General features: G+C 48.8%; 1 pseudogene; it reads right to left on the reverse strand.

The window, feature by feature from the left end:
• Positions 1-10781: 10781 nt before the first annotated feature.
• Positions 10782-107178, reverse strand: LOC147119080 (uncharacterized; annotated as a pseudogene).
• Positions 107179-144179: the final 37001 nt, after the last annotated feature.

The raw sequence follows: 144179 nt of genomic DNA on the forward strand, positions 1-144179 counted from the left end.
ACTTAACATCCAGGGATATACAATATTTAGGAAGGATCGGCAAAAAGGTAGGGGAGGTGGGGTAGCATTGCTGGTAAAGGAGGGGATTAATGCAATGGAAAGGAAGGATATTAACTCGGATGAAACGGAATCTGTATGGGTAGAAATGAGAAATAGCAAGGGGAGGAAAACGTTAGTGGGTGTGATATATAGGCCTCCAAATAGTAATATGGAGGTGAGGGAAGGCATAAAAAGGGAAATTAGAGAAGCGTGCGATAAGAGCACAGCTGTCATCATGGGTGACTTTAATTTACATATTGATTGGACTACCCAAATTAGTAAAAATTCTGAGGAGGAGGAATTCCTGGAATGTTTTCGGGACGGTTATCTGGACCAATATGTCGAGGAGCCGACTCGAGATCAGGCCATTTTAGACTGGGTATTGTGCAATGAGAAGGGACTTATCAGCAATCTTCTTGTACGAGGCCCCTTGGGTCAGAGCGATCATAATATGATCGAGCTCTCAGTCGAGATGGAGAGTGAGGAAATTGAATCAGAGACTAAGGTCCAGAACTTAAATAAAGGGAATTACGAGGGTATGAGACGGGAATTGGGTAAGATTGATTGGGTGGTGTTTCTGGGGGGATTGACAGTGGAGAGACAATGGCAAGCATTCAAAGATAGAATGGAAGAATTCCAGAACATGTTTATACCGGTTTGGCATAAAAATAAACCTAAAAAGGTGACTCAACCGTGGATAACGAGGGAAATTAGGGACAGCATAAAATCAAAAAAAAGGGCATATCAACTGGCAAAAAAAAGCACCAGACCGGAAGATTGGGGGCAGTACAGGATACAGCAAAAGAGGACAAAGGGATTAATCAGGAAGGGGAAAATAGAATACGAAAGTAAACTTGCAGCAAACATAAAGACAGACTGCAAAAGCTTTTATCGGTATATCAGGAGGAAAAGACTGGTAAAATCCCAAGTCGGTCCCTTGCAGTCCGATTCGGGAGAATATATAATGGAGAATAAGGAAATGGCAGACCAATTAAACTCATACTTTGGTTCTGTATTCACAAAGGAGGACACAAATAACCTCCCAGGAATATCGGCAAACATAGGGACTAATGAGAGGGAGGAGCTGACAGAAATTAGTATCTCTAGGGATATGGTGTTGGGTAAGTTGAGGGGACTGAAGGCCGACAAATCCCCGGGGCCTGATAAACTACATCCTAGGGTATTTAAGGAGGTGGCCCTGGAGATAGCAGATGCTCTAAGGATCATCTTCCGGAACTCCATTGACTCGGGAACAGTACCCGTGGATTGGAGGGTAGCTAATGTTACCCCAATATTTAAAAAGGGGGGTAGAGAGAAAGCAGGGAATTATAGACCAGTAAGCCTTACATCGGTTGTGGGCAAAATGCTAGAGTCCATTATTAAGGATAAAATAGCGGAGCACTTGACAAATGGGGAAAGGATCGGACAGAGTCAACATGGATTTACAAAGGGTAAATCGTGTTTGACTAATCTGCTGGAATTTTTTGAGGAAGTAACTGGTAAAATAGATGGGGGAGAGCCAGTGGATGTGGTGTACCTTGACTTCCAGAAAGCCTTCGATAAGGTTCCACACAAAAGATTATCATGCAAAATTAAGGCTCATGGAATTGGGGGCAAAGTATTAACGTGGATAGAGAACTGGCTGGCGGATAGAAAACAGAGAGTTGGAATAAACGGCTCGTTTTCGGAGTGGCAGGCAGTGACCAGCGGGGTGCCGCAAGGATCTGTCCTGGGACCCCAGCTGTTCACAATATATATAAATGATCTGGATCAGGGAATTGGATGCAATATTTCCAAATTCGCTGACGACACTAAACTAGGAGGAGGGGTGGGCTCTGATGAGGATGTCAGGAGGCTACAGTGCGATTTGGACAGGTTGGGGGAATGGGCGGATACGTGGCAGATGCACTATAATGTGGATAAATGCGAGGTTATCCACTTTGGGGGTAAAAACAGGAGGGTAGATTATTATCTAAATGGCAATAGATTGGGAGATGGGGAAGTGCAGAGGGACCTGGGTGTTCTTGTGCACCAGTCACTGAAGGAGAGCATGCAGGTGCAACAGGCGATTAAGAAGGCAAATGGTATGTTGGCCTTCATATCAAGGGGGTTCGAGTATAGGAATAGGGATACCTTACTACAGCTGTACAAGGTGCTGGTGAGACCGCATCTGGAGTATTGTGTACAGTTTTGGTCGCCCCATCTGCGGAAGGATGTTCTTGCCATGGAAAGAGTGCAACGGCGATTCACCAGGCTGATACCTGGAATGGCGGGAATGACCTACGAAGAGAGATTAAATAGTTTGGGCTTGTACTCACTGGAGTTTAGAAGATTGAGAGGGGATCTCATCGAAACATATAAAATTATGGCAGGCCTGGACAGGCTGAATTCAGAGAGAATGTTTCCAATGGCCGGGGAGCACAGAACCAGGGGCCACAGTCTAAAAATAGCGGGCAAATCATTTAAAACAGAGATGAGGAAGAATTTCTTCACTCAAAGAGTGGTGAGCCTGTGGAATTCCCTGCCACAGAGGGCTGTGAAGGCTAATTCAATAAATATTTTCAAGAGAGAATTGGATATATTTCTGAAGGCTAAGGGGATTAAGGGTTACGGAGAAAAGGCGGGGACGGGGTACTGAACTGGTAAGATCAGCTATGATCTCAGACGAAGATCAGCCATGATCTCATTGAATGGCGGAGCAGGCTCGAAGGGCCGAATGGCCTACTCCTGTTCCTATCTCTATGTTTCTATGTTTCTATGCCATCGTGACGCTCTCCAGATGGCACTGGAAGTCTAATCCTAGCAGTACGGGAGCGCAGAGCTGTGGCAGGACGAGGAATTTAAAATCTCTGTACTCCACGCCGTTCACTGTCAGAGTCGCTACACAGTAGCCGCCGCCGTCCGCCGTATGGGACTTTGAGGCCATAAAGACCTGGTGGCGTGTGGGCATAACCGATAGGGAGTAGCGTCGCACCGTGTCGGGGTGGATGAAGCTCTCCATGCTTCCACAGTCGAAAAGGCAATTTGTGGCATGGCCATTTACCTTTACGTTCATCATGGACCTGGCTAGTTGATGGGGCCTAGATTGGTCCAGGGTGATGGAGGCCATCGTCGAGGTCGGTGGGTCGCTGTAGTATTCGCCCGCGCCGGGGGCCCGGTCTCGAAATGGTGTCCAAGATGGCGGCTCCCCCGCGGCTGGTGGTGCCCAAAATGGCGGCCCGCACGGCTCACACGTGGTTGGTGGGGTCCAAAATGGCGGCCTGCACGGTTCACACGCGGCGCTGCTGGAATTGGGGGTCGATTTCGCCTTGCACACTCTCGCGTAGTGGCCTTTCTTGCCGCATTTGGAGCAGGTCGCGTCCTTTGCTGGGCATTGCTGTCTGGGGTGCTTGGCCTGGCCGCAGAAGTAGCATTTCTGGCCTCTGGTCATTGCAGCTGTAGTCGGGCTGCTGGCGGCTTGTGGCCTTACCGGGTCCCAAGATGGCTGCTCCCGTGACATCCACGTGGCCATCCGGTCAGGGGGGTAGGCGTCCATGTTCTGGAGGGCCACGTCTAACGAGTTAGCGAGTGCCACCGTCTTCTGCAGGTCGAGCCCCCTCTGTTCCAGCAGCCTCTGCCGAGTATAGTTGGACCTGATGCCGGCTACGTAGGCGTCTCGGATCAGGTCTTCCATGCATTCCTTGGCCGTCACCGCTTTGCAATTACAGGCCCGGCCGAGGACTCTCAGTGCCAGTAAATATTCGGCGCCCGATTCCCCGGGGCGCTGTTTTCGGGTAGCCAGGAGGTGTCTGGCGTAGACCTCGTTAACAGGCCTCACGTATTGTTCCTTTAGCGTCGCGATGGCGGCCGCGTAAGTTGTGGCGTCTCAGATGATCGAGTAGACTCGGTGGCTCACCCGTGAGTTCAAGAAAAGTCGTTTCGCGTCATCTGTAGTGACGGTAGTGCTGGAGGCCTCCAGGAAGGCTTCGAAACAGCTCAGCCAGTGTTCAAAGTTATTGGCTGCATCTGCTGCTTGAGGATCCAGGTCTAAATGTTCCGGCTTCAAGATTTGCTCCATGTCGAAAATTTAATCAATAAAATTGATGCACTGTCTAAATGTTCCGGCTTCAAGATTTGCTCCATGTCGAAAATTTAGTCAATAAAATTGATGCACTATCAACAACACCAAAGACTACAAGTTGAACTTATACGAAGTAGGCTTTTATTGACTAAGAACTGGAGCATGCCTCTGCTAGTGGATCCATCCTAAGAGCTCCCGGGGGAAGGGTGGTGAGTCACCTTTATACCCGGGCTTAGGGGTGGAGCCAGGGGGGGAGACATGCCCGGACCTGTACAGAGTTAACAGTGGTTTACCACACAGACATGTACAGAGTTAGCAGTGGTTTACCACACAGACCAGTCAGTCTAACATCAGTGGTGAGACAATAATCCGGGACAAAATTCATTCACATTTGGAAAAGGCTGGGTTAATAAATGAAAGTCAGCACAGATTTGTTAAAAGCAAATCATGTTTGACTAACGTGATCGAGTTTTTGATGAAGTAACGGAGAGGGCTGAGACTTATTAGTAAAATTAAAGCCCATGGGATTAAAGGGACAGTGTCGGCATGGCTCAGAGACGGAAAGCAGAGAGTAGTGTTGAACGGTTGTTTCTCCAACTGGAGGGACGTACACAGTGGTGTTCCCCAGGGGTCGGTATTGGATTAAAGGGACAGTGTCAGCATGGCTCAGAGACAGAAAGCAGAGAGTGGTGGTGAACGGTTGTTTCTCAGACTGGAGGGACGTACACAGTGGTGTTCCCCAGGGGTCGGTATTGGATTAAAGGGACAGTGACAGCGTGGCTCAGAGACAGAAAGCAGAGAGTGGTGGTGAACGGTTGTTTCTCCGACTGGAGGGACGTACACAGTGGTGTTCCCCAGGGGTCAGTATTGGATTAAAGGGACAGTGACAGCATGGCTCAGAGACAGAAAGCAGAGAGTGGTGGTGAACGGTTGTTTCTCAGGCTGGAGGGACGTACACAGTGGTGTTCCCCAGGGGGTCAGTATTGGATTAAAGGGACAGAGGCAGCATGGCTCAGAGACAGATAGCAGAGAGTGGTGGTGAACGGTTGTTTCTCAGACTGGAGGGACATACACAATGGTGTTCCCCAGGGGGTCAGTATTGGATTAAAGGGACAGTGACAGCATGGCTCAGAGACAGAAAGCAGAGAGTGGTGGTGAACGGTTGTTTCTCAGACTGGAGGGACGTACACAGTGGTGTTCCCCAGGGGGTCAGTATTGGATTAAAGGGACAGTGACAGCGTGGCTCAGAGACAGAAAGCAGAGTGTAGTGGCGAACGGTTGTTTCTCAGACTGGAGGGACGTACATGTAGTGTCCGTGTGTTGATAAAGACACTGAAGACAGGAGTTGGTTCATAGGTATTTACTAAGCAAAGTCTGGGGGGGGTTCTAACGGATATACACAATATACAGGCTTATATAGCCCGAGTGGCAATTACCGGCATTACAGAACACCTGGGGCTCTTAAAGGCACATACACTACAATTCCTCCCCTTTTAGCTAACCAGTACATCATATTTTAAGTAATTATTAATTACATGTTATAAGCAAAATAATATACATTGCTGTAGTTAATTAATTATAAGTCAGTCTCTCAGCAGGCTTCCTGACTCGGTCCGGATAACGCCTTGGGGGTGTAGTAGGTTCTTCTGGCAAGGCTGATTCGGCTTGAATGCCAGTGTCGGGTTCATCGGGTTCCAGTATCACCGGATCGGAGGTAGATATGGGTATCTCTACTTCATCGTTAGATGTATAGAGTTGTGGTGTAGGTTGTCCCTTTTCGGATGACTTTATGATTTGGTCAGCATGGCGCCTTATTATGCTTTCTCCGATGTCCACGGTATACACCAGTGGTCCTAGTCGTGTGCAGATAGTTCCAGGCTGCCATTTCTCGGTACGGTAGTCCCGGGCCAAAACTTGTTGACCTATCTGGAAGGTTCTAGTTGGCCTTTCATTCATGCCTTGAAACTGCCGGTTCTCCACGTCCCTTCTGATGTTGGGCTTGACCAAATCCAGCTGGCATCTTAGGTTTCTATTGAAGAACATCATGGCGGGAGTTTAGTTGGTAACCATATGTGTTGCATTCCTGTATGCGAATAAGAAGTTATCCACCTTGTGCTGAAGTTTTATGTCTTCAGTACCCATGGCCTTTATGGCCTTCTTGAAGGTCTGGACAAACCTTTCAGCCAATCCATTGGTGGCGGGATGGTATGGGGCGGACGTGTAGTGCTTAACCCCATTGTTTTTTAAGAACTTTCTGAATTCTTCGGACACAAATTGCGGTCCATTATCAGAACATATCTGTTCCGGCAGCCCATTCCTGGCAAATATGGTCCTTAATACTGTGATGGTTTTTTCCGTGGTGGTGGAGGACATCTTTATTACCTCCGGCCACTTGGAGTGTGCATCAACCGCGATTAAGAACATTGAGTCCATAAATGGACCAGCAAAGTCGATGTGCACCCTTTGCCAGGGAGATAAGGGCCACTCCCATGGATGTAGAGGGGCTTGTGGTGGAGCGTTTTGGACCTTCTGGCATCCTAGGCAGCTCTTGGTCATTTCTTCGATGTCTCCATCGATACCTGGCCACCATACAAACGCCCTAGCTAGGTTCTTCATTTTCACTCCACCCAGATGACCCTCGTGAAGCTCCTTTAGCACTTTATCCTGGAGTTTGGGTGGAATTACCACTCTGGATCCACACATCAAGGTTCCTCAGCACACTGACAGCTGTTCTCTTCTTTGCGAGAATGCTGGCAACAGTGGTTCGCCATGTGCTGGCCATCCCTTCACTGTTAAATCATAGACCCGTGAGAGAGTCGGGTCATTTCTCGTCTCCCTTTCAATGGCAGAATTTGTTACTGGTAGACATTCCACTATGGTAGAGTGGAACATCTCTACTGGGTCTACTGTAGGTGCCTCTTCTACCGTTGGCAATGGTAGGCGCGATAAACCGTCAGCATTCCCATGCTGTTTTGATCCTTTGTATTCTATGTTGTATTGGAGTGCCCCTAGAAAAAGGGACCACCTCTGTAGCCTTTGCGCTGTCATAATGGGAACACCCTTTTTAGGGTTGAATATGGAGATGAGGGGTTGATGGTCAGTCAACAAGGTAAATTTTTGTCCGTGTAGGTAATGGTTGAATTTCTTCACTCCCCATACCAGGCTGAGTGCTTCCCTGTCGATTTGGGCATAGTTACACTCAGCTGAGTTTAATGAGCATGACGCAAAAGCTATCGGCCGTTCTGAGCCATCAGGGAATTTATGGGATAATACTGCTCCTATGCCGTAAGGGGATGCATCGCACGCCAGTCTGATTGGCAGTGATGGGTTGTAATGAGCCAAAACTTCTTCGGATGTGATTAAGTCTTTGCAATTATGGAAGGCACGTTTACAGTCTTCGTTCCAATTCCAAATCACTCCTGTTTGTAGAAGTTCATTAAGAGGGTGTGGAAGAGTTGATAAGTTCGGTAAAAATTTATGATAGTAATTTATTAATCCCAGGAACGACCTTAATTGTGAAACATTTTCAGGTGCTGGGGCTTTTATGACCGCTTCAATTTTTTCAGGTGACTTATGCAACCCTTCATTATTAATTATGTGGCCACAATATGATATCTGATTTTGGAAAAATTCGCACTTGGGGCGATTCGCTCGTAGGCCCCATTCTTTCAGCCTAGTGAGCACCTGCTCCAAATTGGCAAGGTGCTCGTTGTCGTTTTCTCCTGTTACAAGGATGTCGTCTAGGTAGCATTGAGTCCCCAGAATCCCTTGCAGGACTTGCTCCATAGCTCTTTGCCAGATAGCTGGAGCTGATGCTACTCCAAAAACCAGTCGATTGTACTGGTACAGGCCTTTGTGTATGTTTATTGTGAGATACTTTTTAGAGGCCTCCTCAACTTCCATCTGTAGATATGCCTGTGCCAAGTCAATTTTGGTGAAACGTTTCCCTCCGGATAGTGAGGCGAAAATATCTTCTATCCTCGGAAGAGGATACTGTACTGTGTGAAGGACCGGGTTTACAATCATCTTGAAGTCTCCACAGATGCGAATTTTTCTCTGTTCTTCAGATTTATCTTTATTCAATGCTTTTTTCATGACTGGAACGAAGGGTGTTGCCCACTCGCTCCAATCTATTTTGGATAATACGCCTGCTTTTTCCAAATTCTCCAGCTCTGCCTCGACTGCTGGACGTATTGCGTATGGCACCGGTCTTGCCTTAAAAAATTTGGGAATTGCTGCATCTTCCACTTTTATTGAGGCGGTGATGCCTTTCAAGGTTCCTAGTTTCTCTTGAAACACTTCTTTGGCGTTGGCCAAGATGTCTTTTAATCGTTCAGGTATGATGTCATCATTGTTTTTTTTCTTACTGGTCACCGTCAGTGCCTGAATGGAGTGCCAGTCTAAACGTATCTTTCTGATCCATTCACGTCCCAACAACGGTGGACCACCATCTTGTAGAATGTATAAATACAACTTTTGTATTTCTTTGCCGTTGTATACAACAGGCACCCTTATTGTTCCTTTGGGGTATACTTTCTGCCCCGTATATGTTTTTAAGATAATGGATGTATCTTTTAGAGGTATATGCGAAAATAGCCTCTCGTAATCCCGTTGATTTATTACGGTTAGAGCTGAGCCTGTATCTAGCTCCATTTTAACTGGGGACCCTGCTATCATGAGGGTAACCCAAATGGTTTGGTAATCATCTTTGGCAAGTACATTATGTAATTTGAGACAGCTTAGTCTTTTGTTTTTGAAGTCGCTATCGCTCTTCTGGTCTTCGGAGCTACTGTCCGTCATCATTTGTACCTTCCTGTACTTTTCTTTATTGATTTTTTTTTTCTGTCTGTGGATTTACTTTGTCCAGATCGGCATACCCGTGCAATGTGTCCAATCTTTCCGCATTGCCTGCATGCTTTGTCCTTGAACCAGCAGTCCCTCTGGTTATGGGTGGATCTGCCGCAGCGATAACATCTTTCGAAACCCTGTGTCATTTCATGGGTGCCGAAAACCTGTGTCTTTTGTTGTATCTCTGCAGCTCCTCTTGCTGCTGCTTCGTATGATACAGCCATACTGAAAGCTTTGTCCAATGTTAAATCTTTTTCAGAAAGCAGCCTTTTTTGTGTTCCTTCACTTAAGAGACCGCAAACGAATTTGTCTCGAAGATAATCTGATAGTCCTGCCCCGAATTCGCAGTGCTTTGATAGCTTTCTTAATTCGGTTAGGTAATCAGCGTTACTTTCATTTTTGTGTTGATTTCTCTTGAAGAACTTGAATCGTTCCACTATCAGCAGCGGTATTGGGTTTAAGTGCTCCTGCAGGGTATCAACAATTTCTTTAAAATTCTTGTCCTTTGGTTTGGCTGGAGTGATTAAATTTCGTAACAGCCCGTATGCCTTTGCGCCCATTAAGTTCAGAAGTACTGAAGCTTTTTTTTCATCTTCTATTCCATTTGCAGTGCAATATACCTCTACTCTTTCCACGTATGTGGTCCAATCCTCTATTTCGATATCAAAAGCATCAATATTGCCAGACTTAGGCATTTCAGAAAAGATATGGCGCTTCCCGCACTTTTTTTTCTTTTCTGCAGCAAAGATATGGTGCTTCCCGCGCTTTCCCGCCGCTGCTGCCGATGACAACGCTGTTTACTGCGGTTTCTGTTTTTTTTTTCTTTTTTATTTACTGTTGGAGACTCGTTCCCGCCGGAGTTTCTCTCCAGGTCTGAATTCTGACCTGCTTGCCGCGCCGGCCGTCTCACGAGTGCTCCCTCCCAGTCCGTTATTGCTTGCCTCTGATTTCGCTGCCTGTCTCAGCTGTAGAACCAGTCACTGGAGCCCCAGCCTGACGCCCAGGAAGGATTAGCACAGTACCTGCCACCAGCTTGGCCAGCTGGTGAAACCACAGCTTCTCTCACTTCCTTGAGTCTTCTGGACGCCCGAGGAATCGATGTCCTTGAGGTGCTGCCGAATTGCAGGTAAGTCCGTTTCCACTTCGTCGCCACTGTAGTGTCCGTGTGTTGATGAAGACACTGAAGACAGGAGTTGGTTCATAGGTATTTACTAAGCAAAGTCTGGGGGGGGTTCTAACGGATATACACAATATACAGGCTTATATAGCCCGAGTGGCAATTACCGGCATTATAGCACACCTGGGGCTCTTAAAGGCACATACACTACAGTACACAGTGGTGTTCCCCAGGGGTCTGTACTGGGACCACTGCCCTTTTTGATATATATTAATGACCTGGGCTTGGGTAATTATATACTTGGGTATATAATTTCAATGTTTGCAGATGACACAAAACTTGGAAATGTCGTAAACAATGAGGAGGATAGTAGCAGACTTCAGGAGGACACAGACAGACTGGTAAAATGGGCAGACACATGGCAGATGAAATTTAATGCAGAGATGTGTGAAGTGATATATTATGGTGGGAAGAATGAGAGGCAATATATAATTATAAAATTCTAACAGGGCTAGACAGACTAGATGCAGGAAGGATTTTCCAGATGGTGGGGGAGTCCATTACCAGGGGTCACAGTCTAAGGATAAGGGGTAAGCCATTTAGGACAGAGATGAGGAGGAATTCCTTCACCCAGAGAGTGGTGAACCTGAGGAATTCTCTACCACAGAAGGCAGTTGTAAGATTCGAAATTTTCAGTAATTTAATCACGCAAGAAAACAGGGTTAATAAGACAGTTTTATTGACCAAAAGAAGCTTGTACAGAAAAACCTTTGATAAAAAGGGCATACAAAATGGCCGCCGGACCTCGTGATCAGTTTCTGGGACCATTTGATTTCTGTTACTGCAAGCCAGACAGGCTTGTGGATTGAGGACAGTAAGCCCGCGAAAGCCAGTATCGGGAAAACGAAACTCAGGGAACTGAGCATACATATTAATTGGATTCTAAGTACAGGACAGTTTCAGGTAACAGGATGGGGCCCATCAAGAAATGGGCGGACATTTGAATGAACACTTAAACCCATTTACTGTACAAAGGAAAACCGTTTAACAGCCGTCAAGGGCAATCTCCAGACCGATCAATATGCAAACCGAGTTACGGTGACAAAGTAAAAGACATTATCGGCCAGGAAGGCCAGTTAAGCTATCACCGGCTCCCGTTGTAAGGCAAAGCGCCCCTGCAGAGATTTCTGCCTGCCAAAAATATTACAAAGACAGGACTATGATTTGGCGGGAGATAAGACTGTCCCAAAAGGGTATAACTATGGATTTGAAAAGTCCATCAGGGAGTTGACGAACGGCGATTACGACTACGATTACGCTTCGCTTCACCTCGACCGCTACGATTCACAATTCATTTCTTCAGTACGATTCGTAACTTCGGTGCGGAACGGAAAACGACGGGAAGACGACGAGGGTGGCCCGGGTACTGTTGTCGGGAGATCATCGACGACCCAGGCCGAAGGAGAAGACACCCTCAGAAAAACCGACGAGTCAGGCCAGAGGGAGAAATAAAAGGACACTCCGGGCCTAGCACTCCCGTGCCTCAACATCCCATTCTCAGTTTTCCTTACTGGACTCTCCCATGTGCATCCAGTTATTCAACAGGTTTCAACTGATTTCAACCATGACGAGCGCTCATCAAGGCTGTATCTGCTGCTCCATCGCCTGAGAGAAAAGCAAACTGCGCCAGAAGTTTCCAAATCCACGTGACGACGGAAAGCTGTGCCAAAAGGCTGCGAACCCCCCTTTTTGCGAATCTGAAAGTGGTGAGCATGATCCCGAGTTCAAGTCGAAACTTAGTTTAGGTCTAGGGGAGGGGGTTAAGGGTAATCGTAATGTGTTTCCCCTTTTACGATGTGCCGTGTGTTCCCCATTTCCATAGAGTTGTTTATAGATATGTGCATGATTGTAGTTATTTTAATCTGTGCTTATGACATGTATTTTACAATGCTGCAAACTGTTTTCTAATAAAAGCCTCCATTTCGTGCTATTCAACCTGGTCTATTGAGTTTTTCTGCACTACAGTTCCCTGCACCTAAGTCCAAGGTCTAGAACCGTAGGGAAGAGTGGGTCGAACCACTCAAGGGTAATTATTGCACGAAGCCTGGTAGGAGACCAGAACGAGCAAGAGAAACCCCCTACACAGTTGAGGCCAATTCATTAAGTATATTCAAGAAGGAGTTAGATATATTTCTTAAGGTTAAAGGGATCAAGAGGTATGGGGAGAAAGCAGGGACAGGGTACTGAATTTGGATGATCAGCCATGATCTCATTAAATGGCGGAGCAGGCTCGAGGGGCCGAATGGCCTACTCCTGCTCCTATCTTCAATGTTTCTATGTTTCAATATAAACTAAAGGGTACAATTTTAACAGGAGTGCAGGAACAGAGAGACCTGGGGGTTTATGTACACAAATCTTTGAAGGTGGCAGGACAAGTTAAGAAGGCTCTTAAAGAACCAGACGGGATCCTTGACTTTATTAATAGAGGAATAGAGTGCAAAAGCAAGGAAGTTATGCTAAACCTTTATAAAATACTGGTTCGGCCTCAGCTGGAGTATTGTGTTCAATTCTGGGCACCGCACTTTAGGAAGGATGTCAAGGCCTTGGCGAGGAAGCAGAAAAGATTTACTAGACTGGTACCAGGGGGGAGGGTTTTCAGTTATGTGGAGAGACTGGAGAAGCTGGGATTGTTCTACTTAGAGCAGAGAAATTTAAGGGGAGATTTAATTCAGATGTTCAAAATTATGAGCAGTTTTGATGGAGTAAATTAGGAGAAACTGTTTCCACTGGCAGAAGGGTCGGTGACCAGAGGACACAGATTAAAAATAACTGGCAAAACAATCTGAGGGGAGATGAGGAGAATTTTTTACGCAGCGAGTTGTTGTGATCTGGAATGCACTGCCTGAAAGGGTGGTGGAAGCAGATTCAATAATAACAACTTATAAAAGGGAATACTTGAGAAGGAAACATTGCGGGGCGATGGGGAAAGTGCTGGGCTGTGGGAATAATTGGATAACTCTACCAAAGAGCCAGCACAGGCACAATGGAGCGAATGGCCTCCTTCTGTGCTGTAAGATTCTATGAAACTCCAGCCCAGTTATAGGGTTATTAACATCAGCAGAAACAAATCAACTGACAGAATGAACATGGTTCAGTCCTGGATGTGATTAACAGCAGCAACAACAGCAGAATCCAACCCCTGCCATCACTTGTGAACTCGCTGATGTCTCAGCAGGTGGGATGACCGAGTGAATCCCTTCCCGCACTCGGAGCAGGTGAACGGCCTCTCCCCAGTGTGAGTGCGCTTGTGTCTCAGCAGGTTAGGTGAGTGAGTGAATGTCTTCCCACACACGGAGCAGGTGAACGGCCTCTCCCCGGTGTGAACATGCTGGTGTTCAATGAAACGGGAAGAACTAATGAATCTCTTCCCACACACAGAGCAGATAAAAGGCCTCTCCCCAGTGTGAACTTGCTGATGAGTGACCAGGGTGGATGACTGAGTGAATCCCTTCCCACACATGGAGCAGATGAACGGTCTCTCCCCAGTGTGAGTGTGTTGGTGCCTCAGCAGATCCTTTGTTCTTTTAAAGCTCTTCTCACAGTCAGAACATTTAAAAGGTCTCTTATTGGTGTGAACAAGATGGTGTTCAGTGAGGTTGGACGATTGAGTGAATTCCTTCCCACACACGGAGCAGGTGAACGGCCTCTCCCCAGTGTGAACTCGCTGGTGTGTCTGGAGCTTCGATGACTGAGTGAATCCCTTCCCACACACGGAACAGGTGAATGGCCTCTCCCCAGTGTGACTGCGTCGATGAGTTTCCAGCTTCGACGGGGAACTGAATCCCTTCTCACAGTCCCTACATTTCCACGGTTTCTCCATGGTTCGGGTGTCCTTGTGTCTCTCCAGATTGGACGATCCGTTGAAGCCTCGTCCACACATAGAACATGTGTACAGTTTCTCCCCACTGTGAACGGTGCAATGTTTTTTCAGGCTGTGTAACTGGTTAAAGCTCTTTCCACAGTCAGTGCACTGGAACACTCTCACTCGGGTGTGTGTGTCTCGGTGCTTTTCCAGTCACACTGATGTTTGAAATCTTTTCCCACAGACAGAACAGACAATCATTTCTCCTTCCACATTCAGAGGCCGATGATATTCGTTCCTGATGAATGGAGTGACTCTGTCAGATCTTGATGTGATGTTTGGTTTGAGTTTGCGGTGTGTAAATGCTGCCCTTCTCACAGCCTGTAAAAGGAGGTTACAAAAGCCATCACTGAGTGTCCAGGGTAGAAATTGACAAGATTCTCTCCTCCTGGTTCCTGGCCAAGGGGGCCACGCATGCGCCCTGCTGCACCCTGAGCCTCTCAAGATGGCGGCCGTTGCCCTGGGCCTGTCACCGGGAGAAAGCCCCGCAGCTGCCGCCCCGCTGGGTGCAAACGCCTGGCCCGGAGGCTCTTGTTCGGGGCCTGAGGCCCACCGCGGGTGTTTATAAAGGCTCCCCGCCGGTTCTATTGCTCCCCTGCGCTCCGCCGCCTCCTCCCCGCTCTGGAATCTTCTCTCCGCCTTCCGCCGCCATCATCCGACTGGCGGCACTGCGCACGCGCGGGACCCACCCCACACCAAGCCCTCCCCGCGCCTGCGCACACCGGGCCCCTGCAGCATTGATAGGGCCTATTCTGGCGCGGAATGTTCTGGGTAATAACTGCAGCCATTTTGCTCAACAACAATGTGCAGAAGTGAGTGGAATAGCTGAAGACAGAGACACCTTTGGAGTAGGGAGTAGGAGGAGGATGAGCGGTGTGGCACAGAGCTGGAGAATCTACTTAATGGAGTGACTTGCTAAACAGAGTGATAAACGGACTTGCTAAATGGGCCGGGGTCAAGCAAGGCTGTTCTAGATCTTCCTGGCTGCAATGCTCCATCTCACCCTCAGTAAGCTCCCCGCTGGAGTGGAGCTAATCTACAGAACAAACGGGAAACTGTTCAACCTCCGTCGCCTCCAGTCCAGATCCAAGGTCGTCCCATCCTCTGTCATCAAATTACAGTATGCAGACGACGCTTGCGTTTGCGCACACTCTGAGGCCGAACTCTAAACCATCATCAACACCTTCACTGAAGCATACGAGAGCATGGGCCTTACACTAAATATCTGTAAGACAAAGGTCCTCTACCAACCTGACCCCGCCACACAGTAGTGCTCCCCGATTATCAAAATCCATGATGAGGCCTTGGACAACGTGGGCCACTTTCTATACCTTGGGAGCCTACTGTCAACAAAGGCACTGCCAGTGCATCCTTCAGTCGCCTGAGGAAGAGAGTATTTGAAGACCAGGACATCAAACCCAGCACTAAGCTCATGGTCGACAGAGCAGTAGTGATACCCGCCCTCCTGTATGCTTCAGAGACATGGACCATGTACAGCAGGCACCTCAAAGCACTGGAGAGGTACCACCAATGCGGCCTCCGCAAGATCTGCAACTCCATTGGCAGGATAGGCGCACCAACATCAATGTTCTCACTCAGACCAACATCCCCAGCATCGAAGCTTTGATCATGCTCGATCAGCTCCGATGGATGGGCGACATAATCCACATGCCAGAGACCAGGTAGGCCTCAGAGCGTCAGCGGCGGCGGCGGGAGGAATCTCGGCGGCGGCGGTGATATAAAAAGGCGCCAGAGACCAGGTAGGCCCCAGAGACCAGGTAGGCCCCAGAGACCAGGTAGGTTTACTAATCTATAATCTCAGAGAGGGAGAGAAGTAAAAAGTAATCGAACTGTGATGTCACCAGAAAGCAGGTAAGTGATTGGTTGGTGAGTATTTCTCTCTTTTTAAACTTTAACTCTGTGGTTTATACTTTCTAAAGTCTCTGTGGTGTAGCGGGGACTGTTGGTAAACCAGGGCCCTTAAATATACCATTTAACTGTAGTGTAATTGGTGGGATTGATTTGTTTTAATATAATTGCAATTAATTAAAGGGTGAGTCATGGCAGGAGAGCCCGGTGCTGTGGTATGTGTGCAGGAAGTGTGTCCAGCTGCAGCTACTGGCAGACCACATTGCGGTGCTAGAGCTGCGATTGGATACATACTGGACCATTCGCGAGGCTGAGGACGTCGTGCATATCACGTTTGATCAGTTGTTCACACCGCAGGCAAAGGTTGGACAGGCAGAAAGGGAATGGGTGACCAACAGACAGAGTACTAGGCACAGGCAGATAGTGCAAGGGTCCCCTGTGGACATCCCCCTCTCAAACAGATATACCGCTTTGAGTACTGTTGGGGGGGATGGCTTATCAGAGGAAGACAGCAGCAGCCAACTTCCTGGCACCAGGGGTGGCTCTGCTGCACAGGACGGGGGGAAAAAAGAGGGGTAGAGCTATAGTAATAGGGGATTCTATTGTAAGGGGAATAAATAAGCGTTGCTGTGGCCACAAACGAGACTCCAGGATGGTGTGTTGCCTCCCTGCTGCAAGGGTCCAGGATGTCTCAGAGCGGCTGCAGAACATCTTGGAAGGGGAGGGTGAACAGCCAGTTGTCGTGGTGCATATAGGTACCAACGATATAGGTAAAAAGCGGGATGAGGTCCTAAAAGCTGAATATAGGGAGTTAGGAGATAAATTAAAAAATAGGACCTCAAAGGTAGCAATCTGAGGATTGCTACCAGTGCCACGTGCTAGTCAGAGTAGAAATAGAAGGATATTTCAGCTGAATATGTGGCTAGAGGAATGGTGCAAGGGGGAGGGATTCAAATTCCTGGGACATTGGAACCGGTTCTGGGGGAGGTGGGACCAGTTCAAACCGGATGGTTTGCACCTGGGCAGGGCCGGGACCGATGTCCTAGGGGGAGTGTTTGCTAGTGCTCTGGGGGAGGGTTTAAACTAAAATGGCAGGGGTTTGGGAACCTGAGCAGGGGGACAGAGGAAAGGGAAGCAAGGATAAAAGCAAAAGATAGGAAGGAGAAAAACAAAAGTGGCAGTCAGAGAAATCAACGGTTTAAATCAAACATGGCCAAAGTAAATAATAATTCTAATAGGTCTAAGAGCGTTAAAATAGCAAGCCTGAAGGCTTTGTGTCTTAATGCGAGGAGCATTCGTAATAAAGTGGATGAATTAACTGCGCATAGAGGTAAATGAATATGATTTGATTGGGATTACGGAAACATGGCTCCAGGGTGGCCAAGGCTGGGAACTCAACATCCAGGGGTATTCAATATTCAGGAAAGATAGGCAAAAAGGAAAGGGAGGTGGGGTAGCATTGCTGGTTAAAGAAGGGATTAACACAATTGTAAGGAAGGATATTAGCTCTGATGATGTGGAATCTGTATGGGTAGAACTGAGAAATACCAAGGGGCAGAAAACGTTAGTGGGAGTGGTATATAGACCTCCAAACAGTAATGCGGAGGTTGGGGATGGCATTAAAAGGGAAATTAGAGAAGCGTGCAATAAGGGCACAGCAGTCATCATGGGTGACATTAATCTACATATAGATTGGGCTAACCAAATTAGCAACAATACTGTGGAGGAATTCCTGGAGTGTTTACGGGATGGTTTCCTGGACCAATATGTCGAGGAACCAACCAGAGATCAGGCCATCTTAGACTGGGTATTATGTAACAAGAAACGATTAATTAGCAATCTTGTTGTACGAGGCCCCTTGGGTCGGAGCGATCATAATATGATCGAATTCTTCATTAAGATGGAGAATGAAGTAGTCGACTCAGAGACTAGGGTCCTAAATTTAAATAAAGGAAACTATGATGGTCTGAGGCGCGAGTTGGGTAGGATTGATTGGGGAATGTCACTCAAAGGGTTGACGGTGGATAGGCAATGGCAAACATTCAAAGACCGCATGGATGAACTACAGAATTTGTTCATCCCAGTTTGGCATAAAAATAAAACAAAAAAGGTGACTCAACCGTGGCTAACAAAGGAATTTATGGATAGCATAAGATCCAAGGAGAGGACATATAGATTGGTCAGAAAAAGCAGTAAACCTGAGGATTGGGAGCAGTTTAGGATTCAACAAAGGAGGACAAAGGGATTAATTAAGAAAGGGAAAATAGAATATGAGAGTAAGCTTGCAGGGAACATAAAAACTGACTGTAAAAGCTGTTGTACATATTGTGAAGAGAAAAAGATTGGTGAAGTCAAGCATCGGTCCCTTGCAGTCAGAGTCAGGGGAATTTATAATGGGGAACAAAGAAATGGCAGACCAATTAAATACATATTTTGGTTCTGTCTTCACAGAGGAGGACACAAATAACCTCCCAGAGATGTCAGGGAACATAGGGTCTGATAATAGGGAGGAACTGAAAAAAATCAGTATTTGTAGGGAAATGGTGTTAGGGAAATTGATGGGATTGAAGGCCGATAAATCCCCAGGGCCTGATAATCTACATCCTAGGGTACTTAAGGAAGTGGCCAAGAAATAGTAGATGCATTGCTGATCATCTTCCAACATTCGATGGAATCTGGAACAGTACCCATGGATTGGAGGGTAGCTAATGTTACCCCACTATTCAAAAAAGGTGGTAGAGAGAAAGCGGGGAATTACAGACCGGTAAGCCTGACATCGGCAGTGGGGAAAATGCTAGAGTCCATTATAAAAGATGTAATAACAGAGCACTTGGAAAACAGTGACAGGATCGGACAAAATCAACATTGATTTACAAAAGGTAAATCGTGCTTGACTAATCTACTGGATTTTTTGAGGATGTAACTGGTAAAATAGATAAGGGAGAACCAGTGGATGTGGTGTATTTGGACTTTCAGAAGGCTTTCGATAAGGTCCCGCATAAGAGATTAGTGTGTAAAGTTAAGGCACATGGGATTGGGGGCAAGGTATTGACTTGGATAGAGAACTGGTTGGCAGACAGAAAGCAAAGAGTTGGAATAAACGGGTCTTTTTCCGAGTGGCAGGCAGTGACTAGTGGGGTACCGCAGGGATCGGTCCTTGGACCACAGCTATTCACAATATATATTAATGATCTGGACGAGGGAACTAGATGTAATATCTCCAAGTTTGCAGATGACACAAAGCTGGATGAGCGTGTGTGCTGTGAGGAGGATGCTGAGAAACTCCATGGATGATTTGGGCAGGTTGGGTGATTGGGCAAAAGCATGGCAGGTGCAATATAACGTGGATAAATGTGAGGTTATCCACTTTGGTGGCAAAAACAGGAAGGCAGATTATTATTTGAGTTGCAATAGATTGGGAGAAGGGGAAGTGCAACGAGACCTGGGTGTCGTTGTGCACCAGTCGCTGAAGGTAAGCATGCAGGTGCAGTAGGCGGTTAAGAAGGCAAATGGTATGCTGGCCTTCGTAGCGATAGGGTTTGAGTACAGGATCAAGGATGTCTTGCTGCAGTTATACAGGGCCTTGGTGAGACCACATCTTGAGTACTGTGTGCAGCTTTGGTTGCCTTGTCTGAGGAAGGATGTTCTTGCCATGGAAGGAGTTCAGCGAAGATTCACCAGGCTGATACCTGGGATGGCAGGAATGACATATGAGGAGAGATTGGGTCAATTGGGCTTGTACTCGCTGGAGTTTAGAAGAATGAGAGGGGATCTCATTGAAATTTATAAAATTCTGACAGGACTGGACAGAATAGATGCAGGAAGGATGTTCCCGATGGCCGGGGAGTCCAGAGCCAGGGGTCACAGTCTAAGGATAAGGGGTAGGCCATTTAGGACAGAAATGAGGAGGAATTTCTTCACCCAGAGAGTGGTGAACCTGTGGAATTCTCTACCACAGAAGGCAGTTGAGGCCAATTCATTAAATATATTCAAGAAGGCGTTGGATATATTTCTTAAGGCTAAAGTGATCAAGGGATATGGAGAGAAGGCAGGAACAGGGTACTGAATTTGGATGATCAGCCATGATCTCATTGAATGGCGGAGCAGGCTCGAGGGGCCGAATGGCCTACTCCTGCTCCTATCTTCTATGTTTCTATGACCTCATTACAGCCTTGGTCCAAACATGGACAAAGGAGCTGAATTCTAGCGGTGAGGTGAGAGTGACTGCCCATGACATCAAGGCAGCATTTGACCAAGTTTGGCATCAAGGAGCCCTAGTAAATGGGAATCAGGGGGAAAACACTCCACTGGCTGGAGTCATACCTAGCACAAAAGAAGATGGTTGTGGTGATTGAAGGTCAATCATCACAGCCCCAGGACATCACTACAGGGGTTCCTCAGGTCAGTGTCCTAGGCCCAACCATCTTCAGCTGCTTCATCAATGACCTTCCCTCCAACATAAGGTCAGAAATGGGGATATTCGCTGATGACTGCACAGTGTTCAGCGCCATTCACAACTCCTCAGATAATGAAGCAGTGCATGCCCGCATGCAACAAGATCTGGACGGGCTGATAAGTGGCAGGTAACATTTGCACCACAGAAGTGCCAGGCAATGACTATCTCCAACAAGCGAGAGTCTAACCACCTCCCCTTGACATTCAACAGCATTACCATCGCCAAATCCCCCACCATCAACATCCTGGGGGTCACCATTGACCAGAAACTTAACTGGACCAGCCACATACTGTTGCAACAAGAGCAGGTCAGAGGCTAGCTATTCTGCAGCGAGTGTCTCACCCGCTGACTCCCCATCTACAAGGCACAAGTAAGGAGTGTGATGAAATACTCTCCACTTGCCTGGATGAGTGCAGCTCCAGTAACACTCAAGAAGCTCAACACCGTCCAGGACAAAGCAGCCCATTTGATTGGCACCCCATCCACCACCTTAAACATTCACTCCCTCCACCACCGGCGTACCGTGGCTGCACTGTGTACCATCTATAAGATGCACTGCAGTAACTTGCCAAGGCTTCTTCGGCAGCACCTCCCAAACCCGCAACCTCTTCCACCTAGAAGGACAAGGGCAGCAGGCGCATGGGAACACCACCACCTCCAAGTTTCCCTCCAAGTCACACACCATCCTGACTTAGAAGTATATCGCCGATCCTTCATCGTCATTAGGTCAAAATCGTGGAACTCCCTACCTAACAGCACTGTGGGAATACCTTCACCACACGGATTGCAGCGGTTCAAGGCGGCTCACCACCACCTTCTCAAGGACAACTAGGGATGGGCAATAAATGCTGGCCTTGCCAGCGACGCCCAGGTCCCATAAGCGAATAAAAAGTGTGGAGCCTCCTGAGAGTCCGGCCCCTTTGCGGAGAGATTGAGTAGACTAGGCCTATATTTTCTAGAGTTTAGAAGAATGAGAGGTTATTTCATTGAAATATACAAAATTCTTACAGGGTTTGAAAGGGTAGATGCAGGGAGGATAGAAACATAGAAGATAGGAGCAGGAGTAGGCCATTCGGCCCTTCGAGCCTGCTCCGCCATTCAACGAGGTCATGGCTGATCATCCAAACCCTAGCACCCGGTCCCTACACCGACAGCCATCCCACCCAAGCCCTATCCCCGTAACCCCACGTATTTAATCCCCCCTAACACTAAGGGCCAATTTTTTTATCATGGCCAATCAACCTAACCCGCGCATCTTTGTTTCCTCTGGCTGGGGAGTCTAGAACCAGGGGTCACAGTCTCAGAATAAGGGGTCAGCCATTTAGGACTGAGATGAGGAGAAACTCAAAGGATGGTGAATCTTTGGAATTCTCTAACCCAGAGCTCTGTGGAGGCTCAGTCGTTGAGTCTATTCAGGACAGGGATCGATAGATTTTTGACTATTAAGGGAATCAAGGGATATGGGGATAGTGGAGATGAGGTAGAAGATCAGCCATGATTTTATTGAATGGTGGAGCAGGCCCACTCCTCCTATTTCTTATCTTCTTATGTTACAGCCAGTATTTACAGGAGCTGAGACGCAGAAAAGAGTCTCATTAAAATCACTGATATATTTGTTCATACAAACCAACCCCCAAAATCCTGACTCATTTCTCCTTCGTGACCAGTCTCCATTTCTCCTCCATTTACAGATGCTCCCTAACTAGTCACCATTTCTCCTTCATTTACAGACACTCCCTGACATGTCACCATTTCTCCTCCATTTACAGACGCTCCCTGACCTGTCACCATTTCTCCTCCATTTACGGACGCTCCCTGACCAGTCTCCATTTCTCCTCCATTTACAGATGTTCCCTGACCAGTCACCATTTCTCCTCCATTTACAGATGCTCCCTGACCAGTCACCATTTCTCCTTCATTTACAGACACTCCCTGACGTGTCACCATTTCTCCTCCATTTACAGATGCTCCCTGACCAATCACCATTTCTCCTCCATTTACAGACGCTCCCTGACCAGTCTCCATTTCTCCTCCATTTACAGACGCTCCCTGACCAGTCTCCATTTCTCCTCCATTTACAGACGCTCCCTGACCAGTCTCCATTTCTCCTCCATTTACAGACAGTTCCTGACCAGTCCCCATTTCGCCTCCATTTACAGACGCTCTCTGACCAGTCACCATTTCTCCTCCCTTTACAAACACTCCCTGACCAGTCTCCATTTCTCCTCCATTTCCAGACTCTCCCTGACCAGTCACCATTTCTCCTCCATTTACAGACGCTCCCTGACCAGTCTCCATTTCTCCTCCATTTACAGACACTCCCTGACCAGTCCCCATTTCTCCTCCATTTACAGACGCTCCCTGACCAGTCACCACTTCTCCTCCATTTACAGACGCTCCCTGACTCGCTGGGGATTTCCCAGCACTTCCTGGTTGTCCCGGAGTTTGTGTCTTAAACTGGCGGGTAGTTGTGGGGAGGCGGATAATGTTGAGCGTTTTAATAATCGGGCCTAGGGCCGCACTCGGGGTGTGAGCAGCCCGCGTCCCCCCGGGGTTCATGAACCCGCTCCCTGAGCTCGGGGTGTGAGCGGCCCGCGTCCCCCCGGGGTTCACGAACCCGCTCCCTGAGCTCAGGGTGTGAGCAGCCCGCGTCCCCCCGGGGTTCATGAACCCGCTCCCTGAGCTCGGGGTGTGAGCGGCCCGCGTCCCCCCGGGGTTCATGAACCCGCTCCCTGAGCTCGGGGTGTGAGCGGCCCGCGGCCCGCGTCCCCCCGGGGTTCCTGAGCCCGCTCCCTGAGCTTGGGGTGTGAGCGGCCCGCGTCCCCCCGGGGTTCATGAACCCGCTCCCTGAGCTTGGGGTGTGAGCGGCCCGCGCCCCCCGGGGTTCATGAACCCGCTCCCTGAGCTCGGGGTGTGAGCAGCCCGCATCCCCTCGGGGTTCCTGAGCCCGCTCCCTGAGCTTGGGGTGTGAGCATCCCGCGTCCCCCCGGGGTTCCTGAGCCCGCTCCCTGAGCTTGGGGTGTGAGCGGCCCGCGTCCCCCTGGGGTTCATGAACCCGCTCCCTGAGCTCGGGGTGTGAGCATCCCGCGTCCCCTCGGTGTTCATGAACCCGCTCCCTGAGCTCGGGGTGTGAGCGGCCCGCGTCCCCCCGGGGTTCCTGAGCCCGCTCCCTGAGCTTGGGGTGTGAGCATCCCGCGTCCCCCTGGGGTTCATGAACCCGCTCCCTGAGCTCGGGTGTGAGCGGCCCGCGTCCCCCCGGGGTTCCTGAGCCCGCTCCCTGAGCTTGGGGTGTGAGCGGCCCGCGTCCCCCCGGGGTTCATGAACCCGCTCCCTGAGCTTGGGGTGTGAGCGGCCCGCGTCCCCCCGGGGTTCATGAACCCGCTCCCTGAGCTCTCTCACCTGATGTGTCAACGACTGCTGCTAAGGTCCGCGCATGCTCAGCTCACACTGCCCCGGTGATTGACGGGAGCTCCGGACCAATAGGAAGAGCAGGGCGGGTCTGGAGGACCGAGCGGGCGGCGGGTCCTCCAACCAATCGGAGTGAGTGAGGGGCGTGGCCTGCCCCCCCCAGTGGGCGGGGCTTAGTCTGCAGCTCCCTCATTGGCTGAAACTCGCAGTGGGATTTGAATCCACAACCTTCAGAGTCAGAGGTGAGGTTGCTGCCAAGTGATATCTGCTTCTGTTTCCGCCTTAACTTCCTGTTCCCTCTGGTTTTCAAGAGAATGTGCTTTCTGTGGTCAGAATTCAGTTAATCAGTGTCGAGCTCCATGTATTCTCTCAGACTAACTTGGTTGTGCCCCTGGTTCCTGTGTCAGCCATTCAGTCACTGTTTAATGCTCAACCTATGAAGAAGTGCTTTTATTTTCCAGCAGGTGCTGTGCTCAGTTTTACACAACTCGCCTCAGGAAAGATATAAATAATACAATAGCAAAATACTGCCTCTGCTGGAAATCTGAAATAACAGCAGAAAATGCTGGAAACACTCAGCAGGTCAGGCGTAAGAACATGAGAAAAAGGAGCAGGAGTGGCCATTCGGCCCTTCGAGCCTGCTCCACCATTCAATGAGATCATGGCTGATCTTCTGCCTCAACTCCATTCACCGGCCCTATCGCCATATCCCTTGATGCCCTTACTAGTCAGAAATCTATCGAATTCGGTTTTGAATACACCCAATAACTGAGCCTCCACAGCCCTCTGGGGTAGAGAATGCCAAAGATTCACCACCCTCTGTGTGAAGAAATTTCCTCTCATCTCAGTCCTGAATGGCCGACCCTTTATCCTGAGGCTGTGGCTCCTGGTTCTAGACTCCCCAGCTAAGGGAAACCTTCTCCCAGCTCAGTGAGTGGGCAAAACATGGCAGATGTAATATAATGTGGAGAAATGCCTATCAAGCACTGTAATAATTTTGTATGCTTCAATGAGATCCCCTCTCATTCATCTGAATTCAAGAGAATACAGGCCTATTTACTCAATCTCTTCTCATACGATAGTCCCACCATCCCAGGAATCAATCTCGTGAACCATCGTTGCATTCCCTCTATGGCAAGTACATCCTTCCTTAGGTAAGGAGACCAAAATTGTACACAGTACTCCAGGTGTGGTCTTACCAAGGCCCAAATCCAAATACACCACATCTACCAGTTCCCCTTTGTCTACTCCACTAGTTACATCCTCAAAGAACTCCAATAGGTTTGTCAAACAGGACTTCCCTTTCATAAATCCATGTTGACTCTGCCCAATCTTACTATTAGTAATCCGTGGAGAAAGAAACAGTTAACGTTTCAGGTCTGTGACCCTTCATCAGAACTGGAAAAAGTTGGAGATGTAACAGAATTTAAGCAAGTACAGAGACAGGGAAAGGGGACGGGGGGGGGGGATAGAGAAAGAACAAAAGGGAAAGTCTGATGGGGCGGAAGGCAGTAGTTGCTGCCTGACCTGCTGAATATTTCCAGCATTTTCTGTTTTGATTTCAAATTTCCAGCATCGGCAGTATGTTGCTTTTGTTTTAAATGTTCTTGTTAAGTCTGTGTGTTATATTGCGAATTACTACACAGACCACAAGAGTAAACTTTCACAGGTCTTTACTAGTTGAAGGTCAGGGCGGAACTGCCCAATAAATCATTACACAGCACTTATATACCGGTGTGGTCACCGCCAGTACCACAGTACACAGCAGCCAAGATAAAGTAGTGCAACTCTTAAAATAGTTCTCTTAAAGGTGGAACGGTTACTAAAATAGTTCTCTTAAAGGTGGAACGGTTACATACACTACAATCCTCCCTTTTTAGCTTAACAGTATATATATTCTCCATTAAACTTAACATCATAACATATATACACAACTTCATGCAAAAACAGTTCACAGATTCAGTCTCTGCGGCGGCGCCTCCTGCGCCTCCTGACTCGGTCCGGATAACGCCTCGGTGGTGTAGTAGTTTTCGGTGGTGTAGTAGGTTCTTGTTGCTGGGGTGACTCATCTAATAGTCCTTCACTGGACTTAACAGCTTGAACTTTCGTAACTGCAGAACCAGCATTGCTGACTTCTAAAGGCTCGAGTACCTTGGGCAGGTTTTCTACTTCCAGACTGATTTGGCTCAGTTTGGAGGGACCACGTGCGTGACCTGGTAAGGGTAATAATGGTTCAGATGAGTCATCATCTTCATCCTCATGGGACAACTCACATGAATATACTAGATTGCTGTCCTCCTCAGTGTCTACGTCCTCCAAATGTTTTATTATTTCTATTTTTGGAGCTTCAACTGTGAGTGTGGCTGTGGTCTGTGCATTACTTGATTTGCAGCTATATTCACCAGAGTCTTTGGGTGTGAGATTTGTAATGGTAAGTTCTATCACATTCTTATTTTGTTTAAATTTGTATCGGTCAGAAGATTCGATCAAGCTCTGGTCTTTGTACCATCTGACCATCTTGGAAGTAGGTGTAAACTCACAGCTCAAAGTAGCAGAATGCTTCTCTTCCACTGTAATGTTCTGTAGTTTTTTGACTACCTTTGACGGAGGCTTCACGTCAGCAACTGAAAGCTCACACTCAAGAATGGCGTCACTTGGCTCTCTGTCACTTCCACATCACATATGGGTTTAATGATGGCAATTGATTGCTCTTCTACATATAACTTTGCTGTGCTTTGGTCATCTATGGCATTGCACATGTAGTTGCCTTCATCTTCGAAAGCGACATTATTAATAACGAGCTTCCTGTACACATCTTCGCTCACAATCTCATATTTATTACTGGAATGAATCTCTTTGTCTTTGTAATACCACTTGACAGCAGCATTTGGCCTGGAAACCTTGCATTCGAAAATGACACGATGTTTCTCCATGCCAATCTTCCCTCTAAAGGGTTTCACAAATGTAACTGGCAATTCTTTAATTCGAAGCAAAGCTCTGGAAGTAGCGCTTTCAGCAACAAACTTGATCTCTGCAGCATCTTCAGTTTTTGCCTCTGCCACCAATTCCCTGAGTGGCTTATTACTGCTGACACTGCTCACAAAAGGGTGCTCTTTCTTCTTAGCTTTCAGCTGAACGATGAATTTGACATATTCCCTTTCTTGTTCAGCTTTGATTCGTTTGGCCTCATCGCGCAGACGGTTTGTGTGTTCCTGTTCCATTTTCTCAATCAGCTGCTTCTGCTGTCTTTCCAGATTCTCCCACTCTGTGTCAAAGAACTTTTTCTTTGCATTCATCTCTTGCTCAAAACGGCGAATCATTTGTTCTAATTGTTGTTGTAGTTTGAAATGGAGTTGAGTTCGAGCCCGGTGTTCCTCAGAAATGTGCATGTCTGTAGACTGGACAGACTCAGAATTCTCTGTCAAACTATGTTGTTGTTGTTCAGTGGAATTCTGTTCTGATACTTTGTTCTCTTCTGAAGCATTTATGCACTCCTTCGTTTTTCCATCATTAGTCTGCAAGTCCATTTTAGACTTGTCTTTTGCACATGGGCTGGTCTTACCATCATCAGTTCCAGAGTCTGAGCTGATCCTGGGTAGGCGGCAATCTTCCTCGCCGTCAAAGAAACTGCACGGCTCGAGTCTTCCCTCGCGATCAGACGTGATGACAGTTCTGGTGAAGTTGTAGTAGTATTCCATATCCTCGTCAGAAGACGTGCTTGGATCATCGGCTCCATCTACCTGCCCTTGAGTTGACTGCTCTCCTCTTTTCTTCCCCGAAGGATCTCGGTAGAATGGAAAATCCTCTTCACCATATGACTTGCCACCATAACAGGGAGTCAACTCGAAAAATGTAGTTGAGAGGGCCCGGGTACTGCGTCGGGGGTACCTCCTTTTGTTTGAATCATTATCCTGGGCTTTGTTCCTGTCACCATCCTCCTGTGAAGTCTGGTTTCTGCACTGCAGGACGTGCTTCTGAAACAGGTTTTTCACCCTTTGTTTGTAGATTTTGTTGCACGTTGGACACCTCAGGACTTCCCGCTCATTTTCTGGACTTTCCGTCATTGCTTTTAGGGGGCACCAGTCCATATTTATTTTCCTGATCCACTCCCGTCCCAGGAGTGGTGGACCTCCCTCAGGTAGTACATATAAGTCCATTCCTTGGTGTTCTTTGCCCTTGTGTCTCACCTTGACTTTTATCTTTCCGATGGGATATACTCTTTGCCCCGTGTATGTCTTTAATACTATCTCCGTATCCCATAGGGGAATATGTGTGAATAACTTTTTGTAATCTTGCTTATTCATGACCGTCAATGCCGATCCGGTGTCCAATTCCATCTTCACTTGGACTCCTGCTATCTGCAGGGTGACCCAGATAGTTTGTCGGTCAGCTTCCTTACTCACATTGTGAATTCTCAGACTACCCAGTTCCTTGCTGTTGGAGTCTGAATCCGAATTCTGTTCATCCGAACTCTTCTCAGCCACCTTGTGTACCTTGCTGCACTTTTCCTGCGGTGACTTTTTGTTGCTGGTCTTCTTTCCTGACCGGCATACTTTAGCTATGTGACCAAGCTTGCCACATTTTCTACATTCCTGGTTTTTAAACCAGCATTGGTTCTGATCGTGTGTTGTCTTCCCACAACGATAACATTTCGTTGTACCCAAAGCCATTTGATCTACACTGAGTACCGCTGCCTTCAGCTGCATTTCCGCAGTGCCTCTCGCTGCGGCTTCGTGCGATGCTGCAATAGAGACAGCCTTATCAAGTGTAAGATCATTCTCTTCAAGTAGCCGCTTTTGTGTTCCTTCTTTCGACAATCCGCACACGAATTTGTCTCTCAGTGCCTCTGTCAGTCCTTCCCCAAACTGACAGTATTTCGCTAGCTTACGCAGTTCAATTAAGTACTTCGTGTTGCTTTCCTCTTTCAGTTGCGTTCTCGCATAAAATTTAAATCGTTCCGCTAACATCAGCGGTGTGGGGTTCAAATGATCCTTCAGGACAGCAACAATATTAGCGAAAGTCTGATCCGCCGGTTTAGCTGGAGATAGAAGATGCTTCAATAGCCCGTATGTCTTCGCACCCATTGAGTTTAGTAAGGTTAATGCTTTATCTTCATTTGATATTTTATTTGCCTTACAATATATCTCTATGCGTTCTACATACGTGGCCCAATCTTCAACATCGGGATCGAAATCGTTGATGTTACCACGCTTAGGCATCTTCGCAACCTTCTTAAGAGACAAAAAGAAATTTTTATTTTATTTTATTTATTTATTTATTTTTTTCAAAATGGCGGTTTCCCGCGCTCGTCTTCTTCCCCCGCCTACGAAAATGGCGGCTTCCCGCATTTTGCCTTCTTCCCCCCCGCTGGCTGTAATGGCGATTGCCGATTTGCTGTGTTCGCCCTCCCCCAGCGGTTTTCAAATCGTGCCTCCCAGCCCCTCTTGCAGTCCGGTCCTTTCCCCCCGGCTGCGGCTGAGTTCTCCGTGGTTTTTATATTTTCTCCCGCGCCTTACGCTGACCCGGTCGCTGCGCCTCGCGGCCTCGGTAGCTGCCCGGCCTTTTTCACCGGTCGCGGTCGAGCTCTCTCTCGACGCTGTTGCGTCTCCCAGCCCACTTGCAGCCCGGTCTCTCACACCGGCTGCGTTTGCCCGCTTGTAGCCCGGTCTCTCACACTGGCTGCGTTTGCATTCACCGCGGCTTCTGTGCCTTACGCTGCCCCAGTCTCAGCGCCTCTGGCCCCGACTTCTGTCCGGCTCTTTTCCCCCGGCCGTGGTCGAGTTCTCCGCCCTTATATTCTCCGTTTTTTTTTTTTCTCCCCTACTCACAGTCAACGTGGCCGACTTGCTGCTCGTCGCTGATCGGCTTACCCACCACCATGATAGAAGGGATGATCACTGCCTGTTGCTGATGGAAGGCTTCGTGTCAGAATTCTTCCTTCTTCCTTTGCTCTGCAGACCCGAGTCTTCTCTCAGCAGAATGATGAGGGCGGATGCCTCTTCTTGACGCCCGTTAGACTGCCTTGGATGTATCTCTGCCGCAGGGTAAGATCGTACTCGTCGCCACTGTTAAGTCTGTGTGTTATATTGCGAATTACTACACAGACCACAAGAGTAAACTTTAACAGGTCTTTACTAGTTGAAGGTCAGGGCGGAACTGCCCAATAAATCATTACACAGCACTTATATACCGGTGTGGTCACCGCCGGTATTACAGTATACAGCAGCCAAGATAAAGTAGTGCAACTCTTAAAATAGTTCTCTTAAAGGTGGAACGGTTACTAAAATAGTTCTCTTAAAGGTGGAACGGTTACATACACTACAGTTCTGACTGTGAGAAGAGCTTTAAAGCACAAGATATCTGCTGAATCAGCAATGTACTCACACAGGGGAGAGACCGTTCACCTGCTTCGTGTGTGGGAAGAGATTTAATCAGGAATCCAACTCGTTGACTTACCAGTGAATTCACAACTGACAGCAGGGGTTGGATTCTGCTGTTAATAACATCCAACATTTATATAGCACCTTTAACATATTAAAAAGTCCTAAGACATATCACAGGAGTATTAGTAAACAAAGTTTGACACTGAACCAAATTTTAGGATGGGTAAATAAATCCAGGGACCATGTACACTGAGACACCAAATCCAGGGACCACTTACACAGACACACGAAATCCAGGGACCACTTACACTGAGACACCAAATCCAGGGACTCTTATGTTCATTAATAACTAGACATTCTTATTATGAACACAGCTAGCTTTTGCTAGTTACTTTATTGAGCACATGTGGACTAGGTACAGTATCTGTAGAGGCTTCCATCTTGACTGCTGCCTTGTGGGTAGCCTAGTGCCTCACGGGTAATGTAGTCTTAACATACATACAGCTGGGTAGTGTAGTCTTATACATACAGCTCTACACAGCTCTACGGCTCCACCTAGTGTCCACTATAGAATGACATGTTATTGATCATTACATCCCCCTTTCTTTGAGGTTTAACAAAATCAATATCAATCAACTTTCAAGAAAACAATAAAGATAATATCAGTAACACTTTTGTTAGTGCTCTATAAACATAAACATTTTCAAAACAGTCAACACATTTTCAAAGCTTTACATTGTACTCAAAGATTAAGTCTATCAGGCTCTTTAACTTCACGTGTGGATCTTCTCAACACGGGTAAGTCTGATGTGTCTTCATGAGATTGTTCTGGCGGTGAATGACAAGATGCAGTTGCGGCATTGTCATCAATCTGCTCTTGTATAGATCGAGGTCTCCTTGCGATCTTTGCTTGGAGAGGGTTTCAGTGTTTCCTTCACTCTTCATGCCATAACTCTCAATGTAGTCAATGCACTCTCGAAAAACTGCTGGCAGCTGGATCCCATCGTACAGCATAGTCCTCTCAGCAGCCTCGGCTAATGGAACACCAAAGATTGGCCTGAGGGAAGAGGGAGTATCCACCGGAACTGCTTCCTGCTCTGGTGCAGGCTTCTTCTTTTTCTTTTTCTCTTTCCACTGCTTAACAACATCTGCAGCGGTTATATCTTTGGACTTTTTCTCCTTGTGTTTTTCCTCTTTGTGCTTTTCTTCCTTTGGCTTCTCTTTGACCTTAAAGTCTTTTTCTTTCTTCTTGGAGAAACTAGGCTTTTTGAAGACATGGATACCCTTTGGCCTTTTCATCCTTGATGGGCTCTCTGCTTCATCACCTGAGTCATCTGGTCTGCTTATGGCACAGTTTATATGGTAGACTCTCTTGACCAGTTTTAAGTCTTCACAAGCTTTGTCACCTAGTATCGAATCATGTCTTTCAGCCACAACAGAAAACATGAGATGATGCACTTTGTCTTTGACTGTCACTTTAAGTCTGCATACACCTAAGCTATCTATTTTCTGTCCATTATAGCTCTTCAGTAGTACTGACTTTTTCTGTATTTTGGGCTTTTCTTTCATATTTTTTATGTCACTCATACTGATTAATTTTGCTTTTGCCCCAGTGTCCAGTTTCAATGTAACTAATGCTCCATTTATCTGCAGTGGGATCATCCATTTGTCCACTTTTACTGCATTGACTTTATGTTCAGCATTGTCCATTTCTGAGGGCTGCACATTTTCTGTATTTTTTTTGATATCGTCACATGACACCATTCCTACAAAAAATGTCTCACTTAAATCAGTGTCCTCAATCACATTAACTTGTTGCCCTTTCGTTGTTTTTACTTTTGAAAAGCATTGTTTGGCAAAGTGATTCTTTCCATTACACTTTGTGCACATTTTTCCAAACGCTGGGCATTGTCTTAACTGGCGTTTGTAACCACAGCGTTTACAATTTAAAATTTCATCCTCCGATTGCCTTTCATTTCTGTTCTGCCCACGTTTCTTCCCCTTGTAGGACACAGCACCGACAGCAGCATTATCACTCATTACAATCGCATCATTATTGATTTCACTGAAAGTCTTCGCGTGCTTTCGAGCTAGCTCGCTGGCTTGGCATATTTTCACCGCAGTTTCCAAATTTAGTTCGGTTTCTCTCAACAGACGTTCCCTGACTTTTTTATCATGAATACCAAACACAATCTGGTCACGAATCATGGATGCTTTGAGCTCAGAGAAATTACATGTCTGTGCTTTCAGTTTCAGATCAGTTATAAAGCTATCAAAAGACTCATTTTGCTGCTGTGTCCGAGAACAGAAGATGTATCTTTTATAGGTCTCATTCTTTTTGGGAGAGCAATGTGCATCAAATTTCTGTAGCACATTGTCTAATTTTCCTCTGTTCTCCTCTGGATTAAATACAAATGTATTAAATACCTCTATCACCTGTGGGCCTGCAACCGTAAGCAGCAATGCTATCTTCCTTGCATCTGGCTTCGTACCGAATCCGATGGCTGCAATGAAGAGTTCGAATTGTTGTTTAAAAGTCTGCCAATTGTAGTCGATTTTTCCTGTGAGTTTCAAACGCTCTGGTGGCTTCAAATTCTCCATGTCGCTTTTCACAATTTTCAGCAGATCTTCACCATCCTGGTACCATCTTATGTTCATTAATAAATAGACATTCTTATTATGAACACAGCGAGCTTTTGCTAGTTACTTTATTGAGCACATGTGGACTAGGTACAGTATCTGTAGAGGCTTCCATCTTGACTGCTGCCTTGTGGGTAGCCTAGTGCCTCATGGGTAATGTAGTCTTAATATACATACAGCTGGGTAGTGTAGTCTTATACATACAGCTCTACACAGCTCTACGGCTCCACCTAGTGTCCACTATAGAATGACATGTTATTGATCATTACAGGGACCACTTGCACAGAGACACAAATCCAGGGACACTTGCACTGAGACACCAAATCCAGGGACCACTTACACTGAGACACCAAATCCAGGGACCACTTACACTGAGACACCAAATCCAGGGACCACTTACACTGAGACACCAAATCCAGGGACCACTTACACTGAGACACCAAATCCAGGGACCACTTACACTGAGACACCAAATCCAGGGACCACTTACACTGAGACACCAAATCCAGGGACCACTTACACTGAGACACCAAATCCAGGGACCACTTACACTGAGACACCAAATCCAGGGACCACTTACACTGAGACACCAAATCCAGGGACCACTTACACTGAGACACCAAATCCAGGGACCACTTACACTGAGACACCAAATCCAGGGACCACTTACACTGAGACACCAAATCCAGGGACCACTTACACTGAGACACCAAATCCAAGGACCACTTACACTGAGACACCAAATCCAGGGACCACTTACACTGAGACACCAAATCCAGGGACCACTTACACTGAGACACCAAATCCAGGGACCACTTACACTGAGACACCAAATCCAGGGACCACTTACACTGAGACACCAAATCCAGGGACCACTTACACTGAGACACCAAATCCAGGGACCACTTACACTGAGACACCAAATCCAGGGACCACTTACACTGAGACTGCAAATGGGAATCAGGGAGCCTCAGTGTGGAGAATGGTCATGGTGGTGAAACCAGTTGTAGTGAGGCTGAAAGGCGGGTAATGGATGAAGATATGATGGAATCAGATGGTGACTGGTGGGGCCTGGTGACAGGGTATTGTCAGAAGCCATTTTCTGTCAGGTCGACGATTGGATGTAACCAGAGAATCACCTGGATCCGTCGGTTCTTGTCTCCATATCCCAAAGTCTAATGTCCCGGATGTCTGTTTCTGTGAGAAATGTAGAGATGTGAAAGAAGGGAGGAAATCAGGCTCGGGCCAGAAAGAAGGTTCCCTGAATGAACAATTCATGAGGCTGTTTTGTGTCTTGTCTGCATGAGGTTAAAAACATGAATGAGAAAAGACGTGTCCAGTGACACTTCCGTTGTCAATAGTGGTTTCTAGAGTTTAGAAGAATGAGAGGTGATTTCATTGAAACATACAAAATTCTTACAGGGCTTGACAGGGCAGATGCAGGGAGGATGTTTCCCCTGGCTGGGGAGTCTAGAACCAGGGGTCACAGTCTCAGAATAAGGGGTCGGCCATTTAGGACTGAGATGAGGAGACATTTTTTCACTCAGAGGGTGGTGAATCTTTGGGATTCTCTACCCCAGAGGCTGTGGAGGACACCATACATCAAGATTCACGGATTTAACAGGGTTAGTCAATAGGATATTAGGCTTAGGAGACAGTGATTAAGGTTAGAACATAAGAAATAGGAGCAGGAGTTGAGTATATTCAAGACAGAGATCGCTAGATTTTTGAATATTAAGGGAATGAAGGGATATGGGGATAGTGCAGGAAAGTGGAGATGAGTGAGAAGATCAGCCATGATCTTATTGAATGGCGGAGCAGGCTCAAAGAGCCAAGTGGCCGACTCCTGCTTCTGTTTCTTATGTTCTAACCTTAATCACTGTTTCCTAAGCCTAATATCCTATTGACTGACCCTATTAAATCTGTGAATTTTGATGTATGGTGTCCTTCAATAAATCAACAGAAACTGCAGAGGAACAATCAACAGGTGTTTACTGGATGAGGGTTACTCTAAAAACTAACAGTACAGATCCCTACTCAGGGTTTATATACAGGTGTGGTCACTGCCGGTACTACAGTATACAGGAGCTGTAAAAAGTAGTTCTCCCCTTAAAGGTACATACACAACAATTCCTCCCCTTTTAGATTAACAGTACCATAACATTGATTTAACAGTTAACACTTTTAACATGCAACATTAACTGAAAATAGTCCATTTATAAATTCAGTCTATGGGGCGGCTTCCTGATCCTTTCTGGATAGCGCCTTTCCTGAGTGTCTTGCTCTTGGTGCGGAGGTGATTCTGGCCCCCTGTCGTCGATTGGTTCATCAGCTTCCGATGCTACTGTTTCTGGGGTAGATGCTACCTGTATGTTGGGTTCATCACCAGGTACGCGAGACATGGGGTTGACTCGTTTCTGTGTCTCTAGGATATGGTCAACATGGCATTTCATCATGTTCTCCCCAACATCCACTGTGTGCATTAGTGGCCCCTGCCGTGTGCATATCGTTCCTGGTTGCCATTTCTCTGTTCGGTAGTCGCGGGCCAACACTGGTTGCCCTACATTGAAGCTCCTTGTTGGCTTCTCATTGATGTGCTGGAATTGCTTATTCTCAACATCTCTTCGTACATTTGGTCTGAGCAAATCCATACGAGATCTCAACCTTCGGTTAAAGAACATCATGGCCGGGGTCTGGTTGGTGACTGCATGTGTCGCATTTCTGTAGGCTAACAGGAAATTGTCCACCTTGTGCTGCAGTGGAATGTCGTCATCGCACATGGCCCTTACTGCTTTCTTAAAGGTTTGTACGAACCTCTCAGCCAATCCATTTGTGGCTGGATGATACGGGGCAGATGTATAATGCTTTACCCCATTCCTCTTCATAAATCTTCGAAACTCCTCAGACACCAACTGTGGTCCGTTATCAGAGCAAATCTGCTCTGGCAAGCCGTTCCTGGCAAATATGGTCTGTAGGACTGCAATAGTTTTCTCCGTGGTGGTGGAGGACATTTTTATCACCTCAGGCCATTTCGAGTGTGCATCCATGGCTATTAAAAACACTGAGTCCATGAATGGACCAGCAAAATCAATATGCACCCGTTGCCATGGAGATGAGGGCCACTCCCATGGGTGTAGAGGGGCATGTGGTGGTGCATTTTGGACCTTCTGGCATCCTGAGCAGCTCTTTGTCAGGTCCTCGATTTGCTGATCGATCCCCGGCCACCACACATAAGCCCTAGCAAGGCTTTTCATTTTCACCCCTCCCAGATGGCCTTCGTGAAGCTCATTGAGCACTCTCTCCCTTAACTTGGGTGGAATTACCACTCGGGATCCACACATCAAGGTCCCTGGCATACTGACAGCTGTTCTCTTCTGGATGAGAATGCTGGCAACAGTGAGTCGCCATGCGTTGGCCATCCCTTCACCGTCAAGTCATATACCCGAGACAGTGTCGGGTCATTTCGGGTCTCCTTCTCTATATCAGCGTTAGTTACAGGCAAGCGTTCAATTATAATCGAATGAAATATTTCGACAGGGTCCACTGCTGGTGCTTCCTCCACAGTAGGCAGTGGCAGGCATGATAGCCCATCAGCGTTTCCATGCTGTTTCGTGCCCTTATACTCGATTTCATATTGGTTCGCCCCTAGAAACAGGGACCATCTTTGTAGCCGTTGCGCAGTCATCACCGGAATGCCCTTCTTTGGATTAAAGATGGAGACAAGTGGTTGGTGGTCAATCAGCAAGGTGAACTTCTGCCCGTGCAGAGAGTGGTTGAACTTTTTCACTCCCCACACTAGGCTGAGGGCCTCCCTGTCAATCTGGGCGTAGTTATGCTCGGCTGAGGTTAGTGATCGTGACGTAAAGGCTATTGGCCTCTCTGAGCCGTCCGAGAATTTGTGCGACAGCACCGCTCCAATGCCATAGGGTGATGCATCACACGCCAACCGAATTGGTAGTGCTGGGTTGAAATGAGACAACACCTCTTTTGATGTGATCAATTCTTTGCTCTTCTGGAAAGCTCATTTACATTCGTCATTCCACTTCCATGGTACCCTCGTTTGCAGTAGGGTGTTCAGTGGGTGTAGTACGGTAGACAAATTTGGCAAGAACTTATGGTAGTAGTTCACCAGCGCAAGGAACGACCTCAGTTATGACACATTTTCCGGTGCTGGAGCCTTGACTACTGCCTCAATCTTTTCAGGGGACTTATATAACCCCTCTTCATCAATAACGTGGCCACAATACGAGATCTGCTTCTGGAAAAACTCGCATTTGTGGCGATTAGCTCAGAGCCCATATTCCTTCAATCTAGTGAGCACCTGCTCCAGGTTGGCAAGGTGATCACTGTCATTTTTGCCCATGACCAGGATGTCATCCAAATAACACTGGGTCCCTGGAATCCCTTGCAGGACTTGATCCATTGCCCTTTGCCAAATAGCCGGAGCTGATGCTACCCCGAACACCAGCTGGTTTTATTGGTAGAGACCTTTATGAGTGTTGATCGTGAGGTACTGTTTCGAGGCTTCTTCTACCTCCATTTGCAGGTACGCCTGGGCCAGATCAATCTTAGTGAAGCGTTTCCCCCCAGATAGCGAGGCAAAAATATCTTCAATCCGCGGAAGCGGATATTGTACCGTGTGAAGGATTGGGTTCACTGTCACCTTAAAGTCCCCACAGATGCAAACCTTCTTTGGTTCCCCAGGCGTATTACTCAATGACCTCTTCATTACAGGAATGATGGGTGTAGCCCACTCACTCCAGTCCACTTTGGACAGTACTCCTGAACGTTCCAAACCTTCCAGCTCTGCTTCGACGGCTGGGCGGATCGCATAAGGCACCGGTCTGGCCTTAAAAAACTTTGGGCTTGCATTTTCCTCTATTTTGATCGTTGCTGTTATGCCTTTTAGTGTTCCGAGTTCCTCCTGGAACACTTCTTGTGCATCAGTTAGCATTTTTGACAGTCGTCCAGGTGTGACGTCGTCATCCTTTTTGGCATCTACAGTCAGTGCTTGTATGGAATGCCAATCTAGCTGTATCTTCCGGATCCATTCACGTCCTAGTAGTGGTGGTCCTCCCTCTGGCAATACATATAGGTCCATTTTTGGTGTTTCCTTGCCGTTATATATAACGTTCACCCTTATTTTTCCTTTGGGGTAGACTTTTTGCCCCGTGTACGTCTTCAAGACAATCTCTGTATCTCTCAAGGGTATATGTGAGAATAGCCGCTTGTAGTCCCTTCGGTTTATGACTGTTAGGGCTGATCCTGTGTCCAATTCCATTTTCACTTGGACTCCGGCTATCTTGAGCGTGACCCAGATAGTTTGGTGATCCTCCATTTTGATCACATTATGCAGTTTCAGACAACCCAGCTCCTTGCTTCTGGAGTCTGTATCCCTTTTCTGTTCATCTGAACTACTCTCCGTCACCTTATGTACCTTATACTTCTCCTGTGGAGATTTCTTGCTGCTGGTTTTCTTTTCCGACCTGCAGACTCTTGCTATGTGTCCTACTTTTCCACACTGTCTGCACACTTGGTCCTTGAACCAGCAATCCTTATGGTCATGTGTTGTTCTGCCGCAGTGATAGCACCGCACTTTCATTTGTGCCATATTCTTGCGGTCTCCGTTGTATCTCAGCCGCGCCCCGTGCTGCTGCTTCGTGTGATACTGCCATGCTGAAAGCCTTGTCCAGCGTAAGATCCTTTTCTGATAGAAGCCGTTTCTGGGTTCCTTCACTTTGAAGCCCACACACGAACTTGTCCCTTAAAGTATCTGCTAGTCCCGTTCCAAACTGGCAGTGTTTCGATAGCTTGCACAGTTCCGTTATATATGCAGCATTACTTTCACCTTTATGCTGGTTCCTTTTGTGAAACTTAAATCTTTCTGCTATCAGCAGCGGTGTGGGGTTTAAGTGGTCCCGTAGGATTGACACTATGTTTTCAAAATTCTTTTCCGCTGGTTTCTCTGGGGTTACTAGGTTTCGCAGTAAGCCATACGTTTTTGCACCCATTGAATTCAATAATACCAGCGCTTTCTTGTCATCTGGCACTTCATTCGCCTTGCAGTACACTTCAATGCGTTCGACATATGTTGTCCAATCTTCGACTTCATTGTCGAACGCTGTGATACTGCCACTCTTCAGCATTTTATTTATTTATTTATTTATTTATTTTCGGTGTGGTTAGACCGGCTCAAAATGGCGTCTCCTGCGCTCTCCCTTCTTCTCTGCTGGCTCAAAATGGCGTCTGCCGCGCTTTCCTTTCTTCCCGCGCTCTCCCTTCTTCTCCGCTGCGGCTAAAAAAAAAATGGCGTCTCCCTTCTTCTCCGCGGACACTGCTCGGCCCTTGAACACTGGCTGCACTCTGTGCATTTTCCTGCGCACCTCTCTCGTTGACGCTGCTCGGTCTTGAACCCCGGCTGCGCCCTGCGCGCTTTACCCTCTCTCGTTGACGCCGCTCGGTCTTCAACCCCGGCTGCGCCCTGTGCACTTTACCCTCTCTCTTACCCCGTCGACGCTGCTCGGCCTTTTTCTGTGCTGTCGGTCGGCTCCCGCCGCCGCTGTCCGGGAAGGGTCTGCGCCGTACCTGCTGCCAGCCCGCTGCGCTGGATCGTCGCGACTGGAGAACCAAGCCCAGCTCTCCACAGCCTCCTCTGCGATGTTCAAGTCCTCTCTGGATGGTCGACGCCCGCACTTCTGGACTCGACCTTCCCCTTTCACTGCTCTCCAGGAGCGAATCCCTAGGAGGTGATGCAGAGTTGCAGGTAGGTTTGAATCCACTCGTCGCCACTGTTAAATCCATGAATCTTGATGTATGGTGTCCTTCAATAAATCGACAGAGACTGCAGAGGAACAATGAACAGGTGTTTACTGGATGAGAGTTACTCTAAAAACTAATTGTGCTGTCTCTCTGTAGCAATTTATGTTAGTTTTCCAGTTAATTCAGGGGTTTGAGTAAGTTGGGTCGATTCCCATTGTGTGCCGCCACCTAGTGGCTATTTGGTACCTAGCAACTGCAGTAAAAGCGCAGTAAAGTGCAGTAAAGCACAGTAAGTGCAGTAAAGTAAACTACTGTATATATTACAGACCTACAGCGGCACATGCTCTGGAAAGTATATTGTTCCCATGCCTGAGTCTTGGATATTATTTGTCTGTAAGTACTTGAGAATGTTATAGATGATTAGAGTACACTGTATGTTGCAGAAAATGCTTAGTTTGTAACTTTTCTCTGTAAGCAAACTTACACAGCTAGCCGTGAAGTGCTCGCTCTCTGTCTAGCTGGTTAACTAGTAGCTGTATTTTGATGCACTATGTACAGGGCTAATTTAAAGAGAATGCCTTCCAGTTTGCTAAATGTATATTCACAGTAAGCTGCGTTTCCACGTGTTTGGTAATTTACATGCCAAATGTACTGTGTTGCTCAGGCGTACCTAAATTTGTGTATGCATATCAGTTATGTGCTTGTATACTAATGTGTGCTTCCATTTCTGTGTTGTATTTCAGTTTTACAATAAGAATCTTTCAGTAAAGCTTTACAAGAAAAGTCAAGCCTTGTGATTTTTATGGGAAGATATCAAGTTGTTAGCTACCTGTCTAGCTCTGCATAGGAATGCGCTGCGAGGGCAGAAAACTAATAGTACAGATCCCTACTCAGGGTTTATATACAGGTGTGGTCACTGCCTGTACTACAGTATACAGGAGCTGTAAAAAGTAGTTCTCCCCTTAAAGGTACATACACAACAAACCCCAATCCTAACCAGTAACCACTACCCCTAATCCTAACCAATAACCGCTACCCCCAACCAGTAAACCAAGTCCTAACCAGTAACCCCAACCACTAACCCCAATCTTAAACAATAACCACTAGCCCCAACCACTAACCCTAATCCTAACCAATAACACTAGCCCCAACCACTAACCCCTAAACCTACATCCTAACCCCAGCGCCTAACCATGGATTATTGACAGGGATCAATGGAGGAGCTAAAGACCCGATAAAGGAAGTATTTGAAACAATTATCTTGATTATAGAAATAGTGCAAGGTATGTTAGTAACAAGAGATTAAATCATCGAGACCATCAAAATCAGCAATTACAATGACAAAGATCAGAACATTTCAAAGGCTGTGATATGCAATATGTGTGATGGCGTTTTACTAAATCATATCCAAAAAATGTTAAATGATACAGAAAATAGCTGATCTCAAATCTTATGCAAGATAGTTCTATAAAGGGGGTGGTTCAAAGGAATTTCAGATTATTGTAAAGTGAAACACTACAGTTCAGTCTATGACACCCACAAGCCGTGTACTCAAACAGAACACACATTCAAACATTCAAGATGCAACACCTGCCCTTTTACCTCCTCCCTTCCCCCAGTCCAGAGCCTCAAACACTCCTTCCAGGTGAAACAGCGATTTACTTGTGCTTTTTACAATCTAGTATACTGTATTCACTGCTCACGATGTGGTCTCCTCTACATTGGGGAGACCAAACGCAGATTGGGCGACCGCTTTGAGGAACACCTCCATTCAGTCTGTAAGTGTGATCCCGAGCTTCCGGCTGCCTGTCACTTTAATTTTTCGCTCCACTCTCACTCTGACCTTGGCCTACTGATGTATTCAATATTTATACAGAATATTAATCTCAGCCCAAGTATTGGGGTTATAGATCAGCAGAAGCGAACCATAAGAACATAAGATGTAGGAGCAGGAGTCGGTCAATTGGCACCTCGAGCCTGCTCCACCATTCAATAAGATCATGGCTGATATGATCTTGGCCTCAGCTCCACTTCCCTGCCCGCTCCCCATAACCCTTGCCTCCCTTATCATTCAAAAATCTGTCTATCTCCACCTTAAATATAGTCAATGACCCAGCCTCCACAGCTCTCTGGGGAAGAGAATTCCAAAAATTCACAACCCTCTGAGAAGAAATTCCTCCTCATTTCCGATTTAAAAGGGTGCCCCCTTATTCTGAAATTATGCCCCCTAGTTCTAGATTCCCCCACGAGGGGACACATAACTGCGAGAATGAACATGGTTCAGTCCTCAATGCAATCACAGTAAATCATGTTCTATTCACTAATATTGTCTTTCAATGGGGGGCTTTTACCCAGCATTCCCCGCAGTGGGGAATGTGTCGCGCCCAGACGACAAGGGCCGAACGCGCAGGCGCGGTTCCGGTCTGTGTTTGGAGCATGCACAGTGCGTGTACGGGAGACGGGCTGGAGAAGGACCGATGGTGGAGACGGGCCCCAGACAGCTGGTAAGAGGCGGGAGGGCGTCGGGGAGTAAGGGAGCCGGTGGGTGGGCGTGGAGGCTTCATAAACAACTGGTAAAGGCCACAAGCTCCAAAAAATAATGTGAAGTTCCCCGGTTGCAGATTCGGGCTTTCTCCCGGTAAAAGGCCCAGGTTTATGACCGCCACCTTTGTGCAGGAAGGTGGGAATGTTCAGTATCGAGCACACACAATTCAGGAAGTAGCACAGCGCACGCGCAGCCATCTTGGTACAGGAACAAAGCGGGCCTGGCTTCAGGGTCTGTTCCCAACTGGGTCTTAGTGCCCTCGTGAGAAACACACTGACTCGTTTATTTTATTCACACTCTCCACACGTCGGATTTCTCACCAACTCTCCTAAAGGCGCTGGTAAGTGCCGAGCTTACGGATTGCATCCCACACAATTGTAACAGAAGAGCCTCAGAGCTGGGCCCCCTTCTACAATCCCAGGGTTAGAACCCCCATGTACAGTCCCAGGGTTGGAATCCCCATGTACAGTCCCAGGGTTGGAATCCCCATGTACAGTCCCAGGGTTAGAATCCCCATGTACAGTCCCAGGGTTAGAATCCCCATGTACAGTCCCAGGGTCAGAATCCCCGTGTACAGTCCCAGGGTCAGAATCCCCATGTACAGTCCCAGGGTTAGAATCCCGTGTACAGTCCCAGGGTCAGAATCCCCATGTACAGTCCCATGGTTAGAATCCCCATGTACAGTCCCAGGGTTAGAATCCCCATGTACAGTCCCAGGGTTAGAATCACCATGTACAGTCCCAGGGTTAGAATCCCCATGTACAGTCCCAGGGTTGGAATCCCCATGTTCAGTCATAGGGTTAGAATCCCCATGTACAGTCCCAGGGTTAGAATCCCCATGTACAGTCCCAGGGTTAGAATCCCCATGTACAGTCCCAGGGTTAGAATCCCCATGTACAGTCCCAGGGTTAGAATCCCCATGTACAGTCCCAGGGTTAGAATCCCCATGTACGGTCCCAGGGTTAGAATCCCCATGTACAGACCCAGGGTTAGAATCCCCATGTACAGTCCCAGGGTTAGAATCCCCATGTACAGTCTAGGGCTGGAATCCCCATGTACAGTCCCAGGGTTACATAAGAACATAAGAAGTAGGAGCAGGAGTAGGCCATATGGCCCCTCGGGCCTGCTCCGCCATTCAATAGGATCATGGCTGATCCGAACCTAGACTCGTGTCCACTTCCCTGCCCGCTCCCCGTAACCCCTAATTCCCTTATCAGCTAGGAAACTGTCGATCACTGTTTTAAATTTATTTAATGTCGCAGCTTCCACAGCGCTCTGAGGTAGCAAATTCCATAGATTTCCTACCCTCTGAGTGAAGAAGTTTCTCCTCATCTCAGTTTTGAAAAGGCTTTCCCTTATTCTAAGATTATGCCCCCTAGTTCTACTCTCACCCATCAGTGGAAACATCCTCCCCGCATCCACCCGATCAAGCCCCCTCACAATCTTATATGTTTCGATAAGATCGCCTCTCATTCTTCTGAATTCCAATGAGTAGAGGCCCAACCTACTCAACCTTTCCTCATAAGTCAACCCCCTCATCTTCGGAATCAATCGAGTGAACCTTCTCTGAACTGCCTCGAGAGCAAGTATATCTTTTCTTAAATATAATTGCACAATGCAAACCAAAACTGCACGCAGTATTCCAGGTGTGGCCTCACCAATACCCTGTATAACTGAAGCAAGACTTCCCTGCTTTTATACTCCACCCCCCTTGCAATAAAAGCCAAGATCCCATTGGCCTTCCTGATCACCTGCTGCACCTGCATACTAACCGTCTGTGTTTCATGCACCAGGACCCCCAGATCACTTTGTACTGTAGCACTTTGCAGTTTCTTTCCATTTAGATAATAACTTGCTCTTTGATTTTTTCTGCCAAAGTGCATAACCTCACACTTTCCAACATTATATTCCATCTGCCAAATTTCTGCCCACTCACTTAGCCTGTCTATGTCCTTTTGCAGGTTTTTTATGTCCTCCTAACTCACTGCTTTCCCTCCCATCTTTGTATCGTCGGCAAACTTGGATATGTTGCACTTGGTCCCCTCCTCCAAATCGTTAATATAGATTGTAAAGAGTTGGGGTCCCAGCACTGACCCCTGCGTAACACCACTAGTTACTGATTGCCAACCCGAGAATGAACCATTTATCCCAACTCTCTGCCTTCTGTTAGATAGCCAATCTTCCACCCATGCTAGTATATTACCCCCAATCCCGTGATTTTTTATCTTGTGCAGTAATCTTTTGTGTGGCACCTTGTCAAATGCCTTTTGGAAGTCCAAATACACCACATCCACTGGTTCCCCTTTATCCACCCTGTTTGTTACGTCCTCAAAGAATTCGAGCAAATTTGTCAAACATGACTTCCCCTTCATAAAACCATGCTGACTCTGTCCGATTAAATTATGCTTATCCAAATGTCCTGTTACTGCTTCCTTAATAATGGACTCCAACATTTTACCAACCACAGATGTTAGGCTAACTGGTCTATAGTTTCCAGCCTTTTGTCTACCTCCCTTTTTAAATAAGGGCGTTACATTAGCAGTTTTCCAATCTGCTGGGACCGTTCCTGAATCCAGGGAGTTTTGGAAAATTACCACCAATGCATCCGCAATCCCTACCGCTACTTCTCTCAAGACCCTAGGATGTAAGCCATCAGGTCCAGGGGATTTATTCGCCTTAAGTCCCATTATCTTACCGAGTACCATCTCCTTAGTGATTTTAATCGTGTTTAGCTCCTCCCCCCCAAAGCCCCCTGTTTGTCCAGTGTTGGGATATTTTTAGCGTCCTCTACTGTAAAGACTGATACAAAATATTTGTTCAGCGTTTTTGCCATTTCCATGTTCCCCACTACTAATTTCCCGGTCTCGTCCTCTAAGGGACCAACATTCACTTTAGCCACCCTTTTTCTTTTTATATAACTGTAGAAACTCTTGCTATCTGTTTTTATATTTTTTGCTAGTTTACTTTCATAATCTATCTTCCCTTTCTTAATTAATCTTTTAGTTATTCTTTGCTGGTTTTTAAATGCTTCCCAATCTTCTATCCTCCCACTAGAGTTGGCTACTTTATATGCCCTTGTTTTCAGTCGGATAATATCCTTTATCACTTTACTTAGCCACGGATGGCTGTCTTTTCTTTTATGCCCCTTTTTCCTCAGTGGAATATATTTTTCTTGAAAGTTGTGAAATATCTCCTTGAATGTACACCACTGCTCATGTACAGGAAACTTTGTGCTATTCGGCACCAACGGGACCGAGCAGCTGCCGTTCTATCCAAACTTCCGGATAGACCAGCGCTAATGTTGTCAGATACACAGGTTTTCATCTCTGTATCTGACAACAAACACTGTTGCTTTTCAACAGCTTGTAAACACTCGGCCCGTACCTTGGAAGCGTCTCTGAAGCTGTTGCTAAGCTACAGAGACACTTTCCAGAGCCTGGCTGTTAAAAAAAATGCTAGGGGATGCTAGGGGAAGAAAAAAAACTAACAAATACAGCTGCTGATTTCTGCCGTTAGATCGAAGTTGACGGACATACAACCTCCGGATAGCACAAAGTTTCCTGTACCGTCTTACACCTTAATCAATTTTCCCAGTCCACTTAAGTCAACTCTGCTTCATAGTCTCCTTTATTTAAGCTTAGTACGCTGGTTTGAGATCCAACTCTCTCACCCTCCAACTGAATTTGGAATTCAACCATGTTATGGTCACTCATTCCAAGGGGATCATTTACTAGGACATTTTTTATTAATCCTGTCTCATTAGACAGGACCAGATCTAAGATTGCCTGCCCCCTGGTTGGTTCAGTAACATGCTGCTCAAGGAACCCATCCCTAATGCACTCTATGAACTCTTCCTCAAGGCTGCCCTGCCCAATTTGATTTGTCCAGTCAATATGAAAGTTAAAATCTGCCATGATTATAGCTGTTCCCTTATTACAAGCCCCAACTATTTCCTGCTTTATACTCCGACCAATAGAGTTGCAACTTTTAGGAGGCCTACAGACTACGCCCACTAGTGACTTTTTCCCCTTATTTCCAACAAAACTGTTTCACTATCCTGATCCTTTGACCCAATATCATTTCTCACTATTGCAGTGATTCCATCGTTTATTAACATAGCCACCCCACGTCCCTTTCCTTCCTGTCTGTCCTTCCTAATAGTCAAATACCTCCTGGATGTTTAGTTCCCAGTCATAGAAACATAGAAGATAGGAGCAGGAGTAGGCCATTCGGCCCTTCGAGCCTGCTACGCGATTCAAAGAGATCATGGCTGATCATCCAAATTCAGTACCCTGTCCCGGCCTTCTCCCCATATTCCTTGATCCCTTTAGCCTTAAGAAATATATCCAACTCTTTCTTGAATATATTTAATGAACTGGCCTCCACCGCCCTCTGTGGCAGAGAATTCCACAGGTTCACCACTCTCTGGGTGAAGAAATTCCTCCTCATTTCAGTCCTAAATGGCTTACCCCTTATCCTTAGACTATGACCCCTGGTTCTGGACTCCCCGGCCATCAGAAACATCGTTCCTGCATCTAGTCTGTCCAGACCTGACAGAATTTTATAGGTTTCGATGAGATCCCCTCTCAATCTTCTATACTCCAGTGAGTATAAGCCAAATCGACACAATCTCTCCTCATATGTCATTCCTGCCATCCCAGGTATCAGCCTGGTAAATCTTCGCTGCACTCCTTTCATGGCAAGAACATCCTTCCTCAGGAAAGGCGACCAAAACTGCACACTATACTCAAGGTGCGGTCTCACCAAGGCCCTGTACAACTGTAGCAAGACATCCTTGTTCCTGTACTCGAACCCTCTTGCTACGAAGGCCAACATACCATTTGCCTTCTTAACTGCCTGCTGCACCTGCATGCTCACCTTCAGCGACTGGTGCACAAGGACACCCAGGTCTCTTTGCACTTCCCCTTCTCCCAATCTATTGCCATTCAAATAATAATCTGCCTTCCTGTTTTTGCCACCAAAGTGGATAAACTCACTTTTATCCACATTATAGTGCATTTGCCATGTTTCTGCCCAATCACCCAACCTGTCCAAATCGTACTGGAGTTTCATGACATCCTCCTCACAGCATACCCTTCCACCCAGCTTTGTGTCATCTGCAAATTTGGAGATATTACATCCAATTCCCTTGTCCAGATCATTAATATATAGTGAACAGCTGGGGTCCTAGGACCGATCCTTGCGGTACTCCACTAGTCACTGCCTGCCACTCGGAAAACGACCCATTTATTCCAACTCTTTGCTTTCTGTCCGCCAACCAGTTCTCTATCCAAGTCAATACCTTGCCCCCAATCCCATGTGCCTTAATTTTGCACCCCAATCTCTTATGCGGGACCTTATCGAAAGCCTTCTGAAAGTCCAAATACACCACATCCACTGGTTCTCCCTTATCTATTTTACCAGTTACATCCTCAAAAAAATTCCAGTGTATTAGTCAAGCATGATTTACCTTTTGTAAATCCATGTTGACTTTGTCCGATCCTATCACTGCTTTCCAAGTGCTCTGCTATTACATCTTTTATAATGGACTCTAGCATTTTCCCCATTACCGGTGTCAGGCTTATAATTCCCCGCTTTCTCTCCCCTTTTTTGAATAATGGGGTAACATTAGCTACCCTCCAATCCTTGGGTACTGTTCCAGAGTCTATTGAGTTCTGGAAGATGATCAGCAAAGCATCTACTATCTCTGGGGCCACTTCCTTAAGTACTCTAGGATGTAGATTATCAGGCCCTGGGGATTTATCGGCCTTCAATCCCGTCAACTTCCCCAACACCATTTCCTTACAAATACTGATTTCTTTCAGTTCCTCCCCCTCATTAGTCCGAATGTTCCCCGACATCTCTGGGAGGTTATTTGTGTCCTCCTTTTTGAAGACAGAACCAAAATATGTATTTAATTGGTTTGCCATTTCTTTGTTCCCCATTATAAATTTCCCTGATTCTGACTGCAAGGGACCTACGCTTGACTTCACCAATTTTTTTCTCTTCACATATCTATAAAAGCTTTTACAGTCAGTTTTTATGTTCCCTGCAAGCTTACTTTCATAATCTATTTTCCCCCTCTTAATTAATCCCTTTGTCCTCCTTTGCTGAATCCTAAACTGCTCCCAATCCTGAGGTTTGCTGCTTTTTTTGGCCAATTTATATGCCCTCTCTTTGGATCTTATGTTATCCCTAATTTCCCTTGTTAGCCACGGTTGAATCACCTTTTTTGATTTATTTTTATGCCAAACTGGGATAAACAAATTCTGTCGTTCATCCATGTGATCTTTGAATGTTTGCCATTGCCTATCCACCGTCAACCCTTTGAGTGACATTACCCAATCAATCCTACCCAACTCGCATCTCATACCATCATAGTCCCCTTTATTTAAATTCAGGACCTTAGGCCTAGAAATTCATTGACGCCACTTTTGGGGCGCTAAAGTGGGGCGTCCGCTAAAGTTTGCGGCCGCCGCCAAATCTATGCCACTTCTCCGATATTCATTAGCTTCACCCTACTAGTTCGGGCGAGCGCTAAAACTGCTGCTGGACGCCTCTCTTTGGGCGCTAAGCCGGAGGTGGTGATCGATAGCGCCGAGGCCGGGCGCAGCGCAGGTGCGGCCATCTCGTGATTGACAGCAGACACTCTGGCGCCGGCCAGCTCTTAAGGGGGAAGGGTCGACTGTGTCTGCTGCCACACCCTGGATAGTGGAGCCCTCCAGCTAGGCCTGAACACTGCTGCTGGACCCAAATAGCGCCTGAAGGCATGGAGAAGGCCCGTGAATGTGCGCAGCGCTTCTCAGAGCGTGATCTGAGTGTGCTGCTTGCTGCTGTGGAGAAGAGGCGCCATGTTTTGTACCCGGACAATGGCAAGAAGGCGATGGTCCGCGTCTACAGGAGAGCCTGGAGGCATGTCGCCAGCAAGCTGTCAGCCAACAGCGACGTCCCCAGGACCGGTGCTCAATGCCGCAAAAAGTTAAATGACCTCACACGCATTGTCAGGGTGAGTACCCTTTCCAATGACCTCCTCATCCTTGCATGTGCACCTCACATTATGGGCAAAGGGACCTGAAAGCTCTAATGGCCAGCCTTCATCCAGCAGCTATGGGACAGGCATGAGCATCAATTGCACATTCTGCACTTAACACACTGGCCAAGCTATTCCACCATGGGAGGCATTGCACACCAGATCATGGTGACACACTGGCCAGGCTATTCCACCATGGGAGGCAGTGCACACCAGATCATGGCGACACACTGGCCAGGCTATTCCACCATGGGAGGCAGTGCACACAAGATCACGGTGACACACTGTACTTAGAGGCCGTCCTTTCTCTTGCAGGCCAAGCTGGTGAATAATCACAAGAGCCGGACTGCGACCGGGGGAGGCCGACCCCATATCCAGCCACTCACCGACCTGCAACATCGCGTGGAGTGCCTCATGGGTGGCCGGGTGATTGGGCCCGTTGCATGTGGAGATGCCGACCCTGTTCTGGGCAGCAATGGTAAGGACATCACCTTTTGCACCTCGCTCGTCCCACTTGCGCATCAGATCTACATCCTTTGCCACTGTCCGAACAATGCGCTGAATGCCACCATTCATGCATCCCGCACTGATGCCCTCTCCTCACTCTAAAGCTACTCTTGTGCCTTCCTGCTTTCAGATGGTCAAGAGGAGGTCCCTCAACTTGCCAGTGACAGACCCTCCGAGGAGGAGCAGGAGGAGGAGCAAGAGGAAGGCGGCCCATCAGGGGAACCCTCAGCCGCGGCCACCCAGGCCAATGTAGGGGACACGTCTTCCCTGGAGGGCAGCATGGCGGAAGTGTCGAAGGGGAGGGGAGCTCCTGGAACCTGCGTGCTGCAGAAAGGCGGGAGGGGGGTGGAAGCTCGGCGGCCTTCTCCCCAGAGGGGGGATGCGTCAGAGGGGAGTCCAATTGCTGGGCCCAGCGGCCTCCAGCAATGCAGGAAGGGTCGGCCAGCTCGGCGGCCTTCTCCCCAGAGGGAGAGTCCGGCCTCCAGTCAGGAGATGCTCTTCGCCGAGGAGATGGAACGCCTCGAAGACTTGTCCGCGGACTCGGAGCGCCGGCACACGGAGCTCATGGCGGCAGTGGCACGATTGCCTGAGTCCATCGATTCCCTCTCTCGGAGTGTGGCCGAGTTCGGGCCCTTAGAGGCCACCAGTCGGGCGGAATACCGGGCAGATCTGTCAGTGACTGGCCAGGTGATCAGTGGTGCCGTCCAGTCACTGGCTGCTCTGCTGCGGTCAGTGAACAGGTCAACACGGGCACTCACTGCTGCCACACTCGCTGTGTCAGCCAGGCATCGCCAGGGCACCCGGCGCACTGCAGCAGCACAGCGGTCTGTCCCTCGGCAGATTGGTGCGCATGCTGCAGTGCTGGCCCGGGCGAGTGCCAGTGTCTCAGGCGGCCAGCGAGCGCCTGCCATCCGCCAGCTTGCCGCCATTCCTCCAGCCGCCACTGCCACTCCCCCAGTGGAGCTGCCAGGAGCTGCTGCAGCGACTGATGCTGGCCAGCCACAGCTGCAGCAATCAACAGCCGCCCGCTCGACGGCCAGACCTCGACTAGGCCGACCCCCAAGGGCATCTGCCATCACGACATGTGCCCCTCAGGAGCCTGCCCCCAGCCTTGCAGCAGCCAATGGCCTTACTTTGAGGCGGAGCAGCAGGGCGGGCAGGGGCCACCCAAAGATGGCTAAGGCATCGCCCTAGCGGGCCAAATAGTCGAATGTGCGGCCATTTGTGTTTGTTTCTTGAGGCCGAGAATTGGATGTTTGTTTTTTGAAGGCCGATGATGTGATGTTTGTTTTTGACGAAGGCCGAGAATGACGGCCATTTTAGTTGCCCTATTTTGTTAATCCTCTCCAGGTTGTGGGAGCGAGTAATGTGTTTGAGTGTTTTTTGGGGGTTTCATCTGTTTTTGGTTTTCATGTGGGAAGGGCCCAGAGTTTGTACAATAAAGCATTTTATTTATTCACATTGTCCATGTTTGATCTTTGAAGTGTTTGTTGCCTTAACCGGCTGAGGGCTTGCGGAGCGGCTGCAATCATGTTCTATCATTGGCACAAGCCATTCCCTGACAGGGGGCCTAGAAGTGACATTCAATAAGCCGCCGACGGGCGGCCCTTGGACCTTGTGCGTCCCTCCTGGGCTGGTACTCCTCGTCCTCGTCGTCCTCATGCTCCTCCTCCTGAGGTGGTGGTCCAACGTGAGGTGGCAGTGCCCGAGTCCTGCGGATAGCCAGGTTGTGCAGCATGCAGCAAACGACGACGAATTGGGAGACTCGATCCTGCGAATACTGGAGGGCTCCCCCGGAGCGATCGAGACAGTGCTTGAGCACGCCGATTGTTTGTTCTATGAGGTTCCTCGTCGCTTGATGGCTCTCATTGTATGCCTCTTCAGCAGGGGTCGTGGGCGCGCGGAGCGGGGTCATGAGCCAGGTACACAAAGGATAGCCTTTGTCCCCAATAAGCCATCCTCTTGGGGGAGGCTGTGCCTGGAACATGTCAGCCACAGTTGTCTGTCGCAGGATAAAGGCATCGTGGCTGCTGCCTGGAAAGCGGGCATTGACAGCTAGGATGCGCTGCCTGTGGTCACACACCAGCTGTACATTGAGGGAATGGTAGCCCTTCCGGTTGCGGTACTCCTCGGCATGCTCAAGAGGTGCCCGCAAAGCCACATGCGTGCAGTCAATGGCGCCCTGCACCATGGGGAAGCCCGCTATTCTTGCAAACCCCACTGCACGCTGCTGCTGCTTGTCCAGGGTCATGGGGAAGGAGATGAATTGATGTCTCCTTCTGAAAAGGGCTTCAGTCACCTGGCGGATGCAGCAATGCACGGCGAACTGGGAGATGTTAGCGATGTCCCCAGTAGCGGATTGGAAGGAGCCGGAGGCATAGAAGTTGAGAGCCACCGTCACCTTCACTGCCACCGACAGAGACGTCCTGCGCATCAGCTGTGGCTGCAGATCTCTCTGAAGCAGCCGGCAGATGTCTGCAACCACCTCCCTTCGGAATCGCAGCCTCCTAACACACATCGCGGCAGACATGGTCAGATAGGAGGTCTGCTGGCGGTATACCCTGCGTGGGTAAGGCCTCAGTTGGCGACGCCTGTTGCCCCCTCTGCATCTAGCCAGGGCTGCCACTCTCTCACGGCGTCTGTAAACCCTTCTGGCATAAGGCTGAAATTCAGCGTTGCCACCCAATGCAGCCCCCATTATATGCTGGCAAACACTGAGCTCTGAATGAAGGCAAAGATAATTGGTAAGCTCTGGCCTGAGCCAAAAATACCTGTCCAAGTGTTGGTCCAAACCAGTAAACTCTCCTCCTTGGTCTCTGTCCAAAAAGCCGTTGCACAAGAGTGAATGCTGCAAAATGGCTGGCCTTTATACTGCTGGGTAAGTGCCCTTTAATTTGCGCTCCCCGCGGCTCGGCTGGCCTGTGTACCGTTCCACTTCACAGTCGCTCGGGCCGCCCGGTGCACAATGGGCCAGTGTGAGTGAAGTTCCGGTTTGGGGCGCACAAAGGGCGTTGCACTATTAAATGATGTCATGATCTGCGCGCGCAGCAGGGCGCGCGCTAAGACTTTGCGCCGGCGCTAAATGTGTCCTGAAGTTGGGGAGAGGCGCAGACCGTGCTGCGCCCGGGCGATAAGCGCCTAGCGCTCGAGATCTACTCCTCCTAAGGCGCTAACAGCTGGCGCGCCCAACTGAATTTCTAGGCCTTAGTCTCTGAGTCAACTACTTCCTTCTCCATCTTAATGAAGAATTCGATCATATTATGATCGCTCTGACCCAGGGGGCCTCGCACAACAAGATTGTTAATTAATCCTTTCTCATTGCATAATACCCAGTCTAAGATGGCCTGATCCTTAGTTGGTTCCTGGACATATTGGTCCAGGAAACCATCCTGTATACACTCCAGGAATTCCTCCTCCACAGTATTGTTACTAATTTGGTTAGCCCAATCTATATGTAGATTAAAGTCACCCATGATGACTGCTGTGCCCTTATTGCACGCTTCTCTAATTTCCCTTTTAATGCCATCCCCAACCTCCGCATTACTGTTTGTAGGTCTATATACCACTCCCACTAACGTTTTCTGCCCCTTGGTATTTCTCAGTTCTACCCATATAGATTCCACATCATCAGAGCTAATATCCTTCCTTACAATTGTGTTAATCCCCTCTTTAACCAGCAATGCTACCCCACCTCCTTTTCCTTTATGCCTGTCTTTCCTGAATATTGAATACCCCTGGATGTTGAGTTCTCAGCCTTGGTCCCCCTGGAGCCATGTTTCCGTACTTCCAATCATATCATATTCATTTACCTCTATTTGCGCTGCTAATTCATCCACCTTATTACGAATGCTCCTTGCATTAAGACACAAATCCTTCAGGCTTGTTTTTTTAACGCTCTTAGATCTTTTAGAATTATTATTTACTGTGGCCATGTTTGTTTTAAACCCTTGATTTCTCTGACTGCCACCTTTGTTATTCTCCTTCCTGTCTTTTGCTTCTATCCTTGTTTCCCTTTCCTTTGTCTCCCTGCTCAGGTTCCCAACCCCCTGCCATTTTAGTTTAAACCCTCCCCCACAGCACTAGCAAACACTCTGACATCGGTCCCAGTCCTGCCCAGGTGCAGACCGTCCGGTTTGTACTGGTCCCACCCCCACCCAGAACCGGTTCCAATGTCCCAGGAATTTGAATCCCTCCCCCTTGCACCATTCCTCTAGCCACGTATTCATTTGAAGTATCCTTCTATTTCTACCCTGACTAGTAATCCTGAGATTACTACCTTTGAGGTCCTTTTTTTTAAAATTTACCTCCTAACTCCCTATATTCAGCTTTTAGGACCTCATCCCATTCTTTACCTATATCGTTGGTGCCTATATGCACCATGACAACTGGCTGTACGCCCTCACTTTCGAAAATTTTCTGCAGCTTCTCTGAGACATCCTTGACCTTTGCACCAGGGAGGCAACACACCATCCTGGAGTCTCATTTACTGCCGCAGAAACGCCTATCTATTCCCCTTACAATAGTGTCCCCTATCACCTTAGCTCTCCCAGTCCTTTTCCTCCCGTTCTGTGCAGCAGAACCACCCCTGGTGCCAGGAAGTTGGCTGCTGCTGCCTTCCCCTGGTAAGCCATCCCCCCCCAATCAGTATCCAAAGCGGTATATCTGTTTGAGAGGGGGATGGCCACAGGGGACCCCTGCACTACCTGCCTGTGCCTACTACTCTGCCTGTTGGTCACCCGCTCCCCCTCTGCCTGTGCCAACTTTACCTGCGGTGTGACCAACTGATCAAACGTGCTATTCACGACATCCTCAGCATCGCGAATGGTCCAGTATGTATCCAATCGCTGCTCCAGCAAATCCAGGGGAGAAGAGGGAGGGGAACCAGTGAGTGTAGAATTGAACCCAGCCAGAGTCAGCACCTTCAGGGGAGGAGAGGGAGGGGAACCAGTGAGTGCAGAACTGAGCCCAGCCAGAGTCAGCACCTTCAGGGGAGGAGAGGGAGAGGAACCAGTGAGTGTAGAACTGAACCCAGCCAGAGTCAGCACCTTCAGGGGAGGAGAGGGAGGGGAACCAGTGAGTGTAGAACTGAACCCAGTCAGAGTCAGCACCTTCAGGGGAGGAGAGGGAGGGGAACCAGTGAGTGTAGAACTGAACCCAGCCAGAGTCAACACCTTCAGGGGAGGAGAGGGAGGGGAACCAGTGAGTGTAGAACTGAACCCAGCCAGAGTCAGCACCTTCATGGGAGGAGAGGGGAACCAATGAGTGTAGAACTGAACCCAGCCCGAGTCAGCACCTTCAGGAGAGGAGAGGGAGTGGAAAAATGTTGGAGATGGTGCGATGGCTTTGGATTTCAGCACAGGGAGGAGGGAGAGTGTGTGGGACGGGGATTTACAGCTTTGGGGGAACAAGAGAGGAAAGAATGTTCCATAGAAACTAGAATTGTCTGTTCTGAATTTCTATCCTGTACTTACACTGATGCCTTTTGTAAACTCCTTTTACAGGGTTTTAGAAGGGGAGGATTTACAGACGGGAAACTCAAACCAAACATCACATCAAGATCTGACAGAGTCACTCAATTCATCAGGACCCAATATCATCAGCCTCTGAATGTGGAAGGGGAAATGTTTGTCTGTGGGAAAAGATTTCAAACATCAGTGTGACTGGAAAAGCACCGAGACACACACACACACGAGTGAGAGTGTTCCAGTGCACTGACTGTGGAAAGAGCTTTAACCAGTTACACAGCCTGAAAAAACATCGCACCATTCACAGCGGGGAGAAACCGTACACGTGTTGTGTGTGTGGACGAGGCTTCAACTGATCATTCAACCTGGAGAGACACAAGGACACCTGCACCATGGAGAAACTGTGGAAATATGGGGACTGTGGGAAGGGATTCAATTACCCATCTGAACTGGAAAAACATCGATGCATTCACACTGGGGAGAGGCCGTTCACCTGCTCCTTGTGTGGGAAGGGGGTCACTCAGTCATCCCACCTTCTGACACACTAGCGAGTTCACACTGGGGAGAGGCAGTTCACCTGCTCCGTGTGTGGGAAGGGATTCAGTCTGTTAAGCAACATGCTCAGACACCAAGATGTTCACACAGTTGCCCCACAGTTTAATAGCTCCATGTGTGGGAATTAATTCACTCAATCGCCTAACCTGCCGAAACACCAGCGAGTTCACACTGACGAGAGTCTGTTTAAATGTTCTGACTGTGGGAACTGCTTTAAAAGCTCTGAGGAACTGATTAAACACCAGCGCGTTCACACTGGGGAGAGACCGTTCACCTGCTCCGTGTGTGGGAGGGCATTCACTCGCTCATCCCACCTCGCTGCACATCAACTTGTTCACACTGATAAGAGACCATTTAAATGTTCTGATTGTGAGCAGAGCTTTAAAAGCACAGCTGATCTCCAGAGACACCAGCGAGTTCACACTGGGGAGAGTCCGTTCACCTGCTCCGTGTGTGGGAAGGGATTCATTCGGTCATCCAACCTGCTGAGACACCAGCGAGTTCACAAGTGACTGCAGGGGTTGGATTCTGCTGTTATTGCTGCTGTCAATCACATCCAGAATTGAACCATGTTCATTATGACATTTGGGGTTTGTTTCTGCTGATCTTAATAACCCCAATAACTGGGCTGGAGTTTAATATTCTGATTACCTGTCATATAAATCAGCTTTGTTTCAAATACACAGTGTGTCGAGTATTTGATTGGTCCAAGATAAGAGGAGACTAATTGATGTCCTGTTACTGACTGCTCCATTTTTGGGCCTTTTCTCCTTTCTAACTCTAGATTATTTCAGTTCTCAGACCTTCAGTTACTCTCATGGACAAGTCCCAGCTCCCCATACATTCCAGAGTGCCTCTCCCAGCCTTGGTATCCAGGGAAGGTATCAGTAACATGCCCGGGATCACTAAACACAAAACCCAGTCTGTTAATCACTTTCAGCTACTGGGCTTAGTGTGTGCCCCACAGCATCTCTCTCACCTTCGATGTGTGAATAGAGCATCACGCCTGCAAACTGAGTTTTGAATTTGCCCTTGCCCTGGGTTTTCCGATGAGCTTGTCCTGGAGCCCAGTGGGCTTTCACTGCTCCGGGGTATTTCCGGGCATGTCCTCGCTGCCCCTGGAATTCCCACACATTGCCCCCTGGGTGTGAGGCCAGCGCTCTGTGCCTTTAAACACTGGAGTGAAGCCAAGTCCTGCAGGCACACAGTCACCAGGAGGAGTTTCTAACTGTCCGCACCGACCTTTTGGGGAGATTATCCCACTTTTGGGCCGGTTGTGGTTTCTTCCCATTGTCCCGTTGTTTTTTCCCTTGGATTGGATCTTTATTTGTTCCCTTTAGTTTGGTTTCAGTTTCACTGCTGGACCCACCACTGAAAGCACTTTGTCTGATCTGCCCCCGGGAATGAGCAGACTCCTCCCTCACCTCCCACACTGCACCATCTATGTTTAAATGAGGGGAGAGTGTAAACCCGGGGAGTCCGCCGTATTCACCGGGCGAAATGTACCAGTGGCAGCGATGGACCAGGAGTGGAGTTTCAGCCCCAATATCTCACTCCCTCCACACAAGTCCAGATCAGCATCAGCCCCCCGCCCCGGGTTCACCTCCTCCACCCCTTGAAGCCCAAGCGGGTGAAAGAAGGACACCCTCTGTATAAAGAGACTCCTTGTGTTCTCTCCCACCACTCGAATCCCTCAGGTATCTGGGGAAGTGCATAGACTCACAGCTAAGGGTTCGACAGTCAATGGAAACACCAGGGGGTCAATGGACCCCCTGCCCAGAACCCTGAATGGTTCAAAAGGGACCGACCCAATCCCATTGGTGATCATTAAAGGTGGAGGGTGAGAGCACAGTGAGGAGACCCACTGAGTGAATGTTTCAAACCCCATCGACTCCAGCACCATCTCCAGAGAGACTCTCAACTCGGGACAAAGTCTTCTGAGAACGAACGGAGAGGGCAAGGGCTGGGATCAGCCTCAGAACCTGCAGCCTGGGGAGCGTTTAATAGTCATCGGATCAAACCTTCCTCGCAAACAGTGGACAACCATCAACCGCCTCAGAAACGGTCATGGTCGATGCTGCCACCTTCTCCATTGATGGAAGATTAAAGCATCCCCATCATGTGACTGTGGAGCTCCTGATCAGACCCTGGAGCCCATCATTGAGCACTGCCCTCAGAGGAAATTCACAGGCAGCCGACAAGATATCCACACTGTTACACAGGAAGCTTTGGCCTGGATATCTGACTTAGATATTGACATTGGATTTACTTTCCTACTATCATACGAAAAAAAAAGATTGGACTTTATCTGAGAGTCTCCTTCAGACAGAGCCTGTCTGATTGGGTCTGATTCGCCGATCCCCACCCACTCCGGTGAAGGTCTACACAATATCTTTGAATCACCATTGAGAGGGGAGGTGAGTCTGTGGGGTCTGTCCCCAGGAACCCTGGTCTGTTACAGGATAAGGGAGATGGGTCTGTCCCCAGGAACCCTTGTCGGTTACACGATAAGGGAGATGGGTCTATGGGGTCTGTCCTCAGGAACTCTGGTCTGTTACAGGATAAGGGAGATGGGTCTGTGGGGTCTGTCTCCAGGAACCCTGGTCTGTTACAGGATAAGGGTGATGGGTCTGTGGGGTCTGTCCCCAGGAACCCTGGTCTGTTACAGGATAAGGGAGATGGGTCTGTGGGGTCTGTCCCCAGGAACCCTGGTCTGTTACAGGATAAGGGAGATGGGTCTGTGGGGTCTGTCCCCAGGAACCCTGGTCTGTTACAGGATAAGGGAGGTGGGTCTGTGGGGTCTGTTCCCAGGAACCCTGGTCTGTTGCAGGATAAGGGAGCTTGGTCTGTCCCCAGGAACCCTGGTCTGTTACAGGATAAGGGAGGTGGGTCTGACACTGCCCTCCGCCCAGCACCACCTCTTATTACTGACTGGCAGCGATGCCCTTATTTATAGTGGGAGGCCGGAGCGGTGGGACAACAGCTCAGTGCAACCAATAAGGATTCAGTGTGAGCAGCACAGAGCCTATCAGATGTTGGGAGTGTAAGAACATTAACATAAGAATTAGGAGCTGGAGTGGGCCATTCGGCCCCTCGAACCTGCTCCGCCATTCAATAAGATCATGGCTGACCTTCGCCCTCAACTCCACTTTCCCACCCTATCCCCATATCCCTTGCTTTCCCTATGGTCCAAAAATCTATCGATCTCAGCCTTGAATATACTCAAAGACTCAGCATTCACAGCCCTCTGGGGCAGAGAATTCCAAAGATTCACAACCCTCTGAGTGAAGAAATTCCTCCTCATCTCAGTCCTAAATGGCCGACCTCTTATCCTGAGACTATGACCCCTGGTTCTAGACATTCCAGCCAGGGGAAACAATCTCTCAGCATCTACCCTGTCAATCCCCTCAGAATCTTGTATGTTTCAATGAGATCACCTCTCATTCTTCTAAACTCCAGAGAGTATCGGCCCAATCTACACAATCTCTCATCATAGGACAGCCCTCTCATCCCAGGAATCAATCTAGTGAACCTTTGTTGCACTGCCTCCAAGGCAAGTATATCCTTCCTTAGATAAGGAGACCATAACTGTGCACAGTACTCCAGGTGTGGTCTCACCAAGGCCCTGTACAATTGGAGCAAGACTTCCTTACTCTTATACACCAACCCCCTTGCAATAAAGGCCAATATGCCATTTGCCTTTCTAATTGCTTGCTGTACCTGCATGCTAACTCTTGTAGGTAGGTGAACCCGCACCTCCCGTCTTATAATTCCAGAATCCAACTTGAACCCCTTCCGGGTGGAGTAAAATGGTCAAGGCTCACAAACTCAGTACAACTCAGTCTGTCTTTAACTATTTATTGTACTACCAATAACATACAAACGTCAATGCACTATTTCCTTATAACTCCAAACAATACCTACACCGTTGCCTTTAACTATTTAATTTCAAACACCGCTCACCCCGGCGATCAAGTGGAGGAGTCTGTTTCCATCTGTACGGGTGATCAAACCCTCCGCAGTTTTCCTCGCAAGTTGCCCTGTTCCCTGTCTAAACACCCTTTTATAATACAAAAGATCAAAGCCCATGACAATCGATTGACACAAACCCTTCCCCTTTTGATTGTACCATCTTAATCTCATTTTTCTGCCATTCTGTTTGATTTCAAACCATACTTCTTCTTCTTCTTAGGCAGTCCCTCGGAACCGAGGATGACTTGCTTCCACATTAAAAACGAGTTCTCAGGTGACTGATGAGTCCAATGCGGGACCTACAGTCTCTGTCACAGGTGGGGCAGACGGTGGTTGAAGGGGCGGGTGGGTGGGGTGCTTGGGTTGATGTGCACTCCTTGCACTGCCTGTGCTTACAATACAAAAAGAAATGTCTTCATCCTGTTGGATGTTCGACCATTATCACACAAAGAAATGTCTTGATTCGACACTTCCTTGCTTATCATCAGTTTGAAAGGTTCTTTTTCTTAGGCAGTCCCTCGGAACCGAGGATGACTTGCTTCCACACTAAAGGTTAATGAATGGGTTTCAATCCAGCAACAATCCTGGAATTAACATTTCCAAAAGATGTTCCAGACTCGGTGGAGCCAATTGTAAGTGTGGTTAACAGCTGGAGCGAGGAGTTTCACTGGACAGGACCGTCAGTTGAATTTACACAAACACAGGCCATTGTGTGGTTCGATTGTTCCAGCCACTTCCTTGATTAGCATATTCATGAAGTAAAAGGAGTCGTGTCTGTGGTTCTTATGCTGTTTAATCCAGAGCGTGTATTACACATTCCCTTTAAAAGTCTCGCTGGTTCCTCAGGTGATGCTGGGATACGAAGTTTGGTCAGTTTCTTATGATTGGTCAATTTCACAAAACTGCCTTTACAGACCAGCTGTTTTAATGTTGGTATCATTTGAGTTGAATGTGTTCTTGCTGCAGGAACTGGCTACACTCTCTGAGTATCTTGTACGAGGACACCTAAATCTCTCTAAACACCAACATTTAATACAATAGCAAAATACTGCGGATGCTGGGAATCTGAAATAACAACAGAAAACGCTGGAAAAACTCAGCAGGCCAGGCAGCATCTGTGGAGAGAGAAACAGAGTTAACGTTTCAGGTCCAATATTTAATAGTTTCTCACCTTAACAATATTCTGTTTTCCTATTCTTCCTACCAAAGTGAATAACCTCACATTTCCCCACATTACACTCCATCTGCCACCTTACTGCCCACTCACTTAGTCTATCTATATCCCTTTGCAGACTCTGTGTTCTCCTCACAGCTTACTGTCCCACCTAGCTTTGTATCACCAGCAAACTTGGATACATTACACTCGGTCCCTACATCTAGGTCATTGATATAGATTGTAAATAGCTGAGGCCCCAACACTGATCCTTGCGGCACCCCACTAGTTACAGCCTGCCAACAGGAAATTGACCCATTTCTCCCTACTCTCAGTTTTCTGTCCGTTAACCAATCCTCTCTCCATGATAATACATTACCCCCAACCCCATGTGTAACAACCCTTTATGTGGTAACTTACCAAATGCCTTTTGGAAATCCAACTACATCCACCGGTTCCCCTTTATTTACCCTGCTAGTTACATCCTCAAAAAACTCTAATACAATTTCCCTTTTCATAAAACCATGCTGACTCTGCCTAAATCATATAATCATTTTCTAAGTGCCCTGTTCCACTTCCTTAATAATGGATTCCAGTATTTTCCCGAGGACTGATGTCAGGCTAACTGGCCTGTAGATCCCTGTTTTCTCTCTCCCTCCTTTCTTGAATAGCGGGGTTACATTTGCTACCTTCCAATCCACTAGGACCTTTCTAGAATCTAGGGAATTTTGGAAGATCACGACCAATGCATCCACTATCTCCGCAGCCACCTCTTTTAGAACCCTAGGATGTAGGCCGTCAGGTCCAGGGGATTTGTCGGCTTTTAGTCCCTTTAGTTTCTCAAGTACTTTTTCTGGACTGATATGAATTACTTTAAGTTCCTCACTCTCATTAGCCCCTTGGTTCCCCACTATTTCTGGAATCTCAACCTTCTCCAGTGTAGCTCATGCGGCTCCAGCTCGTGCAGCCTAAGCCCGGGCTGTCCGCAGTGCGGCCGCAACATGCCCGTAGACTTGTATGAGTGGTCGGGACCTCTCGCCCTGACCGAGGTGGACGAGAAGCCTGCGCAGCCCCTCTGTGTCAAGTATAACAACGTGGACAGAGATGTGCTGGGTAAAGTGCTGAGCCCGGCCCAGGTACTGACTGCAGCTGAGAGCTGAACACACAGGAACCGCTCCTGAGCCTGGAGCCAGCAACAAGAGGCAACAAAAGCAAGGAAGTTATGATGAACCTTCATAAAACACTGGTCCGGCCTCAACTGGAGTATTGTGTCCAATTCTGTGCACCACACTTCAAGAAGGATGTGAAGGCCTTAGAGGGGGTGCAGAAAAGATTTACGATAATGATTCCAGGAATGAGGGACTTCAGTTACGTGGGTAGATTGAGAAGCTGGGGTAGTTCTCCTTAGAGCAGAGAAAGTTGGGAGGAGATTTGATAGAGGTGTTCAAAATCATGAGGGTTCTGGACAGAGTAGATAGAGAGAAACTGTTCCCATTGGCGGAAGGGTCGAGAACCAGAGGACACAGATTTAAGGTGATTGGCAAAAGAACCAAAGGCGACATGAGGAAAAACTTTTTTATGCAGCGAGTGGTTAGGATCTGGAATGCACTGCCTGAAAGGGTGGTGGAGGCAGATTCAATCACGGCTTTCAAAAGGGAATTGGATAAGTATCTGAAGTAAAGAAATTTGCAGGGTTACAGGGAAAGGGCGGGGAGTGGGACTCGCTGAAGTGGTCTTGCAGAGAGCCGGCACGGGCTCGACAGGCTGAATGGCCTCCTTCTCTGCAGTAACCATTCTATGATTCTATAAAATATTAGAAAGTTTGTTCTACAGAAGCACGGGGTTTATCTACTTTAATTCATGAATTTAAAAAGTCTGTATTAAAACCTGAGCCAGTGTGTTGTGAGACAAAGAGCCTTGTGTCCAATAAGGGGAATAAAGAAACATAGAAACATAGAAGATAGGAGCAGGAGTAGGCCATTCGGCCCCTCGAGCCTGCTCCGCCATTCAATGAGGTCATGGCTGATCATTCAATTTCAGTACCCTGTCCCTGCCTTCTCTCCTTATCCCTTGATCCCTTTAGCCTTAAGAAATATAACTAACTCCTTCTTGAATATATTTAATGAATTGGCCTCCACTGCCTTCTGTGGTAGAGAATTCCACAGGTTCACCACTCTCTGGGTGAAGAAATTCCTCCTCATCTCAGTCCTAAATGGCTTACCCCTTATCCTTAGACTGTGACTCCTGGTTCTGGACTCCCCGACCATCGGGAACATCCTTCCAGCATCTAGTCTGTCTAGTCCTGTTAGAATTTTATTAGTTTCAATGAGATCCCCTCTTATTCTTCTAAACTCCAGCGAGTACAAGCCCTGGCAATTGGGCTTTGTTTCTGCTGATGTTAATAACTAGAATAACTGGGCTTGATATTAATATTCTGGACAAATATTAAGTAAATCAGTTTTGTTTCAAACACAATGTGTCGAATATTTGATTTCTCCATGATAAGAGGAGTGTAATTGATGTTCTGTTACTGTCTTTTCCATTTTTGGGCCTTTTCTTACTCTGGATTATTTCAGTTTTCATCTAGTTCGCCTTCTACCTCATCAAACACCAAGCTTGTTCCATTTGTGTACACTGCTTGTGAGTGTCATAGACTGAACTGTAATGTCTCACTGTACACTCATCTGAAATTCCTTTGAACCACTCCTTTATAGAACTAATCTTGCATAAGATTTAAAATCTGTTATTTTCTGTATCATTTAACCTCTTTTGGATCTGATTTTTTTTTTAAACTCCTCCACACATACTGCATGTGACAGCCTTTGAAATGTTCTGATCTTTGTAATTGTCATTGCTGATTTTGATGGTCCTGTCGATTATTAATCTCTTGTTACTAACATACCTTGCACTATTTGCAGGTTTGCTGGCACTGTTGGGGGGGGTTTAAACTAACTTGGCAGGGGGATGGGATACAGAGTGGAGCTATAGTAGGGGGTGATTTACAGCCAAATACGGAGGAAAAAACAAGTCAGCTGGGAAGGCAGAGCAAATATGTGAAGGCAAAAGGGAATATGGCAAGGCTGGAAGGCATTTATTTTAATACAAGGAGTCTTGCAAATAAGGTGGATGAACTGTAGTTGTTGTTGAACACATGGGAGTACGATATTGTTGCTATCACGGAGACATGGTTGAGGGAGGGTCAGGACTGGCAGCTCAATATTCCGGGGTATAGAATCTTCAGGCGAGACAGAGGGGGGTGTAAAAGGGGAGGGGGTGTTGCAATATTAATTAAGGAGTCAATTACTGCTGTAAGGAGGGATGATATATTAGCGGGTTCCTCTAATGAGGCCATATGGGTAGAACTTAAAAACAAAAAGGGGGCAAGCACTTTGCTGGGAGTGTACTATAGGCCCCCAAACAGTCAGGGGGAGGTAGAGGAACAGATATGTAGGCAAATCTCAGAGAAGTGCGAAAATAATAGGGTAATAATAGTGGGGGATTTCAACTTCCCCAATATTAATTGGGATAGTCAGAGTGTGAAAGGCTTAGACGGTGCAGAATTCTTAAAGTGCATCCAGGAGAGCTTTTTGAGCCAACATGTAGAAAGTCCTACAAGAGAGGGGGTGGTACTGGACCTAATTCTAGGGAATGTAGCCGGGCAAGTGGTGGAAGTGTCAGTAGGAGAGCATTTTGGCGACAGTGACCATAATTCGGTGAGATTTAAGGTGGTCATGGAAAAAGACAAAGACGGCCGGGTTCTAATTGGGGGAAGGCCGATTTTAATATGATAAGGCAGGATCTGGCCAAAGTGGACTGGGAGCAGCTACTTATAGGTGTGGTAAACCACTGTTATCGTTTTCATTGTTGTTCACTGTTGTTCACTACTGTTATCGTTATTACACATTGTTACCTCTTGCTACTCACTGTGTACCAATGCATGCCTCAGCTGGCTCCACCCATGGCTCCGCCTACATGACCTGGTATAAAGGTGGCTGCTCGGCAACCCACTTCCTTCTTGGAACCAGTCGTCCATGAGAGGCATGCTCTGTTCTTTAGTTAATAAAAACCTTTTCATTACTATCCTAATTCATCGCTTTTTATGGATTAATTGATAAGCGTATCAATTTTATTAACTAAAGTTAAAATGTCGGCACCTGAGCAGCAACAACAGCAGGCATTGCTGCGAGCCCTCAGACCAGCATGCCTGGACCTCGACCCCCAAGCGGCGGGTTCATCTACCAATTTCGAACACTGGCTGAGCTGCTTTGAATCCTTCCTAGAAGCCTCCACTGTGATATCGGAGGAGAACAAATTAAAAGTTCTGACCGCCCAGGTGAGCCCTCAAGTATATACACTCATCCGGGACGCTACTACGTACACGGCGGCTCTCGACCTGCTAAAAGGGCAATACACGCGCCCAGTGAATACGATTTACGCCAGACACCTCCTGGGATCCCGCAGGCAGCAACCGGGGGAAATCGGTAGAGGCATTTTTACGGGCGTTACAGACACTCTGCAGGGACTGCGACTGTAAGGCGGTATTGGCTGCGGCGCATGCGGAGGGACTTATCTGTGATGCCTTCGTTAAGGGCCTCCAGTCCGACTACTCCCGGCAGAGACTGCTCGAAAGCAGGGAGCTCAACCTGAAGACGGCCGTAGCCCTCGCGCTCTCATTAGATGCGGCCCACCGAAACCTCGAAGCATACTCACGTAACGGTGCCGCGCCATGGTCATCGCGACCTTGGGACATGGGACCGCCGCCCCCGGTACCAACTACTGCAGCGATGTCCCGAAATCAACTGGGACCGCCGCCCCCGGTACCAACTACTGCAGCGATGTCCCGTAACCAGGCCCAAAAATGCTATTTCTGTGGCCAGTTAAAACACCCTAGAGTGCGCTGCCCGGCGAAGACCGCTACCTGCTCTGGCTGTGGGAAGAAAGGCCATTACGCCAACGCCTGCAGAGGGAAACCCGCGAACGCCAGCAGCGCCTCGTGTGAACCGTGGGGGCAGCCATCTTATCCGCCATTTTGTGCACCTCCGGCCGCGTGGGGATCGGAATCATGGCCGCCGCCATTTTGTCCGCCGCACTCAACCGCCATTTTGTCTCCGGACTCGACCACCATCTCGTCTGACGACCACATCGGCTCACTCAGCCATACACTGGCCTCCGTTACGCTGGATCAAGCTCTCCCTCATCATCTGTCCAGGTCCATGATGGACATTACGGTAAACGGCCGCGCCACTACTTGCCTGTTTGACAGCGGGAGCACGGAGAGTTTTATTCACCCCGACACGGTGCGTAGCCACTCCCTCACGGTCCTGCCAACGCGCCATCGGATTTCTATGGCGTCCAAGTCCCATTCAACGGACGTCGGCGGCTATTGTGTGGTGACCCTTTCGGTTAGGGGCACAGAATATAAAAATTTTAAACTCCTTGTCCTGCCCCGTCTTTGCGCTGCCGTTCTGCTAGGGTTGGATTTTCAGTGCCACCTTAAAAGTGTCACATTGGCATACGGTGGACCCCTCCCCCCACTCACAGTTTGCAACCAACAGCTTTTAAATCGCCCGCCGCGCACCATTTGCAGTCTTTCCACACTCAAAGTCTCCCCCCCTCCCTTGTTTGCTAACCTCACCCGCGACTGTAAACCCATTGCTACCAAGAGCAGGCGGTACAGCGCCGGGGACAGAGCTTTTATTAGCTCTGAGGTGGAGCGGCTCCTGAAGGAGGGCATTATCGAAGGGAGCACCAGCCCCTGGCGAGCCCAGGTTGTAGTCGTTAAGACCGGCAATAAACACCGCCTGGTCATTGACTACAGCCAAACCATAAACCGGTACACTCAGCTGGACGCGTACCCCCTTCCCCGCATATCTGATATGGTCAATCAGATTGCGCAATACAGGGTATTCTCCACCATTGACCTTAAGTCAGCATACCACCAACTCTCTATCCGCCCTGAGGACCGCCAGTATACTGCCTTCGAGGCAAACGGCCGCCTCTACCACTTCCTTAGGGTTCCCTTCGGCGTCACCAACGGGGTTTCGGTCTTCCAAAGGGAGATGGACCGGATGGTTGACCAGAACGCACTGCAGGCCACCTTTCCCTATCTGGATAACGTCACCATCTGCGGCCACGACCAGCAGGACCATGACGTTAATCTAGAGAAATTCCTCCGTACGGCCCAGCAGCTGAATCTAACATACAATAAGGAGAAATGTATGTTTCGCACCACGCGCCTTGCCATTCTCGGCTGCGTAGTGGAGAACGGAGTCATTGGCCCCGACCCCGACAGAATGCGCCCCCTTATGGAGCTCCCCCTCCCCCACTGCCAAAAAGCACTGAAGAGATGCCTGGGGTTTTTCTCTTACTATGCTCAGTGGGTGCCCAACTATGCGGACAAAGCCAGACCCCTCATCAAGTCCACCTCCTTCCCCCTGACATCAGAGGCATGTGCAGCCTTCACTCTTATTAAGAGTGATATTGCGAAGGCCACAATGCACGCAGTGGATGAGTCCATCCCTTTCCAAGTGGAGAGCGATGCATCCGACTTCGCCCTAGCTGCAACCCTTAACCAGGCGGGGAGACCCGTGGCCTTTTTCTCAAGGACCCTCCAGGGCCCCGAGATTCGACACTCCGCTGTCGAAAAGGAGGCCCAGGCTATTGTGGAAGCGATGCGACACTGGAGGCATTACCTGGCCGGAAAACGATTTACCCTTCTCACTGACCAGCGTTCAGTTGCTTTTATGTTCAATAATAAGCAGAGGGGCAAAATCAAGAACGACAAGATCTTGAGGTGGAGAATTGAACTCTCCACCTACAATTACGATATCTTGTACCGGCCCGGGAAACTCAATGAGCCCCCAGATGCTCTATCACGAGGTACATGCGCCAACGCGCAAGTTGATAGACTGCGGACCCTCCACAATGACCTCTGCCACCCCGGGGTCACTAGATTCTGCCACTTCATTAAGGCCCGCAACCTGCCCTACTCCATCGAGGAGGTCAGGACTATGACCAGGAACTGCCAAATCTGTGCCGAATGCAAACCGCATTTTTATAGGCCAGACAGAGCACGCCTGATCAAGGCCACTCGCCCCTTCGAGCGCTTGAGCATCGACTTTAAGGGGCCTCTCCCTTCCTCTGACCGCAACGTGTACTTCCTCAACATAGTTGATGAGTACTCCCGTTTCCCTTTTGCCATCCCTTGCCCAGACATGACCAGTACCACGGTCATCAAATGTCTGAATGACCTCTTCGCCTTGTTCGGGTTCCCTAGCTATATACATAGCGACCAGGGCTCATCTTTCATGAGCGACGAACTTCATCAGTACCTGCTCGCGAGAGGTATTGCTACGAGCAGGACCACCAGCTACAACCCCCGGGGGAATGGCCAGGTGGAAAGAGAGAATGCGACGTTTTGGAAGGCCGTCCTCTTAGCCTTAAAATCTAAGGGCCTTCCGACCTCTCGCTGGCAGGAGGTCCTCCCTGCGGCGCTCCACTCCATCCGGTCACTGCTTTGTACTGCCACTAATGCCACCCCTCATGAGCAAATGTTCGTTTTCCCCAGGAAGTCCACATCGGGAACCTCGCTACCGACATGGCTGACTTCTCCTGGGCCCGTCCTACTGCGGAGGCACGTGAGGACCCATAAAATGGACCCCCTGGTCGAGAGGGTGAACCTCCTACACGCCAACCCCCAGTATGCCTACGTGGCATACCCAGACGGGCGGGAGGACACGGTCTCCATACGAGACCTCGCACCCTCGGGCGCCCCTGAATCACCACCGTTATTCTCCACCACTTCTCCCAACCCAACCCCTGTAGACGGCATGCCGGAGCCCCAGGACCCCTCGTTGACCACTCAGACACCAGATTCGACGTTGGATACTGCACCACCGCCGCCGCTGCTACGACGATCAGGACGGCATACAAGGCCTCCTGATAGACTTACCTACACGAACTTTTAGTACACTTCACCCCGCCGGACTCAATTTTAAACAAGGGGTGAATGTGGTAAACCACTGTTATCGTTTTCATTGTTGTTCACTGTTGTTCACTACTGTTATCGTTATTACACATTGTTACCTCTTGCTACTCACTGTGTACCAATGCATGCCGCAGCTGGCTCCACCCATGGCTCCGCCTACATGACCTGGTATAAAGGTGGCTGCTCGGCAACCCACTTCTTTCTTGGAACCAGTCGTCCACGAGAGGCATGCTCTGTTCTTTAGTTAATAAAAACCTTTTCATTACTATCCTAATTCATCGCTTTTTATGGATTAATTGATAAGCGTATCAATAGGAAAATCCACATCAAAGCAGTGGGAGACTTTCAGAAGGAAAATAGAGTACAACACCAACATGTTCCCGTAAAGGTCAAGGGTGGGACCAACAAACAAAGGGAACCTTGGATGACAAGGGATATACAAAAATGCATTAGGAAAAAAAGGGGGGCTTTTGGCAATTACAAAAGACTGAAGATGGAGGAAGCCCTAGAGGAGTATAAAAAGTGCAGGGGCATACTTAAAAAAGAAATTAGGAGAGCGAGGAGGGGCCATGAAATAACACTGGCGAGCAAAATAAAGGAAAATCCTAAGATGTTTTATAAGTATATTAAGGGCAAGAGGATAACCAGGGAAAGGGTAGGGCCCATTAGGGGCCAAAGTGGCAATCTGTGTGTAGAGCCAGATGATGTAGGTGGGGTTTTAAATGAATTTTTTGCATCTGTGTTCACTATGGAGAAAGACAATGTAGACATAGAAATCGGGCAAGGGGACTGTGATATACTTGAACATATTAGCATCGAGAGGGAGGAGGTACTAGTGGTTTTAGCAGGCCAAAAAGTGGATAAATCCCCAGGCCCGGATGAGATGTATCCCAGGCTGCTGTGTGAAGCAAAGGAGGAGATTGCAGGGACTCTGACACAAATTTTCAGAACCTCTCTGGCCACAGGGGATGTACCAGAGGACTGGAGAACAGCTAACGTAGTACCATTATTCAAGAAGGGTAGCAGGGATAAACCAGGGAATTACAGGCCAGTGAGCCTAACATCTGTGGTAGGGAAATTATTGGAAAAAATTCTGAGGGACAAAATTAGTCTCCACTTGGAGAGGCAAGGATTAATCGGGGATAGTCAGCATGGCTTTGTCAAGGGTAAATCATGTCTGACCAATCTGATTGAATTTTTCGAGGGGGTGACTAGGTGTGTGGATGAGGGAAATGCTGTGGATGTGGTATACATGGACTTCAGTAAGGCTTTTGACAAAGTCCCGCATAGGAGACTGGTCAAGAAGGTAAGAGCCCATGGGATCCAGGGTGCCTTGGCACGTTGGATCCTAAACTGGCTGAGTGGCAGGAGGCAGAGGGTGATGGTCGAAGGTTGCTTTTGTGACTGGAAGCCTGTGTCCAGTGGGGTACCTCAGGGATCGGTGCTGGGTCCCTTGCTGTTTGTGATCTACATAAATGAGAATGTAAAAGGTATGATCAGTAAGTTCGCAGATGACACGAAAATTGGTGGGGTGGTAAATTGTGAGGAGGAAAGCCTCAGGCTACAGGATGATATAAACGGGTTGGTCAGATGGGCGGAAAAGTGGCAAATGGAATTTAACCCTGAAAAGTGCGAGGTGATGCATTTTGGGCGGACAAATAAGGCAAGGGAATACACAATGAGTGGTAGGACCCTAGGAAGTACAGAGGGTCAGAGGGACCTTGGTGTACATGTACATAGATCCCTGAAGGCAGCGGAACAGGTAGATAAGGTGGTTAAAAAGGCATATGGGATACTTGCCTTCATTAGCCGAGGCATAGAATATAAGAGCAGGGAGGTTATGATGGAGCTGTACAAAACGCTGGTAAGGCCACAGCTGGAGTACTGTGTGCAGTTCTGGTCGCCTCACTATAGGAAGGATGTGATTGCTTTGGAGAGGGTGCAGAGAAGATTCACCAGGATGTTACCTGGGATGGAGCGCCTCAGCTATGAAGAAAGACTAAACAGGCTGGGGTTGTTTTCCTTGGAGCAAAGAAGGCTGAGGGGGGACCTGATTGAGGTGTACAAAATGATGAGGGGCATAGATAGGGTAGATAAAGAGGAACTTTTCCCCTTAGTAGGGGGGTCAATAACAAGGGGGCATAGATTCAAGGTAACGGGCAGGAGGTTTAGAGGGGATTTGAGGAGGAACTTTTTCACCCAGAGGGCGGTTGGAGTCTGGAACTCACTGCCTGAAAGGGTGGTAGAGGCAGGAACCCTCACAACATTCAAGAAGCATTTGGATGAGCACTTGAAATGCCATTGCATACAAGGCTATGGACCAAATGCTGGAAAATGGGATTAGATTGGACAGGGCTTGATGGACGGCGCAGACACGATGGGCCGAAGGGCCTCTTTCTGTGCTGTATAACTCTATGACTCTATTTCTTTAATTGAGATAATTGTTTCAAATACTTCCTTCATCAGGTCTTTAGCTCCTCCATTGATCCCTGTCAATAATCCTTGTTTTGGGGCTGGGGTTAGGGTGTAGGCTTAGGGGTTAGTGGTTGGGGATAGTGGTTATTGGTTAGGATTGGGGTTAGTGGTTGGGGCCAGTGGTTATTGGTTAGGATTGGGGTTAGTGGTTGGGGCCAGTGGTTATTGGTTAGGATTGGGGTTAGTGGTTGGGGCTAGTGGTTATTGGTTAGGATTGGGGTTAGTGGTTGGGGCCAGTGGTTATTGGTTAGGATTGGGGTTAGTGGTTGGGGCTAGTGGTTATTGGTTAGGATTGGGGTTAGTGGTTGGGGCCAGTGGTTATTGGTTAGGATTGGGGTTCTTGGTTAGGATTGGGTTATTGGTTAGGATTGGGGTTAGTGGTTGAGGCTAATGGTTACTGGTTAGGATTGGGGTCAGTGGATATTGGTTAGGATTGGGGTTAGTGGTTGGGGCTAGTGGTTATTGGTTAGGATTGGGGTTAGTGGTTGGGGCTCGTGGTTATTGGTTAGGATTTTGGTTAGTGGTTGGGGCTAGTAGTTATTGGTTAGGATTGGGGTTAGTGGTTAAGGCTAATGGTTATTGGTTAGGATTGGGGTCAGTGGATATTGGTTAGGATTGGGGTTAGTGGTTGGGGCTAGTGGTTATTGGTCAGGTTTGGGGTCAGTGGTTATTGGTCAGGATTGGGGTCAGTGCTTGGGGCTAGTCGATAGGCTATTAGGCTTAGGAAATAGTGATTAAGGTTAGCAACCACTATTGACAACGCCAGTGTCACTGGACGCATCCTTTTTCATTCATGTTTTTTAACCTCACGCAGACGAGTCACAAAACAGCCTCATGAATTGTTCATTCAAGGAACATTATTTTGGCCCGAGCCTGATTTCCTTCCTTCTTTCACATCTCGACATTTCCCACAGAAAAAAACATCAGGGACATTAGACTTTGTGACTTGGGACAAGAACAGGCGGATCCAGGTAGTGTGCAGATTACATCCAGTCATCGGCCTGCCTGAAAAGTGTTTCTGTCAATAACCTGTCACCAGGCCCCACCAATCACCATCTGATTCCACCATCATATCTTCATCCATTACCTGCCTTTCACCCTCACTACAGCAGGTTTCACCACCATGACCATTCCCCACACTGAGGCTCTCTGATTCCCATTTATAGTCTCCGTGTAAGTGGTCCCTGGATTTGGTGTCTCAGTGTAAGTGGTCCCTGGATTTGGTGTCTCAGTGTAAGTGGTCCCTGGATTTGGTGACTCAGTGTAAGTGGTCCCTGGATTTGGTGTCTCAGTGTAAGTGGTCCCTGGATTTGGTGTCTCAGTGTAAATGGTCCCTGGATTTGGTGTCTCAGTGTAAGTGGTCCCTGGATTTGGTGTCTCAGTGTAAGTGGTCCCTGGATTTGGTGTCACACTGTAAGTGGTCCATGGATTTGGTGTCACACTGTCAGTGCTTCCTGGATTTAAGAACATAAGAAATAGGAGCAGGAGTAGGCCATGTGGCCCCTCGGGCCTGCTCCGCCATTCAATAGGATCATGGCTGATCTGAACCTAGACTCACGTCCACTTCCCTGCCCTCTCCCCGTAACCGCTAATTCCCTTATCTGCTAGGAAACTGTCTATCTCCATTTTAAATTTATTTAATGTTGCAGCTTCCACAGCTCTCTGAGGTAGCAAATTCCATAGATTTACTACCCTCTGAGTGAAGAACTTTCTCCTCATCTCAGTTTTGAAAGGGCAGCCCCTTATTCTAAGATTATGCCCCCTAGTTCTAGTCTCACCCATCAGTGGAAACATCCACCCCGCATCCACCCGATCAAGCCCCCTCACAATCTCATATGTTTCGATAAGATCGCCTCTCATTCTTCTGAACTCCAATGGGTAGAGGCCCAACCTACTCAACCTTTCCTCATACGTCAACCCCCTCATCTCTGGAATCAACCGAGTGAACCTTCTCTGAACCGCCTCGAGAGCAAGTATATCTTTTCTTAAATATGGAAACCAAAACTGCACGCAGTATTCCAGGTGTGGCCTCACCAATACCCTGTATAACTGCAGCAAGACTTCCCTGTTCTTATACTCCATCCCCCTTGCAATAAAAGCCAAGATTCCATTGGCCTTCCTGATCACCTGCTGCACCTGCATACTAACTTTTTGTGTTTCATGTACCAGGACCCCCAGATTCCTTTGTACTGTAGCACTTTGCAGTTTCTCTCCATTTAGATAATAACTTGCTCCTTGATTTTTTCTGCCAAAGTGCATAACCTCACACTTTCCAACATTATATTGCATCTGCCAAATTTCTGCCCACTCACTTAGCCTGTCTATGTCCTTTTGCAGGTTTTTTATGTCCTCCTCACTCACTGCTTTCTCTCCCATCTTTGTATCATCAGCAAACTTGGATATGTTGCACTCGGTCCCTTCCTCCAAATCGTTAATATAGATTGTAAAGAGTTGGGGTCCCAGCACTGACCCCTGCGGAACACCACTAGTTACTGATTGCCAGCCCGAGAACGAACCATTTATCCCAACTCTTTGTTTTCTGTTAGATAGCCAATCTTCCACCCATGCCAGTATATTACCCCCAATCCCGTGATTTTTTATCTTGATCAGTAATCTTTTGTGTGGAACCTTGTCAAATGCCTTTTGGAAGTCCAAATACACTACATCCACTGGTTCCCCTTTATCCACCCTGTATGTTACATCCTCAAAGAATTCGAGCAAATTTGTCAAACATGACTTCCCCTTCGTAAAACCATGCTAACTCTGTCCTATTAAATTATGTTTATCCAAATGCACTGTTACTGTTTCCTTAATAATGGACTCCAACATTTTGCCAACCACAGATGTTAGTCTAACTGGTCTATAGTTTCCAGCTTTTTGTCTACTTCCCTTCTTAAATAAGGGTGTTACATTAGCAGTTTTCCAATCTGCCGGGACCTTTCCTGAGTCCAGGGAGTTCTGGAAAATGATCACCAATGCATCCACAATCCCTACCGTCACTTCTCTCAAGACCCTAGGATGTAGGCCATCAGGTCTGGGGGATTTATCTGCCTTAAGCCCCATTATTTTACTGAGTACCATCTCCTTAGTGATTTTAATCGTGTTTAGCTCCTCCCCCGCCATTGCCCCCTGTTTGTCCAGTGTTGGGATATTTTTAGTGTCCTCTACTGTAAAGACTGGTACAAATTATTTGTTCAGCGTCTTTGCCATCTCCATGTTCCCCACCACTAGTTTCCCGGTCCCATCCTCTAAGGGACCAACGTTCACTTTAGCCACCCTTTTTCTTTTTATATAGTTGTAGAAACTCTTGCTATCTGTTTTTATATTTTTTGCTAGTTTACTTTCATAATCTATCTTCCCTTTCTTAATTAATCTTTTAGTTATTGTTTGCTGGCTTTTAAATGCTTCCCAATCTTCTATCCTCCCACTAGATTTGGCTAATTTATATGCCCTTGTTTTCAGTCGAATACTATCCTTTATTACTTTACTAAGCCACGGATGGCTGTCTTTTCTTTTACTCCCCTTTTTCCTCAGTGGAATATATTTATCTTGAAAGATGTGAAATATCTCCTTGAATGTAGACCACTGCTCTTGTACCGTCTTACACTTTAATCTGTTTTCCCAGTCCACTTTAGTCAATTCTACTCTCATACCTTCATAGTCTCCTTTATTTAAGCTTAGTACGCTGGTTTGAGATCCAACTCTCTCACCCTCAAACTGAATTTGGAATTCAACCATATTATGGTCACTCATTCCAAGGGGATCCTTTACTAGGACATTTTTTATTAATCCTGTCTCATTACACAGGACCAGATCTAAGATTGCCTGCCCCCTGGTTGGTTCAGTTACATACTGCTCAAGGAACCCGTCCCTAATACACTCTATGAACTCTTCCTCAATGCTGCCATGCCCAATTTGATTAGTCCAGTCCCCTTATTATAAGCCCCAACTATTTCCTGATTTATACTCCAACAGAGTTGCAACTGTTAGGAGGCCTATAGACTATGCCCACTAGTGACTTTTTCCCCCTATTATTCCTTATCTCCACCCAAACTGTTTCACTATCCTGATCCTTTGACCCAATATCATTTCTGACTATTGCAGTGATTCCATCCTTGATTAACATAGCAACCCCACCTCCCTTTCCTTCCTGTCTGTCCTTCCTAATTGTCAAATACCCTTGTATGTTTAGTTCCCAGTCATGGTTATCTTGCAGCCATGTTTCCGTAATGGCCACCAGATCATACCCATGTGTAGTTATTTGCACCGTCAACTCGTCAGTTTTGTTACGAATGCTGCGTGCATTCAGATAAAGAACTTTCAAATATGTTTTCTGATAATTTATTCCTGCTTTTACTACTTTACCTTTTTCATCATACATTCTGTCCCTTCCTGACACGCTCTGGTTTTTAATTCCCCCACTGCTACCTTGCTCTAATGCATTCTCCGCTGTCATTTTTATTTTTCGCTCTCTTAAAACCTCCCCCCCACTAATTAGTTTAAAGCCCTCTCTACAGCCCTAGTTATTCAATTCGCCAGGACTCTAGTCCCAGCACTGGCCAAGTGAAGTCCGTCCCAATGGAACAGCGCTCTCCTGTCCCAGTACTGATGCCAGTGTCCCAGGAAGCAAAACCCATTTCTCTCACACCAGTCTTTGAGCCATGCATTTAACTCTCTAATTTTATTTACCCTAGCCAAATTTGCACGTGGCTCAGGTCGTAATCCAGAGATTATTACCCTTGTGGTTCTGCTTTTTAATTTGGCCCCTAGCTGCTCAAACTCCCTCAGCAGAACCTCCTTCCTTGTCCTATCTATGTCGTTGGTACCAACATGGACCACGACAACTGGATCCTCCCCCTCCCACTCCAAGTTTCTCTCCAGCCCAGAGGAGATGTCCTTAACCCTGGACAGGCAACACAGCCTTCGGGACTCTCGCTCTCGGCTGCAAAGAACTCTATCTATCCCCCTAACGATACTATCCCCTACCACAACATTTCTTTTAACTCCCCCCACTTGAATGGCCCCCCGCTCCACGGTGCTGTGGCCAGGTTGCTCATCCTCCCCGCAGTCCCTGTTCCCATCCTCACAGGGAGTAAGAGCCTCAAACCTGTTGGACAAGAGCAAGGGCTGCGGCTCCTCCAACACTACCTCCTGGATCCCCGTACCTGCCTCACTTCTAGTCACACCATCCTGACCCTGGCCACGGACTACATCTGAATTAATTAATCTAATTGGTGTGACTACCTCCTGATACACAGAGTCCAGGTAACTCTCCCCCTCCCTGATGTGTCTCAGTGTTTGAAGCTCGGACTCCAGCTCTTCAACACGGAGCCGGAATTCCTCGAGCAGCCAACACTTACTGCAAATGTGATCACCATGAGCATCAATGGTGTCCACCAGCTCCCACATATTGCAGCAGCAACACATCACCTGATCTCCCATTCTATGTAATTAATTAAATTTAATATTATTTTTAAATACCCTCTGCCCCAATTCTAGATGATGAATATCACACCTTAGAAACTATAAACCACAGAGTTTAAGCTTGAAAAAGAGAGAAATACTTACCAACCAATCACTTACCCGCTTTCTGGTGATGTCACACTTGGATTACTTTTTACCTCTCTCCTTCCCTCCGAGTTCCCAGACTGGAGATTGGTAAACCTTACCTGGTCTCTGGGACTTTTATAGCCCCGCTCTGCCGCTCGAGATTCCCGCCGACGCTGTGAGGCCTTACCTGGGTCTCTGGAGCCTTTTATAGCCCCGCTCTGCCGCTCGAGATTCCCGCCGACGCTGTGAGGCCTTACCTGGGTCTCTGGAGCCTTTTATAGCCCCGCTCTGCCGCTCGAGATTCCCGCCGACGCTGTGAGGCCTTGCCTGGTCTCTGGGGCCTTTTATAGCCCCGCTCTGCCGCTCGAGATTCCCGCCGACGCTGTGAGGCCTTACCTGGGTCTCTGGAGCCTTTTATAGCCCCGCTCTGCCGCTCGAGATTCCCGCCGACGCTGTGAGGCCTTATCTGGTCTCTGGGGCCTTTTATAGCCCCGCTCTGCCGCTCGAGATTCCCGCCGATGCTGTGAGGCCTTGCCTGGTCTCTGGGGCCTTTTATAGCCCCGCTCTGCCACTCGAGATTCCCGCCGATGCTGGGAGGCCTTACCTGGTCTCTGGGGCCTTTTATAGCCCTGCTCTGCCGCTCGAGATTCCCGCCAATGCCTTGAGGCCTTACCTGGTCTCTGGGGCCTTTTATAGCCCCGCTCTGCTGCTCGAGATTCCCGCCGACGCTGTGAGGCCTTACCTGGTCTCTGGGGCCTTTTATAGCCCCGCTTTGCCGCTCGAGATTCCCACCGATGCTGTCACAGTGTAAGTGGTCACTGGATTTGGTGTCTACTTCAGTCACCTCTTCAAAAAATTCAATCAGGTTCAGCAGGCATGACCTACCCTTTACAAATCCAAATTGGCTCTCTCTGATCAACTGAAAATTTTCAAGGTGTTCAGTCACTCTATCTTTAATTACAGACTCCAGTCATTTCCCGACAACTGGTCTCTAATTCCCTGGTTTCCCTCTCTCACCTTTCTGATAATAGCGGAGTGACATGCACAATTTTCAAATCTGACAAAATGGTTACCAAATCAAGAGAACTTTGGAAGATTATAGTTTGGGCATCTGCAATGTTCTCACCTACTTCCTTTAAAACCCTGGCTTGGAAACCATCTGGTCCTGGGGATTTGTTACTCTTTAGTGCCATTATTTTCTTCATTACTGTTATTTTGGTGAGTCCCCGACCCGGATTCAATATTAGTTTCCTTGGGATGTCCGGCCTGCTATCATCCTCCACTGTAAATACTGACGCAAAATAATTATTCAATGTGTCCGCCTTTTCCTTATTTTCATTGACAATGTCACCATTATCAGTTTTCAAGGGGCCCACATTGCTCCTGACCACCCTCTTTTTCCTAATATAATTGTATTAAAAATTGTGTTGATTTTGATAATCCTTACAAGTTACTTTTCATACTCCCTTTTTGTAGCTCTTACTGTCTGTTTTGTCACCCTTTGTTGTTCTTTGTATTTCTCCCATTCACCAGGATTTGTGCTATTTATTGTATTTCTGTGTACTTGTTCTTTTAGATTTATGTTTCCTCTTTAGTCGTCCATGGCAAGTAGAGCTCTTGCCCCTCAGGGGTAGAAGCTGGTCCTGTATCACATTAAAAAAAATATTTTTAAACACCTCCCACTGCTCTTGTCATTTTACCCATTAACAGATTTTCCCAGTTTACTGTGGACAGTCTGTCTCATCCCGTTGAAGTTGCCCTGAACTAACACTAGAATCTTAGTAGCTGTTTCGCATTTCTCCCTTTCAAACATAATGTGGAACTCGATCATGTTATGGTCGCTGTTAGGTAAATGTTCACTCACCGTGAGGCTGTTGACTAAATCTGGTACATTCCTAAATCTAATATGGCCTGCCCCCTTGTTGGTTCTAGGACATATTGTTGCAGAAAGTTATTCTAAACACGTGAGAAATTCACCTAAGAAGACGACAGAGACCAAAGTGCCGTTTGCCCCTCTCAGTGTGGCCCTGAAGGACAGTAACCAGGTTGAAGTTCTGTTCCCACCGTACGATCCTCCCCCCAGATTGTCCTTTCTGAGCTCCAGCCAGGTGATGCTAAACACTCAGATGGGAAAGACAAACATCTACAACGTGATTAAAACAAAGCTGATTTATTTGACATATATCCAGAATATTAAACTCCAGCCCAGTTACAGGAATTACTGACATCAGCAGAAACAACTGTCAGAATGAACATGGTTCAGTCCTGGATGTGATTAACAGCAGCAATAACAGCAGAATCTAACCCCTGCCGTCACTTGTGAACTCGCTGGTGTGCCAGCAGGTTCGATGACTGAGTGAATCCCTTCCCACACACGGAGCAGGTGAATGGCCGCTCCCCAGTGTGAAGTCGCTGGTGTGTCAGCAGGCTGGAGTGCTGAGTGTATCCCTTTCCACACACAGAGCAGATGAACGGCCTCTCCCCAGTGTGAACTCGTTGATGTCTCAGCAGGTTGCCTACCAGAGTGAATCCCTTCTCACATACGGAGCAAGTGAACGGCCTCTCCCCAGTGTGAACTCGGTGGTGTGTCAAAAGGTCGGATGACTGAGTGAATCCCTTCCCACACACGGAGCAGGTGAACGGCCTCTCCCCAGTATGAATTCGCTGGTGTCTCATAAGCTCTGCAGAACTTTTAAAGCTGTCCCCACAGTCAGAGCATTTAAAAGGTCTCTCCCCAGTGTGAATAAGCTGGTGTGTTCGGAGCGGGGATGAGTGAGTGAATCCCTTCCCACACACAGAGCAGGTGAATGGTCTCTCCCCAGTGTGAACTCGCTGGTGTGTCAGCAAGTGCGATGACTGAGTGAATCCCTTCCCACATACGGAGCAGGTGAATGGCCTCTCCCCGGTGTGACTGCGTCGATGAGTTTCCAGCTGGTATGGGTAATTGAATCCCTTCCCACAGTCCCCACATTTCCATGGTTTCTCCATGGTGCGGGTGTCCTTGTGTCTCTCCAGTTTAGAAAATCAGTTGAAGCCTCGTCCACACACAGAACACGTGTAGTTTCTCCCCGCTGCGAATGTTGCGATGTTTTTTCAGGCTGTGTAACTGGTTAAAGCTCTTTCCAAAGTCAGTGCACTGGAACACTCTCACTCGGGTGTGTGTGTCTCAGTGCTTTTCCAGTCACACTGATGTTTGAAATCTTTCCCCACAGACAGAACAAACATTTTTCCTTCCACATTCAAAGGCCGATGATATTCAGGTCCTGATGAATGGTGTGACTCTGTCAGATGTTGATGTGATGTTTGGTCTGAGTTTGCGGTGTGCAAATGCTGCCCTTCTCACAGCCTGTAAAAGGAGTTTACAAAAACCATCACTGTGAGTCCAGGATAGAAATTGACAAGATTCTCTCCTCCTGGTTCCTGGCCAAGGGGGCCGCGCATGCGCCCTGCAGCCCCGAGCCTCTCAAGATGGCGGCCGTTACCCTGGGCCTGTCACCGGGAGAAAGCCCCGCAGCTGCCGCCCCGCTCGGGGCAAACGCCTTGTTGGAGGCTCTTGTTCGGGGCCTGAGGCCCACCCCGGGTGTGTGTGATGAAGATAACGTTGAGTGTTTTAATAATGGGACCTGGGGCCGCACTCGGGGTGTGTGCAGCCCGCATCCCCCCGGGGTTCATGAACCCGCTCCCTGAGCTCGGGGTGTGAGCGGCCCGCATCCCCCCGAGGTTCATGAACCCGCTCCCTGAGCTCGGGGTGTGAGCGGCCCGCGTCCCCCTGGGGTTCATGAACCCGCTCCCTGAGCTCGGGGTGTGAGCGGCCCGCGTCCCCCCGGGGTTCATGAACCGGCTCCCTGAGCTCGGGGTGTGAGCGGCCCGCGTCCCCCCGGGGTTCATGAACCCGCTCCCTGAGCTCGGGGTGTGAGCGGCCCGCGTCCCCCCGGGGTTCATGAACCCGCTCCCTGAGCTTTCTCACCTGATGTGTCAGCGGCCAAAGTCCGCGCATACTCAGTTCACACTGCCCAACAATCAACCTCTCCCGCTAAGCTCCATCTGTTGTTCCGGTTTAAAGGTCAAGTCCCGCCCCTCCCACACTCCGATTGGTTGAAGGACCCGCCGCCCGCTCGGTCCTCCAGCCCCGCCCCGCTCGCTCCCTATTGGTCGGAAGCTCCCGTCAATCACCCGGGCAGTGTGAGCTGAGCATGCGCAGACCTTGGCAGCAGCCGCTGACACATCAGGTGAGAGAGCTCGGGGAGCGGGTTCATGAACCCCGGGGGGCCGCGGGCCGCTCACACCCCGAGCTCAGGGAGCGGGTTCATGAACCCCGGGGGGGACGCGGGCCGCTCACACCCCGAGCTCAGGGAGCAGGTTCATGAACCCCGGGGGGACGCGGGCAGCGGGCCGCTCACACCCCGAGCTCAGGGAGCGGGTTCATGAACCCCGGGGGGACGCGGGCTGCTCACACCCCGAGCTGAGGGAGCGGGTTCATGACCCCCCGGGGGGATGCGGGCCGCTCACACCCCGAGCTCAGGGAGCGGGTTCATGAACCCCGGGGGGACGCGGGACGCTCACACCACGAGCTCAGGGAGCGGGTTCATGAACCCCGGGGGGACGCGGGACGCTCACACCCCGAGCTCAGGGAGGGGGTTCATGAATCCCCGGGGGGATGCGGGCCGCTCACACCCCGAGCTCAGGGAGGGGGTTCATGAATCCCCGGGGGGATGCGGGCCGCTCACACCCTGAGCTCAGGGAGCGGGTTCATGAACCCCGGGTGGACGCGGGCCGCTCACACCCTTAGCTCAGGGAGCGGGTTCATGAACCCCGGGGGGACGCGGGCCGCTCACACCCCGAGGTCAGGGAGCGGGTTCATGAACCCCGGGGGTACGCGGGCCACTCGCACCCCGAGTGCGGCCCCAGGCCCCATTATTAAAACACTCAACATTATCCACCCTGCTTCCCGGTTTCTCTCGATTCGCTCAGCAAAGGGATCCCGCGCCAAACTCCGGGACAGACAGGAAGTCAGGGAGCGTCTGTAAATGCAGGAGAAATGGTGACTGGTCAGGGAGCGTCTGAATTTTTTTTTAAATTCTTTCTTTGATGGGATGTGGGCGTCGCTGGCTAGGCCTGCATTTAGTGCCCATCCCTGATTGCCCTTGAGAAGATGGTGGTGAGCCGCTTTCTTGAACCGCTGCAGTCCATATGGTGTAGGTACACCCACAATGCTGTTAGGAAGGGAGTTCCAGGATTTTGGCCCAGCGACAGTGAAGGAATGGCGATACAGGTCCAAGTCAGGATGGTGTGTGGCTTGGAGGGGAACTTGTAGGTGGTGATGTTCCCATGCGTCTGCTCCTCTTTTGTTTAAATCAATAAAACAAAAACATTAAACAAATACACCCAATCCAATAAACCCCGAAACAAAACTTAACCCCTTAAATTAAAATCTGGTGGTTTAAACCAACTACGCACTCCAGTCCCCGCGGCGCCCACCGGTCTCGAAAGAGCTCGAGCTCGCCGGTGGACACCGCGTGCTCCATCTCCAGGGCCACCCGGCCGCGAACATGGCCGCGGAAGAGAGGGAGGCAATCCGGCCGGACGACCCCCTCGACCGCCCGCTGCCTGGACCAATTAATGGCTTTCTTGGCCAGGCCCAGGAGCAGGCCCACGAGGAGGTCCTCCGACCTGCCCGCTCCCCTCCGCACGGGGTGACCGTAGATCAGGAGCGTGGGACTGAAGTGCAACCAAAATTTGAGGAGCAGCCCCTTCAAAAAATGGAAGAGGGGCTGCAACCTCTCACACCCCGTGTAAACGTGAAAGACGGACTCCTCCAGACCGCAAAACAAACAGGCGGTCTGGGAGTCCGTAAACCTACTTAAAAATCTATTGCACGGAACTGCTCTGTGCAACACCCTCCAGGCCAAATCCCCGATAGAACAGGGGAGGACTCCCGCATAGAGAGCCCATGCGTCTGCTGCCCTTGTCCTTCTAAGTGGTAGAGGTCGCGGGTTTGGAAGGTGCTGTTGAAGGAGCTTTGGCGAGTTGCTGAAGTGCATCTTGTAGATGGTACACACTGCAGCCACAGTGCGCCGGTGGTGGAGGGAGTGAATGTTGAAGGTGGTGGATGGAGTGCCAATCAAGCGGGCTGCTTTATCCTGAATGGTTTGGAGCTGCACTCATCCAGGCAAGTGGAGAGTATTCCATCACACTCCTGACTTGTGCCTTGTAGTTGGTGGTAAGGCTTTGCGGAGTCAGGAGGTGAGACACTCGCCGCAGAATTCCCAGCCTCTGGCCTGCTCTTGTAGCCACAGTATTTATATGGCTGGTCCAGTTCAGTTTCTGATCAATGGTAACCCTCAGGATGTTGATAGTGGGGGATTCAGCGATGGTAATGCCATTGAATGTCAAGGGGAGATGGTTAGAGTCTCACTTGTTGGAGATGGTCATTGCCTGGCACTTGTGTGGTGCGAATGTTACTTGCCACTTGTCAGCCCAAGTCTGAATGTTGTCCAGGTCTTGCTGCATATGGACACGGACTGTGTCAGTATCTGACGAGTCTCGAATGGTGCTGAACAGTGTGCAATCATCAGCGAACATCCCCACTTCTGACCTTATGATGGAGGGAAGGTCATTGATGAAACAGCTGAAGATGGTTGGGCCTAGGACACTGCCCTGAGGAACTCCTGCAGTGATGTCATATGATTGAGATGAATGACCTCCAACAACCACAGCCAACTTCCTTTGTGCTAGGTATGATTCCAACCAATGGAGAGTTTTCCCCTTGATTCCCATTGACTTCAGTTTTGCTAGGGCTCCTTGATGCCACACTCGATCAAATGCTGCCTTGATGTCAAGGGCAGTCACTCTCACCTCACCTCTTAAGTTCAGCTCTTTTCTCCATGTTTGGACCAAGGCTGTAATGAGGTCAGGAGCTGAGTGGCCCTGGCGGAACCCAAACTGGGCGTCAGTTAGCAGGTTATTGCTGAGTAAGTGCCGCTTGATAGCACTGTCGACACCTTCCATCACTTTGCTGATGATTGAGAGTATACTGATGGGACGGTAATTGGCCGGGTTGGATTTGTCCTGCTTTTTGTAGACAGGACATACTTGGGCAATTTTCCACATTGCCGGGTAGATGCCAGTGTTGTAGCTGTACTGGAACAGCTTGGCTAGGGGCGCAGCTAGTTCTGGAGCACAAGTCTTCAGTACTATTGCCGGAATGTTGTCACGGCCCATAGCCTTTGCAGTATCCAGTGTCTTCAGCCGTTTCTTGACATCACGTGGAGTGAATTGAATGGGCTGAAGACTGGCATCTGTGATGCTGGGGACCTCAGGAGGAGGCCGAGATGGATCATCCACTCGGCACTTCTAGCTGAAGATAGTTGTAAATGCTTCAGCCTTGTCTTTTGCACTCTCGTGCTGGGCTCCACCATCATTGAGGATGGGGATATTTTTGGAGCCTCCTCCTCCTGGTAACTGTTTAATTGTCCACCACCACTCACGACTGGATGTGGCAGGACTGCAGAGCTTTGATTTGATCCGATGGTTGTGAGATCGCTTAGCTCTGTCTACCGCATGTTGCTTCCGTTGTTTGGCATGCAAGTAGTCCTGTGTTGTAGCCTCACTTGGTTGACACCTCATTTTTCGGTATGCCTGGTGCTGTTCCCGACATGCTCTCCTGCATTCTTCGTTAAACCAGGGTTGATCTCCTGGCTTGATGGTAATGGTAGAGTGAGGGATATGCCGGGCCATGAGGTTACAGATTGTGGTTGAATACAATTCTGCTGCTGCTAATGGCCGACAGCGCCTCATGGATGCCCAGTTTTGAAATGGAGGAGAAATGGTGACAAGTCAAGGAGCATCTGTAAATGGAGGAGAAAAGGTAACTGGTCAGGGAGCGTCTGTAAATGGAGGAGGAATGGGGACTGGTCAGGGAGCGTCTGTAAATGTAGGCGAAATGGGGACTGGTCAGGGAGCGTCTGTAAATGAGGAGAAATGGTGACTGGTCAGGGGATGTCTGTAAATGAAGGAGAAATGGTGACTGGTCAGAGAGCGTCTGTAAATAAAGGAGAAATTATTCATTATTTTGGGGCTGGTTTGTGTGAATAAATATATCAGTAATTTAAATTAGACTCCTTTCCGTGACCCAGCTCCTGTAAATACTGGCTGGAAAGGGGCTGGACTCTCAGGAGGCTCCACACCGCTGGCTGCTCCTGCGTAGGTGATCTCCCATTTGATTAATGTGTGTCTGTTGTGTGTGTGTTTAACAAAATGCCCGAAGTAGTTCATAAGGTGCGGAACCAGTGAGTGTACAGCTGAATCCATTCAGATCAGCAGCTTCGGGAGGAAAGAGAGGGGAACCAGTGAGCGTAGAACTGCACCCAGCCAGAGTCAGCACCTTCAGGGGAGGAGAGGGTGGGGAACCAGTGAGCGTAGAACTGCACCCAGGGAAAGTCAGCACCTTCAGGGAAGGAGAGGGAGGGGAACCAGTAAGTGTAGAACTGAACCCAGCCAGAGTCAGCACCTTCAGGGGAGGAGAGAGACGGGAACCAGTAAGTGTAGAACTGAACCCAGCCAGAGTCAACATCTTCGGGGGGGGAGAGAGAGGAGAACCAGTGAGTGTAGAACTGAACCCAGCCAGAGTCAGCACCTTCAGGGGAGAGGGAGTGGAACCAGTGAGTGTAGAACTGAACCCAGCCAGAGTCAGCACCTTCAGGGGAGGAAGAAAAATGTGTGCAGATGAAAAAATGTTGGAGATTGTGCGATGGGTTTGGATTTCAGCACAGGGAGGAGGGAGAGTGTGTGGGATGGGGATTTACAGCTTTGGGGGAACAAGAGAGGAAAGAATGTTCCATAGAAACTAGAATTGTCATGAATTTCTATCCTGTACTTACAGTGATGACTTTTGTAAACTCCATTTACAGGGTATTAGAAGGGGAGGATTTGCAGACGGGGAACTCAAACCAAACATCACGTCAAGATCTGACAGAGTCACTCAATTCATCAGGACCTGAATATCATCGGCCTTTGAATGTGGAAGGAGAAATGTTTGTTCTGTCTGTGGGAAAAGATTTCAAACACCAGTGTGACTGGAAAAGCACGGAGACACACACACCCGAGTGAGAGTGTTCCAGAGCACTGACTGTAGAAAGAGCTTTAACCAGTTACACAGCCTGAAAAAATATCACACCGTTCACACTGGGGAGAAACTGTACACGTGTTCTGTGTGTGGACGAGGCTTCAACCGATCGTCCAACCTCGAGAGACACACGGGCACCCGCACCACAGAGAAACGGTGGAAATGTGGGAAGGGATTCAGTTACCGATCCAAGCTGGAAACTCATCGACGCAGTCACACTAGGGAGAGACCATTCACCTGCTCCATGTGTGGGAAGGGATTCACTAAATTATGCCACGTTCCGACACACCGGCATATTCACACTGGGGAGAGGCCATTGACCTGCTGTGTGTGTGGGAAGGGATTCACTAACTCCTCCAGCCTCACTGCACACCAACTTGTTCACTCTAATAAGAGATTGTTTAAATGTTCTGACTGTGAGAAGAGCTTTAAAAGCAGAAGGGATCTGCTGAAACACCAACGCACTCACACTGGGGAGAGGCCGTTCACCTGCTCCACGTGTGGGAAGGGATTCACTCAGTCATCTAACCTGCTGAAACACCAGTGAGTTCACAAGTGACTGCAGGGGTTGGATGCTTCATGGGATAGTGCAGAAGGAGCTTTACTCTGTATCTAACCCGTACTGTACCTGCCCTGGCAGTGTTTGATAGGGCAATGTAGAGGGAGCTTTACTCTGTATCTAACCCGTGCTGTACCAGTCCTGGAAGTGTTTGATGGGGTGGTGTCGAGGGAGCTTTACTCTGTATCCAACCCGTGCTGTACCTGCCCTGGGGATGTTTGATGGGACAGTGTAGAGGGAGCTTTACTCTGTATCTAACCCGTGCTGTACCTGCCCCGGGAGTGTTTGATGGGACAGTGTAGAGGGAGCTTTACTCTGTATCTAACCCGTGCTGTACCTGCCCCGGGAGTGTTTGATGGGACAGTGTAGAGGGAGCTTTACTCTGTATCTAACCCTTGCTGTACCTGCCCCGGGAGTGTTTGACGGGACAGTGCAGAGGGAGCTTTACTCTGTATCTAACCCGTGCTGTACCTGCCCTGGGAGTGTGTGATGGGACAGTGTAGAGGGAGCTTTACACTGTATCTATCCCGTGCTGTACCTGCCCTGGGAGTGTTTGATGGGACAGTATAGAGGGAGCATTACTCTGTATCTAATCCGTGCTCTACTGTAAGGGGTTTTCCTGAGAGATTTCCCTGAGGTTTCTTTCTCTAGAGGCCTCTCTTGCACAGTAAACCTTGAGTGGTTCAACCCACTCGCCCCTTAGATTCTGTACTCTGGACTTAGGGGCAGGAACTACAATGTAGAGAAAACTCTTATAGACCAAGTTTGATGAAACAAAATGAAATTTTATTGCATAAGGAAAAATATCAAATCAAATGCAAGCAGATAAGGGAGTACATGGGAGGAAAAAACACAAAACAAATCATAACGACACAGTACTAACTAAGGCAAATACAGGCATCTTATACTCTACAAAGATCATCATGAAATAAGGAAACACACGGAACATCGAGGGACGACAACTCATGTTAATTGTACCCTTAAATCCACCCCCTTATTAAACCAATCTAGATCTGATTGTGAAGGGCCAGAAACATGCTCACCAATCCCACTAGGAAGTGCAAGGTTTTGAAATCGAGTCTGTGTTTGGTCCTTTCAGGCGTCTCGTCTCCACGTGGATCGTGGAGCCCCTACGAGCTGCGCCACACCTCTCTCCTGAGGTGGGGGTCGGGGGCGGCTGGACACCGGTGGGCCTGGATGTCGGCGGGGTCGAGGATCGTCGGCTCGACCCTGGTCAGAGGAGCCTTGGGCTGGCTCCCATCGCTTCTTCAGTTTATTTTTATCTCTTCTCCTTCCAACCGGGGTGGCTGGAAGGTTTCTTCTCTTGGGGTTTTTAATTTTTTTTTGTTCTCCCAAGTTGGGTCGATGGCCTCTCGTTCCGGCAACGGCCCGGGAATGGTCGATGATCTCCCGATGTGTTTCCCTGGGGCGGGACGCCGGCTTCGAGACGGCCTTCTCGATGTTGGCTTGGTTCTTCCTCTTGCGAGTGCCTGCTTCTTCTTCTGAGTGTGATTCAAACTCTCCAGCTCTCCCCTCAAGTTCTCCCCAACTGCCGAAAAGTCTTCCAGATATACCTTTCTTCCAGAAACTTCTGTCTCCCGCCCAAAAGCAGGTTAGTCTTTGTTTTATTTTTGGCAGGCTGGGAGCACAGCGGGGTAGTTATTATATTTTAAAATGTCTTAAACTGCCAGTAAAGGCCCATCTCTGGTCTGGAATGACCTTCATTGTTTTTAATGTCCTGCTGATCTCGTTATCTAGTCCTGGGTGCTGTTGTCATGAATATGAAATTGTCCCCTTTTGTCTGGGTCAACATTTGGATGGCCTCTGTCTCCAGGCCGATCTTGACTGGATCTGCATCTAATCCATATGTATATGGGTGGGTCTGGTTTCGTTCTCTCAGAAACGGCTTCCAGAACTTACTGTGGGTTGAATCCACAAAGCTGTCTGAGGTTGCGCAGGAGCCATTTTAATGTGTCCCAATAAGCTGGTCACATGGTATGGTGGCCATTTTGTATGCCCCTTTTTCTGGGCTTTTAAAACAGTCTTTAAAATCACGGCCTCTTCTGCCATTTGACCCTTATTAATATAAAGTCCAATTTTGTGAATCCTACACTCCCCCCTGATGATACTGTAACTTGCTTGAAGTATCATAATTCTGGGTGAGCAAAATTTTCTGACTTTCCACATTCTAACCATCCCCAGTATTTACCTATCTATGACCCCACGACACATGCATTTCCCATTTCAGAAAAATCTAGTGTACATTGAGCATCTACAGATGGCAATACCTTGGAGTTAAAATCTAACAACTTACTTCCAGGCGTGGAGGGGGCCCTTATACCCCTACATCACCTAATGCTTACACATTACCCTTTTAATAACATCACATCTAATAAGACTTCAATAATAAAATAGAGGACACACGAAAATCACAATGCACATGAATACATTTCAAAAATAATACAGAGGAGGGAGGGAAAACTTTAACTTTATACAAAGCAGCAAAAATCTACACGGGTGTTTCTTCTACCCGCACATAATGCTCCCTCCATTCCCCTCTATTCTCAGACTTTTGCGAATGTTTGACCTTTTTAACAGTGTACAAACAGTAAATAAACTGCAATGACAACCTGGCACACTACAAGAATGTGGGAGGCTATCCTAATCTAGGAAGGGACTTCTATATTAGTGAACAGGTCCCACCACGGTGGGGTCACTATGTCCAATATGTCTGCCCCTATCTCTAAAGTCTTCTGCTCCAGTGTGTAGAAGTGTTTATGTGAAACAACAACAGCTTTTAATATCTTGGTGAGGTGTTCAGGGAGAGGGGGAATGATATATCCAAAATGTGCAACGAATTGCTGAAAATCGGTGAAATTCTCTTTTACAGTGATGTGAACAGTGGAAGGTTCAGGAATGGGGACAATTCGCTCTTGGGCCACTTGAACTTCTGCCCTGCGCTTGAAACAGAAGCTGCTGTCACTAACCGGACACCAACCGTGCTGTCCATGCTGGTAGTGGGGCGCTGCCGTGGTGACACAGTATGTCCCACCTATATATGCCACCTGCGGGGGCACATGGCCTTGTGCCATTGCCTCCATGGTTCAATTTATAGGCTTCGCGCCAGCAGTTCTGAACCCGCACTGTGGTTTTGAATGGGCATTCAAATGCTGGGGACACAGGATGATGTGTGCTCCCCGGCTCGGGCACCCCGAGAGGTCGGTACCCATCATTGCATGCTCCCATTGAATGACGTAAGGTGGGACCCCCGTGTAGCGAATGTGCGCACCCCCCTGAATGACTCCAATGTTCTCCACCCTGTATACCGGGGCGGGTTTTGCTGTCTTTCCCATCACCGGCATTCTTACCACTATACCCATAATGGTGTGATTAGACCGTCCACAGTCCACTGAGACTGGGTAGGCCTCTGAAGCTAGTCTGAGCTGGCACGGACTCAATGCATTCTCAAAAGGGTGGAGGGCTGCGAGGTGCTTGTTGCTGATCCAGGAGGGGACTAAATCTTGCTTTAAATCCTCCAGATTACTGTGGCCCTCGCCCAGTAACCACGCCCCGTATAGCACACAAGCTTCGTTCTGCGCAGCCTGATCGGACGCATTCCGATCCTCCCTGATGAGGGCATTTACTGTTCTGGCGTGTTTCTCCAGCTCAGCTATTATCTCTTAAGTGTAGTGTCATGGCCTGGTCCTCGTGTAACTCAGAACCCACTACCTTATTCTCATCAGTCAGTATCTTTCTTAACTGTGTTTTCAAACCACTGGGTTTGCAGCACCACGTCATCCAGTGTGTTGATGACGGAAGTTCCTGTATTAAAAGCTGTGAAAATATAATTTACTGCACCCCTTCTTTGCCTCCCTATTCTGTCCAAGACCTCATGTGGTGTGGTGTACAATTCGGCTCTGTCAACATCGGCAAAGTCGAATTTGTAAAACTGTTTAAACATGTTTGTTAACAGGACCTGGTATAATTGCTCCATTTCCCTGGGGCACCACGCTGGCAATCTTACCTCAGTGAGGTTTAAAATCACCGAAGCCACCGCGTAGTGGACCCCTTGGTACAGTACCTGACCTGTGCGTACCAATACCATTCCGTTCCCGGGTCCCTTTATCGTGGTGGGGCACCCTTCCTTGAGGGCTTTAGCTACTGGAATTGTGGGCAGGGGCTTGCGGGGTCGGGTGATGAGCTCAGTGACGTTTACTGGGATCTGAGAGTATGGGACTCCGCACGCCCATGTGCTGACGTCCCACCTCATTCCTTGTCCAGCATCCTGCCACTGTCTTTGGAAAAAGATGGAGACGCCTGTGGGGCAAGCGCGTTCTGAACCCCACATACAGATGTAGATCCCCTCATCTGGTTCCCACCATTTGTCCCAACAGACACTCAACCCCCTGTGAGTTCCCGTTATTGTCCGATGGGTGTTATTACCCAATCTCTCCCATTCCACAGTTGAATTCTTCATGGTGCTACTCAACTTGCACAGCCACCACCAAAGGTACATGTCCCAAACAGTTCAAGCAAATCTTGCCCACGGTGACGCTGATCCTGGGTGCAATGATCCGCACCCTGGGGCACATCAAGAGACATTTCTTTGTATGCAAACCCCATGTGGTGATTATTCTTGTTTTGTAAGATGTATTGTGATTGGTTGTCTGTTTCCTGCCTTGAGATATATGCTGTAAACTCATTGGTAGTTGATGTCATGTGATTTGTGGTGGCCATCTTAAATTCAGTTCTCTACAGCCTTGGTTGGGACTGGGTGTTGAAGATGTGCTGCTGGGTTTTTAAGGTTAATAAAGCCTAGATTTAGAAAGGCAAATCTACTCTTCATTTCACCCCGTCTGGCTGGAGTATTCAGTAGAGTTCGACCCCAGCCAGCCTGGCCATCTCCCTTCATGGAAGTAGGCAGCAGTCTCTTCAGCGTCCCGTGAGCCAGTTCCGTCAGTCGTGATGGGGCCTCTATTTCCAGAGCACCCATAAATCGTGGAGTCCTTGGTGTGGCCCCGCTAGGCCCAGCTCCATCCGATAATTACGAACGCGATGAGGATCCCTCTCATCTTTACTGGCTCCTGTAATAAATCAAACAATATAGCCAGGCTCCCGAGAGATTCTGGCTTCGGCGACGGCATGTTCGGGTCTTTCGACCTCGATCCAAAACAACACACATACTGGGCAAATTTAAAACTACTTAAACTCTAATCCCCTTAATATATTTACACACCTTAAACTTGAACCTAAACTTATGTACAGCGCCGCCCATCCCCGGGCGGCTTGCCTAATCCCTGATTGGACTGCAGCTCGCCGCTCCCTGTGGCGGGGCTGCAGTGACCTGTTCCTTGGGTTCCCCGCAGCCTTTTGCTGTTAATTGGGGACTGCGTTTTGTCAAGAATTTCTCAAGTCGGCGTTTACTGGGAGCAGGGGAATCGGGCCAAGGTTTTACAGGCTGAGGCGTTCGAGTCGACCTGCGAAAAGGTACTTTGGGCGTGGCTCCCTTAGCGAGTGGACCTTCGGGTGGGACCTTAGCTCTCACAGCCCGTGGCTATTTCACGACTGTGGGCTTCGGCTCCCTTCCCTCAGGCTCCGCCCCTTTGGGATTCGGGCAGGCTCCCTTGGTGAGTGGACCTTCGGGTGGGACTTCAGCTCGCACAGCCCGTGGCTCTTCCACGACTGTGGGCTTCGGCTCCCTCCCCTCAGGCTCCACCCCTTCGGGAATTGGGCCTGTGGCAGACGGCTCCTCACCTGTCCCTACAGGTGGAGAATCTCTGCCCCCAATTTCTACCTCCCCCACGCTTGAGTCGAGGGCGGGACCTCCGTCCTCCAACTCCACCTCCTCCAGAATCGTGTCGAGGGCGGGACCTTGTTACATAAGAACATAAGAAATAGGAGCAGGAGTAGGCCAATCGGCCCCTCGAGCCTGCTCTGCCATTCAATAAGATCATGGCTGATCTGATCCTAGCTGCCAATCTACTATCACAGAACCATCTCCTGAATCTAACAGAATTAGACACACGAAATAGGAGCAGGATCAGGCTACACGGCCCCTGGGCCCGCTCCGCTACCTACAGGGCCATGTCCGATCCGAACCTAGACTCCTGTCCAAATTCCTGCCCACTCCCCGTAACCCTTAATTCCCTTTACTTCTAGGAAACTGTCTATTTCTGTTTTAAATTTATGTAATGATGTAGCTTCTACAGCTTTTTGAGGCAGCATATTCCATGGACCTACCACCCTCTGAGTGAAGTAGTTCCTCCTCATCTCAGTTTTGAAAGAGCAGCCCCTTATTCTAAGACTATGCCCCCTAGTTCTAGTTTCACCCATCATCGGCAACATCCTCCCCGCATCCACCCGATCCAACCCCTTCACAATCTTATATGTTTCAATAAGATCGCCTCTCATTCTTCTGAACTCCAATGAGTAGAGTCCCAATCTACTCAACCTCTCCTCATATGTCCATCCCCTCATCCGCGGGATTAACCGAGTGAACCTTGTTTGTACTGACTCGAGAGCAAGTATGTCTTTACTTAAGTATGGACACCAAAACTGTATGCAGTATTCCAGGTGTGGTCTCACCAATACCTTGTACAACTGAAGCAATACCTCCCTATTTTTATATTCTATCCCCCTAGCAATGAAAGCCAACATTCCATTGGCCTTCTTAATCACTTGCTGCACCTGCATACTAACCTTTTGAGTTTCGTGCACCAGGACCCCCAGATCCCTTTGTACTTCAGTACTTTCCAGTTTCTTGCCATTAAGATAATAACTTGCTCTACGATTTTTCCTGCCAAAGTTCATAACCTCACACTTTCCAGTATTGTATTCCATCTGCCAAATCTCTGCCCACTTACTTAGCCTGTCGATGTCCCCTTGCAGGTATTTTATGTCCTCCTCACTCACGACTTTCCCTCCCATCTTAGTATCATCTGCAAACTTTGATATGTTACACTCGGTCCCCTCCTCCAAATCGTTAATATAGATTGTAAAGAGTTGGGGACCCAGCACTGACCCCTGCGGAACACCACTAGTTACTGATTGCCAGTCTGAGAATGAACCATTTATCCCAACTCTCTGCTTTCTGTTAGATAGCCAATCTTCTATCCATGCCAGAATATTACCCCCAATCCCGTGATTTTTTATCTTAAGCAATAATCTTTTGTGTGGCACCTTGTCAAATGCCTTTTGGAAGTCGACATCCACTGGTTCCCCTTTATCCACCCTGTATGTTACTTCCTTAAAGAACTCCAGCAAATTTGTCAAACATGACTTCCCCTTTATAAAACCATGCTGACTTTGTCCTATTAAATTATGATTATCCAAATGTCCTGTTACTGTCTCCTTAATAATGGACTCCAAAATTTTACCTACCACAAATGTTAAGCTAACCGGTCTATAGTTTCCAGCCTTCTGTCTACTGCCCTTTTTAAATAAGGGTGTTACATTAGCAGTTTTCCAGTCTGCTGGGACCTTTGCTGAGTCCAGGGAGTTTTGGAAAATTATTACCAATGCATCCACAATCCCTACCGCCACTTCCCTCAAGACCCTAGGATGTAAGCCATCAGGTCCAGGTGATTTATCCGCCTTGAGTCCCATTATTTTACCGAGTAGCACTTCCTTAGTGATTTTGATCGTGTTTAGCTCCTCCCCCCCCCTATAGCCCCCTGTTTGTCCAGTGTTGGGATATTCTTAGTGTCTTCTACTGTAAAGACTGATACAAAATATTCATTGTGTTTTTGCCATCTCCATATTTCCCACCATTAATTTCCCGGTCTCATCCTCTAAGGGACCAACATTTACTTTAGCCACCCTTTTTCTTTTTATATAACCAGAAAAACTCTTACTATCTGTTTTTATATTTTTTGCTAATTTACTTTCATAATCTATCTTCCCTTTCTTAATCAATCTTTTCATTATTTTTTGCTGTCTTTTAAAGTTTTCCCAATCCTTTATCCTCCCACTAGATTTGGCTACCTTATATGCCCTTGTTTTTAGTCGAATACTATCCTTAATTTCTTTACTTAGCCACGGATGGCTATCTTTTCTTTTACACCCTTTTCTTCTCAGTGGAATATATATTTTTTGGAAGTTGTAAAATAACTCCTTAAATGTACACCACTGATCATGTATCGTCTTACCCTTTAATCTATTTTCCCAATCCACTCTACTCAATTCCGCTCTCATACCTTCATAGTCTCCTTTATTCAAGCTCAGCACGCTTCTTTGAGATCCAACCTTCTCACCCTCTAATTGAATATGGAATTCAACCATGTTATGGTCACTCATTCCAAGGGGATCCTTTACTAGGACATTTTTAATTAATCCTGTCTCGTTACACAGGACCAGATCTAAGGTTGCTTGCCCCCTGGTCGGTTCAGTTACATACTGCTCAAGAAACCCATCCCTAATACACTCAATGAACTCATCCTCAAGGCAGCCCTGCCCAATTTGATTTGTCCAATTAATATGATAGTTAAAATCCCCCATAATTATAGATGTTCCCTTATTACAAGCCTCAACTATTTCCTGATTGATACTCCGTCCAACAGAGTTGCAACTGTTCGGAGGCCTATAGACTACGCCCACTAGTGTTTTTTTCCCCTTATTATTCCTTATCTCCACCCAAACTGTTTCGCTATCCTGATCCTTTGACCCAATATCATTTCTCTGTATTACAGTGATTCCTTCCTTTATTAACATAGCCACCCCACCTCCCCTTCCTTCCTGCCTGTCCTTCCTGATTGTTAAATACCCTGGTATGTTTAATTCCCAGTCATGGTCACTCTGCAGCCATGTTTCTGTAATGGCCACAAGATCACACCCATATGTAGTTATTTGTGCCGTTAACTTGTCCATTTTGTTACGAATGCTACGTGCATTCAGATAAAGAACTTTCAAATATGTTTTGTGACACTTAGTTCCTGCTTTTTCCCCTTTTACTACTTTACCTTTTACTCCATACCTTCTGTCCCTTCCTGACACGCTGTGTTTTTAATTCCCCTACTGCTACCTAGGTCTATGACCTTCTCCGTTGTCATTTTTATTATTTGCTCTCCAGAAACCTCCCCCCCCCCCCCACTAATTAGTTTAAAGCCCTCGCTACAGCCCTAATTATATGATTCGCCAGGATTCTAGTCCCAGCACTGGCCAAGTGAAGTCCGTCCCAATGGAACATCTCCCTCCTGTCCCAGTACTGATGCCAGTGTCCCAAGAAGCAAAACCCATTTCTCCCACACCAGTCTTTGAGCCACGCATTTAACTCTTCAATTTTATTTACCCTAGCCAAATTCGCTCATGGCTCAGGTAGTAACCCAGACCCTTGAGGTTCTGTTTTTTAATTTGACCCCTAGCTGCTCATACTCCTTTAACAGAACCTTCTTCCTTGTCCTATCTACATCGTTTGTACCAACATGGACCACGACAACTGGATCCTCCCCCTCCAAGTTTCTTTCCCACCCAGAAGAGATGTCCTTAACCCTGGCAGACAACACAGCCTTCGGGACTCCCGATCTCGATTGCAGAGAACCCTATCTATCCCCCTAATGATACTATGCCCTACCACTACAACATTTCTTTTTACTCCCTCCTCTTGAATGGCCCCTGTTCCACGGTGTTGTGGCCAGGTTGCTCATCCCCCCTGCAGTCCCCGTTCCCGTCCCCACAGGGAGTAAGAGCCTCGAACCTGCTTGACAAGAGCAAGGGCTGCGGCTCCTCCAACACTACCTCCTGGATCCCCGTACCTGCCTCATTCATAGTCACATCATCCTGTCCCTGACAACATCTGAATTAATTAATTTCATAGGTGTAACTACCTTCTGAAACATGGAGTCCAGGTACTTCTCCCCCTCCCTGATGTGTCGCAGTGTCTGAAGCTCGGTTTCAAGCACCTCAATACAGTGCCGGAGTTCCTCTAGCAGCAAACACTTGTCGCAAATGTATTCACCGTGAGCATCAAAGGTGTCCACCGGCTCCCACATTTCGCAGCAGTAACACATCACCTGCTCACCCATTCTATATAATTAATTAAATTTCTTATTATTAGTTATGAAGACCCTCTGCCCCGATATAGATGATGAATATCACACCACTATTTAATAGGACTTACCAACTTAGAAAGGTATAAAAGAGAAGGAAGAGGACCTGCTAACCAGCTGATCACCTACCTCCCTTTAGAATGCTGTCTGTGGGGCCTGTTAGGTTGTTTCGTCTCGCTGCTTCGCTTCCGCAGTGCGGGCTAAGCCTGAGAGTGGGAGCAAAAACAGGGCAGAAACACCCCCTCACCTCCCACTTGTCCGAACTCTCTCACTTCCAAACTCTCGCTTGCACTCAACGCCGACCGCACTCGTGAGTATAGGACTAGTCGGATAAGACAGGTTGACACGTGGCTGGAGAAATGAAGCAGGAAGGGGGGACTTCAGATTCCTGGGACATTGGAACCAGTTCTGGGGCAGGAGGGACCTGTCCAAAGTGGACGGGTTGCACCTCAACAGAGCTGGGACTAACTGGCACTGTGGGGGAGGGTTTAAACTAATTTGGCAGGGGGTGGGCTCCAGGATGAAATATTAGAGAGGAGAAACAAGGTGCACAGAGGACATGGAGAGGCAAATAGCACTTGATTAAAGAATAGTTCAGAAATGGGAGGGATCAGACGGGGGGGGGGGACATATGCGAAGCAGTCTAAGATAGGTTTGGAGTGCATTTGCTTAAATGCACGGAGCGTGGAAAATAAGGTTGGTGAGCCACAGGCACAAGTCACCACATAGGACAATGAAATAGTGGGAAGAACAGAGACCTGGCTCAAAGAAGGGGAGGATTGAGAACTTAATATTTCTGGCTACAAGGTATTCAGGAAAGAGAAGAAGGTCTGACATTATTCTCTGACTATATAAGCTGTGTTTTTATGCATCTCTCCACTTCACCTGATGAAGGAGCAGCGCTCCGAAAGCTTGTGATTTCAAATAAAGCTGTTGGACTATAACCTGGTGTTGTGTGATTTCTTACATTTGTCCACCCCAGTCCAACACCGGTATCTCCACACCATCCTCTGAGAGGCACTGAAGGATTGTGGAATCCAGGGAGAAAAGCAACAGTTTGACCTGTTCCTGATCATCACAGTCATTAATGGCTGCTGTTTCCTCTATCTCCCTGAAATGAATCGAGGGATCTCCCTTTACTGTGAGTCGTGCGAGGTGACTCACCATGGACCTTAATTGCGGGCCAGCGTAGGGCACCACGAGCTGGTTCTGGTGGTGTCCGATACTGCCATCGGCAGCATTCGGACCGAACCTCTGGTGCCGAGCGGGACACATTGGTGCCGGTCCCGGCTTTGCTACCAGTGGTTCTTCCTCACACTCCACCTCGGCTACCTCCTCTTTCACTACCCCCTCCTTTTCCGGCCAGGTCTCACTATAGCTCAGCGGTGCTGAGGGCTCGGTGGCTGGTACCACAATTCCCTCAGCTGGAATCGGCTGTTTTGATCCCTTTAAAAAGTCCATGTGACTAGCTTTCGGGCTGACGAGGCACACTATGCCTTTTCCCTTTACCAGGGCCGTTCTTAGGTCCTCTATGGTCTTTTGGCAGGGGCCGTGGTCTGTGCTCTTAAACCCGTGCTCGAGGGCTAGCTTGTAAGCTGCCTTAACCTCCACTACTCTCTCCTCCTGCGCTCTTAGCTGTTGTGCGAGGCGGGCGTTTTTCTCCCGTATCCTCGTTTCATTAATCTTTGCCTCAGTAACCTGGCACTCCAGGTACCCTATCCTGGCCTGATGTTGACTAGCTACCACTTGGCATTCCTGATTCAGCGCGTAAAGTGCTGTGATGAGTTTTTCCCCTCCCATGGCCTTTTCCTCTATCTCTGCTGCCTGGGTTGTGATCTTGGCTGCCTGTGCTGCAACGACCCGGTCCAAGATCTGGACCTGCTTCTTGTAACACATCAACAACACTGCCTTCTCCACTGACTTCTTATGCTCTTTGCTCTCTGTCCACCTGATGGCTGCGTCCACCGGACGCCCATCCAGCAAGAGATCAGAAATCCACTGTTTCGTGAGATTTACCTTGCCAAAGACATAATCCACTATCCTCTCATCCATTGCATTTTGACCATTCAAACTTGGATCTACTACATTGCAATCCTGCTGCCAGAGTCCTGCCGTGGTCGCCATTTTCTGTAAGGGGTTTTCCTGAGAGATTTCACTGAGGTTTCTTTCTCTAGAGGCCTCTCTCTCTTGCACAGTAAAACCTTGAGTGGTTCGACCCACTTGCCCCTTAGATTCTGTACTCTGGACTTAGGCGCAGGAACTACAATGTAGAGAAAACTCTTGTAGACCAAGTTTGATGAAACAAAATGAAATTTTATTGCATAAGGAAAAATATCAAATCAAATGCAAGCCGATAAGAGAGTACATGGGAGGGAAAAACACAAAACAAATCATAACGACACAGTACTAACTAAGGCAAATACAGGCATCTTATACTCTACAAAGATCATCATGAAATAAGGAAACACACGGAACATCGAGGGACAACAGCTCATGTTAATTGTACCCTTAAATCCACCCCCTTATTAAACCTATCTAGATCTGATTGTGAAGGGCCAGAAACATGCTCACCAATCCCACTAGGAAGTGCAAGGTTTTTAAATCGAGTCTGTGTTTGGTCCTTTCAGGCGTCTCGTCTCCACGTGGATCGTGGAGCCCCTGCGAGCTGCGCCACACCTCCCTCCTGAGGTGGGGGTCGGGGGCGGCTGGACACCGGTGGGCCTGGATGTCAGCGGGGTCAAGGATCGTCGGCTCGACCCTGGTCAGAGGAGCCTTTGGCTGGCTCCCATCGCTTCTAAAGTTTATTTTTTATCTCTTCTCCTTCCAACCGGGGTGGCTGGATGGTTTCTTCTCTTGGGGTTTTTTTTTTTTGTTCTCCCAAGCTGGGTCGATGGCCTCTCGTTCCGGTAACGGCCCGGGGATGGTCGATGATCTCCCGATGTGTTTCCCCGGGGCGGGACGCCGGCTTCGAGACAGCCTTCTCGATGTTGGCTTGGTTCTTCCTCCTGCGAGTGCCTGCTTCTTCTTCTGAGTGTGATTCAAACTCTCCAGCTCTCCCCTCAAGTTCTCCCCAACTGCCGAAAGTCTTCCAGATATACCTTTCTTCCAGAAACTTCCGTCTCCCGCCCAAAATCAGGTTAGTCTTTGTTTTACTTTTGGCGGGCTGGGAGCACAGCGGGGTAGTTATTACATTTTAAAATGTCTTAAACGGCCAGTAAAGGCCCATCTCTGGTCTGGAATGACCTTCATTGTTTTTAATGTCCTGCTGATCTTGTTATCTAGTCCTGGGTGCTGTTCTCATGAATATGAAATTGTCCCCTTTTGTCTGGGTCAACATTTAGATGGCCTTTGTCTCCAGGCCAATCTTGACTGGATCTGCATCTAATCCATATGTATATGGGTGGGTCTGGTTTCGTTCTCTCAGAAACAGCTTCCAGAACTTACTGTGGGTTGAATCCACAAAGCTGTCTGAGGTTGCGCAGGAGCCATTTTAAAGTGTCCCAATAAGCTGGTCACATGGTATGGTGGCCATTTTGTATGCCCCTTTTTCTGGGCTTCTTTTAAAACAGTCTTTAAAATCACGGCCTCTTCGGCCATTTGACCCTTATTAATATAAAGTCCAATTTTTCAAATCCTACAGTATCTGCCCTGGGAGTGTTTGATGGGACAGTGTAGAGGGAGCTTTACTCTGTATCTAACCCGTGCTGTACCTGCTCTGGGAGTGTTTGATGGGACAGTGTAGAAGGAGCTTTACTCTGTATCTAACCTGTGCTGTACCTGCCCTGGGAGTGTTTGATAGGACAGTGTAGAGGGAGCTTTACTCTATATCTAACCCGTGCTGTACCTGCCCTGGGAGTGTTTGATGGGACAGTGTAGATCCGGGGTTCTCTGAGGCCCCTCCTGTGTTATAAAAATTCCCCGGACCCCCTGTAACAAAACACAAGTATTCATTGTCTGTAAACTCTTTGGGACATCCTGAGATTGCAGAAGCCTCTATATAAATGCAAGTCTTTCCATTTGAAATCACTGTGCTTTATTTTTTGAAATAAATAGTTATTTGACGATTAAGTGCGGTAATAGTATGTTTTAAACTCCCTCCTCTTTGATTCTCCAATACAAGAGGCCCAGTGACCTCACAAGCTGCCTTGTGGCCGCCTTCCTTCCAGCCCATGTGATCTGCTCACCTGAGCAAAGCCCAGCTCCCAGGCAGAGGCGGGGAGTGCACTGATTGGCCCTTTATCGCCCCGCCCACCCCGGCAGCCACCAATCGGAGAGTGAGCAGGGTGCAGTGGGCGGGGCTGGCCTTTGATTGACAGTTTGAGCTCCCGCTCACGGCGCTTTTAATTTTGCCCCAACAATGGACGGCGGTTGGAGGCGGGACCTAGTCCAAGCGGATTGGCTGCTGGCCTTTGATTGATGTTTGAGGGGACCAATCCCCGGGGCCGCGGGGTGTCCTGCTCAGTGGCGCCGCCTGGTGTGAGGGCGAGCGGCGGCTGGAGCTGCGGGTCCCACAAACTGTGCCTGCGCACTGCTCCTGTTCCAGTGGGAGAAGGTGTTCAACGGGCTGGGCTCCTGGGATTGGGAATGGCCCCACCCTCCAATAAACCCCAGCCTGGATTTGTAGGGGGGAAGGGGGGAGATGATGGGAATCTGGATCAACCCAATTGTCAGCGAGCGAGGGGCGGCTTCCAAAGCCTTGGCCCCATCGTGCCCCACATCGCTTCCCCCGCGGCTGCTCAATGGGAACTGAGCCGGCGCCCGGTGTGAGGGCTGCTTGTGAGAGAAAGAATGAAAGAGGGAGAGAGTCATAACGGCACAGAAGGCGGCCATTCGGCCCATCGAGTCCGTGCCGGCTCTCTGCAGAGCAATCCACTCAGTCCCATTCCCCCGCTCTATCCCCGTAGCCCTGCAAGTTTATTTCCCTCAAGTGCCTATCCAGTCTCCCCTTGAAAACATTGAGTGTCTCCGCTTCCACCACTTCCGTCGGCAGCGAGTTCCAGGTCCTCACCACTCACTGCATAAAAAAGTTTTTCCTCACGTCCTCCCTGTATCTCTTGCCCAAACCTTAATTCTGTGTTCCCCTAGTCCTTGTACCATCAACTAGTGGGAACAGCCTTTCCCCGTCTAGCCTCTCCAAACCCGTCATAATCTTGTACACCTCCATCAAATCACCCCGCAACCTCCTTTGCTCTAATGAAAACAAATCCAGCTTCTCCAACCTGTCCTTGTAGCTAAGATCCCCCATCCCCGGAACCATTCTGGTAAATCTCCTCTGCACCTTCTCAAGGGCCTTCACATCCTTCCTAAAGTGTGGTGACCAGAACTGGACGCAAAACTCCAGTTGTGGCCTAACCAGCACTTTATAAAGGTTCAGCATAACTTCTCTACTTTTGTACTCAATATCTCTATTTATGAAGCCCAAGATCCCATATGCTTTATTAACCACTCTCTCAATATGTCCTGCCACCTTTAGGGACCTATGCACATTAACTCCCAGGTCCCTCTGTCCCTGCACACTCTTTAAAACTGTGCCATTAAGTGTATATTGCCTCTCCCTGTTCCTTCTGCTAAAATGCATCACCTCACACTGCTCTGTATTAAATTCCATCTGCCACTTGTCTGCGCATTCTACTAGCCTTTCTATGTCCCGTTGCAGTCGATTGGTATCATCATCACTGTTTGCCGTATACCCAACTTTGGTGTTATCGGCAAATTTAGAAATTCTACGCTGTATTCCAATATCCAGGTCATTTATATATATCAAAAAAAGCAGTGGCCCCAGCACTGACCCTTGGGGAACACCACTGTCTACCATCCTCCAGTCTGAAAAACAGCCATTTACCACAACTTGCTGTTTTCTGTCCTTAAGCCAATTCCTTATACAAGCTGCCACTGACCCACCGATTCCAAGAGCCTCAATTTTGTTAACCAACCTTCTATGTGATACTTTGTCAAACGCCTTCCGAAAATCCATGTAGACAACATCCATTGCATTCCCTTCATCAATCCTGTCTGTTAGTTCATCAAAAAATTTAATTCGATTAGTCAAACACGATCTTCCTTTTACAAATCCGTGTTGGCTCTCCTTAATTAGCTTAAACCTCTCCAAGTGCCCGTTAATTTTTTTCTTAGTTATTGTTTCTAAAAATTTACCCACCACTGATGTTAAACTGACCGGCCTGTAGTTACTAGGATTGTCCTTACACCCTTTCTTGAACAATGGTGTCACATTTGCCACTTTCCAATCCTCAGACACCTCCCCTGCATCTAGGGAAGATTGGAAAATTATGGCAAGCACTTCCGCTATCTCCTCCCCCAATTCCCTTAGCAACCTGGGATGCAAGCCATCTGGACCAGGCGACTTGTCCACTCTAAGCATACCCAGCCTTTCTAGCACATCCTGTCTACTAATTTTCACCCCTTTCATTCCTTCTACCTTTTCCACTTCTACCGATATTTTGTCAGCATCCACCTCCTTAGTAAACACCGATACAAAGTACTCATTGTGTATTCTAGCCTTGCCCTGCGCCTCTAAGCATATATCACCTTCTTTGTCTCTAATAGGCCCCACCCCGCCTCTTACTACCCGCTTACTGTTTACATGCCGGTAGAAAATTTTTGGGTTCCCTTTTATGTTAACTGCCATTCTACTCTAATATTCTCTCTTTGCCAATCTTATTTTCACCTTCACATCCCCTCTCAACTTATTGTATTTGGTCTGGTTCTCCCTTGAAGAATTCACCTGACATGCTTCATACACCCTCTTTTTTTGTTTCATCATCTTCTCCATCTCCCTCGTCATCCAAGGAGCCCTTGCTTTGGTTCCCTTACCCTTCCCTCTTGTTGGAATGTACCTAGCCTGTACTTGGAACATCTCCTCCTTAAAGATCACCCATTGTTCCGTTATTGTTTTTCCTGTCAGTCTTTGGTTCCATTTTACCTTGGCTAGATCCTTTCGCATCCCATTGAAGTTAGCCCTATTCCAGTTTAGAAGTTCCACTCTAGATTTTTCCTTGCTCCTCTCCATTGCTAATCTAAATCTTATGATACAATGATCACTCGTACCCAAGTGTTCTCCCACAGACACTTGGTCGACCTGGCCCACCTCATTTCCCAGCACCAGATCCAGCAATGCCTCCTTCCTAGTTGAGCCAAGAACATGTTGGTCAAGGAAATTCTCCTGAACACATTTCAGAAATTCCACCCCCTCCTTTCCCTTTACCTAGCATTATCCCAATCGATATTTGGGTAATTAAAGTCCCCCAATATCACCAATCTATAGCTCTTGCATATCTCTGCAATTTCCCTGCAGATTTGCTCCTCTACCTCCCTCTCACTATTTGGAGACCTATAGAATACCCCAATAGCGCGATCATACCCTTTTTGCTCCTCAACTCTAACCAAATGGATTCTGTCCTTGTCCCCTCAAGAACATCCTCCCTTTCCAACACTACAATGTCTTCCTCAATCAGCACTGCCACCCCACCTCCCTTTTTTCCTTCCCTATCTTTTCTGAACACCTTGTACCCTTGAATATTAAGCGCCCAGTCCTCACCGTTTTTAAGCCACGTTTCCGTTATTGCTGCAGCATCATATTGCCACACGGCTAATTGTGCTTGTTGCTCACCAACCTTATTCACCACACTTTGTGCGTTTACGTACATGCATCCTAAACCCATTATTAAATTTTTCTTAGTCTCTTAGTCTGCTCCTATCTAATATGGTACTACTACCGCCTCTAGTACTATCTTCTCTAGTACTATCCAACACACTCACTCTTTTATGCACCTTATTCCTCTTTTCTACTCTTATATGCTGGTGCCCATCCCCCTGCCAAGCTAGTTTAAACCCTTCCCAACAGCACTAACAAACCTCCCCACAAGAATATTGGTCCTGGCTCTGTTGAAGTGTAACCCATCCGGCTTGTACAGGTCCCACCTTCCCCAGAAATGGTCCCAATGCCTCAGGAATCTAAAGCCCTCCCTCCTGCACCATCTCTCCAGCCACACATTCATCTGTTCTTTCCTCCTGTTCCTAAACTCACTAGCACATGGCTCCAGGAGTAATCCAGAGATTACTACTGTTGAGGTCCTGCTTTTTAATCTCTCTCCTAGCTCCCTAAACTGTGCCTGCAGGACCTCATCCCTCTTTCTGCCTATGTTGTTGGTACCGATATGGACAACAACCTCTGGCTGTTCACCCTCCCCACTCAGCATGTCCTGCAGCTGCTCAGTGACATCCTTCACCCTGGCACCAGGGAGGTAACATACCATCCTGGAGTCACGTCTACGGCCGCAGACACTCTGGTCTGCTCCCCTAACTATTGAATCCCCTACCACTATTACTCTTCCACTCTTTTTCCTCCCCCCCACTGTGCAGCTGAGCGACCCGTGGTGCCGTGGACCTGACTCTGGCTGCACTCCCCAGAGGAACCATCACCCTCACCAGTACTCAGAACAAAATGCTGGTTGGAGAGCGAGATGCACTCCAGGGACTCCTGCATTACCTGCCTGGTCCTCCTCTTCTGTCTGGCGGTCACCCATTCCCTCTCTGCCTCCATACTCTTAAGCTATGGGGTGACCACCTCTAGAAACGTGCTATCCACGTAACTCTCAGCCTTGCGGGAGAGAATTTCAGGGCAGACCTCTTGAAACCTTCTCAAGGACTCCCGGTTGCAACCCTCTGATCGACGAGATGCGCTGCAGCAACTCACCAAGGCTTCTTCGGCAGCACCTCCCAAACCTGCCACCTAGAAGGACAGGGCAGCAGGCGCATGGGAACGTCATCACCTCCAAGTCACACACCATCCGGACATGGAAATTATCGCTGTTCCTTCATCGTCGCTGGGTCAAAATCCTGGAACTCCATCCCTAACAGCACATTTGTAGCTCTCGGCTTCATTCTCCTGATTTCTGCTATTCTCCCTATTTTGTTCTACACTGGAGTTAAAGGATGTTCTTTGCAGGCAATTCAAGGTCTTAACAAGGTCTCCCTCCCTAACCTTCACCACACGGACTGCAGCGGTTCAAGGTGGCGGCTCACCACCCCCTTCTCAAGGGCAACTAGGGATGGACAATAAACGCTGGGCCATCCAGCGCCATCCACATCCCATGAATGAATATATAAGTCTTTCCTAACACAGTCGTTAACTATAGGAATAACATATCTTCTCCAACTTTCACTAGTTTATCCTGTCTGATATAAACCAACCCCACAGTCACTGACACCAACCTCCTCCTGTCTGATATAAACCAACCCCAGTCACTGACACCAATCTCCTCCTGTCTGATATAAACCAACCCCAGTCACTGACACCAATCTCCTCCTGTCTGATATAAACCAGCCCCACAGCCACTGACACCAATCTCCTCCTGTCTGATAGAAACCAACCCCACAGTCACCGACACCAATCTCCTCCTGTCTGATATAAACCAACCCCAGTCACTGACACCAATCGCCTCCTGTCTGATATAAACCAACCCCACAGTCACTGACACCAATCTCCTCCTGCCTGATATAAACCAACCCCAGTCACTGACACCAATCTCCTCCTGTCTGATATAAACCAACCCCACAGTCACTGACACCAATCTCCTCCTGTCTGATATAAACCAACCCCACAGTCACTGACACCAATCTCCTCCTGTCTGATATAAACCAACCCCACAGTCACTGACACCAATCTCCTCCTGTCTGATATAAACCAGCCCCACAGTCACTGACACCAATCTTCTCTGGTCTGATATAAACCAATCCCACAGGCCCAGAAAGATTAAACTCAGCCCGTTGCTTCGATTGGACTTGTTTCCATTCCCGTGCCGAGGGGATTGCTGTACCAGACGGGAGGGGCAACATTTGGGGACTCTCGATTCTCCACCAATTCCCATTCCCCTTCTTTCTGGTGGATAATGGAGGTGCCACTGTGTGTAATGTGCAAGTCAGTAAGAATTGTCAGCGAGGATTAATCAGCAGTTTTTAATTGGAGATGTTAATCAGTGGAACTTTTCAGACACTGAATTGTAGATTTTGAACCAAAGATCAATTTAGGTTTGAAGTAAAAGTTCATAATTTTATTGCAAACAAACTTCTGATGACAATCCCTGAATTAAGGGGAACGGTTCTTAAAGGGACACTGCAGCCCCAACAAGTCAATCAGCTATCCATCCAGAATATTAAGCTCCAGCCAGTCATAGGGGTTAGTAACATCAGCAGAAACAAACCCCAACTGTCAGAATGAACATGGTTCAGTCCTGGATGTGATTAACAGCAGCAAAAACAGCAGAATCCAACCCCTGCAGGCAATTGTGAACTCGCTGGTGTTTCAGCAGGTTGGATGACTGAGTGGATCTCTTCCCACACATGGAGCAGTTGAACGGCCTCTCCCCAGTGTGAACTCGCTGGTGAGTCAGCAGGTGGGATGACACAGTGAATCCCTTTCCACACTCAGAGCAGGCGAATGGCCTCTCCTCAGAGTGAACTCGCTGGTGTGTCAGCAGGGTAGAAGACCGAGTAAATCCCTTCCCACACACTGAGCAGGTGACTGGCTTCTCCCCGGTGTGAGTGTGCTGATGGGTCACCAGTTGCTCTGTGCTTTTAAAGCTCTTATTACAGTCAGTGCATTCAAAAGATCTCTCCCCAGTGTGAATGTGCTGGTGTGTCAGCAGGTGGGATGACTGAGCAAATCCCTTTCCACACATGGGGCAGAGGAATGGCTTCTCTCCGGTGTGAACTCGCTGGTGTGTCAGCAGGGTGGATGAACGAGTGAATCCCTTCCCACATCCGGAGCAGGTGAACGGTTTCTCCCCAGTGTGAACTCGCTGGTGTGTTCGAAGGCTGGCTCTCCCAGTGAATCCCTCCCCACACACGGAGCAAGTGAACGCCCTCTCCCCAGTGTGAACTCACTGATGTCTGAGAAGGTTGGATGACTGAGTGAATCCCTCCCCGCACACGTAGCAGGTGAACAGCCTCACCCCAGTGTGAGTGCGTCGATGTTTTTCCAGATCTGATGGGTATTTGACTCCCTTCCCACAGTCTCCACATTTCCACGGTTTCTCCGTGGTGCGGGTGTCCTTGTGTCTCTCCAGGTTGGACAATCAGTTGTAGCCTCGGCCACACACAGAACACATGTATGGTTTCTCCCCGCTGTGAATGGTGCAATGTTTTTTCAGGCTGTGTAACCGGTTAAAGCTCTTTCCACAGTCAGTGCACTGGAACTCTCTCACTCGGGTGTGTGTGTCTCGGTGCTTTTCCAGTCACACTGATATTTGAAATCTTTTCCCACAGACAGAAGAGAGAAACATTTCTCCTTCCACATTCAAAGGTGATGCACTATCAATTGCTACAAAAGACTGGAAGTTGAGAAAGTAATAGACAGGCTTTTATTACCAAAGAACAGAGCGTGCCTCTTGTGGTTGCCTGGTATCCAAAAGGGCCGGGGGCTGCCGAGCAGCCACCTTTATATCCAGCCATGAGGGTGGAGCCAGGGGCGGAGTCAGCTGAGGCATGCACAGACAAGTACAACAATATGCAAGAGTGAACAACAGTACTAACAGTGAACAACAATACTAACACAGTGGTGAACAACAATACTAACAACAGTGGTTTACCACATTCACCCCTTGTTTAGAATTGAGTCCGGCGGGGTGAAGTGCACTAAAAATTCGTGTACTGAAGTCTATCAGGAGGCCTTGTAAGCCGTCCTGAGCGTCGCAGCAGCGGCGGTGATGGTGCAGCATCCAACGTTGAACCCGGTGTCTCGTTCAGAGGAGGTGTAGCAGGTGGCGGACCCTGGGGCTGCTGCATGCCGTCTACAGGGGTCAGAGCGCGGGTAATGGGAGGTAGCGATGGTGGTCTCTCAGAGGCACCCGAAGGTGCGAGGTCTCGTGCGGGGACTGTGTCCTGGGGGTAGGCAGGAGTAGCGGTGGGTGGCGAAGAGGGTGTTTCAGGAGCACCCGCAGGTGCGAGGTCTCGAATGGAGACTGTGTCCTCCCGCCCGTCCGGGTACACCACGTAAGCATACTGTGGGTTGGCGTGGAGGAGGCTCACCCTCTCGACCAGGGGGTCCGCCTTATGGGTTCTCACGTGCTTCCGCAGTAGGATGGGTCCTGGAGAAGTCAGCCATGTTGGTAGCGAAATCCCCGACGTGGACTTCCTGGGGAAGGAGAACATTCTCTCGTGAGGAGTGGCATTGGTGGGTGTACAGAGCAGCGACCGAATGGAATGGAGCGCCGCAGGGAGGACCTCCTGCCAGCGGGAGGTCGGAAGGCCCTTAGATTTTAAGTTTAAAAGGACTGCCTTCCAGACTGTCGCATTCTCCCTTTCCACCTGGCCGTTACCCCGGGGGTTGTAGCTGGTGGTCCTGCTTGTAGCAATGCCTCTCGCGAGCAGGTACTGCCGAAGTTCGTCGCTCATAAAAGATGAGCCCCTGTCGCTATGGATATAGCTAGGGAAACCGAACAATGCGAAGAGGTCATTCAGACATTTAATGACTGTGGTACTGGTCATGTCCGAGCAAGGGATGGCAAACGGGACTACTCATCAATTATATTGAGGAAGTACACATTGCGGTCAGAGGAGGGGAGGGGCACTTTAAAATCGATGCTCAGCCGCTCGAAGGGGCGCGTGGCTTTGATCAGGCTCACTCTGTCTGGCCTATAAAAATGCGGCTTGCACTCGGCACAGATCTGGCAGTTCCTGGTCATGGTCCTGACCTCCTCGATGGAGTAGGGCAGGTTACGGGATTTGATAAAATGGAAGAACCTGGTGACCCCTGGGTGGCAGAGGTCATTGTGGAGGGTCTGTAATCTATCAACCTGCGCATTGGCGCACGTACCACGTGATAGGGCATCTGGGGGCTCATTGAGTTTCCCGGGCCGGTACAAGATATCGTAATTGTAGGTGGAGAGTTCGATTCTCCACCTTAATATCTTGTCATTCTTGATTTTGCCCCGCTGCTTATTATGAAACATAAAAGCTACCGAACGCTGGTCAGTGAGCAGGGTAAATCGTTTTCCGGCCAGGTAATGCCGCCAATGTCGCACGGCTTCCACAATGGCCTGGGCCTCCTTTTCGACAGAGGAGTGTCGAATCTCTGGGCCCTGGAGGGTCCTTGAGAAAAAAGCCACGGGTCTCCCCGCCTGGTTAAGGGTTGCAGCTAGGGCAAAGTCGGATGCGTCGCTCTCCACTTGAAAAGGGAGGGACTCATCCACAGCGTGCATTGTGGCCTTCGCAATATCGCTTTTTAAGAGAGTGAAGGCTGCACAGGCCTCTGCTGTCAGGGGGAAGGAGGCAGACTTGATGAGGGGTCGGGCTTTATCCGCATAGTTGGGCACCCACTGAGCATAGTAAGAGAAAAACCCCAGGCATCTCTTCAGTGCTTTCTGGCAGTGGGGGAGGGGGAGCTCCATAAGAGGGTGCATTCTATCGGGGCCTGGGCCGATGACTCCGTTCTCCACTACGCAGCCAAGAGTAGCAAGGCGCTTAGTACGAAACATACATTTGTCTTTGTTGTATGTGAGATTCAGCCGCTGGGCCGTCCGGAGGAATTTCCCTAGATTAACGTCGTGGTCCTGCTGGTCGTGGCCGCAGATGGTGACATTGTCTAGATATGGGAAAGTGGCCTGGAGCGCATTCTGGTCAACCATCCGGTCCATCTCCCGTTGGAAGACAGAAACTCCGTTGGTGACACCGAAGGGAACTCTGAGAAAGTGATAGAGCTGACCGTCAGCTTCAAAAGCTGTGTACTGGCGGTCCTCAGCCCTGATGGGGAGCTGGTGGTATGCCGACTTCAGATCAATCGTCGAGAACACCCGGTATTGTGCTATCTGATTGACCATGTCAGATATGCGGGGGAGTGGGTATGCATCTAGCTGGGTGTAGCGATTGATCGTCTGGCTGTAGTCAATAACTAGGCGTTGTTTTCCGCCAGCCTTCACCACCACCACTTGTGCTCGCCATGGGCTATTGCTGCTCTCGATAATCCCTTCCTTCAGGAGTCTCGCTACCTCGGATTTAATGAAACCCCTATCCCCGGCACTGTAACGCCTACTTTTGGTAGCGATGGGCTTACAGTCGCGGGTGAGGTTAGCGAACAAGGAGGGGGGGGGACTTTAAGGGTGGAGAGGCTGCAAATGGCGCGCGGCGGGCGATTTAAAAACTGCTGGCTGCAGACCGTGAGAAGGGGGAGGGGTCCACCGTACGCTAAAGTGACACTCTTAAGGTGGCACTGAAAATCCAACCCCAGTAGGACGGCAGCGCAGAGATCGGGCAGGACCAGAAGTTTAAAATTTTTGTATTCAGTACCCCGCACTGAAAGAGTCACCATACAGTAGCCACCGACTTCCGCTGACTGGGCTTTGGAAGCCATAGAGATGCGATGACACGTTGGCAGGACCGGGAGAGAGTAACTGCGCACCGTGTCGGGGTGTATAAAACTCTCCGTGCTCCCGCTGTCAAAAAGGCAGGTAGTGGCATGGCCGTTTACCGTAATGTCCATCATGGACCTGGACAGTTGATGCGGGAGAGATTGATCCAGCGTCACGGAAGCCAGCGTATGTTCAAGTGCGTCGATGCGGTCGTCCGATGAGGCGGTGGTGGAGTCCGGGTCCCCCGTAACCGAAGTCGGAGGCGTCCAAGATGGCAGACAAAATGGCGGCGCCCATGGTCCCGATCCCCACGCGGCTGGGGGAGCCCAAGATGGCGGGCAAGATGGCTGCGCCCATGGTTCGCACGCGGCGCTGCTGGCGTTAGCAGTCTTCCCTTTGCAGGCGCTAACGTAGTGACCTTTCTTCCCGCAGCCGGAGCAGGTAGCATTCTTCGCGGGGCAGCGTGCTCTAGGGTGTTTAGCTTGGCCACAAAAATAGCATTTTTGTGCCTTGGACATCGCTGCAGCAGTCGGAGGTGGCGGTCCCATGGCCCAAGATTGCGGCGTCCACGGCGCGGGGCGATTAGGGGAGAAAGCGTCCATATTTCTGTGGGCCGCATCGAGCGAGAGCGCGAGGGACACTGCCTTTGTCAGGTCTGTTTCACCCTTCTCCAGCAGCCTCTGCCGGGAGTAGTCGGACCTTAGACCCACAACGAAAGCGTCTCGTATCAGTCCCTCCGCATGTGCCGCGGCCGATACTTCCTTGCAGTCGCAGCCGCGTCCGAGTACCCGCAGTGCCCGTAGGAAGGCCTCCACCGATTCCCCGGGCTGCTGTCTGCGAGATCTTAAAAGGTGCCTGGCATAGACCGTGTTAACCGGGCGTGCATAATGCCCTTTCAGTAGGTCGATAGCCGCCGCGTAGGTCGTCGCATCTTGGATTAAAGTATAGACTTGGTGGCTCACCTTCGAGGCCAGGATTTTCAGTTTATTTTCATCAAGAGTCACGGTCGAGGCTTTCAGATACGCCTCAAAGCAACGCAGCCATTGTGCGAATTTAGTCGACGAACCCGCTTCTTGGGGGTCTAGGTCCAGGCATGTTGGTCTGAGGGCTCGCAGCAGCGCCTGCTGCTCAGCGTTTTGCGCCATCGGTTGATCAGCATTCGCAGCCAACATTTAACTTTGGTAATAAAATTGATGCACTATCAATTGCTACAAAAGACTGGAAGTTGAGAAAGTAATAGACAGGCTTTTATTACCAAAGAACAGAGCATGCCTCTTGTGGTTGCCTGGTATCCAAAAGGGCCGGGGGCTGCCGAGCAGCCACCTTTATATCCAGCCATGAGGGTGGAGCCAGGGGCGGAGTCAGCTGAGGCATGCACAGACAAGTACAACAATATGCAAGAGTGAACAACAGTACTAACAGTGAACAACAGCACTAACAACAGTGGTGAACAACAATACTAACAACAGTGGTTTACCACAAAAGGCCGATGATATTCAGGTCCTGATGAATTGAGTGACTCTGTCAGATCTTGATGTGATGTTTGGTTTGAGTTTCCCGTCTGTAAATCCTCCCCTTCTAATACCCTGTAAAAGGAGTTTACAAAAGCCATCACTGTAAGTACAGGATAGAAATTCAGTACAGACTATTCTAGTTTCTATGGAACATTCTTTCCTCTCTTTTCCCCCAAAGCTGTAAATCCCCGTCCCACACACTCTCCCTCCCTCCTGTGCTGAAATCCAAACCCATCGCACCATCTCCAACATTTCTGTCCTCCACTCCCAGTTTTCCCCCTCCCTCTGCTCTGGTTGGGTTCAGTTCTCCACCCGCTGTGTGCAGAGTGAGAATAAAATCAATGAGTCAATGTTTGACTCTCCTGGTCACTGGGCCCCTGAAGCCCCGCCCACTCTCTGGTCCTGCCCAAGATCGCCGCGCATGCGCCCTGCTGCAGGTGGAACCAGTCTCTCTTTCCTCCACCAAGATGGCTGCGTCTAACCCGGGCCTGTCACCGAGAAAAAGCCTCACCGCTGCCGTCTGGTGGAACACATTCGGCCGCTGGATCTCAGTCAGGCCTGAGGCTGTTCTCCAACTTTATAAACCCTGCGGCGCGGCCTACCCGCAGTTTACTAATCTCCCGACCTCGCTCCCGCCGACCTGCAGCTACGCCCGGTGACCGCGCGAGGCTTTCTTTGTAAAGTCGGGGAGGGACACGTGACGATAGCAGAATACTGCAGATGCTGGAAATCTGAAATAACAGAAAATGCTGGAAAAACTCAGCAGGCCAGGCAACATCCGTGGAGAGAAATTAGAGTCGACGTTTCGGGTCAAGACCCTTTATCAAGTCTTGATAAAGGGCCTTGACCCGAAACGTCAACTCTAATTTCACTCCAGGGACACGTGACCCGGCCCCATGGCCTGAATGACAGAAGCTTCCGACCAATAGGGAGCAAGCGGGGCGGGGCTGGAGGAGCGAGCCGGCGGCGGGTCCGCCAACCAATTGGGGAGCCTGAGGGGCGGGACTAGCGCCGGCTGATTGTCTGATCCGCATGGCAGCGAGTTTCTCCAGTCCCTTGTTCAGGGCCTGGGGCCAGGGGAGGCTGTGGGCCTTTATTCCCCTTATTGGACACAAGGCTCTTTGTCTCACAACACACTGGCTCAGGTTTTAACAATCGGTTTACAGGGAATAGTGAATTGAAAATGGCAAAACTGAGATTGTTAGAATTACACAGGATATACGGCGCAGAAACAGGCCATTCGGCCCAACCAGTCCATGCCGGCGTTTATGCTCCACACAAGCCTCCTCCTATCTTTCCTCATCTAACTCTATCACCATAACCCTCTATTCCCTTCTCCCTCATGCGCTTATCTAACCGCCCCTTAAATGCATCGATACTATTTGCTTCAACCACTCCCTGTGGTAGCGAGTTCCACATTCTCACCACTCTCCGGGTAAAGAAGTTTCTCCTGAATTTCCTATTGGATTTCTTGGTGACTATCTTATATTGATGGCCTCTAGTTATGCTCTTCCCCACAAATGGAAACATTCTCTCTGTATCCACTCTATCAAAAAAAATTCATAATTTTAAGGACCTCTATTAGGTCACCAATCAGCCTTTCTTCAAGAGAAAAGAGACCCAGCCTGTTCATCCTTTCCTGATCTGTATACCCTCGCATTTCTGGTATCATCCTTCTAAATCTTCTCTGCACTCTCTCCAGTGCCTCTATATCCTTTTTATAATATGGTGACCAGAACTGGACGCAGTTCTCTAAGGGCTGAATTTTGCCAGTGCTCAGAGTGCGGGTTTGGAGGCGAGTCCGCTGTCAAAATCACAAAAACTGACAGCAGGTCGGTATCCCACTCTGAACCGCCTCCTTGTGAGTTTCCTAAGTGTCGGGTCTGTCATCCCTGAACAGACCCAACACCAAGCGGCAGGTCAGCCAATTTAGATACTTTAAGCTTGTTAAAAGGTAGTTAAGCACCATTTTCCCATGTACTTACCATTTTCCCAGGTTTTTAATGAGGTTCTCAGAGAGCGGCTATCACGTCAGGTAAATATGCCGGGTTCTCAATGACTGTGGATTGCTCTGAACAGGACTGATGTCAGGCTAACTGGCCTGTAGATCCCTGTTTTCTCTCTCCCTCCTTTCTTGAATAGCGGGGTTACATTTGCTGCCTTCCATTCCACGAGGACCTTTCCAGAATCTAGAGAATTTTGGAAGATCACAACCAATGCATCCACTATCTCTGCAGCCACCTCTTTTAGAACCCTAGGTTGTAAGCCGTAAGCTCCAGGGGATTTGTCGGCTTTTAGTCCCTTTAGTTTCTCAAGTACTTTTTCTCGACTGATATGAGTTACTTTAAGTTCCTCACTCTCATTAGCCCCTTGGTTCCCCACTATTTCTGGAATCTCAACCTTCTCCAGTGTAGCTCACGCAGCTCCAGCTCGCACAGCCTAAGCCCAGGCTGTCTGCAGTGCGGCCGCAACATGCTCATAGACTTGCACGAGTGGTCGGGACCTCTCACCCTGACTGAGGTGGACGAGAAGCCTGCGCAGCCCCTCCGTGTCAAGTATGACAACGTGGACAGAGATGTGCTGGGTAAAGTGCTGAGCCCGGCCCAGGTACTGACTGCAGCTGAGAGCTGAACACACAGGAACCGCTCCAGTGCCTGGAGCCAGCAACAAGAGGCAACAAAAGCAAGGAAGGCACAGAGTACAAAAGCAAGGAAGTTATGATGAACCTTCATAAAACATTGGCTCGGCCTCAACTGGAGTATTGTGTCCAATTCTGGGCCCCGCACTTTATGAAGGATGTGAAGGCCTTAGAGAGGGTGCAGAAAGGATTTACAAGTATGATTCCAGGGACAAGGGACTTCAGTTACGTGGATAGACTGGAGAAGCTGGGGCTGTTCTCTTTAGAGCAGAGAAGGTTAAGAGGAGATTTGATAGAGGTGTTCAAAATCATGAGTGGTCTAGACAGAGTAGATAGAGAGAAACTGTTCCCATTGGCGGAAAGGTCGAGAACCAGAGGACACAGATTTAAGGGGATTGGCAGAAGAACCAAAGGCGACATGAGGAAAAACTTTTTTACGCAGCGAGTGGTTAGGATCTGGAATGCACTGCCTGAAAGGGTGGTGGAGGCAGATTCAATCACAGCTTTCAAAAGGGAATTGGATAAGTACCTGAAGTAAAGAAATTTGCATGGTTACGGGGAAAGGGCGGGGAGTGGGACTAGCTGAAGTGGTCTTGCAGAGAGCTGGCACGGGCTCGACAGGCCAAATGGCCTCCTTCTGTGCTGTAACCATTCTATGATTCTAAGCTTATATTGTGTTTAGTAACAGACACACCCTGTTCTTTCCCCTGATCTGATTACAGATTCTAACCAGTCGATTCAGTGAATGGAATGTCTTATCAGTGTTGCCATGGCAACCTGTCTGCAGTGAAATGCCTGTTTGAGTTTCTAACTCAGACTAAACTTCTCTTTCCCAAAATACACATTATATCAGACATTTGATGTCAATGTATTTCAGCCATGTTATGTTAATATCTCTAAAATCTACAGGGAGATCAGATACACAAATCTTTCAAAGTGGGAGGACAAGTTTATAAAGTAGTTTAAAAATGTTACCCGAGGTTTTTTATAAATGGGGCGTAGAAAACAAAATCATCGGTTTGGCTGCAGTTGGAATAAGTTTTGGGCATCTTACACTGGGAAGGATGTCGGGGCCACAGAGAGTCTGCAGAATAAATTCACTGAGGTTATACCACGGATGAGAGGCTTTAGTTATCAGAGAATCATAGAATGATACAGCACAAAAGGCGACATTCGGCCCATCATGCTTGTGCCAGCTCTTTCGGAGAGCTATCCAATTAGTTCCACTCCCTTGCTCTTTCCCCATATCCCTTCAAATATTTATCCAATTCCTTTTTGAAAGTTACTCTTGAATCTGCTTCCTCCACCCTTTCAGGCAGTGCATTTCAAATCATAATAACTCGCTGGGTAAAGAAATGTTTCCTCATGATGGCCTGTCTGCAGTGAAGCACCTGTTTGAGTTTCTAACTGAGGTGAACTTCTCTTTCCCAGGAGGAGAGACGAGAGAAACTGGGGCACTTCTCATTAGAACAAAGCAGGTGAGAGGAGATGTGAGCGAGGTGTTTAAACTTGATCAACGACACCTACCAAAATGTCAGAGACACCCCCTGTCCTTCAGGACCTGTGTCCAGGGGAGAAGCTGATGGGTTTATCAGATCATCTTTGGGTTAAATGTTGTGCTCGTGGAGCTGAGCCCCTAGTGTCAGCATCAAACACTCTCCAGTCGGGTGCAGCATGGGTTAGATACAGAGTAAACCCATCAGCCGCTCCCCGACACAGATACCAAGGGACAGGGAGTGTCCGGGACAATGACATTTCTCACTCAATAAGGTATAAATTGATCCTGTGCCTCTCCCCATTAATCCTGGGCTCCACACGGGGCGAATCTTGCTCCTGTTTCCCTTCCTGTAACAGCACTGAGCTAAACCCAGCCCATAATGAGCAGGGCTCAGGGAGGCTGGTTGCTAGGCACTGCAGTGATGTCATAAAGCAGGACCATTCAGCCCAGCTGGTCGTCTCCTTGTCCCTTTAAAGGTGGAGAGCCGGGACACCCTGTCTCCAAACACATCCCACCTGTTCATACTGAGAATCCCCGGGGAAGGCCCAAGGCCCAGAGTGTGGAACACAACCAAGGGGGAAAGAGGAGGGGAGAAGGGGAGGTAAATCAAGGAGTCGGGACTGAGGGACACCAAGCTTCAGTTTTAGAGCCTGTAGACTTCAGGAGGGGAAGAGTGAGTTCAGTAGTTTTCGGATCCAGGGAGAGAACAAGGAGCAGATGGGGAGACTGGTGTGGATTCCAGCACAGTGAGGATGTAGGGGGAGGGAGATTGTGTCGGGCCGTGTATTAGGGGTGTAGGAGGGACAAGAGAGGAAAGGTCAGAGGAGCAATTACTGCAGCAGTGCCCATAAATAGTGAGAGAGAGAGAAGGTGGGGGTTCGAGTGGACCAGGGACAGTCTGTTAAACTCTCTGTTTGCTGTGACCAGTTTTCCTTCGGTTAAAAATGGCCTCCTGTAGCCCAGTGACACAAACAGCCCATTAAACTCCACCAATGGCCTTTGGTCTGGTGAGGTCTCCCTTTGTGAAACATCGGCTGTTGTTAAAGCTTTTCATTCTGACACGCTCACACTGAGAAATGAGCTGCAGAACTGCCGACACCGTCAGCTTTAAGGAGACGTTTCCCTTTGGAGATCGGATTGCCCATTGAGTTTGATTAAATTGATGTTAAAGTAACAAGGCTGCTTTGCCCCGTGACAATAACAGATTATCAGAATATTTCCCATAGGTTAAAATCCAATATTACAGGGACTCACTGCCCTGGAGGGTTGAAGTGGACCCTGTAATATAATAGAATTTTCTGTCCTGTCAGACTTGGACATCTTGTAGATCCATCTTTTAACAAGTTGTGGGCTCTCAGTTCTCAGATGGATTCCACTCAGTTTGTAACAAGTCCTCAATCAGCTCGTCGTATTGTCGAGATATCAAGGACTCGACACACTGCGTGTGTGGGAAACAAAGCTCATTTATTTGACATTGATACAGATTAAACTCCAGCCCAGTTATAGGGGTTACTGACATCAGCTGAAACAAACCCCAACTGTCAGAATGAATACGGTTCAGTCCTGGATGTGATTAACAGCAGCAATAACAGCAGAATCCAACCCCTGCTGTCACTTGTGAACTTGCTGGTGTGTCAGCAGGTTGGATGATAGACTGAATCCCTTCCCACACACGGAGCAGGTGAATGGCCTCTCCCCAGTGTGAACTCGCTGGTATGTCCGCAGGTTGGATGATAGACTGAATCCCTTCCCACACACGGAGCAGGTGAACGGTCTCTCCCCAGTGTGAGTGTGTTGGTGTGTCCGCAGTTACTTTGCACTTTCAAGAAGTCAAGCGGGCATTTCACTGCAGACAGGTCACCATGGCAACACTGATAGGACATTCCACTGAATCGACTGGTTGGATACTGTAATCAGATCAGGAGAAATAACAGAGTTTGCCGTTATTAACCACAATATAAGCTTAAACCAGAGTGAGTAATACATTAGATTATAATGTGTGATGAAAGGTTCTGACGGAAGGTCAGTGACCTGAACTGTTAACTCTGTTTCTCTCTCCACAGATGCTGCCTGACCTGCTGAGGATTTCCAGCATTTTCTCTCTTTATTTCAGATTTCCAGCATCCGCAGTATTTTGCTTTTGTAATTGGATGGATCTTTCAGAGAGCCGCACAGGCACGATGGGCCGAATGGCCTCCTTCTGTGCTGTACCATTCTAGGATTCTGTGAAGTGTCAGTTAATGCAATTTAAGAAGCATCAAAGGGTTTGTGTCAGAATTTAACTGAGTATCGAGCCAACATGTCCAGGTTATGTAAACTGGGCCTGTTCACACTGGAAAGAGAAGGTGGAGAGGTGATAGGATTGCTGTTTTTAGGATTCTAAAGAGACTGGATAATGTAGAGCACGACAAGTTACTTCACCCTGTCCAGAACAGTAGAAGCAGAGGACACGGCCTGCGCTTGAAGGGGTTAAATTCAAATCCCATCTGTGGAAACAATATTTCAGTGAGTGAGTGGTCAATCTATGGGACAGGCTCCCTAGGGAGACGGTGGAAGCAGTTAGTGTTGATTCATTCAAATGTAAATTGGACCGATTTCATTCATAGAATAAGATTTTGGGACAGTGTGTGAGTAATTTGAGACATGACGTGTGGTCAGTGTAGAATGCTCGGGAGGAAGAGGTGACTTTGGTCCGATGGCTCCTAAAGCTCTCCACCATTGGGGTTTTCCTCACCTCATGTCTGGGTCTGTTGTAGACTCATTGATAGAGATTGATCGCTGTGATTAGTCAACAACTCCATTATCGTTGTATCATGGGACTCCCAGGATGGAAGAAGGCCAATTAGATCAGAACCAAAATAATCCAGAGTAAGAAAGGACAAACAGCTCAAAAATGGAGCAGTCAGCAACAGGACATCAATTAGTCTCCTCTTATCATGGAGTCAGCACAGACTCGACACAAAGTGTGTTTGCAACAAAGCTGATTTATTTGACATTTATAGAGAATATTAATCTCCAGCCCAGTTATAGGGGTTATTAACATCAGCAGAAACAAACCCCAACTGTCAGAATCAACATGGTTCAGTCCTGGATGTGATTAACAGCAGCAATAACAGCAGAATCCAACCTCTGCAGTCGGTTGCGAACTCGCTGGTGTCTCAGTAAGGAGGATGACTGAGTGAATCCCTTCCCACACACGGAGCAGGTGAACGGCCTCTCCCCGGTGTGAACTCACTGGTGTGTCATCAGGTTGGATGAATCAGTGAATCCCTTCCCACACATGGAGCAGGTGAATTGCCACTCCCCAGTGTGAACAGGCTGGTGTGCCAGCAGGTTGTAGGAATCCGTGAATCCCGTCCCACACGTGGAGCAGGTGAACGGTCTCTCTCCAGTGTGAACTTGCTGGTGTGTCAGCAGGTAGGATGAATCAGTAAATCTTTTCCCACATACGGAGCAGGTGAATGGCCTCTCCCCAGTGTGAGTGCGTTGGTGTTTCAGCAGACCACTTGTACTTTTAAAGCTCTTCTCACAGTCAGAACATTCAAAAGGTCTCTCATCAGTGTGAACATGTCGGTGTTCGGTGAGGTGGGATGACTGAGTGAATCCCTTCCCACACACAGAGCAGGTGAACGGTCTCTGCCCGGTGTGAACTCGCTGGTGTGTCAGAAGGTCGGATAAATCAGTGAATCCCTTCCCGCACTCAGTGCACATGAACGGCCTCTCCCCAGTGTGAACTCGCTGGTGTCTGAACAGGTGGGATGATCAGGTGAATCCCTTCCCACACATGGAGCAGGTGAACGGCCTCTCCCCAGTGGGGGTTGTTGGTGTTTCAGCAGGTGCAGTTTGCTTTTAAAGCTCTTCTCACAGTCAGAACATTGAAACGGTCTCTTATCAGAGTGAACAAGTTGGTGTGTCAGAAGGTGGGACGAACAAGTGAATCCCTTCCCACACACGGAGCAGGTGAACGGCCTCTCCCCAGTGTGAGTGCGTAGGTGTATCAATAAATCCTTTTTACTTTTAAAGCACTTCTCACAGTCAGAACAATTAAAAGGTCTCTTATCAGTGTGAACTCGCTGGTGTGTCAGGAGGGTTGATAAAACAGTAAATCCCTTCCCACATTCAATGCAGGTGAACGGTCGCTCTCCAGTATGAACACGCTGGTGTGTATAGAGGCTGGATGACTGAGTGAATCCCTTCCCACACATGGTGCAGGTAAACGGCCTCTCCCCAGTGTGACTGCGTCGATGTGCTTCCAGCTCAGATGGGTAATTGAATCCCTTCCCACAGTCCCCACATTTCCAGGGTTTCTCCATGGTGCAGGTGTCCTTGTGTCTCTCCAGGTTGGATGATCAGTTGAAGCCTCGTCCACACACACAACACGTGTACGGTTTCTCCTCACTGTGAATGGGGTGATATTTTTCAGGCTGTGTAACTGATTAAAGCTCTTTCCACAGTCAGTGCACTGTAACACTCTCACTCAGGTGTGAGAGTCTTGGTGCCTTTCCAGTCACGCTGATGTTTGAAATCTTTTCCCACAGATAAAACAGACAAACATTTCTCCTTCCACATTCAAAGACCGATGATATTCGGGTCCTGATGAATGGAGTAACTCTGTCAGATCTCGATGTGATGTTTGGTCTGAGTTTGCAGTGTGTAAATGCTGCCCTTCTCACAGCCTGTAAAAAGGAGTTTACAATAGCCATCACTGAGAGTCCAGGATAGAAATTGACAAGATTCTCTCCTCCTGGTTCCTGGCCAAGGGGGCCGCGCATGCGCCCTGCTGCCCCCTGAGCCTCTCAAGATGGCGGCCGTTAACCCGGGTCTGTCACCGGGAGAAAGCCCCGCAGCTGCCGCCCTGCTCGGGGCAAACGCCCGGCCCGGAGGCTCTTGTTCGGGGCCTGAGGCCCAGCCCGGGTGTTTATCAAGCCTCCCCGTTGGTTCTATTGCTATCCTGCGCTCCGCCGCCTCCTCCCCGCTCCAGAATCTTCTCTCCGCCTTCCGCCACCATCACCCAACTGACAGCACTGCACACACGCGGGACCCGCCCCGCACCGAGCTCGCCCCGCGCCTCCACACACCAGCCCCCTGCAGCATTGATAGGGCCTATTCTGGTGCGCGGAGTGTTCTGGGTAACAATCATCGCCATTTAATCAAAGAATGTGGAGGAAAAGTGAGTGGAATAACTGAGGTCAGAGATACCTTTGGAGGAGGGACTAGGAGGAGGATGAGCGGTGTGGCACAGAGCTGGAGAATCTACTAAACGGAGTGGCTTGCTAAACAGAGTGGTAAGTGGAATTTGGTGAGAATGGGAATTGGATGCTGAGGGGGAAGGAGGTGCTCAGTAATTTAAACCAAGGAGCAACAGTAAATAATAAATAATCGCACCGGAGGACACAGAAAAAAGTGATGTTATAATCAACACACAGCAGAGCAAATTAACATAAGTATATCGGTAAGAATATCGATATCCCTTTGTGTGTTTAGTCTCTTTAGTGGTCAGTGTTAAGCTTGACTTAGTAAGGATTTATTAGCGCAAGTAAATGTAAGTCAAAGGAAAACGATGTAAGTGATTAAATTCTAACTGATTTTAAAGATGCTCATAACTGATAAATAGCGAAGTAATTAATCACAGTTCAAGAAGTAAACTACAGATAATAAAAATAAATTCATTCATTCATTAATAAAGACCAGGCAGTGTGTGGGGAGTGTAGTATGTGGGAGTTTGTGAACGAGACTGTCCCAGACGGCCACATCTGCAACAAATGTCTCTGCCTCATGACATTCCAGCTCAGAGCCGGTGAGCTGGAGTCCGAGCTAGAGACACTCCGACATATAAGGGAGGAGCAGGAATTACTGGATAATTTACTCGAGTACAGTCACACACCAGAAGAAAGCACAGGTGCAGGAAGGGGAGAGTGTGACTGTCAGTCAGCCGGGAAAGGGGAATGTAGGAGAAGTAGTGAAGGAAGTCCAGCAGACACTGCTCCTGTCCAACAGGTACAAAGTACTCAATACCTGTGAGGATAAGGAGAAAGACTGGGAAGGACAGCTAGAATGCTGCCCAAGGCACCATGGAACAGGAGGCTGTCCAAGGGCTGGAGAAGCAGAGTGGAAACATTGTAGTATAGGGTATTCTATAATTAGAAGGATAGATAGTAGTCTTTACAGTCAGGATTGAGAGTCTTGGAGGGTGCATTGCTTTTCTGTTGTCAGGGTAAGGGATATCTCAAAATGGCTGGAAATGAATCTGGACACCAAATTCAGGGACCACTTACATTGTGGCACCAAATCCAGGGACCCACGTTAAAAGAATTCATGCACAGGCATCTCCCACCCTTTAAAGTGAAGTTCGGGACCTGGAACGTCAGGACCCTCATGGACAACCCCAACAGTGACAAACCGGAACATAGCCCGGGAGCTCAGACGTTTCGACATTGACATCGCCGCCCTAAGTGAGACCCGGTGGGCAGGGGAAGGCCAGCTCAAGGAGCAAGGTGGTGGCTACACCTTCTTCTGGAAAGGCAAACCTGAAGAAGAACGCCGCCTCCATGGGGTAGGCTTCACCATAAAAAATGAACTAGTTGGGCGTCTCAGAGACTCTGCTAGTGGTATAAACGTGCGCCTCATGACTCTTCAGCTCACCCTAACCCGGAAACAATGCACTACAGTCATCAGTGCGTATGCCCCAACATTGGAAGCCCCAGACGAAACCAAAGAGGAATTCTACTCCAGCCTCGAACAATCCCTGACCCGAGTCCCAACGGGCGACAAGCTGATCCTCCTTGGCGACTTTAACGCCAGAGTTGGAAAGGACACAGACCTCTGGGGAGGTGTGATCAGCAGAGGGGGTAGGGAAAGCCAACTCCAATGGTACCCTCCTCCTGTCGAAATGCTTAAAACATGGACTTGTCATAACCAACACCATGTTCCATCAGAGAGACAAGTACAAGGCTTCATACCAGCACCCTCGTTCCAAGCACTGGCATCTGCTGGACTATGTCATCATCCGAGCGAGGGACCGCAAGGACATCCACATCACCCGCACCATGACAGGAGCTGACGACTGCTGGACAGACCACCGCCTAATCCGTTCTGTCATCTCCATCAATGTAGCCCCAAAACAGCAGCGGCAACAGAAATAATGCCGCAGGAAAATTAACGCCGGAGCACTCAAAGACCCCACTAAGAAAGCCCTATTCAGCCTGCACCTCACAAACAACCTGACAACTCCCAGTGATGCAGAGACACAGAGTGTCCACAGCGCCTGGTCTGCACTCAAGGCCTGCATAATCAGCACCTGTGAAGAGACGCTAGGTTCACTCGACCGGGAAACACCAAGACTGGTTCGAAGAGAACAACCAGGAGATCCAGTAGCTAATAAGCCGCAAGCACAAGGCATTCCTGATCTGGAAACAGCAACACAACTCGAGAGCAAGAAAGCAGCTCGACAGACGCCTGAAGGCTGAGGTCCAACAAAAAACTTGCGACCTAAAGAACAGATGGTGGGTGGAGAAAGCACAGGAGATCCAGAAGCTAGCCAACAACCATAACGTGCGTGGATTCTTTAGCGCAGTCAAGACCATCTACAGCCCAAGCACCCAAGGCCCTAACCCTCTGCGGGCCAAGAACGGAGAGTTACTCATCAAGGACAGAGAGGCAGTCAGTGCCCGCTGGAAGGAGCACTTCGAAGATCTCCTTAACCGCGACTCTGTCTTCGACGCGAGTGTCCTCAACTCCATCCCGCAGCATGCTACCCGCCACCATCTCAGCACAACCCCAGCCCGGCATGAGGTTGAAAAGGCCATCCGACAACTGAAGAACAACAAGGCCTCAGGAGCAGATGGAATCCCCGCCGAGGCACTAAAGCATGGCGGAGAAGCACAACTGGTGCAAATTCATGAGCTAATTTCTCTTATCTGGAAGGAGGAGAGCATGCCAGGGGATCTCAGAGATGCCGTAATTGTGACCATCTTCAAGAAAGGTGACAAGTCCGATTGCGGTAACTACAGAAGAGTTTCCCTGCTGTCTGCCACAGGGAAAGTCATCGCAAGAATCCTCCTCAACCGCCTGCTCTCAGTGGCCAAAGAGCTCCTCCTAGAGTCGCAATGTGGATTCCGCCCACTAAGGGGCACAATGGACATGATCTTCACCGCACGTCAATTACAAGAGAAATGCAAGGAACAGCACCAACCGCTGTACATGGCCTTCTTTGATCTCACAAAGGCCTTCGGCACTGTCAACCATGAGGGATTATGGAGTGTCCTCCTCAAATTCGGCTGCCCTCAAAAGTTTGTCACCATCCTCCGCCTGCTTCACGATGACATGCAAGCCGTGATGCTGATGAATGGTTCCACCACAGACCCAATTCACGTATGAACCAGGGTCAAGTAAGGCTGTGTCATCGCACCAACGCTCTTCTCGATCTTCCTTGCTGCAGTGCTCCATCTCACCCTCAGTAAGCTCCCCACTAGAGTGGAACTAATTTACAGAACAAACGGGCAACTGTTCAACCTCCATCGCCTCCAGTCCAGATCCAAGGTCATCCCATCTTCTGTCGTCGAATTATAGTATGCAGACGACGCTTGCGTCTATGCACACTCTGAGGTCGAACTCCAAACCATCGTCAATACCTTCACCGAAGCATACAAGAGCATGGGCCTTACACTAAACATCCGTAAGACAAAGGTCCTCTACCAACCTGCCCCCACCACACAGTACTGCCCCCCGGTTATCAAAATCCACGACAAGGCCTTGGCCAATGTGGACCACTTTCCATACCTCGGGAGCCTACTGTCAACAAGGGCAGACGTCGACAGCCAAGTCCAACACCGCCTTCAGTGTGCCAGTGCAGCCTTCGGTCGCCTGAGGAAGAGTGTTTGAAGACCAGGATCTCAAACCCAGCACTAAGCTCATGGTCTACAGAGCAGCAGTAATACCCACCCTGCTGTATGCCTCAGAGACATGGACCATGAACAGCAGGCACTTCAAAGCCACCAACGCTGCCTCCACAAGATCCTGCAAATCCATTGGCAGGATAGGTGCACCAACGTCAGTGTTCTTGCTCAGGCCAACATCCCCAGCATCGAAGCTTTGACCACGCTCGATCAGCTCCGATGGACGGGTCACATTGTCCGCATGTCCGATACGAGACTCCCAAAACAAGCGCTCCACTCGGAGCTCCGGCTCGGCAAGATAGCCCCAGGTGGGCAGAGGAAACACTTCAAGGACACCCTCAAAGCCTCCTTGAAAAAGTGTAAGATCCCTACCGACACCTGGGAATCCCTGGCCCAAGACCGCACAAAGTGGAGGAGAAGCATCCGGGAAGGCGCCGAACACCTCGAGTCTCTTTGCCGGGAGCAAGTGGAAGCCAAGCGCAGGCAGCGCAAGGAGCGCACGTCAACCCAAGCACCCACCCACCCGCCCCTTCAACCACCGTCTGCCCCACCTGTGACAGAGATTGTAGGTCCTGCATTGGATTCATCAGTCACCTGAGAACTCATTTTTAATGTGGAAGCAAGTCCTCCTCGGTTCCGAGGGACTGCCTAAGAAGAAGGAGGAGGAGCAGAGTGGAAACATTGTCGTACAGGGGATTCTATAATTAGAACGATAGATAGTAGTCTTTACAGTCAGGATCGAGAGTCCCGAAGGGTGTGTTGCCTTTCTGTTGTCAGGATAAGGGACATCTCAAAATGGCTGGAAATGAATCTGGACACCAAATCCAGGGACCACTTTCACTGAGAGTATAAATGGAAATCAGGCAGCCTCAGTATGGGGAATGGTCATGGTGGTGAAAAGAGCTCCAGTGAGGGTGAAAGGCGGGTAATGGATGAAGATATGACGGTGGAATCAGATGGTGACAGGTTATTTTCAGAAGCCGTTTTCAGGCAGGCTGATGATTGGGATGTAACCAGCCCAACACTTGGATCCGCCTGTTCTTGTCCCCAAATCCCAAAGTGGACGTCTTTTTCTGTGAGAACTGCAGAGATGTGAAAGAAGGGAAAAATCAGACTCCAGCCAGAAAGAATGTTCCTTGAATGAACAATTCATGAGGCTGTTCCGTGACTCGTCTGCGTGAGGTTAATAAACATGAAATGAAAAAAGATGTGTCCAGTGACACCTGTGTTGTTAATAGTGGTTTCTAACCCTAATCACTAATGCCTAAGTCTAACCTCCAATTCACTACCCCAACCACTAGCCCCAATCCTAACCAATAACCACTGACCCCAATCCTAACCAATAACCACTACCCCAATCCTAACCAATAACCACTACCCCCAACCACTGACCCCAATCCTAACCAATAACCACTGACCCCCAACCACTGACCCCAATCCTAACCAATAACCACTGACCCCAATCCTAACCAATAACCACTGACCCCAATCCTAACCAATAACCAAGAGCCACAAACACTAACCCCTAAACCTACACCCTAACCCCAGCCCCTAACAGGGATCAATGGAGCAGCTAAAGACCTGATAATGGCAGTATTTGAAATAATTATCTCGATGAAAGAAATAGTGCAAGGTATGTTAGTAACAAGAGATTAAGTCAATGAGACCATCAAGCTCAGAAATTACTATTACAAAGATCAGAACCTTTCAAAGGTTATCAGGTGCAGTACGTGTGGAGGGGTTTTACTAACTCGAATCCACAAAGGGTTAAATTATACAGCTAATAACAGATTTCAAAACTTATGCAAGATTGTTCTATAAAGCTATGGTTCAAAGGAATTGCAGCTGAGTGTACTCTTTTGTGCTAACAAATAAACTGTAACAACTTTAAAACATTAAAGGAAACTTAATAATTAAATTAACATTTCATTACTTGTGGTGATAAGCACTCCAGTCCCTGCGGTGTGCAGATGAGTTTACTCTTTTGTAGGGACCATAAACAAATAAACTGTAACTTAAAAAACCATTAAATGAAACTTAACAAATTAGATTAAAATTTAGTTGGCCACCCTATGCCTGAGACAAAGAGCCTTGTGTCCAATAAGGGGAATAAAGGCCCACAGCCTCCCCTGGCCCCGGGCCCTGAACAAGGGACTGGAGAAATAACTCCAGCATTTTCTGTTGTTATTTCGGATTTCCAACATCCGCAGTATTTTGCTAAGGGACTGGAGAAACTCGCTGCCCTGTGGATCAGACAATCAGCCGGTGCTAGTCCCACCCCTCGGGCTCCCCGATTGGTTGGAGGACCTGCCGCCGCCTCGCTCCTCCAGCCCCGCACCACTCGCTCCCTATTGGTCGGAAGCTCCCGTCAATCAGGCCGCGGGCCAGGGTCACGTGTCCGCGAGGAGATCACGTGCACCGTCCAACTGACGCCGCTCGGTCCGGGGCCTCGCGGACTCTCAGGTTTTTCTATTTCACTTTATTCTCTCCCGATCCACCCCTCCCCCCACCCCGCGCGATTCTCCACCAATCGGAGCGGAGAAAACTCACTTTGCGTCACCGATCACGACTCTGGTACCAACACCAAGGCCTTTCCCCGGAATGCCCCGCGCCGACAGGATCCGAGTGCGCAGGCGCAGCTCCATGTGGGGGAGGGGGTTGGTGTCCTCTGGGCATGCGCAGTTATTACCCTTGGTGACCGGACTCGGCCCAAACCGCAGTCCCGTGTGCGCATGCGCGGACTCTCGCTGTCCCCAGTAGGAGCAGGAGTGGCCATTCGGCCCCTCGAGCCTGCTCCACCATTCAATGAGATCATGGCTGATCATCACCTCAACTCCATTCACCGGCCCTATCGCCACATCCCTTGATGCCCTTACTAGTCAGAAATCTATCCACTTCTGTTGTGAATATACCCAATGACTGAGCCTCCACAGCCCTCTGGGGTAGAGAATTCCAAAGATTCACCACTCTCTGTGTGAAGAAATTTCTTCTCATCTCAGTCCTGAATGGCCGACCCTTTATCCTGAGGCTGTGGCCCCTGGTTCTAGACTCCCCAGCCAAGGGAAACATTCTCCCAGCATCCACCCTATCAAGCCCTGTAATAATTTTGTATGCTTCGATGAGATCCCCTCTCATTCTTCTGAATTCAAGAGAATACAGGCCTAGTTTACTCAATCTTCTTCTCATACGACAGTCCCGCCATCCCAGGAATCAATCTCGTGAACCTTTGTTGCACTCCCTCTATGGCAAGTATATCCTTCCTTAGTTAAGGAGACCAAAACTGTACACAGTACTCCAGGTGTGGTCTCACCAAGGCCCTATATAATTGGAGTAAGACTTCTTTAGTCCTGTACTCCAATCCTCTTGTAATGTCAATCAACCATCAGCTAGAAGAGGTCGCTGGTGAGACCAGTGAAGAAAGAAAGACTTGCATTTATATAGCGCCTTTCACCGCCACCGGACATCCCAAAGTGTTTAAAGCCAATGAAGTACTTTTGAAGTGTAGACACAGTAGTAATGTAGGAAACGCAGCAGTCAACTAGCACACAGCAAGCTCCCACAAACAGCAATCTGATAATGACCAGATAATCTGTGTTTTTTGTTATGTTGATTGAGGGATAAACACATTGGCTCGGACACTAGGGATAACTCCCCTGCTCTTATTCGAAATAGGGCCATAGGATCGTTGACGTCCACCTGAGAGAGCAGACGGGGCCTCAGTTTAACGTCTCCTCCAAAAGACGGCACCTACGACAGTGTCACACTCCCTCAGCACTGCACTGGAGCGTCAGTCTGGATTTTTGTGCTCAAGTCTCTGGAGTGAGACTTGAACCCACAATTTTCTGACTCAGAGGCAAGAGTGCTACCCACTGAGCCACTGGCTGACACTAAAAAACAAGCAGTTCTGCCGACAGGTCATCGTCCTGAGACGTTAACTCTGTTTCTCTCTCCACAGATGCTGCCTGACCTGCTGAGTATTTCCAGCATTTTCTGTTTTTATTAAAGAAACGAGGGAGTGATTGCTGACAGGAAGAATGTTGGGTTGTCCTGCGTATGTGCACCTCCCTGGCGGCTGAGGCGAAACACCGACTCGCCCCCACCTGAGCCGCGCATGCGTACCAGATGTTGTGGCTCCGCATGTGCACCCAATGTTCCAATCGCGGGGTTTTGTGCGCTTAGCATGTGCGTTGTGGACCGATCGGGACAGGCGATTGTGGAGCAGGAGGGAGAGCGCGGGGGCCATGAGCACATGCGCAGGACTCAGAGTCAACAGAGCATTTTCTGGAGCGCGGGGGCTTGTGGGTATTACAGCCGCCATTACTGCTGATCCTTTCAACCAACCTGTGCAGCAGCTGGGGCCTGAAAATCAGCTTCACTGCCCCTAGGTTCGGAAAGAGGAAAATTAAACAACAGTTTGCCTCTGATCCTTTTCTGATCTCAATTTACAGGGTTATAGAAGTGGAGCAGTTACAGGTGGGAAGCTTAAACCAAACATCATGTCAAAATCTGACAGCGTCGCTCGATTCATCCGGACCTGAATATCATCGGCCTTTGCACATGGAAGGAGAAAGTAGCGATCGCAGCGATGTCAAACCGCACACGTGTTCGTTGTGTGGACGCGGATTCAGCCGATCGCCTGACCTGGTGAGACATGTGCACCATCACACCGGGGATAAACCGGGTAAAGGTGGGGATGGTGGGAATGGATTCAGTTCCCCGTCTGCAATAGAAGTTCAACGGCGCAGTCGCACCAGGGACAGTCCGTTCACCTGCTCCGTGTGTGGAAAGGGGTTTGTTCATTCATCCCACCTGCAAACACACCAGCGAGTTCACACTGACGAGAGACCATTTCAGTGTTCTGACTGTGGGAAGAGCTTTAAAAGCCCCGGGGAACTGAAGGGACACCAGCTTCTTCACACTGATGAGAGACCATTTCAATGTTCTGACTGTGGGAAGAGCTTTAAAAGCCCCCGGGATCTGAAGGAACACCAGCGAGCTCACTCTGATGAGAGACCTTTTAACTGTCCTGACTGTGGTAAGAGCTTTATAAGCTCCCAGGAGCTGAAGGGACACCAGTGAGTTCACACTGCAGGGAGGCCATTCATCTGCTCCGTGTGTGGGAAGGGATTCGCTCGGCCCTCCAACCTGCTGATACACCAGCGAGTTCACACTGACGAGAGACCCTTTAAAAGTTCTGAGTGTGGGAAGAGTTTTAAAAGCCCCCGGGGGATCAAGCAACACCAGCGAGTTCACACTGGGGAGAGGTCGTTCACCTGCTCCATGTGTGGGAAGGGATTCACTCAGTCATCCGCCCTGCAGACACACCAGCTTGTTCACACTGACGAGAGACCCATTAAATGTTGTGAGTGTGGGAAGAGTTTTAAAAGCCCCCGGGAGCTCAAGCAACACCAGCGAGTTCACATTGGGGAGAGGCCGTTCACCTGCTCCGTGTGTGGGAAGGGATTCACACTGTCATCCCACCTGCTGGTACATAAGCGAGTTCACACTGACGAGAGACCCTTTAAATGTTCTGACTGTGGGAAGAGCTTTAAAAGCTCCGGGGAGCTGAAGAAACACCAACACCTACACACTGGAGAGAGACCGTTCACCTGCTCTGTGTGTGGGAAGGGATTCACTCAGTCATCCCACCTGCTGGAACATCAGCTTGTTCACACTGACAAGAGACCCTTTAAATGTTCTGACTGTGGGAAGAGATTTAAAACCTCTAAGATCCTTAAGAGACACCATAGTGTTCACACTGATCATAGAATCTAAAAGCACAGAAGGAGGAGATTCGGCCCATCGTGTCTGTGCCGGCTCTTTGAAAGAGCTGTCCAATTTAGTTCCAAACCCCAGCTTTATCCCCAGAACTCTGCAAACTAGTCCTCTTCAAGTACGTGTCCAATTACCATTTGAAAGTTCCTGTGGAACCTGATTCCAGCATCCTTTCAGATGGTGCGTTCCAGATCTTAACAACCCTCTGTGTGAAAACAATTCTCCTCATTTCCCTCTAGTTCTTTTAGCAACTATTTTAAATCTGTGACCTTTGGTTACCGACCCACTTGCCAGAGTGAACAGTTTCTCCCTACTTGCTCGATCAAAACCCCTCATCATTTTGAACACCTCTATTAGGTCTCCCCTTAACCTTCTCTGCTCTAAGAGGAACAACCCCAACTTCTCCAATCTCTCCACATAACTGAAGTCCCTCATCCCTGGTACCATCCTGGTCAACCTCCTCTGCACCCTCTCCAAGGCCTTGACATCCTTCCTAAAGTGTGGTGCCCAGAACTGTACACAAGACTCCAGCTGAGGCCAAAACCCTGCAGCTGTACAAAACCCTGGTTAGACCACACCTGGAGCACTGTGAGCAGTTCTGGGCACCACACCTTAGGAAGGATATATTGGCCTTGGAGGGAGTGCAGCGTAGGTTTACCAGAATGATACTCAGACTTCAAGGGTTAAGTTACGAGGAGAGATTACACAAATTAGGGTTGTATTCCCTGGAATTTAGAAGGTTAAAGTGTGATCTGATCGAAGTTTTCAGGATATTAAGGGGAACAGATAGGGTAGATAGAGAGAAACTATTTCCGCTGTTTGGGGATTCTAGGACTGGGGGCATAGTCTAAAAATTAGAGCCAGACCTTTCAGGAGTGAAATTAGGAAACACTTCTACACACAAAGGGTGGTAGAAATTTGGAACTCTCTTCTGCAAACAGCAATTGATGTAAGATCAATTGTTAATTTTAAATCTGAGATTGATAGGTTTTTGTTACCTAAAGGTATTAAGGGATATGGGCAAAAGGTGGGTGAATGGAGTTAGATCACAGATCAGCCATGATCTCATTGAATGGCGGAACAGGCTCGAGGGGCTGAATGGCCTCCTCCTGTCCTATGTTCTTAACTAGTGATTTGTAAAGGTTTAGTGTAACTTCCTTGTTTTTGTATTCAATGGCCCTATTTACAAAGCCAAGTATCCCATACGCTTTCTGAACCGCCTCGCCAACTTGCCGTGGCACTTTCAAAGATTTGTGAATATGGACCCCCAGGTCCCTCTGCTCTTGCACCCCCTCAAAATAGTCCCATTTAGATTATACGGCCTCTCCCTGTTGTTTCTCCCAAAGTGCATCACTTCACACTTATCCTCATTTAATTTCATCTGCCTTGTGTCTGCTCATTTCACAGTCTGTCTCTGTCCTTCTGAAGTCTGCTACTGCTATGCTCACTAGTTACTACGTTGCCAAGTTTTGTATCATCTGTAAACTTCTAAATTGTACACCTATACCCAAGTCCAGGTCAGTTATATATAACAAGAAAAGCAATGGTCCTAATCCCGACCCCTGAGGGAACCCACTGCATACTTCCCTCCAGTCAGAAAAACATCCCTCAGCACTGCTCACTGTCTCCTATCCCTTAGCCAATTATATACCCAAATTACCATCAGCCCTTTAATTCCCTGTGCTTCTATTCCCCGAGTAAGTCTCTTGTGTGGTACTTTATCAAATGCCTTTTGAAAGTCCATATATACAACATCTACTGCACTACCTTCATCAACCCTCTGTTACTTCATCAAAGAACTCAATCAGGTTAGTCAGACATGATTTATCTTTAACAAATGCATACTGGCTGCCCCTTATTAACCCATGTTTCTCCAAGTGAGAATTAATTTTGTCCTTGACAATGGTCTCTAGTCATTCACCCGTCACTGACATTAGACTGATTGGCCTGTAGTTACCAGGTTTATCCCTCTCCCCTTTTTTAAACAGGGTGTAACATTTGCAATCCTCCAGTCTTGTGGCACCACTCCCATATATCTGAGGGAGATTGAAAGATTGTGGTCGGAGCTTCTGCTATCTCCACCCTAGCTTCTCTCAGCAATCTAGGATGCATCACATCTGGACCGGGTGACTTGTTAACTTTGAGTGATGACAACCTATTTAGCACCTCCTTTCTATCCATTTTTATCCAATTTCTCTTCTACCCCCTCCTCTACTGCGACATTAACTTCATCCTCTTCTTTTGTGAAGACAGATGCTAAGTACTCATTCAGTACCTCAGCCACGCCCTCTGCCTCCGTATGATGAGCTCCTATTTGGTCCCTAATCGGCACCACCATTCCTTTAACTATCCTTTTACTTTTCATACGTTTATCGAAGATTTTTGGGTTCCCTTTTACGTTACCCACTAATCTTTTGCTGCATTCTCTCCCTTGTGTCAACTGTGGCTCAGTGAGTAGCACTCTCTAGGTGGGAGGGGCTAGGAGTGAGCCAGGTGTGACTGGTTGCCTAATTGCAGCTGGGTGTTGGAGGGAGTTTTGGAAAAAGTTGGTGGAGGGTTTTGGGGTGTTGTTTGCAGGTTTTGGGGCCTTTTTGGCCCACAAAGAACAGCCAGATGGCTGCTGAGGGGTCCGGAGTGCCGGGCCCCTCGGAGGACAATGTTCCCGAGAGGAATTTGATGCGGGAAGAAATTGTGGTGGGTAGGGGAACAAAAAGGCCCAAAGATTTGGGCCGGGACCTCAGAAGGTTCGGTAAAGAAAATACCGTCGTAGTACAATGTGAAGACAGGAAGATTCGAGCCTGGGATATAATCCAGGCAGTTCAGATGGACTGTGGTGAAGGAAGCTGTTTTGCATGCCGTCCGAAACCAAGTGTGGGATTTGAGGTGACGGTGAGTGGCTGTGAGGAGGTCGAGAGACTGCTGCTCAGTCTGAAAGTTGGGGAGAAATTTTTGGAGGTGACCCTGCTGTATTCTGAGGAGGTGGTGGTTTCATTTTTGAACTTGCCTGTGTACATCGAGGACGAAGTGCTGAGCAAGAAATTGGAGTCGTGGGATATTAAAATCTGTTCCGAAATCAAAAGGAGGTACTATCCGGGAACAAGGGTGGCAGACGGAACCCGGTATGTCAAGGTGCGATTCCCAGAGGGGGTAAGGTCTTTGCCTTATAGTATGAAGTTCGAGACTCTGGAGGGAGTACAATACTTTCGGGTGCTGCACGACAATCAAGTAAAAGTATGTTACTATTGTTTGGGAAATGATCATGGCGGAAGGGAGCGAAATGAGCGATGAGATGGGAGAAGGAGCAGGGGAGGAGCGTGGAACGGCCGGAGGTGCGGTGCAGTCGGAGGACGCAGCCGGTAAAATGAAGGAAAACGGAGCACAGGAGGAGGCAGAGGTTGGCGGAGCGGAGATGGAGTTGGAATTGGCGGAAAGCACGCTGAGTGCTATGGAGGGGAACAAAGACAACAGCGGGCAGCAAGGGTCGAGTGCAGACTCGAGCCTTTGTGCAGTTCGGCTCCCCCTGGGGAGTCTGGTGTCAGCGGGGGGAGAGGAGGCGGGAGTGGGGTGTGTGGTGGAAGTGAGTGCTCCGGGGAGAGGAGGGGAGTTGGATATTTTGGTGGGCGGGAGGGGGCAGGGCGGGGAGAGAGTGCAGGAGGCAGAGGCCTTAAAGGGACAGCAGAATGGGATCGGCGAGATGGAGACGTTAGAAGAGAGCAACCTAGGTGAGCCATTGTCCCATGGAGTGAGGGAACAAGGTGCAAGGGTCAGAGGTGGAGACGTGGTCGAAGGGGGCAGCACAGTGGGAGAAACTGCGATAGCAGGAAGACTCTCTATGGGAGATGAAGTATCTGACGGGGAGCAGGATTATGTATCTGACGGGGAGCAGGCACAGGGGGTTGCAGAAGAGCTTGAGTGTGAGGAATTAGAGGGGGACAGAGACATGGAAGTCGGGGGTGGGGTGGCATCTTGTGGAAAGGGAAAGGTTAGTGAGGGGCAGAAGGAGGGAGAAAGGGCAGCCCCTGGGCCCAAAGGTAAGGCAAAAAAGAGGCTGAAACAGCAGGGAGGGGTTAAACAGGAGGGGAAAAAGAGCCGGAGGCTGCAGGAAAAAGCAACAGCTGGGTGAAAAGTTAAGAAGGAGCATGAGAGGAGGGAAGAGCCAGAGATTAAATGATGGGGAGATTATTGTGCATACTTCCCTTCTTTGGAGCCATGATTACATTGGTCTCGATCAATGTGAACGGTCTGAGGGGTGAGAAGAAATTGCAGCAGTTGTTGCAGGGTTTTAAAGGCACGGACTTGTTGTGTCTGCAAGAAACCTTTTGGGATGAGGATATTCTGGAAAGAGTTCAGAAGGTTTGGAAGGGAGAGGTGTTTGCAAGTTGTGCGAACAACAACCGTAGAGGGGTGGCTGTTTTGGTGAGTCCGTCCATAGAAGAGAATGTTGCCTTGGTGGACAAGGACACTGAGGGAAGATTTTTACGGCTAAGGGTAAAATTGGAAGGTTTTAACTGTGATCTTTTTAATATCTATGCACCGAACAACCATGGGAAGCGTCGCGAGTTTTTTCGGGGGTTATTCACTAAAGTGGCAGAGGTGGAAAATCCTTGTATTGTGGGGGATTTTAATGTATTTTTATCTTGGATGGACATTTCAGCCCAGATGACTTTTAAAGAGGATAACTCCAGAGGGATGATTACAAAAATGATGGCAAATTTTAATTTGAGAGACTTATGGAGGGACCGGAACCCCATAAAAAGGGAGTTCTCCAGAGCAGGTTGGGTGGGTGATGCTTTAAAACAGAGCCGAATAGATTTTGTGCTAATGCGGGAAGGGTTAAGTTCGGAGGTGATGGAGATTTTTTATAAAAAAGTATTTTTTAGTGATCACTCGGCTTTGGTTCTTAGAATTAGGAACAGCAGAGTTAAGATCGGTTCAGGGGTGTGGATTTTAAACAATCAATACCTGAAGGAAAGTGCTTATAAAGAAGGGATTTTAAATATAATAAGAAATGCTCAGAGGGAACTTTTGTTCTTGAAAGAAAGAAGAGTTTGATGGGACAATTTTGAATACGAGGTTAAAATTTTTTCGGTGCGTTATGGGAAAAAGAGGGCGGCAGCTAACCGGTATCGAGAAGAGAATTTAAACAAAAGGTTTATGGATGTCTGTAAAGCAGTGGATGGAGGGGATAAGGGAGCTGAGACTAAGTTACGGGTGCTAAAGGAAGAATGGGAATTACTGCAAGCGGAAAAATGCAAGGGGGCCATTCTCCGTGCAAAGGCTGGAGATGCATTGGAGGGCGAAAGATGCACTAGATATTTTCTAGAGCAAGAGAAGCGGCGACAGAGATTATCGTTAATTGAGGAATTGAAGGTGGGGGAGAGGATTATTCATGAAAGTGAGGAGATTTTGGAGGCAGCTAGCAGCTTTTATCAAGAGCTATATACAAAAGAAGACATTTCCAATTTGGAGATGGAGAGGGTTACTGCTTTTATTGAAAAGGGTTTGAAGGAGGATGAGAGAGGCATGTGTGATAAAGAAGTAGGATTAGCAGAAATAAAAGTAGCAATAAGTGGAATGAAGGGGGGGAAAAGCCCAGGGTCCGCTGGACTAAGTGCAGAATTTTATAAGGAATTTTTCGAGATTTTAAGTCCATTGCTCTTAGGAGTTTTTAAGGAAATTGAAATTGAGGGAGGCCTGGCCCCATCTATGAGGAGAGGTATCATAAGCTTAGCTTATAAAAATAAAGGGGATAGACGGGATCTGAAGAATTGGAGGCCCATCACACTATTAAATGTGGATTATAAGATCTTGGTGAGGGTTATGGCAAACCGTTTGAAGGAGGTGTTACCAGAGATAGTTTGGCCCTCTCATTCCTATGGAGTCATAGGCCGGGACATTGCGGATTCTGTGGTCTCAATCCGAGATGCGATAGAACTCATGGAAGAGAGTGGGAGGGAGGCTTATGTATTAAAGATAGATCAAGAGAAAGCCTTTGATAGGGTTTCTCATGAGTTTTTATTGAAGGTTTTGGAAGCATTTGGTTTCAAGGAAAATTTCATTCAGTGGATAAGGATTTTTTATTCAAACATATTTAGCTGTGTTAAATGTAATGTTTTTTTTATCTAAGTATTTTCTGATACAGAGATCAGTGAGACAGGGTTGTCCCCTGTCCCCATTGCTGTACACATTGGTAGCAGAACCATTAGGTTACATGATGCGAAAGAAACAAGGTGTAGTTGGGATTGTGGTACCCAGTTCCGGGCTGGTGTCGGTGATACACCAATATGCAGATGACACAACCTTAACATTGAGAAATGGGGAGTCAGTGAGGAAAGCTATGGATGTAGTGGAGGAATATTGTAGAGCTTCAGGAGCCAGAGTGAATTATAGTAAGTCCCAATGCCTGGTTGCAGGGAGGGGTAGGGGGGAATGGTTGGGGGGATGTCCCTTTAAGGTGGTGGAGGTTTTGGAAGTTCTGGGGGTGCATATGGAGTGCAAGAAAGACAGGGAAGAAGTGGATCGATTAAATTGGGAACCGAAGGTTATGAAAATTAAAAAGATTTTGGAAAGATGGGAAAGAAGGTGGTTGAAAGTGCAAGGAAGAGCGACAGTGGTGTCTGCTCTCCTGCTATCTAAGCTATGGTACTTATTGACGGTGGAGGATATTCCTGAGTGGGCAGAAAAGTCCATCTGAGAGGCTTGTGTGAGGTTTTTATGGGAAGGGAAACCAGCCTTGGTGGCCTACAATACCATCATCGGACGGAGAAATCAGGGAGGACTCAACTTCCCAGATATTGATTTGAAGAAAAAATCCTTTAGAATCAAATGGGTGAAGAGATTTCTTCAGAAGTCAAATTCAAGTTTTTGGAAGAGTTGTTTTGAGCATTTTTTAAAACAAAGTGGGATAGGAGGGCAGGGGATATTGTATATGGAATACAATAATATGTTTTTGAAATCGATTAAGCTCCTCCCTAGATTTTATAAGGGGGTTGTAGAGACTTGGGCTCAATTTTTAAAAAGTGTGCGGTTTATGCCCAAGGGGGCTGAGGAATTTTTAGAGCAGCCCTTATTTTTGAACAGGTGGGTCAACATCGAAGGAGAGGTTTTTTTTAATCAAGCTTTTATAAAAGCTGGGATTATATCAGTGAAAGATGTATTATACGAGGTGATTCCAGGTTGGTTGCCGGAAGCGGTTGTGAGGGACATGGTGTGGGAGAAGGATCAGGAGGTAGAAGGAAAAGCAATAGGAATCATGTATGAGAAGATTGTGAGGGCAATGCCACAGGATTGGATGGAAGAAATAAATGCGGAAATCTCCAAAGGAAGTAAAATGCGTCCCGCTTTTCCAAGCTTTGTACTGGAGAAAAGGGAAGAGTTGGTCCAATTTGACAACTGTAATACTCGAGATTTCTATGAGGTATTCAGAGAATGGAGATTCAAGACACCTGCTGGTCAGGAGTTTTGGCAGAGTATATACCCACAGCTGGACTTCAACAGGATTTGGAAGGGTGTGTGGGCGAATTTTAAATGCCCAGAATGGATTGAGCTGGATTTCAAATTGGCTCACAACCGGATTTTTACCATGACGGTCTTGTGCAAGATTGGACGAGTGGAGGCGGCAACTTACCCAGTGTGTGGGACACAGGATGAGACTCTGCCCCATTTACTGGTGTTATGTCCGCAGTTAAATGACTTTAAGTACTATGTTCGACAGTTGTGTGAAGCCTTTTTGCTGGGTGGGGACCGAACGGCAAGAAGGGGAATCCCGTGGGACTCAATTTTGAGATGGGGATTGCAGGAGAGTCTGCCAGAGTCTAGCGGAGCGGCAATTAATTTAATGTTCAGTTTGGCTAGATTCGTGATTGTGCAAAGAAGGAATGCTCTGTTTTTTAAGGGGCGGAGAATCAATCTAAAAGAGTATTTTAAATATAAGCTAAAATCCATTATAAGGCTCTGTGGATGTTTTATTCAGAAAGGAATTTAAGGATAGTATTTTACAACCAATTTTTAAAGCACAATCGATTAATATATGTTGCAGGTGACAAATTAAACTTCAGGTTTTGATGTTAAAATGTGGTGGCGGAATGGCTGGGTAGGGTGGTGGAATTGATTTGTATCATACGATGTAATGATCACGATGTTGTAAATGTTCAGTAAAGTATATTAATAAAAATTTTTTAAAAATTGGGTAGCACACTCGCCTCTGAGTCAGAAGGTTGTGGGTTCTAGTCCCACTCCAGGGACTTGAGCACATAAAGCTAGGCTGACACTCCAGTGCAGTGCTGAGGGAGTGCTGCACTGTTGGAGGTGCCGTCTTTCTGATGAGAATTTAAACTGAGGCCCCGTATGCTCTTTCAGGTGGATGTAAAAGATCCCATGACACTATTTGGAGAAGAGTAGGGGAGTTCTCCCCAGTGTCCTGACCAATATTTATCCCTCAACCAACATAACAAAAACAGATCACCTGGTTATTATCACATTGCTGTTTGTGGGAGCTTGCTGAGCACAAATTGGCTGCCGCGTTTCCCACATTACAACAGTGACTCCACTTTAAAGTACTTCATTGGCTGTAAAGAGCTTTGAGATGTCTGGTGGTCGTGAAAGGCGCTATATAATTACAAGTCTTTCTTTCACATATCCTTTATCAATATTCCCCCCACTCTCTGTATTCTGGTTTTTGACTGTATTCTGTACCTGACATTTGTTGTAAACCTCCTTTTCCTGTTTTATTCCAACCTCGATATCCTTTGCCATCCAGGGAGCTCGAGCTTTGGACGCCCCATCTTTCCTCCTTATGGGAATATGCTTGGTTTGTACCCGGTGTCAGATTTTGTTTTATAACGTGAAGCGTGTTGGGACATTTTACTACATTAAAGACGTTATATAAATACAAGTTGTTGTTATTGTCTGAAACTAACAAATTCCACAGAATATAACAGTATTTTTACTACCAAATATTAAATATTTTGTTCTACGAAGTTTAACGGCTCGGTCCTCCAGCCCCGCTCGCTCCCTATTGGTCCGGAGCTCCCTTCAATCACCCGGGCAGTGTGAGCTGAGCATGCGCGGACCTTGGCAGCAGCCGCTGACACATCAGGTGAGAGAGCTCAGGGAGCGGGTTCATGAACCCCGGGGGGACGCGGGCCGCTCACACCCCGAGCTCAGGGAGCGGGTTCATGAACCCCGGGGGGACGCGGGCCGCTCACACCCCGAGCTCAGGGAGCGGGTTCATGAACCCCGGGGGGACGCGGGCCGCTCACACCCCGAGCTCAGGGAGCGGGTTCATGAACCCCGGGGGGACGCGGGCCGCTCACACCCCGAGCTCAGGGAGCGGGTTCATGAACCCCGGGGGGACGCGGGCTGCTCACACCCCGAGCTCAGAGAGCGGGTTCATGAACCCCGGGGGGACACGGGCTGCTCACACCCTGAGCTCAGGGAGCGGGTTCATGAACCCCGGGGGGACGCGGGCCGCTCACACCCCGAGCTCAGGGAGCGGGTTCATGAACCCCGGAGGGACGCGGGCTGCTCACACCCCGAGCTCAGGGAGCGGGTTCATGAACCCCGGGATCCCTGATAGCCAGCCAGGAATCTTGTGCTGCTGCTGTGCCAGAGGAGAAGAGAGGGGAGGAGAGGAGAGGTCTCTCTCTCTCTCCCTGTCCAGGAGGAGAGACCACATCTGTTGCTGCTGCAGCTACTATTGGGGTGCCAGAGGAGAGACCAGGAGACCAGACCAGAGCTAATAACAAAGGGAAGCCATTCCATCACTGCTTCCCCAACTGGTCTCCATTATAGGAGAGGGAGAGAGGGGAGAAAAATGAACATCCTACATCTGTTCAGAAGGAGGGAGAGCCATTGGAAAACTTCTACAGGTGGGTGTTTCATGGTGCACTCTCATAAAGACTTTATATTTAAGTGGGGGGGAGGAAAGAAGAAGGAGAAGAAAACATCTAGGGGTGTGTGTGAGTGTGTGTGGCTCTTGTAAAAACTAGGCCACACACACCACTAGCAAATACCCTTCCCTATTGCTTGACCTGGGACAGCTGGAGCTGCCCAGGCGAAGTCCTCATTTAATGATCACATCGTTCAGACCTGGTGGTGGACTGAGCCTGGGCATCTCCAGCTTTATTTTCCCAGGTGAAGACATCTTCACCCCCCACAAGAAGACCATCAATAGAGACTTATTTTTCAGAGAGTGTACCCCTGCGAGTACCCGCCCACCATCTTGAGTGGAGACCCAGCCCCTGCGGCCTCCCTCCTTCCCACCCGCGTTTCGCTCTCTCTTTGCCTCTCTCTTTGTCTCTCTCTAAAGAGGCACCTCATATCCATTAATTGCCCATTGAGCAGAGGGGAGAAGACCCCTTTCCCAATTTAATCAACAAGGGGAGAGGTGTGCCTTCACTTTTAAAGCTCCCTCTGCTCAGGGAAAACAACCACTGAGGCCATTAAGATCACCAGGCCTGTGACTTGGGGTGGGTGTAGCCCTTTATAATAAGCACCCCACGATGGTGACCACATCATCGCCGGTGATGGGGCCAGCAAGATCATACGCAAGTGTGGCAGACATGGTCATGGCTGCTCCCGCTGCTTCTGCTGCCCCGTCACCATTCCGCCTTCTCACTATAAAACACGAGGTGAAGAGATACACTCACCCCAACATGACTATCGAGGCATGCGTGAAGGCCATGGCTGGGGTTGTCGGCCCTTTAGCCATCGTCACCGCCTCGAAAATGTATGGCAAGGCTGTGTTCTTCCTGGCATCGGAGCGGGCGGTGTCCCTGGCCATAACCAAGGGGCTCACCGTGGGCAGGACCTTCCTGCCAGAGGATCCTCTCGAGGCCACCGCGCAGAGGATCCTCTTATCAAATGTCCCGCCCTTTGTTTCAGCTGAGCTCCTCCTCCCCCACCTACGTCAACTGGGGGAGATGAGGTCGGGGATCACACCGATCCTGCTCGGATGCAGGGAGGCCAGCCTCCGGCACGTCTTCTCCTTCCAGCGCCAGCTTTTTGTTCAGCTAGTGCGGGAGAACACCAAGGGCACTTTTATTGTGTGCCACGAGGGGGCTGCCTACCGCGTCTTTTGGACGTTGGACGGGGTGCGGTGCCACACCTGTAAGGAGGTGGGGCATCTACGAAAGAACTGCCCTGCCTCCAAGGCTGCCAGAACATCTGAGGCGACAAGGCTGGCGCCGCCACCGATCCCCCCCCACCCCGATTCTGTCCACGCGTCCTCAACACCTAATGCGCAGTCGACGTCGGAGGCCAACGCCATCACGGCCTCCGGCGGGGGGGAGGGAGAGCGTCCGCATGAAGGGAAGGTGCAGAAGGAGATGAAGCACCTTGGGGCGGGTCCCCTCGGTGAGCACACGGTTACGGACAATCTGGCGGAACTTACGCCCGCATACCTTGCGCTGGTGGCAGCGGAGTTTCAGAGTTTGGGGGGCCTCGTGCCCGGGCCCGTGATCGCAACCGCTGAATTAAGACCGGGCTCAGGCTCGAGGGACCCGAGCAACCCGCGCAACGGGAGGGAGTGGAGGAGGAGGCCTCGGTAGGTGTGGAGGTCTCCCAGCCTTCGTGTCCCTCCATAACAAAAAGGAGGCGCGAGTCCCTGGGAGAGGAGGAGCACCACGAGAGACAATGTCCCTCCTCGCGGGGGGAATCATCGCCTGCCGTGGGTGCTGCGCCCCCCCCTACCGTTACTGACATCTGTGTTTGGCAGGAGTTGCCTGTCCCTCGGGAGGGTACAACAGATGAGTCTGTCCCGCCTGCGCCTCCCAGGGATGGGGAAGAGACCCTGCGCGTGGGGGGGGATCGTGGATCTACCCGTGGAGGAAGTAACACAAGAACCATTACATCTCGCCATGTCGGGCGCCCTGGAGACTGGGGTGGGCGAGGTCAGTGAGGCTGGGCTCGCCCAGGACAGTCCGGACCATTCCCAGGCGCTGCTCGATGTGGCCAAGGAATGTATTCAAGCTCCCCAGTTCGCTGGGTCGGTGGCTGATGGCGGTGAGGGGGAAGACCCCCTGACTCCGTCTCCGATGCTGGCGCCGGGGATGTTGGGGGAAATGGGGATAGTGGTCTCCCCAGTTTCCCCGTGCACCCCGGTGCCTGGGGCGGAGGGGGGCCCCAAACCACCACGCCTCCTGGCCCAGCACCTCCGGAGGAGCCCAGGGAGGAATCCTCTGCCGCCGATCCTGGGGGTGGGATCGGGACAGAGGCGGGGCTGGCTGATGACGACCTCCCGGAGGAGGCCGGGGACCCGGCCGAGGGCACCGAGGATGAGTCAGACTCCGTCGCCAGTGAAGCAGCAGATACCCTCGTGCCCCCCTCCCAGTCCCCCCTCATCCCCACTGTGGAACTCCGGGACTTTCTGGCTGCGTGCCGGGGTCGCCCTGGCAAAATCCGGCTGGCCCTAGACAGATGATCAGATCTGGCGCTGCTCGACGGCTCCGTCCATGCCGCTGTCAAATCCATGGGCGCGGACGAGAGCGCAGGGCCGCGCGAGCAGCGTCGGATCAACAAGTTCCTCGCTGGGCTGCTGAGGGAGTGGCGGTCGACAAGCGGCCGCTCTCCCTCCTCCCATTAGGTTAAGTAGAGGTTGCACTATGCTCTTGTCATGAAGATAACCATAGCCAGCCTCAACATCAACGGCAGCAGAGATGCGCACCGTAGATTTAATAACTTCTCGGTCCTCCGGGACGGGAGGTATGCGGTGTGCTTCCTGCAAGAAACCCACACCGTTCCGGAGGACGAGGCCACGTGGCTCCTGGAGTGGCAAGGAGGGGTCAGCATGAGTCAGCTCTCCAACTATTCCAGCGGGGTGGCTATCTTGCTGGCCCCGCATTTTCAGCCGGAGATCTTGGGGGTCAAGGAGCATGTGCAGGGCCACTTGCTCCAGGTCACTGTTCACCTGGGGGGCGTGCCGCTCCATCTAGTGAACGTGTACGCCCCCGCGGCTGGTGCGCAGCAAGTGCGCTTCTTTGAAGAAGTGTCCGCTCTTCTGGGCTCCATCGACGTCGGCGAGTGCATCATCC

Source organism: Somniosus microcephalus, chromosome 4 (assembly GCF_052327205.1).
Source record: "Somniosus microcephalus isolate GS21.2 chromosome 4, FLI_Smic_1.0, whole genome shotgun sequence".
NCBI classification, from domain to species: domain Eukaryota; kingdom Metazoa; phylum Chordata; class Chondrichthyes; order Squaliformes; family Somniosidae; genus Somniosus; species Somniosus microcephalus.